Source organism: Papio anubis, chromosome 5, assembly GCF_008728515.1.
Source record: "Papio anubis isolate 15944 chromosome 5, Panubis1.0, whole genome shotgun sequence".
Lineage (NCBI taxonomy): Eukaryota > Metazoa > Chordata > Mammalia > Primates > Cercopithecidae > Papio > Papio anubis.
Window position 1 is genome coordinate 98,777,701 of NC_044980.1, and position 144,179 is coordinate 98,921,879.

Below are 144,179 nucleotides of genomic sequence, written 5' to 3' on the forward strand. Positions count from 1 at the left end.
GCCTCTGCTATTCCGGAAACAGCACCACCACCTCCTCCTCCTCTTTCTCTTCCTCAGCCTACTCAACATGAAGATGAGGAAGAAGACCATTATGATGATATACTTCTATTTAATAAGTAGTAAATGTATTTTCTCTTCCTTATGATTTTGTTAATAACATTTCCATAAGTTTCTTGTAAGAATACAGTATTTAATATACATAGCATACAAACTCTGAGTTAATGGTTTATGTTATAAGTAAAGCTTCTGGTCAAGAGTAGGCTATTAGTAATTAAGATTTGGGACATCAAAAGTTATACATGTAATTTCAACTGTACAGGGGTCAGTGTCCAAAACTCCCATGTTGTTCAAGAATCAACACACCAATTATTTGTTAGAAATAATAACAAATGTTGTCAAAATAATAGTTTTAGTTTACATTTCTACCAGCCTTATTTGAAATTATTATTGTTCCCAATGTTTGTCATCACTTAATATTGTCTGTTTAATATTCAACTTTCTGCTGGCTATGTAGGGAGTATCTCGTGTGTTAAATTTGTGTTTCCTCAAGGACTAACCATACTGAGCAAATTTTACATGCATATTGGCTCTTTAAATATCCTATCTCATGACACCTCTTCAAGTTTCTCATCTATTTTTCTATTTAGTTTTCTGTCTTGTACTTATAGATAATAAATGTACTTTATTTCTTCTGGATAAAAGTTCTTTATAGCTATAGGTGTTAAAGATATATTATCTAATATGACTTGCTTTGTTTTTCCATTAATCTGTCGATTTTAGTCTACAATTTCTCAAATTTAATAAATACGAATTTATCAATCATTATTTTATATTTATTAACGTGTCACATTTAAGTAATTAATGCTTATTAAAATATCATGAAGTTATTCTCCATTGTTATCTTCTAAAATTATTTCCAACTTTCACATTTAGATCAATCATTCACCTATAATTTATCTTTGTATATTGTGTGAGGTAGGTTCAAGTTTTATGTTTTTGCTTTTTTCTGGATGTTTATTTGACCCTAGCCAATTTTTTAAAATGTCTGTTGTTTCTATTATTCTGAAGTACCACCTTTGTTATAAAAAAAGGAACATGTATTAATATGTCTATGTTTTGCATTTTTTCTTTCCCATTGTCTTATTGTATACCCTTAGCATTACCACATTTTCTTAATTACTAGAACTTCATATATTAAAAGCTTGTTAATATGTATTTTCCAAAAATTAGCCAGGCATGATGGCTCATGCCTGTAGTCCCACCTACTCAGGAGACTGAGGCAGGAGAATTGCTTGAACCTGAAGGCAGAGCTTGCAGTGAGCTGAGATCCCCCCACTGCACTCCAGCCTGGGCGACAGAGTGAGACTCCATCTCAAAAAAAAAAAAAAAAAAAAAAAAGAAAAAAAGGGATTTTTCTACATTTGTTATAAGCATTATCTTGGTGACATTCATATTTCCATGTACTTTTTAGAATCATGTAAGTTATATATATAAACACATATACACACACACACAAACCCACACATTCCCATGCGCATGTACAGAACAACAATAAACTATGTTTTTCTTTAGTTTTCCATTGATTATTTTGTTAGGGTTTGATTAATTTGGCTCATCTTCTTATAGGCCCAAATTTTAACTGTTGATTTGTTTATTCTTTGCATGTATCTAATTCACTGATTTTCATTTTTAAAATGTTTATTTATATCCACTTTTCTACTTAACTTGTATAATTGGTTTATTTTGTTCTTTTTGTCTAATTTTTTACAGTAGAAGCTGAGATAATTGCTTTTATACTTTATGTCTTATAGTGTCATTTTAACTACAAATTTTACTTTAGCAACTGCTTTAGATAATAAACCTCATAGTTTTTATTATTCTACATTGTCATTTTTTCAATAAAAATTTTATAATTTCTTTGGGGATTAAAGAAATCTTATCCATGGATTACTTGGAAGTTTATTACTTCAATTCAAATACTTGAGTTTTTTCTTAATATTATATTTTGACCGATTTCTACCTTGAATGTTTTTAATTAAAACTTCCATATGTTCTTTTTCTGTTTGTTTTAATTGATTATTTTTTGGAGCAGTTTTAGGTTTACAGCAAATTTAGTGGAAGATGCAGAGATTTCCCTTTTCCTCTCTGCCTCAACACATTCATTGCCTTCATCATCAATACCTCCCATCTACAGTGGTATATTTCTTAGAGTTGATGAACCCATGTTAATACATTATTATGCAAAGTCCACAGTTTACCTGAGGATTCATTTTTAGCCTTGTACATTCTGAGTTTGGACAAATTTACAATGTCATGTATCCACCATTATAGTACCATATGGAATAGTTACATTTCCCTAAAAATCCTCTGTGCTCTTTCTGTTCATCCCTGTTTCTTCCAAATCCCTGGCAATGACTGATCTTTTAACTGTCTGCATGGTTTTGTCTTTCCCAGTGTAATTGGAGTCACATAGTATGCAGCCTTTTCAGATTGTTTTGTTTTTCACTTAGTAATATGTACTTAAGTTTTCTCCATGTCTTTTCATGGCTCAAAACTTCATTTCCTTTAGGCACTGAATAATATTCCACCAACTAGATAAAAGACAGGTTTCTTAAATCCATTCACCTACTGAAGAACATATTGGTTACTTAAAGTTTTGGCAATTATGAATAAAGCCGCTATAAACATTCATGTGCAGGCTTCTGCATAGACAGAAGGTTTCAACTCCTTTGGGTAAATATCAAGGTGCACAATTGCTGGATTGTATGGTAAGAGTATATTTACTTTTGAAAGGAGCTACCAAACTGTCTTTCAAAGTAATTGTACCATTCTGCACTTCAACCAGCAGTGAATGAGAGTTCTTGTTGCCTCACATTCTTGATAACATTTGGTATTGTTGTCAATGTCTTGAATTTTGGTCATTCTAATAAGTGTGTAGTGGCACTATATTGTTGTTTTAATTTGTATTTCCCTAGAAACGTTCTTAAAATATATTTATTCCATAGTTATTTGATGTAGAATTCTATAAATTTTATTTAGGACATTTTGTTGTTAGCATTGCTCATATATTGTAAATGTTTACTGGTTATTTTGGTATAAATTTTCTATCAACCATTGAGAAAAGGTTGTTAACATTTCTAATTATGTTTCTGAGTGTATACATTTCTCTCTTTAATTGTATCATCTTTTTGTTCTTATATTTTGAACTTCTATTAGTAGGTGTGTGTACCTTTGAGGTTATCATATCCCCTTGATAAACTGAGTTTTGTACCACTGAGAATTTTCCCTTCTATATAATAATATATATATTATATGATATATAATTATAATATATAAATTATTCTATATATAATTGTTTTTCTCTAAACCTACCTTTATAATATTCACATAGCCATATCAGCTATCTTAATTTCAATGTTTACATTATATATCTATTTACATCCTTCAGTTTAAATTTTCACTAATGTCTTTATATTTAAAATGAGTTTACTGTACATACCATGTAGCTTGGTTCTATTATTTTCTTTAATCTTATACTTTCTTTTTTAGTAGTTTGTTTTACTATGTGTATTAATATAATCATTTATATTATTTACTTTATATTTATATAGAATAATTGACAAAGATGCTTTAAATCTATCTTATTCTTATTTATTTTCTCTCTCACATCTTTTGCTTTTGTTTTGTTGTTTGTTTTTCTCTTTTTTCCTGCCTTGTTCCAGTGGAATATAGTATTTTTAAGTATTCTATTTTATTCTAAAACATTTTAGAAATAACTTGTGATTTTTGTTACCTTTTCAGTGTTTGCCCCAGTAATTACAATATGCATCTTTAAACTATGGAAGTTTCCTGTCAAATACTTTTATATTTATGAATTATGTATGTACCTTTATAACCACATCATTCTATCTATCCCCTATTACTCCTTTTGGTATTCTTATATATTTTGCAAAACCTCCAATTTTTTATTAAATTTATTTTACCTTAAAGAATCATAGTTTATGAAATTTTATAATGTATATTTACTTCCATAGTATTCTTTCTAGTGATTTTTCATTTTCACCTATTGAATCCAACTTCCAGGTGCTTTTTTTCAGCTTGAAGAAGATTTTTATCACTTTTTTGAAATGCACATTTGCTAAAAGTTTCTTTCAATTTGCTTTCTGAAAATGTTCATTTAAATTCATTTTGAATATATTTTCTCTTGATATAGAATTATAACTTGATAGTCTTTTTTTCTTCAATTTAAAGATAATATTGTGCTGTCTTCTTTCCTCCATATTTCTGAGTAACTAAGTAACATGTTTTATGTGTGTGTGTGTGTGTGTGTGTGTAGACATATGTATAGTTTTTAAAATATATTATGTGCCTTTTTTTCTGATGAATTTGTCTTCCTACAGTGTGATTTGGTGTGCCTAAGGTGTGGCTTTATCTGTATTTATCCCGTGAATATTAGGTAACATTTGTTGGTTTGTTTGTTTGCTTGTCTCTGTGAGAGGCATTTTCACAGTTTAGGGAAATTCCCGTTCATATCTCTTCAAAGATATCTTCTCATTTTATTTTTCCTGCTGTTTAGGTACTCAGTTGTACATATGTTACATCACTTATTATTGACCATATATCCCAAATACAAGTTCTTACATTTTTCACATTTTTATTGGTATTGTGTTTTGATAATTTCTATAGCCCCTATGTTTATAGGCACAGAGTCTTCCTTCTAATGTGTGAATCTACTACTAACTCCATCAAAACAACTCTTCATTTCGTATTTTATAGTTTAAAATTAATAAAATTATATATTTTGTTTTCATTTTTTTTTCTTTTTCAGTGGGTATATTTTTTCTACATTCTTCCCTTTACTATGTCCTCTATGTGCTCATGAATATTGTCCTTATTTTGCACTATATGCACAAACATATTTAGCAATGTTATTTTAAAGCATCTTCCTGATAATTCCAACCTTCAGGCCATCTGTGAATCTTCTTACATTGACTCTTAATTCTCTTGGCCGTGTGACCTAATTAAGTTAATAATAGTTATTTCATAGAAGAGTCTGCCCCTTATTGTGGATAGCAGGTTGTTTTGGGGGCTGACTCTATTATTTAATTCAGCTGTGTCTGAATTTTATTGCACTTTTGGTTTGAGTTCACCAGTGGTTTCAAACACTCTGAGCATGGGATCAGATATTTCCTTCCAGCAGTGGTTGAAATCTGAGCAATGGCAGATCTCTTTGTGGATTTCAGTTTACCTGCCATATTTTGAGATTATTGGGAAGTTTGTTTTGCCTTCCAGTTCTGACTTGGTCTTTCTGCACATTGTGAGATCTCTTTTCATCTCTGTTTTTGTTTTTTAACATCCAGCCTTTAGCTAAAGCCTTGAACTTGGTGAAAATTACCAAGGACTGTGAAAGATCTAATAATTTTCTCTTTTTGCAAGCTAGCAAATTAGCCTGCCATAATATTATGGATGCTGGAAGACATCAGGATATTTCTACGTCAGAGACAAAAGACTTTATTACTCACAAGACAGCAAGTAACATAAGCTTTATGCTTACAGTATCTCCTCCCCATCAAGTCCCATGGCAATGAGGTAGAGGTGAACTTTGCTAGATGCTATAGAAACAGTGAGTATGCATTACAACTGAGGAACACTGAGTTTAGGAAACCCAAATCTTTATAATGGAACTCAACAAAACCTATATGACTTTGCTCCAAAAAAAAGAGAATTTATTACACTGAGTAGCATAGTATTAACCCTCTTGTTTAGAGGTAGACAGTTATCTCTACCTTCCATAGTTTTATGTTACGAAGCAGTCTTGAAAAAATAACAAAAAAAATCAATGTGTCTGCTGCAAAGACACACAGGAATGCAGGAAACCCAAAGATCGTTGTCTCTCAGCCTCCCAACAAAAACATGAATTGACTGTAAGAAATATTTCTTAGCTCTTTTGGCCTGTCCTCAGGCAGTGTTCCATGACTTTGTACAGAAGCAAGATCCTGTATACCTCAAAGGTCATGTTTTCCTGCTCTCCTGCCCTGTCTTCTGTTTTGGCAGACCAGCTGCCATCTCCATTCACTCAGCGATGGTCCATGGAAAACACTAGCAGGTAACTGCAGAATTGCTCTGTGACTAGGGTTACTTGGGATTTTTTCATCAAGCCAGCCCAAACATAAATTGTCTGGCTGATTTCTTCTTATTCATATCTACTCTTATTTTGCTAGTTTCCTAATATGTAATGTCTTATTTTTCTCTTGAACTTATTCCTGTAGTTGGATTCTCTTTAGGATGTGTTTGTTGAAGAGTTCATGATTATACCATAGATGATTTGACAACCTAAATGAGAGCTACTCAACAGTCTTAGGCAATACATATGTTCCAGAGACTCAACTATTACAGATGCCACTTCCTTCCATCATTCCTACAGGGCTGAAAAGAGTTATATGTCTGCTCTGTCTCAAGAAAGAATAATTACTCTCTGAATGCTCTTCAGAACTTTTTGTTTGTTTGTTTGTTTGATCTTCAGCTCTCTATTAGTTTCAAGTAGCTATGATTTTTTTTTTTTTGCATATCTGTCTTGGTCTTACTGTTAAGTTGAAAGCAAGTGTCTCATAGTTTTCTACATCCTAATCAGAAGTAGACAATGCAGTTATCTTCTTTTGTTCAGCAAATAGCTCAGTGTAATCATGATTATTTTCTGATCTTTCTCCTCTGTTGTACCATTAAAATAGAAAAAAAAAAAAAAAGCTCTAGCCATCTTTTTTTTTTTTTTTTTAATGAAACTGTGGTTTTCAGAAAACCTTTCATTGGGGCTTCCTCTTTTACCCATAAAACTGATGAGATGAATCAATGAGATTTTCGCAAATAAAAATTCTTTTCTTTCTCAGCTCTGCTTTAAGAACTGTCTGTTTACTTTTGAAGTTGTCTCTCCACTTTCATTAAATAACGTATCTAAATTTATATGATGGTAATTTTTTCTTTAGTTTGATAGTTGCTAATATTTTCCTTGGTCTATTTTTATTTTCTATGCTCACTATTTAATTTCATAAGATTTTGTATAGAGGTAGTTTTCATAAACTGGTTTCATTTCTATAGTAATGTAGAAATTACTAATCTGGTTTAGAAAATACTATTTATTATATACTCCATATAATTTTACATATATGTGTATATATGGTGTAAAAAGTTAACCAAATATATACACCAAAAATTAGTAATTTGGTGTCATTATATTTGAGTGGGACACATCGCTTTTGCTCACATTACTTGGCCATCGCTAGCCTCAGGCCATTGGCACAGGGAAATGTAAATCCCCAAAAGGCAAGTAACAATTATTTTGAACAATAATATAATAGACCTCGTAAGCAAGTAGCAAGGCCTGCTATATTACCTAAAAATTCATTATCTGAATTAATAAGGCAGGTGGCTCCTAATTAATTAAAAGTTTGTCAGATAAAATAGCTCAAATGTTTAGATTCTCTGTTCTGCAGCATTAACATTAATCAGAGATAAGACTCAATGGTGTTACTAAGGCACAAGTTAACATAAGATTAAAAATTTGTGTCAAAATATAGAAGTCACTATTTGTAGTGAACAAGATTCGGAAGGTGGAAAGGAAGTAGTTTCAGATTTATAATCAGAGCAAATGCTTTCACCCATGCTATGTCCAAACCCATCCCAGAGACTTGACCATTTGTGCACTATCATAGGTGGATTTTATAACTTCAGAAGAAAAAAAATCTAACCTAAAAAAAAAAAGCCTTTTCTATGTGCCAGTAATAGTTGTAAGCATGGATTAACTTGTTTGTTTATCACAATAGCCCTAATAAGTTGTTTTCCAAAAAAGAAGTTTTAAAAATATATTCCTCATTTTATGTGTGAAGAAAATGAAGCATGGAATATTAAAATGGAAACTTCAGCTAAGATAGTTAGCAAATACCAAGTGAGATGCAAGACAACCCACCATGGAAAAATTTCAAAATAAGATCAGACTCAGGTGATTTATTCTTGTTAAGAAGAGAACTGTAGTAAGAATTTGATTCAAAGATGTTGAGTTGTAGAGAATTCTATTATCAGAAGCTACCGAACAGCTGTGAGTTCCACCTTTCTTTTATTCCTCTGTCTCAACCAGGGAACCCCCATCTCACTTGAAGTCTAATGGAAAGGGCTTTAAGAGAATTATTCTGAGAACTCGATATGTATCTCCTGCAGTAGGTTAAAAAATTAGACTGCAGCCTAGCTTCTGGATGAAAAATCTGCAGGCTGAGAGTGGCCTATTCAGTTACTTTTATGGCACAGAAAAAGAGAACTGTTGTTGACTTGGGAACCAGCCTGGATTGTACAAGCAAGGTCAGGGACCACTTGAACAGTCAAGGCAATTATTTCACTCTGTGATTTTCTGGGCTCCACACTTTCCAGAATTCCCATATAGTCTCATCAAATGGAAAAATAACACCTGCAACATTTGTAAGATTCAATTTTTCAGCCAACTTCACAGGAGTGCAAAGTTGTATTTTATTGAAGAAAATAAAGAAATAAAATGTAGCTCTAGTTAGTTAATTGGAATATTAATTCTATAAAAACAGAAATCAGGATTGTAAAATCATGAAACTTATCATCTCAACAAGTTTGATTTCATATTTTCAACAATTTCTTTTTATAATATGCCATTTAAATCAACAAAGTAAATGTATAGTATCCAAAATGCCAATCAAATTATATTGAGCATTAAAAAGCTTCATAAAAAGAATAATAGAAGTAAAGGCAACTCTAAGTTATCTAGAAAGCCTCATTTAAAAAATCAAGATACAAATTATTCTATACAATGTATTTTTTAAAAAACTGAGCAGTTAGTATTTGTACTAGTGGTTGAAACACATGTGATAAAAATAACACTATAAGGGAAATGTTTCTAGAAACATACAAATAATCTGGAAGAATTGTCTAATATCCAAATTTGAAGCTTCAAAGAAGGAAATATGTTCAGCTAAACAAATAAATTAATTCTAAATAGTTAGGTATACATTTCTAAGATGTTAGTTGATATATATTACTCTTGCATAAAATTAATAAATGATTTTCCTGGATCAACTCATCAATTTGGTTTTGCAATGGCAATAATCACAATGATAACCAAAATGAGATGCCAGATTCGTAAGGCCATGTTTTGTTTGAAGAGCTGAAGATAAATATGGCAATAAAGCATCTTGTTTTCATCGTATTTATCCATCCAACCATTTGGTGTATTAAACATGCTATTGCTCTGTCTGCACAGCACAGCATGAAGTGGCTATTTGGCAACTCTTCGATTAACTTGGCCAAGGTGGTAAACCAAACTAGATAATTCAGGTTAAAAAATCACACTTTTGAATTATCAGATCTGGCTGTCTAGATCAGGGACTAATTGAAAGCAGAAAAGAACTGCTTGTCAAACACAGTCACTTAAAATTATTACAACTGATTAAACAGATCCTTCATTGCCTAAACTGCAAGACACGTTAAATTTTAATAGCCAAAAGGAGAACCTAAGGCAGGGTCTTCATAATAAAATGGATTGGCTGTTTAAGATCAAACACTAAATACTCAATCTTATTGTAATCAGCTGATTCAAGTGAGTAATTCTAATATTTAAATCACTAAAATAACCTTACAATTACTGTGAGAAAAAGATAAAATCAGATAAAATTATATTTTTATAAACTAAGTATTGCACTACTTTCACAGTGTATAAATGCTTTGTGATTTTACTAGAAAGAATAGTATATGGATATTGATTAATGTGCTTAACAGATTATTGGCTTCCAATGTGATTTTTAATACAGAATTTCCTAGAATCAGTTATTAAATGCATTCTAAATTTGTTAAAATTAAATAACTTTATGAAAGGTAAATACAGCCTTTTGCTATTATGACTGTTTTTTAGATTATGGTTTTAATAATCAGGATTCTATTTAATCAGCTATCATAATTGCATTTGGATTATGCACAATTCATTTGTGCTCTTATTTATTCTTTAAAACATCCAAATTTATAAAGTATAGAAATTTCACTGTTAGGTAATACTACAAAAAATATAATGAAAAATAATAATCTCAGATTTTCTGGAAAATCTCTCTTTTAAAAGTTATGAATTCTGTGATTTACTGTTTATTGAGAACCAATTATATGTGATTGCATAGTTGTTGCTTCATAGATTCAAAAGTCTGGGATATTTATTTACCTAATGGTAGTGTATTCTGATCAATGTTATGAACTATGTAACTGATAATTTCACTTACACGTATAGTACACTCTTTGTGATTGTAAAAATAGAGCAAGTTATCCCTTATTTATACCTGCAGACACTCATTGATTTTAATTAATAGTGGACTAAATTAGATGTAGATCTGCTAAAACCCAACTTTTTATGTTCCTTTTAAATTTATATCTATAGTTGGGTTCTCTTTTGATTGCTACTCCTTAAAAAAATGGTCCTGTCAGTTGACCAGTTAATGCAAGGTTATTGTTGATTTGTCAGCCTGAATGAAAGTAATTCAACAATGATATCTATTCTTTCCAATTTGTGTTGCAATTCAAGAAGAAAGTTATTAATAGCACAAGAAACTTTCATGAGTGAAAATAGGGTAAGTGCCTCATGTTATTCATTCAATTAAAAAAATGATTTATCACTTGCCTAAATATTTGAATATAAATTTTTCTTTTCTAACTTGAATTTTTCATCAAGGAATGTCATTAATAGATTCCTAGAATGGCCATGTTCTCTATCAATATATCAAAATAGATCTAGAGATTTCAGAGTGTTTCTGAATCTATTAGAATTGTTTGAAACAACAGTTGTTTATTTTTCTAACCAACATGTTAAAAATTAAATTTAAATGAGAAAAACAAGATTCTTCCTATCAAGCTAATGTTACTTAAATTCAAATTTTTCTTTTTAGATAATAAAATACTATGAATTTTTGAAAAACATTAGATAAATAATACACTTAATATCATCTGACACAAAAAAAGTTGAAATTTTGCACAAAACAAAACAAAACAAAAAAAGGTCCTGCTCTTAGAGGTGATAACAGTAATAGCCCTAAAGTAAAAAGTCAATATGAGCCAGTGAAAATAAATCACATAAAGTTACTATAATGAACACTTTCATAAGAAAGTACATTTTGAAAGTAATACAGTAGACCAAGTTATCTGCAAATATATGAGAAGAGAATATATGTACAATATTACTTATATCTTTCTTTTTTATAATTTCCTTATGTATATATTTAAATGAATTTTAGAAAGGCCCATAATATTCAACTCGAAACTGTATTACCATAGTTTTCAAAAATTGATTTTATACAACAAAGAATCAATTTTCTTATACTGTGCAGTTACATAATAATAAAGATAACATTTTTCAAAATTTTAATTTTAACACTTTAGTTTTTGGGAAAACAAATTAAAGCTTTGCTTCCTAAATTCTGATCTTTTAAAAGTCATTATGCTTAGAGATATACCTAAACAAAGAGGTGAAAGAACCCTACAAGCAAAACTACAAAACACTGTGAAAGGCATAAACAACACAAACAAATGGAAACACATCCCATACTCATGGCTGTGTAGAATCAGTATTATGAAAATGACCACACTGTCAAGGACAATTTACTAATTCAATGCAATTCGCATTAAAATACCATCATCACTCTTCACAGAATTAGAAAAAAACAATTCTAAAATTCATATGGAACCAAAAAAGAGCCCACATATACAAAGCAAGACAAAGCATAAACAACAAACCTGGAGGCCTCACAGTACCTGATCTCAAACTATACAGTAAGGCCACAGTCACCAAAAGAGCATGGTACTGTTATAAAAATAGGCACATAGACTAATGGAACAGAATAGAGAACCCAGAACTAAACCCAAATATGTACAGCCAACTGATCTTTGGCAAAGCAAACGAAAATATAAAGTGGGGAAGGGACACCCTTTTCAACAAATGATGCTGGGATAACTGGCTAGTCACACGTAGGAGAATGTAACTGGCTCCTCATCTCTCACCTTATACAAAATCAACCCCAGATGGATCAAGGACTTAAATCTAAGACCTGAAACTATTAAAAATTCTAGGCCGGGTGCGGTGGCTCACACCTGTAATCCCAGCACTTTGGGAGGCCGAGACGGGCGGATCACGACACCAGGAGATCGAGACCATCCTGGCTAACACAGTGAAACCCCGTCTCTACTAAAAACACAAAAAAATTAGCCAGGCGAGGTGGCGGGCGCCTGTAGTCCCAGCTACTCGGGAGGCTGAGGCAGGAGAATGGCGTGAACCCGGGAGGCAGAGCTTGCAGTGAGCCAAGATCGCGCCACTGCAGTCCAACCTGTGGGACAGAGCAAGACTCTGTCTCAAAAAAAAAAAAAAAACTAGAAGATAACATTGAAAAAACGCTTCTCGACAATTGGCTTAGGCAAGGATTTCATGACCAAGAACCCAAAAGCAAATGCAATAAAAATAAAGATAAATAGCTGGGACTTAATTAAACTAAAGAGTTTTTGCACAGCAAAAGGAACAGTCACCAGTGTTAACAGACAACTCACGGAGTGGGAGAAAATTTTCACACTCTATACACCTGACAAAAGGACTAATATCCAGAATCTACAATGAACTCAAATCAGTAAGAAAAAAAACAATCCTATCAAAAACTGGGCTAAGGACATGAGTAGACAGTTCTCAAAAGAAGACATACAAATGGTCAACAAACATATAAAAATGCTCAACATCACTAATCATCAGGGAAATGCAAATCAAAACCACAATGCAATACCACCTTACACCTGCAAGAATGGCCATAATCAAAAAATCAAAAAACAGTAGATTTGGGTGTATATGTAGTGATAAGGAACAGTTCTACACTGCTGGTGGGAATGTAAACTAGTACAACCACTATGGAAAATCGTGTGTGGAAATTCCTCAAAGAAATAAAAATAGTTCTGCCATTTGATCCAGCAATCCCAGTACTGGGTATCTACCGAGAGGAAAATAAGTCATTATATGAAAAAGATATTTGCACATGCATGTTTATAGCAGCACAATTCACAATTGCAAAATCACAGAGCAAACCCAAATGCCCATTAATCAATGAGTGGATAAAGAAACTGTGGTGTGTGTGTGTATATATATATAAAGTACATTATATATATAAAATATATGATATATAATATATAATGTATATATAATGGAATACTACTCAGCCATATATATAGTATTCCATTTTATGTACATATTTAATGTACTCTAGACATTTCAGAGTGTTTCTGATCTATTAAAATTGTTTGAAACAACAGTTATTTATTTTTCTAACCTACATGTTAAAAATTAAATTTAAATGAGAAAAACAAGATCCTTCCTATCAAGCTAACGTTACTCAAATTAAAATGTTTCTTTTTGGGATACTGCTCAGTCATGGAAAAGAATGAATTAACAGCATTTGCAGTGACCTGAATGAAATTGAAGCATTATTCTAAGTGAAATTACTCAGGAATGGAAAACCGAATATCGTTATGTTCTCACTGATATGTGGAAGCCGAGCTATGAGGATGCAAAGGCATACGCATGATGCAATGGACTTTGGGGACTTGTTGGAAAGGGTGGGAGTGGGTGAGGGATAAAAGACTACAAATAGGATGCAGTGTATACTGCTTTGGCAATGGGCACACCAAAATCTCACAAATCACCACGAAAGAACTTACTCATATAACCAAACACCACCAATACCCCAATAACCTATGGAAAAATAAAAGAAATACATATATAATAAAATACATATATCCTCAAAAAATAAAATTCAATATGAAATTCAAATAAATTATTAAACTATTTTAATTCTTTCAAATTTACCGGACATTATAGTTGTATTTCTCACACTACCTACCTATATAAAAAAGGTTAGCAGCAAATTCTGTGGCCTTTGCTGTGGTTTTAGGAACATCTATGGATGTAACCTATTGCAATTTTTCTTGTAATATTAACTCTCAGGATTGTAAGGGATTCTTCAGACCCAACATGAATGAAAATGCCCCCGAAGATTATGTAGAGGACGAAGTACCTACACTCAACTGTTGATATCATGTATTGTTTAATGAGAGACCTGTGTGAAAAAGGTGCAGATACATTAGAGAATAGGAGCTAGCATACCCACCTCAGAGGCTGCATGACCAACTAGGGGTGACACTGAAAGAACCCTAGGTTGGTGAAGCCTATGTACACCTGGTCAGCCTCTTCTGTTGTGACATGTGCCAAGGTCAGAATGACAGGGACACTAGCTGTGCCTGGAAGTCATAAGGTATTTAGTATGCTGTTGATCTATATTCTCTACTGTTTCCTCAGCTGCACACTAATTCAAAGTAAATTTGAGCTGGGTGAATGAAGCCTATTGTGTATGAGTTTGAATGTCAACTTGAAATCAAAACCACTGCTTCCAGTAGAGCAGAGAGGGCACTGCAAAAACTAACTTCTATAACATGAAAATAATATTGTTCTTATATGTCAAGTTTCTATCCAGCAACATAAAAAGTTCAGATAACAAAAGACAATAATACAGAAATATCCAATTGAAATAATAACTCATTCTAATGCACTGCAGTTTACATTTTCAGATTATATTTAGTTTATAGAACCAAACTGATTGCCATTTTTGGTGCTATTTCATTCTTAAATTTCCTGTTACAGAGTGTTAGAATTTGAAAGAAAAAAAATGCATTTCTTAAAAAATCATTTCTAAAAAGTGTTTGGGCTGGGTGCATTAGCTCTCATCTGTAATCTCACTACTCTGGGAGGCCGAGGTAGGAAAATCACTTAAGCCCAGCAGTTTGAGACCAACCTGGGCAACATGGCAAAACTGTGTCTCTACAAAAAATGTAATAAAATGATTGGCTGGATGTGGTGGTGCATGCCTGTAGCCCCAGCTACTTGGGAGGCTGAGGCAGGAGGATTGCTTGAGCCCTGGAGGTCGAGGCTGCAATGGGGCGATTGTGACACTGCATTACAGCCTGAGTGACAGAGTGAGACCCTGTATCAAAAGGAATAATAAATAAATAAAAAGTGTTTGAATAAATTCATATGTCAATTCAAATACCTCAAGAGACCTACCATATAGAGATTCTATGCCTGTTGTTGAGGGTATATAATTTGCAATTTCCAATAGCCTAGTGTCAACGCAATGGCAGTTTTTGAATGTGCGTGTGTGTGTGTGTGTGTGTGTGTGTGTGTGTGAGAGAGAGAGAGAGAGAGAGAGAGAGAGAGAGATAGAAAGAGAAATCTCTGCTACTATAGTTTTACAACGAGACAATCTAAGCATCAAATTTATGAGACCATGGGAAAATATAGGATGAGGTGGCTAAACAGTCATGGCTCAAATAAATCTTAATTGATTTGAAACAAAATGTTTCTATTAATTTAATCCAAATTGGTATAGAACAGATTCATTCAGTTCATTTTCCTTATGCATATTATGCAGGTACCTATGACTCCCACCACCACAACATATAAAGAACCAAACTTAAGTGAAAAAAAATTGTTTATGCTAGCAGAGATGTATATGTGTTAGGTTAAACATTAAATAGTTTGTGTTTATCTCAAGCTATTTTACGTGGTTCAACCTAATATATATTCTTTGACATTGGTGGAACTCAACAATTGAGGTGTACACATTTAACAAGTGCATCACGATACAGCTGCACCTTTTAGATATAATTCAAAGACTTGATAAAAATAAGAATTTTATTCTTATTAAATAGATGCTATTTTTGTAACTTTCCTAAGGTACTAAAACCTCATTAACTTGTTGACACCATTCTGTATGGAAATGGTCAAGTTTTGTTTTATGAAGATGAAGTTCCTGGCTCTTTCCTTGCAACACAAATCACAGTATACATAGTTTTAAAAACATGGTAGTCACAATGCAGTGAGTATAAGCAATAGTCCACATGAGTCAGTTACCTGGAAACCAGTATTATTTTGTAGTTTGAGCAGTAGTAAAATCTCTATTACTAGAGTGCACAAATTATTATGAAGTTACACATTTTACCTCTGTTTCTTTGGGGTATTCTCAGAACTTAGTAGTTACATGTTGGTATTTGAAATTTTATAGGAAGCAGAATAATGCAAGACACATGAAACTTACAATCTAACATTGCATTTTTTGGCTTTTTTATACATCATCTTTGGGATTTAATTTACTTATCAGATTGTACTAGTCTCAGAATCTGTATAATATTTATCCAGAATAAATGAGTTACATTGTGCAGCTATAATTTTGACAATCTGACAATAAAGAATTCTCTCTAAACAATTAATGGCATTTTTCTCCTTTCTTTATCTGAAAAGATTGCTCCAGTCATGTTCCCTAAAGATTTCACTGTCCCACCGAGACAAAATTGACAGGTGATGGCTAGATATCTTTAATTAGGAGAAACCCCAAAGTAAAGCACTTTCCAGAAGGAGTAGCAGTTAGCCCCAGTAAACAATATTTGACACCTGCTTTGTTAAATTAGAATGAACACCTGCCATTCACTGCTCAAAATGCTTAATGATCACTAATTTCAGGTAAACACTAAAAAGTTATACCAAACACTTTGTATGGGTTGAGAATTTTAAACTAAATAAACTATAATATTAACTTTTATCTGCTTTAATTAAATTTCATTACACAATTACAATGTGAGTCATTGTCTTGACAAAGAATTCAAATTTTATACTAAGACTCAGATCCCATTTGACCACCAAGTTCAATCTTACTTGAATATTAACTCAAAACACAAGAGCCCTATAATTTGTCATTTGGTTAAAATGATATTTTCTGTAGGAAAAAGTCATGAATAATTTACCCTGTGTGTCTCTCTAGGCTTTTGTTTCTGGAGAGTAATTCATTCATTCTCTCAAATATTTGTGGAGCAGACAGAAAACAAGCAAATCAATTAAGTAAAATACATAGTAAATTAGAAGGTGATAAGTACCATTAAATTTCTAAGGTAAAAAAAAAAAAAAAAAGAAGAATCCCAAATACTCTTATTAACAGAGATTACACTTTCAGTTAACTGGGTTAAAAAAAAACTTTAATGAAAAGGTGTTACTGGCGAAACAATGTGAGGGAAGTGAAAAAGCCTACCATAGGGACATCTGGCAAAGAGCATGACCGCCAGAGATGAGGGCAACAGTAAAGACCTTGAAATGCCAGAAACCTTGGCACGTTCAGGAAGAAACAAGGGAGCAAGTGCATCTGGATAAGAATGAGGTTGTTGGAAAGGAATAGGCAAGGCTGAATACATAATTTGTGGGGCCCAGTGAGAAATGAAAATGTGAGGGCCCTTGTTCAAAAGGAAGGGGAAAATGCTATTAAGGTAGTGCAGTATAAAGATTTCTCTTTTCTTTAATGGCCTATCTTTTCACTTGCCATGGTGTTTTAAATTTACTTTTTATTGTTCTAAATAAAGGAAAATTAAACCTCTAAATTATTGCCCTTAATTTTACTGTTTATCTATATGTTGTACACTGGTGTTTTTAAATGCAAATGTAAGAGCATTTAAGTCATATGCAGAAACACTGAAATTACACAGTTTGCATTTTGTAACTAATACATGCATATGCATTTTGTTATTATCAGTGGCAGCAGTGCAAAAACAAATTCCACTGCTTGTATTCTACTATCTCATACATGGACATTCTCCCAACCCTCACAGCTTACAGAATACTGAAAAGAAAAGGAATTAAGGGTTGCCCTAGCTTTCCCATTCCTCTTATACCATCATTTTCAGTATAAGTGGTTGGCTAATACCAGAGTGTTTATGAGTGTTAACAGGAGGAAGAACATTATGATAGGGTTCCTTGATTATCTATGTTTCTTAGAACCATTGCCTTCATTCTTTTTCAATGCAAGTTTTTGTACAAATATAAAGTAGCTTCTGAGAGTTGTCAACACACTGCTGATTACTCAATCATAGACACAATATACTTTCCTTGTTCTCCACTTGAATCCTGCTGAAGATCCATGCACTATGCAACCACAAGGATTCTGCGTTCTTGGGTCGTTGCAAATGCTCTATGACAATGAGATGGCAAGGAACAGTGTACAATTGTGTGACTATCCATTGGATTTAATTTACAAATCACACGTTCAAGGAAACAATTAACAAGAATTTTAAGAACGCAGCAGAGCATTATGCCAAACACATACTATGTGTGGCTGCACAGGTCACATGCCCATGAGGCTGGCCCTGAGAGTAGGAGATAAGAACAGAAAGTTGATGAGAGGCCCAGTTGAAAAACGGCCTTGTAGGCCATTGTAAGAATTTTGAATGTATCCCAGATAAAATTGAAAGCCACTGTAGGGTTTAGTGGGCAGAGAGGTCATATTGGAATTTTATGTTCATGTTTACTGACTTAGTGCTTTTCATTTGCTAAAACATTAGCTCTTTAGACCTCTGTAAAATACTCCAATTATTTTGGACTCCATAGGATATGCTTCCCATATTCTGTGCTTATAAATTTGTAGTGCTCCACAAGGCCATTTTGGTGCTTCTAATTTTTCTCTGGCATCACAGTTCTGAAATGCCATCTCAGGAAAATGAAGCTGTTCTGTGGTTTATTACTGAAGTTTCCAAATACAATATCAACTATGCCCAAATATACTTCAGAGTTTAGAAAAATCACTTTTGCATTTTTAGAATATGTATGTTTTATCTCTCCGTGAAACCAAAACCTACATCTGGGAGGCAGAAGAAAGGCTGGATTTGAAAACTACTATTTTTCTATACTCGAAATGCTGCCCCTTCACCTCATACAATGCATTTTTTTTCTAAAGAGGTTGTTGAGGTAAACTTGGAGGTGAATTTATATCATTTTCTAAAGAAATGAGCACATCTATTAACATTAGCTCAATTATTTCCATTTTTTTTTTTTTTCAGTCAGGCTTTAGTGAAGAAACTTGCCTAGTCTGCTCTTGAGTTCTATGTTTCTGATGTCGTGTAAAAAATAATATTGCTATGAGCCTTAAAATTATTGTAGTTGATTCAATTCCAAAAGCTTATTTCACTTCATCCTTGCAGATATGTTTTTTAATTGGGGTTTAGCAGATCCAATTAAGAAGACTACAAAAGGCTACCTAAAGTGGTGTCTTTTAGGCAATTTAGTCTCTAAAACGGTTTCTTCAAGTTTTGTATAATTGTTGCAACCTTTACACTATAGTACCAATAAGTTTCTGACAGAATTTTTCACACAGCCAACACTCTAGAAGTGTTTGTTAATATCCATGGCCTGAGCCTCAGACAAGAAAATATGAATGAATTTGAATGTTGGGTTCTAGGGACTGTGTGGTTTATATGTAATTGTTCCAATCAATGATAATTACTAAGGAGGATTTAGGAGACAGGAGGCCAGGGACAAATATTAACATTGGCCTAGTTTCTTTGACCCTTTTTATTATAACATGTTCTTTTTCAAACTCCTTCAGTTTTCACACCACCTTTTCCTTGTTTTTGACCTCTCTGAAAACAAAAGGCATTTTGCTACAACACCTTCAATGATTATTATCATCAGTAAATAAAAAGCAGCCTCTGATTATGGTTTTCCAGTGCTGCGTGGGCAAAGCCCCACTCTGCCTTTCAGCTTTATTTCCCATTATGATTTATCACAAATACACAGATGGTCAGCACTTTCCAAGGACACTTATATTTACATTGCTTCCTCCACATGGAATAGCTTTCCCCATTAAGTCTGTGGATTGAAATAATTTCACAAAGGCCCAATGAAGATTAAAATTATTAATAAAGCCTTTCTCAGAGTCACCATTTTTTCAACATATAATGGACATTCTTAGGATGTTTACCATGTGCACATCTCCAAACAACTGTATATTAACCTTATGTCATAGGTACTGTCACCACCCCTATTGTATAGAATTTTTAAATGAGGCAAAGAAAAATTAAGTTACCTGTTGGGTGTGGTGGCTGATGCCTGTAATTCCAACACTTTGGGACTCTGAGGCGGGTGGATCATGAGGTCAGGAGTTCAACGCCAGCCTAGCCAAGATGGTGAAACCCCATCTGTACTAAAACTACAAAAATTAGGGGGGCGCGGTGGCAGGTGCCTGTAATCTCAGCTACTCGGGAGGCTGAGGCAGGAGAATTGCTTGAACCTGGGAGGCAGAAGCTGCAGTGAGCCAAGATTGCACCATTGCACTCCAACCTGAGCAGCAAGAGCAAAACTCCGTTTAAAAAAAAAAAAAAAAAAAAAAAAGAAAAGAAAGAAAGAAAAAAGAAAAGTTACTAGCTAGAGGTCATGCAACGTTCTTGCTTCAGTTTCAAGTTCTTAATACCTAACTCTAGTTCTTCAAAATGAAATTTTCCCCAACGTCTACTTTATCATTTTGCTTCTTGAGAATATTTATTTAATTGTTTTTGAATTACAGGGAATGATAAAGTCACTTTCTTAATGTTATTTTAAGCACCATGAAGTCAGAAACTTATACTTCATAGTGTTTTCCAAAACATTTAATATGGAAATCTTTGTGGTATAATGATGTTTTGGGCTTGTTTTTGTTTTGGTTTATATTGTTCATTTTTTGTTTGTTTGTTTGTTTGTTAGGGAAAGGGTTATCCTACAGTATCAGGCATTGTACTAAGAATAATACAATAATGTAATAATAAATGGAAACATTTATTATGCCATAATAATATGATCATTGTTTTATGTATAAGGAGATAGATGTCAGAGAACTAAGTAATTTGCTTATGGTATATGCATATATGTAGACATTATATATTATACTATGTGACCTATATTATTAATTACGATACATGAATATTTTTAAAAGACACCAATATATTATATACAGTAATAATAGAAATAGGTATTGTTTTATATGAATAAAAGAAGTGCTGCAACCTACTGCAAGCAAATGTAAAAGAGAAAAAGATTTCCTCATTCATAAAACAATCGATGAGAATTTAAAATGACAAACTTATTATGATTATTAGTAATGGACAATTAACATACCACTTCACACTTGCATAGGTTTTCATGCTTTAGAAAACGCTTTTACCTCCAGTCTCTTGTTTGATGCATGGGATGATATTAACCTCAATTTTGAGACTTCTATAATGACAGCTAGAAAAAGACTATGAGTTAAACATGGTGCTAACACTATAAAAAATGAGGAATCTTGATTGCCAGTCCCCAATTGTTTCCAAGTAATTCTCCATCCACAAAAATAATTTACACAAATTTCTAGGGAAATAATTTATTTGTCCTTTATTCTGAAGAAAGCAACATTCATGCTGGGTGGCTGACAGCAGGTGTTAATTCTGCAAGTACTAATTTAACATAGCAGGTGTCAAATACACTGGGTATTAACTGCATGGTTGCTACAAAGTGATGACAATCACTAAATGAGCTCTGATCAGGTGGCTACTGGCACTTGCAGGCCTTCTGCTTGATTTTATTACTCACCTGAGCTTCATTCGTTGGGGCAACATCCCTTGGAAGTCTGCTGCTCAGAAGTTTATGGAGTAATGAGCATCTACTCCTGGGATGTGGACATTTTCTCTGTCTCCACCATCATTTCCTTTTGTCAGTCACATATGATATGACATATCGGGGTAATTATAATCATTATTTTTTTTAAATGATGAATAATACTGTAGGAAAATTGCCAGCAGCTGCTTCAAAATTAACTACCTTCCCAAAATAATGCCACGCACCTGCTCCCACCCCAGTCCTCTCCGCACCACTCGTAAGTAATCTGGAAAAATGTGCAGCACACATAAACTCGCTTCAAACTTGCCATAATTTATGAAAAATATAATTTCAGAAAAGAGAAATTTAAACTTATGCCTCTTTTAAGCTATACTTTGGATATTGGTAAAATATTGCTCCTAACTTGTCTTATTTTTAATATATAACTTCTAGATGTTTTCCACAGTTCATGATATTTTTAGACATGGGTCATGCTATAACAATGTTTTTCAACATTTTGTTAAATTTCTTAGCTGCTTTTTCATGAGTATTTAATTTTCATGTTTTCATATTTGAGCTTTGGTTATTTTTTCTCAATAATGTCTTTGCTGTTAATAGATTCACACTCTGTGTTATTTATTTAAACCACACCCGCAAGTCTCTCCTTCTTATATCTTGTTTTTGCCTAGTCACTTAACTTTTATTTTCATCTATTCTTTTCTTCAAAGATGGCTTGACTCTGAGGAGACAGGGACTACTGCAGTTTGTAAAAGGATGTGTTTAATACTACTGAGTTCTAGAAAAAGTCAATGAATGTCTGAAAAATGATATTTTCCACAGTACTTCTTTTGAATGCAAAGACATTTTATTGTTTAGCTTCGTTTATCTTTATCCTACATCTTCCATCTCTTCACCCTTTGAGTATTAAGCTGCAGGTGATGATAACAAATGGGAAATAAATTAATTGAGTTCTCATCAAAATCAGCAGGCTCAAATTCTTTGAAATGATCTTCTACTTGTAGGTAAAATCTATGCAAAGCCAGGAGCTGTGGGCTTTTCATTATTCTTGTTTAGCTGGTTAACACTGTTCAGAGACTGAGTGAAAGCCGAATTTGTTAGCCTTTTGTGAAACAAAAAACTCAAATTCACAAGCCTTACCATGAGAATAAAGCCACCTACGGGGGTGTTTTATAACAGATTGATCTAAAAGAAATGAGGTGGGGTGCTGAGAGAGGTACCACAGACAGGTAAGGGTAAAAGCTGGTGGTGAGAGTGCCAGCTTCCAGGGGAGTGAATCCTGATGTTGCCTTTTATTTTGCTCTAATCAACCAATACACAGTTTATGACCCAGCGTGTGACAGCCCATTTGTGATGCACTTTAGAGAGGTCTTACTTCATGAGAGTAAAGTAGGCATGGTATCTTTGAAATGGAGATCTAAAAATGTAATGAGGATGTACTCTTTAGATCATAAACGTATTTTATGTAAGATCCTCTTTCATCATGGAGAGCTTATTGTGTGAACAAAAAGACTGCCATGGAACCCCTACTTTAAAGGACTTCTAAACACAGCCACCCTGCCCCATCCCAAACTGTGAAATGAGATGAATTAACTAGCTAAGGCACCTTTAACAGTGGTGATCACATTTATGGAATTATGACATTCTAACAAGCTTTCTATATCATACAAAGGAAAGCTGAGCCTTGATCACAGTGTTGGCAAACGGAAAATGTGGGCTAAGAAAAGCCTCTAGCTACACTAGCCAACTTAGAAATAGCTAGCAACTCTGCTTCCTTTTTTTTCTGTCAAACATAATCATAGAAACAGTTTGGTCCATGAAGTTTGGATTAGCTTATCCTGAAATAGAGAGGATGCCACACCACTGAAGGTCAGGTAAGTTAGGCTTTGACTAGTAATTACAGTTTCATCAATACCTAGCTCTTGTAGGTAAGGGAAAACTTCTTTACCCTCAGGAGGTCTGCTGAAAAATCAACAGACAAAAGGCAGATTAATAAGAGAAAAGGTATACAAATTTACTCGTGTTCACAGGGCATCATCAGAGTGATTAGTCCCAACTCTCTAATGGGGTGCAGAAGCTTATATACCATCTCGAGATTACAGAAAGAATGGTGGCCAAAAACAGGTTATGGTGGTAAATCAGGTTATAGTGGTAAGACAGGTTACGGGAGAGAAGATGAAGCAGGCTTGGCTGGCAAAGGTGGTCTTGTTGTATAGCTGAAACTTTACAGGTAGCAGCTGCCAGAGAATAGATGGTGGATGTTTCTTTCAGACTTTTAAGGTATCAGAATCTCAGGTAATTTTTCCTAGATCCTGAGAAGGGAGGGCCTCAGAGAAAGCTTGGCTAGGTCAATGCAGATTCTCTACACATGCAAATCTCTCACACAAAACACATCTTTGCAGGACTATTCCTGTCTGCAGGCCCTCTGAACAGCCATCTCAAAATATATCAAAGAAGTTTATTTTAGGGTAAAATATTTTCATTTCCTTCACTGTTATCTGTGATAGAGAGAGGGTTTCGTGTAAACAAAATGGTGCTCAGAAAACTATACTTTATGAAATTACATTGAAATTAAATGAAATATTTAACAAAGCATACTTTTGTAAAAAATGAATACTACCTCTCAATATGTTTTAAAACAATTAAATATTAGATGTGGAAATCATCAAAACTCCATTTTGTACATAGAGCATCTGAAGGCAGCTGCTTCATGAGAAGCCACATAATTATTTCTACCTCCTCTAAATGTTTAATTATGACCCAATCTCTTATTTCCAAAAACATGTTTTTATATTATCTTGTTGCTGATTTTACTTATTTCACATTTATCACGTTTATGCCAATAAATTTTGGATGAAGTTCTAGATTCCAGTCATGGTAAATATTACTACTGCACAGATATAGACATCAGACCCACAGAAACACACAAAGCCACAGAGAGACACACACACACACCCCATACACCACACCCTGACCAGACAATATGCATACAGAATTAGGTGTAGATAGTGCTTCTCTCACTCTAATGAGGAAAATCAATAGTATAAAAAGGAAAGCTATGACAGCTGTCCTCATAATTTATCCAGTTCATTTATGACTTCAAAAAGCTGAACAATTATATAACCCAGGACAGATTATTATTTTGCCCTTTCCAGGGAATCTCACAACCTTTTTTAATCTTTAAAAAATGTTATCATTCTTCGATAGCCAAAAAATTTCTTGTTTGCATCTAATTTAAAGACAATTCTAAAATTATGTAGGGGATTATCAGGATGTGTGATGTTGAGTATGATAAAGGTTTATAATTGTGATAAGTAATGCTATATTCCTTGCCTATCTCTAGAAAGGATATGATTTAATTTTGTCATGAAGAATAAAAATAATTGAGGAAAAACACATTTTTAAAAGATGACAGACACATGCTTTTAAGAGGTTTTTAAATGATGGTAGATACATGCTTTTAAGAGTTAATTGCTATAGTTTTCCACTATTGAAAGTCATCTCTTTCCTAAACCTCATTAAAGTCATTAGCACTTTGTTTCTTGTGCCACTGTTGTTTACACATAAGTTTAATATCCCTCCGGATGTTTCCTGATCAGTGTTCAATCAATTTTTGTACCCTTCACAGTATCTTTTTTACTACAGATTTTCAATAAATTTTTAATACAGATTTGAACTCCATGGATAGGGAAGGAGGAAAGGGGTTAGACTTAGATTGTTCTCAGTAGCAAAACAACAATAGCAACAAAGGTCTAAAAGTTCATTTGTAAAATGATTTTTTTCCACTGACAAAAATGTCCAACAGACCTTCATGTAGAAAGAATAACTTAATAAACAATATATTTAAATATAATTTTCTGAGGAAAAATACAATGTTCAGATAGATACTTCTTACAAATATTTTATAAAAGTCAAGGATGAAACTGAAAAGTTAACTCAGGGAGGAGACCACTTTGGTGAATTAACTCTTGACAGGGATAGAACCTTGAAATTACGGAGAGCCCAGTTTTCTTAAATGTCAGTCTCAACAAAATTGATATGTATTCAATGAAAGTCAATATAGGGTTCAATTCCCTGATGTGTTCACTTAACATTATCTTCTATTTTTTTTTTCTAAATGCAAATGTTCCAGACATTTTGTTCATTAACTTCTCTTCACATTCATTTTTTCAGTGGACACCTGTCAATCATTTAGGTTGAAAATATGAGTTCATGGTGAAAATAGGCAGAAAATTCTAAATGTTATGAGGCAATCTAGGAGTACACATGGTTATGGGATTTAAGATTTCAAAATTTTGAATCAATAATACAGTCAAATGTAACAGCTAATGTGAATAAGACAAACATCCCACCTAGGATGCTTAATATTTTATGTCAACTTGAGTAGATCATGAAGTACTCAGATTAGGGTGTGCCTGTGAGGGTGTCTACAGAAGACTAGCATTTGAATCAGTGGATACAGTAAAGTAGACTGCCCTCCCCAATATTGGTGGAAATTATCCAATTCACTGAAGGACTGAATAGAATAAAAGGCAGAGGAAGGAGGAGTTTACCTCTCCTTTTCTGCCTCACTGTTTGGGCCAAGACACCTCATCTCATTTTCTCCTACCCTTAGACTGGGATTTACACCACTGGTTCCCCTGGTTCTCAAGCATTCTAACTCAGACAAAATTACACTGCAAACTTGCCTGGGTCTCCAGGTGCTGGAGAGCTGATGATGGGAATTCTCAGGCTTCATAATCACACGAACCAATTCTTCATAATAAAAGTATCTCTCTGTGTATATATATATATATATACATCAATCACCTACCATTACTCTTTCTCCCAAGGCAGTGAAATTTAACCTTTGGATTTGAAGACTCTTTGGAGAACGTGACAAAATTATGAGCCATTAACTTAAAGAGAAACCAACAAACAAAATAAATTCTCTCTTTCTCTTTCTTACCCTTCTCTTGGCTTACTATACTCTAGCCACAGTAGCCTCTTCGCTGTTTCTTGAACAGCCAGACCACTTAGTGCCTTGCATTGGCTATTTCATCTGCAATGAACAATCCTCCTGGAATTTTTGGTCTGGCTTATTTCCTCACCTCCTACAAATCACTGCTAAAATGTCACTTTCTCATAAGGATGACACCAACCAGAGAGACATTTCAAATTTTAATCTCTTCACTACCTTTCACTCTCCAGATCAGACCTTATTTTTTTTCTATATTTTTAGCACTTTGTAAATTCTATACCTTTTAGTTTTCTGTTATTTTACTCTTTATTGTATAGTCTACCCCTTGAAAACCAGATCCACAAGGGCAAGAATTTTTATATACTTTTTGTCAATTTCTGGGTCCCAAATGTCAAATTCCCTGGTACACAGTAAATAACCCTAATAATTGCTGAATGAATGAGTGAAGTTTCAAGGAGGCAGTGGAATACTCTGCGAAAGAACATGCTTTTTAGAATCAAAGGGATCTGGACGTCTTGATTCAGTCCTTTAGTGAGCCTGTGGGCAAGTTGCTTTTTATCTTGGAGCTTTTGTTCCTGGTAAATTATAGAAGGGTAATAAGAAAGCTGATGATTATTTGGGATTCAGAAACAGAATACTGTCTCTTCCCACTTACCCTTGCCTCTATCAGACAAATTCTAGATTTTTGTGCAGTATAATATGACAGACACAAAAAAAGACAGAATCATTAGGGCTTGATGAGCAAAACAATTAGATGAAAAGACTAAACCAATCTAAACCATTAAATTCTGAGGAGAAAAAAACACATGAAAGGAAGTACAGACAATAGATAGAGGACAGTTTTAGGGGAGAGAAATTAGGATGAGAATGGGTGAATATGTTTCAGATAACTTTGAACTGTGAAAATTAAGGTACTGAGAAATGTTGCTGGAGGTTATGAATCTCATGCTTTTTCATGTTTTGAGGAAAAGAATATAAGGACAGGAATGACAGCCTTTTTCCTTGCAGCTATTTGAATTGAGTGATTTGAATCCCACCCAGGGTAATAATGGACAGATATTGATTCCAGAATTCATGGGAATTGCACATATAAAATCAATAGCTAAGTGCATTGCATAGTCCATTTTCAAAAAGTCCTGGTTATTAACACAGTACTAAAATACTCATCTGCTTTCATGACAACTAGGGCATTGATTTATTCATTTGACACTTATTTATTAAATACCTACTAGCTTCCAGACATTCTGCTTCTTATCATGGACATAATAAAGAAAAAGGCAGTTGTAGTTTCTGGATTCATGGAGTTGAAGTTCAGCAATAATTATTAAATTAAGAGATAATATATTTAATTCAGGAATAATGTCACAATAGACACATAGGTAGGCCTTTACAAATTTTGTTTATGAGTATATCGTGAGTATATACATTTTATTTTTCTAGGGATTGGACTCTAATGCTGTGAATTGATTCTAAGGGCAATTTTTTACCTTAAAATCTAAAAATTTTCTTCCTTAATGCAAGAAGTTTTAGGGAAATAATTGGAGTCAGAAAGTAATTACAATTAACTGAGGAGTGAAATAAATGGAAGGTAAAGAAATGAGAGTCCAAGAAGCAAGGGAAAAATAATAGACATTAGTGGAATCAGAGAAGTATGTTTTGCTTGTTAGTTGGGTCATTTATTTTAAGTGGAAAGAAACTGACTATGTTTAAAAGTTGAAAGACTGAATGGTATTCCACTGTGTATATGTATATACACAACCCATGTTAAAAATTCATTTATCTATAATTGGGCAATTTGACCATTTTCCTATCTTGGGCATTATGAATAATGCTGCAATGAACATGGGAGTATAGAGATCTCTTTAGCATGCTGATTTCATTTCCTTTGGTTATATACCCATAACAGGGATTGTTACATCATATAGTATTTTTAGTTTCACTTTTTGAGGTACTTTCATACTATTTTCCAAAATGGCTGTATTAATTTACATTCCCACCAACAGTGTGCAATGGTTTCCTTTCTCCACATCCTCACCACACCTCACTTTTGTTTTTTTGATAAAAGCCATACTTACAGATGTGAGGTGATATCTCATTGTGATTTAAATTTGATGAAAGTTAATAATAATGTGTTATATACTTCAAAATAGCTAAAAGAGTGAATTTTAAGTGTTCTCACCAAAAACAAATGATACTTATTTGAGGTGATAAAGATATTAACTAGCCTGGTTTGGTCATTCCACAATGTACACACTTATGGAAACATCGCAATTTTTATTTGTCAATTAAAAGTAAGATAAAACAAAAAATATTCTAACAAACAAAAAAAAAGTGGGGAGTCAGGACTTGCTATAGAGAGGTACGATGGGAGTACAGAGAAATATAAATGGCTAATGAATAAAGGTCTCAGAGAAGGTAGGAAAAAATTACAACCATGAACTTAAAGTGCTCTTTAATTGGGTTTGATATTTTCTAATAAGAATTGAGAATACTTATTTGAAATATTTGCTCAAGTCTTTGAAGACTCATTCTGTGAGTCTTCAGATGCTATCATCATAGTGTGAAATACTCATTCCAGGTCACTAAAAGAGCCAAACAAATAACCAAGTAAATGCAAACTATTATTTTTATCCAGCAGAAACTGGTATTTAACGTCCTGAACATTGCTGACCCCTTCATATGAATGAATACCCTAAGTTTCTTCTTATATTCTCGTGACTCAGTAAGATAGATGAGTAGCTAAGTTAATTGATTAATATAAGAATTGTGTAAATAAATTTCTGCAGTGAAAAAAAAAAATAGATGAAAGTCCTCTTGATCAACATCCCCAGTCCTAATACTTCTCTTTTTTCTAAGAAGAAACTACTTTTCTGAATTTGGTTTGAATTTTTTCTTGCTTTTTTTGTTGTACGTGAAAACCTGTCACAGTACTCAAACCATAAATATTGTATTTTAATGTTAATATATTAATTTAACATAAATATTGTAGGAGGGTAGGAAGTTCCTATTATTTTTAATGTGTAAGTATCATTGTGGAATCATCTATATATTTATTAAAATATCTTAGAGAGTTTCCCATACATCTACTTCCTTATTTAAGTAGTTTAGTCTTAATTTAGATATACATTACTACAATGTATTTAGTTATCTCCTTTCTGATTTTTTCTGTTAGTTTGATTTTTATTTGTTTGTTTTAGAGCTGAAATAAACATTATTGCATATGGCTCTTGGGACCTGTTTGAGGTTATTCTCTTTGTCTTTTTATAAGCCACAGGAAATATTTTGTACCCTAATGATTGATGTATTTTGATTAACTGGAAACTGCCCATCTGGAGTTTTGTGGATCCAGTCCTGTGCAAAGCCAGTGGTGAGGATTCACAAGATCAGACATTAACAAGAGAGTGTCAAAGTGGTGCAGGGAAAGGGAGCACAAGCCCCATAGTGACTTCGGCTGACAGACTGATTTGTGGGCATTGTATGGACCATTCATGAAACTCTCTCATTAACTGAGGACCTGTTAACAATGACTAATTCGTGCCAGTGAAGTTAGCATGAGCTTGGTTGATCATAGAATCGGTATAAAAATAAACTGTAAAAATTAGAAGTAGAAGGTAACCAAATGCTGGGACATATGAAATTTACTTTATCCTTGAAATGCAGACTGAATATTGAGAAGATGTTCTAGGAATAAAGGTTTTAAGCAAAGAGAAATCAGAAATCCCAGTAAGTCACTGAAGCCCTTAAACTTTTTTTTTTAACATGTAAAAAAAAAGGATTCCATTAAAATTATAGTAACCTCTTACTTCTTCGTTTTTTAATTCTTTTTTTTTTCTTTTTTTGGATAGATTCTCCCTCTGTTACCTAGGCTGCAGTGCAGTCGTATGATCATAGCTCAACTGCAGCCTTGAACTCCTGAGCTCAGCTGATCACCCCAACTCAGCTTCTCATTACTTCTATGCTTTCTAAACGAATCCTATCAAATTCATATTTTCTCTTAAATAATAATAAAACCTTAAATTTGAATTTGTTATTTAATGACTGTATAACTCCTCGTGGAGACAAGCAATTAAGGAAATCAGATGGGGAAGTTCAGAGATTCATTAGGGATTATCTGCAGTGACTCCGTTGGGACCCAGAACTTGCCCTTCTCTCAAGGGAAAGGATCTGTCCAAATGCAACCTGCCCATGGGAGCTGAAAACCTCTAATGTCTGCTGTGTCAAGCAGATGACATTTACTTGCAGTCTCTTCAAAACTAGCAAGTAGGTTCAGCTTGATTCAGATGAGACCTGAAGTATTTATTTTCTGAAGATGAAACTGTTCTTACTCTTGCGCCATAACAAAGTGTGAGCAGTTCGTCCAGAGAGAGAGTCCGATTGCCAGGATACAGTCCCATATCTTGTGTCTGTTTCTGCATCAATGAATGTTCCTCCATTATTTGCCACCAGCTGATCCTTCTGCCTGGCAGTTCTAGCTTATACCAAATAACCTAGACCCATGTTTAAAGAAATACATTAAAGTTGCTCTCATAAATTATTATTGATGCTAGCGTTCCATTTACTTTCTACAGTCAGGAAATACTAATCACTGTTTACTTTCTTACAGATTTCTAAATTCAAATTTACTTTGAAATGTTAAGATATATGTATGATGTTCTTTTTATAAGTAGTTTTTATTTCATGGGCAATATTTATCCATCCATCCATAAATTACTCTGTTCAGTAAGCCACGAAAATACTTAGGACTTATTTTTATGGAAATACACTAAAGCACTTATCACATAGACAAGAAAGCAAGGAAATTGCTACATACTTTAGCGGTGTGTGTGTGCGTGTGTGTGTGTGTGTGTGTGTGTGTGTGTGGTGAGTGATATGGTGATCTATTTGGGAATGAGGAAGATGTGGTATGCATGGAAGTTTAGACTATTCATATAGTTAAAACTCGACTGTTTATTCCAGGTTTTGTTGACTGCTGCATTATGTGAAAGCGTTGTCTTCTTGAAAATGAACAGCCTTTGAGCCAGTTTATGAATTGCATATATTCAAGCCAACACCAATTACAAGGAAAACAGACTAGCCTGTCTTTCTCCCCTGTGCTGCTTTTACTTAAACAGTCATTCAGGTGGAAAGATGCCAGCCTTCCTGCCCTGGGGCTTGTTTCATGCACTCACAGATGTCTGGCTCAGATTACAAACATATACAATGGCACTGATGCCAGGCTCAGCCTGGGGATTTCACCGACATCAGAGTGAAACACAAAAGTTTCAATGATCAACTGAAACACGTCAATGATGGCCTTTGCAAATTTTAAAATAGATCTCCTTACCATCAACTTTCCTAAAAGGAACCTTCATTGAAAGGTCTGTAGATCACTGTAGGATATTTTGGTAGGACAAAAATACCAAGGAGTGGCAGAAGAATGATTGGTAATGACAATAGGCAGGACACTCTATTAACCTGACATTGATGGAGAATGATCTGTACACATATGTTAATTTTACAGATATGCGAAGCTTAACTTTTCAAGCACTAAAGCTAACCATTTTAATAGAAATATTTCTAAAACATATTACGTACATTTATGGCTTCTAAAGTGGAGTGAATTTAATGTAGTTTTTCCTATCCATTAAAAGTCGAAGTAACTATCTATATGAATGCTGATCTACTCTGTAATATGATGATACCAGATGGAATCCGTGGCCTGGAGAGCAATAGAAAGGGCTATACACAAATACTTCTCAGTTTTTTTGTATTCTCAACCAGTCAGTTGTAACTTTTACAATTGTCTTATATTCCTACCCAGAGATCTTCAAGCCCTATTCTAAACTTACTTTTTTCCATATTTGCTGAATCATGAGAAACTAGATAACTATCCTCATTAGAAAAGATAAAGTAAGAGTTAAGATAATTTAACAAAAGTCTGTATTTCTCTGAGGGTATACTGTGAATTAGCTATTCACTCCTGTATTCACATAATACATGTTTATTACATTCACAACCTCCAGGTGTTGAAAACACAAAGAATAAAATGACATGTGTCCTCAAGAAAGGGAAACCTGGACTAAAAAATTAAAATAAAATATGACATGTCAATTACTGAAATTCTATTATGGGTCATGAACCTTAGATGAAATCACAAAAACTTTTAAACAAAATAAAGCAACTGATATTTTTCTCATTTAATAGATAAAAGGAAACAAATTTTAATAATTTCCTCAATGTCATAAGTGGCATAATCAACATTTGAAATTTTGTCTCTCTGCATTTAAAAGCTACTAAGTTTCCCATATACTATGCTCTTTTCCCAAGTGCCATTTCCATCCTGTTTCTCCCCTCCTACCTTCTGAAACACACAAGCAGTGTGCGAAGTGGTGCCAAAGAGGTAAGATAACTTGCACAAAGCTGCGATACTTGTGAGAACCTATCCACACCTCTTTCTTTTACTATTGTGCTGACTTGTTGCCGCTTATAAATCTAAGCTTTAATTCAATAGCTTTTCCTTTGTACGTCTGGTGTTATCGATAGCTAAATTTTATAGAATTAAGACAGCCAAAAAACTGAGATCAAGATAAGAGAGATGGCACTGACTTTTGTGGGGTGATCTTCTTCTCGATTGGTTGATGATTATTAACTTTGGGAAGGCCAAAAAAGAACAAACATATAATGGCAACACAGTGGACAGAAGGAAAGCAGCAGGGTCAATAAATACCAGGTACAACGTGCATGCAGTCAAGCTTGTAAAGGATCTGGACTAAGCCATATGGAGGGTGAGGAGTTAACTCTAATCATGGTGTTCCGTGGAGGTTCCTGTGGTGAGCTGCTCTGCCCAGAAATATACTGCAAGGCAGCAGAGAAGGGGAAGAACCCCAGTGTCATGGACAACTACCTGAATATTTAAGGAAAATAAAATAAATCCTCATTTGCTGATTTAAGGACTACAAAAAATAATCAGGAACTAAGGCTAGATATTTTCAACTATGAAACATGCTTCTGTGTACACTGTTTCTGCTTTTTTCAGGTTTAGCTTGCTTACCCTTCATATAGTAAACATTGTTTGTTTTCCTAAAAAAATTAACTAAAGTAATGTCCAAATGATTGGTGTTAAGACATGAAATGCACCCAAATCTGGATTTTTTCCTAAATCAATTCAAAACATGTTCCAGAATAATTTATGCTCCTAAAGCTAAGAAAATTACCTAGCATGTAAACCATTATATTTTTTCCAGTGGCTTTGCCTTCAAGATTAGAGCAAGAATCTTATGCAATGCTAAGCTCAATATCTGACATATCAAATATTGAATCTTCTAAAATTTCCCTCATCTCTCCCTATGCTTAGCAGAATGAATGAAAGAGATGGTTCTTCTTGATCTGACATTCAGACCAAATCAATGGGATTACAATGTAATAGCCACCAAAGGGAGAACAGTGAAGTAACCAGGGAACACTCTAGAGGCTGCTAAGCTTTGTCTTAAGTCAGGTGATCTTTAGAGACTCTTCACCTCATAAGAGGTTAAGTAGAGACACCTTATCTCACTACCATCCATCCTAGCCACAGGCTGAACTAGGTGTAATGGCCATGGTTATTAGGAGACACTGTGCAATCACAGCAAACAGCATCAAGATTTGACAATTATTTATTGTTCTGTTCACATTTACTTGAAAGAAAACAAAGCTCTCTAGAGCAGAGCCAATGAACATTGCTCACAAGAACAATAAAAATAAGATATTAATCACATATATTCTAATGCCTCTAGTGAAAGAATGATATGAATAATAAAGTGATTAATAAGAGGCAAGAAACCTTTGAATCCCTGTCAGCATTTGTATGCAGCATGCTTGAATAATTTAATGAGTTAATATATCCTCCATGAAAGCCTGGAAGCCAGAATTATCTTCAGCAGGGTCACACCTTATTTTCAAGAGTTTCCATGTTCTGTGCTAATTCCCTGAATTGTTATGCAGGTTGGAGTTGTTGATGTAATGTTTGTTGCAGAACTGAAGTCTAAACATTAAAACATATCACAACCTAGCGGGCTTTTAGTAAAACACTAGACAGACAATGTCAGTTTTGATTGAGTTCTTCTTCTATCAGTGGTAATTTAGTACATGCCAACTTACTTAAACAACAACAACAAAATCCTTGTCACCCACGCTGTAATGAAATCTTGGAAGAAAAGCTCTACAAAGAAAACAGGAGATAATACAAAACAAGTTTATCAGGAAAACGTCAAAGAGGCAACCATGATTGTGAAAGGACATTCTTCTTCTTTTACATAATCTTTGAGTCAGGCAGCACTTACTGCCAAAAAAGATAACTTAATAATAATGAATCAGGTTGCTTCCTTTGCAAGAGATATGCCAGTATTAGAATAGACTCTGGCAGGCAAGTACTGAAAACATGGCAGCACATTAAAACATGCCACAGAGACAGTGAATGGTCTTGGAGAGACATTTAAGGAGACAAGCTTACAGCATCTAAATTGCCCTATGTTAAAATAAATATTTGAGTGGGCATCACAAGAGAGTCTAATTGTCTCCTGCGAAGGCAACAGGCTTTGAATGGGGCCTGTGGGAAGAAACTAGATATAGAGGAAGGCAGGGATTTGATAATCCAGGTTCTCTTTGCTTCTTCAGCAGTTCCTATTTCAAAACTTATTACTATCCTCTATTGTGCTGTTAAGTTTCTGTAATTCTGGTCATTCAGAAAAGTATGAAGGCTAGGTCTGAGTTCTCCTCTAATCCCTTTTTACTATACTCTCATCTTTCATTTCTCTCCAATCACAGATTTTGCAGGCCACGACTGCATAGTGAAACACAAGATGCTCTCTGGAGATGACTGCTAGGGGAGGAAAATGAGAAGAAAACAGAACACTTTTTCTCATAGTTTTCACCTCCTGAGTTTTTCTGAGACCTTTCCTTTATTCCAACAGCTGTAGAAGGTGAAGAGCAGGCTTGGCCATCCTCTATAATCTCTGTTAATTTTAAAAACATGTATTTTGGGGGAAATATTGAGCACTTTGAGGGCACCCCTGTTTTCATGTCCTTTATGCACTAACAGAAAACTGCCTCTTCTACCTCCATCCCTCTCAAAAAAGTATCTTTTCCAGCTCTCTGATAAAAAGTTTCTCCTTTTTCTCATGAAACCCCACCTCCCCAGGCTTTAGTTCCATGTTCTTACTGCCTATCCAGCTACATAACATTTCACTCTTTCCTAACAAACATTCAATGACATTCATTGAATTTCATATGATTTGATACACAATCTGAACCCCCAACTCAAGACTATGACTGTAACCTTTTGGTGATACACTCATATTTATTGAGAACATTAACACAAAACACATAGCTGGTTTATAATTTTTCTTCTGAAGGCAACTTGTGGCACCATGTTAGACGATGTCTGTGTTGTTCTTCAGGGAAGCCTGATTTCACAGCGATGGTCCACCCTCCAATCTACTTCAGCTATTGTCTTTCAGGACTTTGACCTGGACCTTTCACAGTCCAGAATTACTTTTGCCTCTGAAACCCTGACTACAACTTTTTAATTCCCCTTATAGGTTTACTCTTTCCACCTCTGTTCTTCATTTCTTCAATATCTCTAATCCCTGGATCCTCACTCTCTCTCTCTCTCTTTTTTTTTTTTTTTTGAGATAGAGTTTCACTCTTGTTGCCCAGGCTGGGCTGGGCAATGGCTGATCTTGGCTCACTGCAACTTCCCTTCACCTCCTGGGTTCAAGCAATTCTTCTGCCTCAGCCTCCTGAGTAGCTGGGATTACAGGCATGTGCCACCACGCCCGGGTAATTTTGTATGTTTTAGTAGAGACGGGGTTTCTCCATGTTGGTTAGGCTGGTCTCGAACTCCCGACCTCAGGTGATCCACCCACTTCGGCCTCCCAAAAGTGCTGCGATTATAGGCGTGAGCCACTGCGCCTGGCCCTCACTTTTTTAAACCCTATTCTGATCTGACTCTTTCATGTAGCAAGCACCTGATTAACTACAGGAACTTGTAAATTCTACATTATCACACTACCCCTCCCCTACAAGTCATTTCTTTTATCTTCTTTTCAAAAATTTTACTTTTCTACTTCGCATTAGAAAACTTGCACTTTCATGTGTCATAGGCCCCCCAAATTGTTCTCCCTATTAAACATAATTATGTTAATTCAAGCCCCATATTTTTAATTGCATATATTTTTTACCGTACTTGTTAATGCCCAAAAGAATGGGTGTTCTTCCTGTGCTGCTGATACTATACTACAACTTGTCCAGTAATTTTGCAGTTCAAGTGTTCAAAGTAAAAAATTATATATTCAGCTATACTTCTCTGCTAAAATCTCCACCTCAAGCCATAATCTAGTTCAAGTTTTTCTATCAATTTAAAAATGCTATTTCTGTCTTCCGCTATCCAAACTCATCAAAATAGTGTTTTCCACCTAACCTAATGCTTTTTCTTCCCCAACAGTCTTTGCAAATTTTCTTAAAAAGAAAATTCAATGACCTTCTTAAGTATATTAATCACTCCTTATTTCTTGTGATTGTTACCCTCAAGCTCTCTCCAGTTTTTCAGAGCATTTTTCTTCACCTCTTTTACTAGTTGATATCACTTGAACAGCGTGCTTGTATAAAGGAGAACTTAACTCACTCAGGTATAGTAATTTTTTTCTCTGTACTGTCTCTCTCGATACACTGTGTATACCTTCAAATAATGTTATATTTTTCTTCTTGTATCTTCTTGCAAATCATCCTACTTACCTTAAAACCTATAAAAAATAGATAGATGCCCAATTAACATTTCATTAACTTCCAATCAGTGTTAACCCCATTACTTACATATATTTCCAGACATTTTATTCAAACGCTAATAAAATCATATGAATGTGTTTATGCAATATGAGTTAGCCATGCACATTCTAGAGAAAAGTTCTTTTGCTCTCAGATCCTGCATAAGTAACCTCCATAATCAAACTCAAAAATTAATCTTATTCAACAGTAAATTAATTGCTGGTGCTCAGAAAACTGCATACACTTAAAATAATACAACAAATTCCAAACACTTAAAATTATATCCTCCACAATGGCTAGCATTTGGTAAAAAATACTAATCTCAAGAATAAGTACATTTTTCATAATTAGGAATGGGGAAATGCACACATTATTAAGCAACATCAAGATGACAAGGTGATAAAATTAGAAAGCAAGAACATTAAAGCAGCTATTTTTAAAATGTCTAATAACAGAAAATATGGTTATAATGAATAAATAAATGGATAATTTCAGAGGAGAATTTAAAATTATAAAAAGGAAACAACATAAATTTTAAAACAATAATGTGTAAAATAAAAAACTTGGCCTGGCAGGTAAGCTCATGCCTGTAATCCCAGCACTTTGGAAGGCTGACGTGGAAGGATCACATGAGCCTGGTAGTTCAAAACCAGCCTGGGAAACATACTGCAACCCTGTCTCTACAAAAAAATAAAATAAAAATAATAAAAATAAAAATTAGCCAGCTTTGTGGTGCACACTTACAGTCCTAGCTATGAAGGAAGCAGAGGTCGGAGGATCCCTTGGGCCTAAGAGTTTGAGGCTGCAATGAGCAATGATCAATCTACTGCACTCCAGCCTGGGTGACAGAATGAGACACCATCTGTAAAAAAAAAAAAAAAACATTGAAGATAGAGCAGAAGGAAGGGCTATGGAGCTTAAAGACAGATAAATGAAAATTATAGAAACTGAAAAACAGAAATTAATTTAAAAATTGAAAAATAAATGATCCAAGGGATAATATCAAGTTGTCTAACTTATCTGTAATTAATTATAAAGAAACAAAATAATGAAAATGTGTCATATATATGCAAATATATATACACACACAAATATATATACAGAGAAAATAAAAATAACACATTTTCCAAATTTAGTAAAAAAGCATGAACTTATATACCCAAGGAGATCAGAAATTCCAAGCAAAATAAGTAGAGCGAACCACATTTATGCACAGCATAGAGAACCTGCTAAAAACAAAAGACAAAGAGAAAATTTAGAAAATGTCATATTAATAATATGTACTTTACACAGAGGAAGACAAAGAACAAAAACTGATGACTGTCTTTGCATCAGAAACAAAAGAGCAATTAGACTTCTAATTTGCCAAGGACAATGACAGCTGCCTAATGTATGGCCCTGTTCACTCTCATGCACTGATTCTCAAGTCTTGCAAATGCAATATAGAACAAATAAATTTGCCCCAAGTCCCCACACTCAATATACATGAAAAAGCCTACCCAAACTTCAAATTACTTGGAATGTAAAAAGATACAAGCCATATCCCAACAGGAAGTAGTTATATTCCTAGTGCAAGACTTGTGGTAAGCAAGATAAATCCAAGAAAAACTGCAGGGAATGACGAAGAGAGGAGGTAGCAATAGATTCAAATTTGTGTATAACCACCACTGGAATAAGAAAGTTCACAAGAAGTATATGAAAGTATTCAAAAAGTGTCCTGGGAGATCATAGCACAGACTACAGGAAGAGATTTAAATGTTTACATAGTGTAAAAGGAGGCAGAATTAAAAAGCCACAGTTTCTGGGGAAGTAAAAGGTAAGAAAAAAAAAAAAAAAGTAGACATTTGGTCATTACATGGTGAAGCAAAACAGGGAGAGGCACTTAGGTTTCTCGAGATAACAAAAAAGCGGAAGACATAACCTTTCCCTCATCAAGGGAAAAAAGAACCTTCCACTAAATAAACTGTACTTTGCTATGATGATGAAAAGAGATGTCATTGAGATAAGAATTTGATGCACCACAAAATTTTAAAAAATAATAATTCTATAACAAATTATTAAGAGAAAATAGAACAAGAGGATGAATACTCCACAGGTACTGAAAGTATGTAATGAAAAAAACTAGCAAAACGGTAATATTCCAAACTAAATCTATATACATAAACAAGCATGTGAGAAAAAAAAAAAACATTGATTTCAAAAGTTAACATTAGAAATGTACAAAATAATGAAAGAAAACCAATATAAGATTGATCTCACCGAATAAATGGGTCTGGGAGAACTTATTTCAAAAATTAGAAACAAACTAAGAGGTGCCAAAAGGAAAGTGGAATCAATTTGAAATCTTTAAATTCTTAAAAAGATAGGAAAGCTTCTAAGAAAAAAAAAATGCCATCATGAAAGATGTACAAAATATTACAGGATAAATTAATACAATGGAAAAAAAGCAAAGAAAAAATTATAATAAATGTATAATTTGAGCCACTGAAAAAGAGTAACAAATAAATCCAATATGTGATATTTAGAAGTATCCTCTAAGAACCTTTTCCAGAATTTAAAGATAAAAACAGAAATCTAAATGCAGGAGAGTACCATGGCATGCCGGGTAAGTTAATCTCAATCCACCACAAGCCATATCCAATTAAAACTATTATGCTTCAAAGATTTTTTAAAAACCCACAAGGACTCCAGAGAAAAGACAAAATAACTGAAAAGAATTAGGTTTCACATCTTCAAAAAGTAACATATGAAATAATGCAACAATGGAGTCACAATTTCAAAATTAATAAAAATGTTATGTAGACATTTTTTATAAAGTCAAATTGTCCTTCTTGTATCAAGCCTATAGAAAGACAGTTTTGACCACACAAAGGCTCAGAGTATATTGAATCCACAGTCCCATCTTGCAGCATTTATTCCAGGACAACTTGATCCAACCATGAGATAACTAGAAAAATGTCAGCAAAATTATTTCTAGTGAGCATTTTTAAAGACAAAAAAAAGATAGATGATATTGTTTAGATAGATAGAATTCTAGGTCTCAACTAACACAAAACTAATCACAAAACTAATCACCAAATTCCATAGCAAAAATTTTACACAAAAATTATCAGATCATTGTGTGATAAAAATCAAAAGTATTAACAATGTAAACACACAAATTTTTTATGTGGTGGCAAAGTATATATAATGCAATTAAAAGTGGGAAGATTCAGGAAATACAAAGTAACGTAGTATAAATTCATTAGCTGCAATATGGGCAATAGGCATAATTGAAAGATGCCATTAAACTGACAAAAAATATGCTTGAAGGTTAAATAAGAAAATACTGAAGTAATAAAAAGTTATGATGAATAAAAATATACAAATTAAAAGAAAACAAATATATATAAGAAAAATAACTATAATATAATACACATAATAATCATAAAACGTTGTGGGCATATTGAGACCAAATATAAAATGTATATAAAATATATGAATGTGCTTAATTCACTTATATACAGCAAAATATTTTCAATTTGGCATTTTGTATGCATTAACATACTACATTCAAGAGAAATACCTAAGACAAATTAAATAGGAATACTAAATATAAAAGAATGGACAAAATTGTATCTGGCACATGATAAAGGGAAACAAATTAAAACAAATTAAATAGAAATACTAAATATAAAAGAATGGGCAAAATTGTATCTGGCAGATGATAAAAGGAAAAGTAAAATTCAAGCAAAAAGCAGTAAATATGACCAAAAGGGTACTTTTTAATCCTAAAGGAATTATTTGTAATAAGCACTTAGCATTTAAGGTTTTCTATGCACTAAATAACACAGCAACCAGCTTTATAAGGAAATAACTGCAAAAGATCCAGGGAGGCATAGATAGACCCACACAATACTAATAATAGAGGTCAGTGCACACCATTCTCACTACAAAAAGATAAGTAATAAGTACAAATATAAGAAACTTAAAGAATGTTAAAAATTAGGTAGATCACAAGGATATATATTAAACTTTTCATTCTACTAATAGAAAATAAATCTTCTTTTTGAATACACAAAAAATATGTCCAATTGATCCTTTGTTATGTGACAGAAAAATCACTAAATTCCATAGCAGAAATTTTACACAAAAATTATCAGATCATTGTGTGATAAAAATCAAAAGTATTAACAAAATTTAAAAAACCTTTCTACTTGGGTATTGGGCATATGTGGTTTTTGGTACTATTTCCTTTTTCAACTTCAATATTTTCTTTAAAACATTTTATTTTATTATATGTATTTAAGGTATATAAATGATGTTTATATATATACACATAATGTAATGATTACTGTAGTTAAGCAAATTAACATATCTATCATCTCACATAGTATCTTGTTTTTGTGTGTGGTAACAGCATCTAAAATCTTCTCTTAGCAAATTTTCAGTACAGTTGATCTTCGAACCACATGGATTTGAATTGTGTGGGTACACTTTCACTTCTGCCACCCCTGAGATAGCAAAACCAACCCCTCCTCTTCTTCTTCCTTTTCAGCCTATTCAAAATGAAGACAGTGAGGATGAAGACCTTTATGATGATACACTTCCACTTAGTAACTAGTAAATGTATTTTCTCATTCTTATGATTTTCTTAATAACATTTTCTTTCTCTAGCTTACTTTATTATAAGAAAACAGCATTTATATATATATAAAATACAAAATATGCATTAATGGCCTGATTATGTTAGTAATGCTTCCAGTCAACAGTAAGCTCTTAGCAGTAAAGTTTTGGGGGACTCAAAAAGTAATGCATGGATTTTTTACTGTGAGGAGTTAGGTGTCCCTAACTCCTGCATTGTTCAAGAGTCAACTGCATACTATACAATATGATTAACTATAGTCCTCATGCTGTATATTATATCTTTTGACTTACTTATCTTAGATTATCCCAAGTGTGCAATCTTTGACCTACTTCTCCCATTTCCTCTGCCTGTCCACCCCTGGTAATCACCATTCTATTCTGTGTTGCCGTGTTTTTGACATGTTTTAGAGTCCATATATAAATGAAATTATGCAGTATTTTAATTTCTCTGCCTTATCTCATTTAGCGTAATGTCCTCCAGTTTAATCCATGTTGTTGAAAACAGCAATGTTTCCTTTTATAAGACTGAATGATACTTCACTGTGTGTGTGCATGTGTGTTTGTGTGTACATATGACACAATGAACATTCAGGTTGTTCCCATATCTTAGCAATTGTGAATAATGCTGCAATGAACGCAGGAACACAAATCCTTTGAAGAAGGGCTGAATTAATTTTCTTTGTATATACCCATTAGAGGGATTGTTGGATCATTCGGTTGCTTAATTTTTAAATTTTTGAGGAACTTTCTTAATGTTTTCTATAATGGCTGTACCAATTTATGTTCCTACTGAAAGTGTACATGGGTTCCCTTTACTCCACACACTTACCAACATTTATCTCTTGTCTTTTTAATAATAGCCATCTTAACAGGTGTGAAGTGACATCTCATTGTAATTTTGATTTGCATTTCCCTAACGATTGGTGATGTTGAGCATCTTTTCATATACCTGATGGTCATTTTTATGTCTCCTTTGGAAAAAATATCTGTTAAGTTCCTTTACCCATTTTTAAATTGGTTTTAGTTTTTTATTTTTTGTTTTTTTATTTTTGTTTGTTTGCTTGCTGTTGAGCTGTGTGAGTTCCTTATTTATTTTAGATATTAACCCCTTATAAGATGTGTACTTTGCAAATATTTTCTTTCAATATCTAGGCTGCTTTTTCATGTTGATTCCTTTACTGTACAGAAGTTTTTTTAGTTTGATGTAGTCCACTAGTTTATTTTTGTTTTAGTTGCCTGAGGTATTGTTGTGATATCCAAAAATTTATTACCAAGGCTAATATCAGGAGACCTCCTGTTTTCTTCTAGACATTTTACAGTTTCAAGTCTTAATATTTGGTCTTTAATTCATTTTGAATTGATTTTTGTGCATGGTATAAGATAAAGGTCATTTTCATTCTTTTGTAGGTGAATGTCCAGTTTTCCCTCCCTAAATCATTTATTAAAGTGATTGTCCTTTCTCCATTTCTCTTTTTGGTGGCCTTGTCAAAAATTCATTGACCATATATGCTTGGGTTTACTTTTGGGCTGTCCACTCCGTTCCAATGGTTTATGTGTCTGTTTTTATGTCATTACCATACTATTTTGATTCAATATCTTTTAACATAATTTGAGACCAAGAAATGTAATGCCTCCAACTTTGTTTCTCTTTCTCAAGATTGCTTTGGCTATTCAGGGTTTTTTTTTTTTTTTTTTTTTTTTTTTTTGGTTTAATATAAATTTTAGATTTTTTAAAAATATTTTTGTGAAAAATGCCGTGATAGTTTTGATAGGAATGGCACTGACTCTGCATATAACTTTGGGTAGCATGGATATTTTAACAATGTCAATTCTTCCAATTCACTAACGTGGGATATCTTTTCATTTATTTATGTCTTCTTTAGTTTCCTTCATCAATGTTTAGTAGTGTTTAGTATACAAATTTTCACTTCCTTGGTTAAATTTATTCTTAAATATTTTACTCTTTCTGAAATTATTATGAGTGCAATTATTTTCTTGATTTCTTTTTTCACATAGATCATTGTTGGTATGAAGATATGCAACTGATTTTTGTATGTTGAATTTGCATCCTGCACTTCACTTAATTCATTTATTAGTACTAACAATCTGTGGAGTCTCTTAGGGTTTCCTTCATATAGGATCATGTCATCAACAAAAAGAGATAATTTTACTTCTTCTTTTCCAATTAGGGTGCCTTTTGTTTCTTTTTCTTGTTAGATTGCTCTTGCTAGTACTTCTAGTAGTATGTAAAATTGAAGTTACCTTGCCAGACCTCATAGCAAAAACTTTCAGATTTTCCCCATGAATTATGATGTTAGCTTCTGGCTTTAAAAATAGTCCTTATTATGTTGAGAAATTTCTGCCAATATCTATTTTGTTGAGAGGTTTTTTAAATCATGAAACAAAGCTGAACTTTATCACATTTTTGTTTCCTCTATTGAGATAATAATATAGTTTTTATATTTTATTCTGTTAATATGGCATATCACACTGAGGGAATATGTTAAAACAAACTTGCATCCCAGGGAGAAATTTTAGTTGGTCATGGTGTATACTCTCGATGTGTTGTTGAATTTGGTTTGCTAGTATTTTGTTGAAGATTTTAAAATCTATGTTTATCAGAGATATTGGCCTAGATTTATTTTCTTGTGGTATCTTTGTCTGGCTTTGGTATCACAGTGATACTGGCCTCATAAAGTTCATTTGGAAGTATTCCCTCTGTGTCTAGTATTTTGGAAAACCTTAAAGTTTCATGTTAATTCTTCGAATGGCTACTAGAATTCAGTCATGAAGCCATCTGGTCCTAGGCCTTTCTTTCTGGGGCTGTTTTATATTACTACTCAGTCTCTGTTTTTAGTTTGCTCAGACTTCCTATTTCCTCTTGAGTCTTTCTAGGTTGTATGTTTCTAGTAATTTCTCCATTTCCTCTAGTCTATTTTGTCAGTGTATAATTGTTCATAGCACTCCATTATGATCCTTTTTTTTTCCCCCTGAGGCCGCAGTTGTGATGTTTCTCTTTTGTCGCTGTTATTGTTGTTGTTAAATTTATGAAATCTTTGCCTAATCCATGGTTGCAATTTTTTCCTATGTGTTTTATTAAATTTAGTTTTTATTTCAATAGGTTTTTTTTTAAGGGGACAGGTGATGTTTCATTACATGAATAAGTTCTTCAGTGGCAATTTCGGAAATTTTGGTGCCCCCATCACCCAAGCAGTGTACACTGTACCCAATGTGTAGTCTTTTATCCCTAATCCGCCTCCCTCCTTTTCCCCCCGAGTCTCCCAATTCCATTGTATCATTCTTAAGCTTTTGCGTATCATTCTTAAGCTCATAGCTTAGCTCCCGCTGATACGCGAGAACATACAATGTTTGGTTTTCCATTCCTGAGATACTTCACTTAGAATATGAGTTTCCAATTTCATCCAGGTTACTGCAAATGCCATTATTTCATTCCATTTTATGGCTGAGTAGTATTCCATGGTACATATATCACATTTTCTTTATCCACTCATTGATTGATGGGCATTTGGGCTGCTTCCATATTATTGCAATTGCAAATTGTGCTGCTATAAATATGTGTGTGCAGGTATCTTTTTTGTATAATGATGTCTTTTCCTCTGGATAGATACCCAGCAGTGGGATTTCTGGATTGAATGGCAGAACTAACTTTAGTTCTTTAAGAAATCTCCACGCTGTTTTCCATAGTGGTTTTGTACTAGTTTACGTTCCCACCAACAGTGTAAAAGTGTTCCCTTTTCACCACATTCACGGCGACATCTATTTTTTTTTTCTATGTTTTGATTATGGCCATTCTTACTGGAGTAAGGTGATATCACATTGTAGTTTTGATTAGCATTTTCCTGAAATGTGATGTTGAGCATTTTTCTATATGCTTGTTGGCCATTGTGTATCTTATTTTGAGAATTGTCTATACATGTCTTTAGCCTACTTTTTGATGAAATTGTTTTCTTCTTGCTGATTTGTTTGAGTTCTTTGTAGATTCTGGATATCACTCCTTTGTTGGATGTATAGCTTGCAAAGGTTTTCTCCTATTCTGTGGGTTGTCTCTTTACTCTGTGGATTGTTTCTTTTGCTGTGTGAAGCTTTTTTAGTTTAATTAAGTCACATCTATCTTTGTTTTTGTTGCATTTGCTTTTGGGGTCTTGGTCCTGAAGTCTTTGTCTAAGCCGATGTCTAGAAGGATTTTTTTTTTTTTTTTCCGATGTTATCTTCTAGAATTTTTATGATTTCAGGTCTTAAAGTCCTTGTTCCATCTTGAGTTGACTTTTGTATGAGGTGAGAGATGAAGATCCAGTTTCATTCATCTACATGTTGCTAGCCAATTATCCCAGCACCATTTGTTGAATAGGGTGTCCTTTCCCCACTGTATGTTTTGTTTGCTTTGTCGAAGATCAGTTGGCTGTAAGTATTTGGCTTTACTTCTGGGTCTCCATTGTGTTCCATTGGTCTATATGCCTACTTTTATACCAGTACCAGGCTGTTTTGGTGACTACGGTCTTATAGCATAATATATAGTATAGACCGTATAAAAATATACGGTCTTATAGTATAGGTTAATTTGATGCCTTTAGATTTATTCTTTTTGCTTAGTCTTGCTTTGGCTCTGTGGGCTATTTATTGATCCCATATGAATTTTAGGAATGTTTTTTCTAGTTCTGTGAGGAATGATGGGATATTTTGATGGGAATAGCATTAAATCTGTAGATTTCTTTTGGCAATATAGTCATTTTTACAATATTGATTCTACCCATCCATGAGCATAGGATGTGTTTCTATTTGTGTCATGTATGATTTCTTTCAGCAGTGTTTTGTAGTTTTTCTTGTAGAAGTTTTTCACCTCCTTGGTTAAGGTCAGAAGGATTCACAGCTGAATTATACCAGACATTCAAAGAAGAATTGGTACCAATCCTATTGACACTATTCTACAGGATGAATAAAAGGAATCTTCCCTAAATCATTCTATGAAGCCAGTATCCCCCTAAAAGCAAAACCAGGGAAGGATATCACAAAAAAGAAAACTACAGACCAATATCTCTGATGAACATAGATGCAAAAATCCTCAACAAAATACTAGGTAACGGAATTCAACTGCATATCAAAAATGTAATTCACCATGATCAAGTAGGTTCCATACCGGGGATGCAGGGATAGTTTAATATCCACAAGTCAATAAATGTGATACACCACATAAACAGAATTAAGAACAAAAATCACATGATCATCTCAATAGATGCAGAAAAGGAATTTGACAAAACCCAGCATCCCTTTATGATTAAAATTCTCAGCAATATCGGCACAGAAGAGACATACCTTAAGGTAATAAAGCCATCTATGACAAACCCACAGCCAACATTATACTCAATGGTGAAAAGTTGAAAGCATTCTTTCTGAGAACTGGAACAAGACAAGGATGCCCACTTTCACCACTTCTATTCATCACAGTACTGGAAGTCCTAGCCAGACCAGTTGGACAATAGAAAAAAATCAAGGTCATTCAAATCAGTAAAGAAGAAGTCAAAATGTCAGTGTTTGTCAATCTACAGATGATATACTAGAAAACCCTACAGAATCATCCAAAAAAAAAAAAAATCCTACAGCTAGTTAACAAATTCAGCAAAGTTTCAGGATACAAAATTAATGTACACAAATCACTAGCTCTGCTATACACCAACAGTGACCAAGCTGACAATCAAATCAAGAACTCAATCCTTTTAAAATAGCTCCAAAAAACAAAATAAAACAGGAACATACCTAATCAAAGCGGTGATGTGTCCTCTTGTAACATGTTATATGTTCAAAATGTTAGTGAAATTAAATAGTTAAAAATAATATGTCATCTATTTATATTCCTGATATTGACCATCTAATGGAGAAATTATAAAATCTTATTAAACAGCTGACCAATAATGCAAACAGCTGTAAGAATAAATACTAGAAAGAGCAATGGAGCTGGCAAATGCTCTGGAATAAAATATGTCTGCTTAAACAGAAGACAACAGAGAATGTTCCAAATCCTGAAATCTCTGACCGAAAGAGTTGCATGCTTAAGACATAGTGTTTTTATAAGAAAATTTTCATCTGGCAATAGTTAATAAATTAGAAAAGATAAAGGGAGATGAAGGGTGATACTTCAGGAAATGACAGTCAAGATACAACGTTAATAATTCAGCTCAAAATTCGTAATCCAGGACCCACACTTAAGGGTCTACATGAGTTATAGATCTTTGACAGTAGAAAGATGAGGATAAAAAGGGTCTGGAAGAAAGTTTGGCAGTATTTGCTGACTGGCTATAAAGGATACAAGAAAGAAAAAAAAAAACCACTCAAGTCTCTGTTATTATGTTGAAATTTCTACAACTTGAAATGTTGTATTTATATTAATACAATTAATTGTATTAATCATTTTAATTAGAATACAATTTATAATGTTAACATGTTGTTAGAAATTTTTTTAAAAGGCTTTAAGTTTTTGTTTCGCTTTACTTTTTATCATTTAAAAATTGCCCAGAACTATGTAAACATTGAATATGCTATAAAAGTATTTACAATGTAAACTATTATTTTTCGTGGGTCGATTTTGGTAATTCACAGATATTTTCTGTTTGGTATTCCCTCTAATGTGGATTTTAGAATACTTTCCACTGTTATTTAACATACCAAGAATATTTGTTAATCTCAAATAAAATATCTCAGAAAAACAAGATTTTGTTTGGAAAAGTTTTCAGAACTTTGGAAGAAATTTAGCACTATATTGAGAAAAAAATAACACTTTAACTGAAAGTCTTTTTATATAAGTGAATCTCGATACACTGAAGTAAACATGAAATTATCCCAGTTTTTGAAAATTTAAAAATGTACTGAATCAATGGTCCAGTAAGAAACTACTAAGCTTTCTTCAGTATTGTCTGGCTAACTTTTTTGAAACTTCTGTTAAGCCGATTTATGAGATTTTAAAAATTTTCTCTTGCTGTTGTGCCAACCATAAAAAAACTGAAAATTATATATTTTCATAGACTACTTACTTATATGTATACCAACATACTTATACTGAAGAAATATTGCATTTAATGAAAAATATTTATGCCGTAGGCAGAGGTCATTTCTATGATGTTTTCTTTTCTTTTTCTTTTTTTAGCCATGCTATATAAGGAAAAGCAGAGACCTTGCTCCATTGTCATTCTCTGCAGACAAACTTTTAAACAGTATATATTTGTAATAATTCTGCAGAAATGTAAAACAATGATTGAATTTCTCAAAACAATAGCAATTCATTTCTAAAATAAGACCTATGAGCAATACTTATATATTATCTGTTAGTTTTTAAAGTAACTATATATTTTAAAGTTTTAATTTTACAATGCCTAATCTCTGAGATCAAGACTAGAACAAATTATGTGGACATCATTTCTATATTTTCCAGTAGAAATTATGTAGACATCATTTCTATATTTTCCAGCAGAATTAAAAATTATCAGCTACCACTGAAGTAACAAGAAAAAAAATTACAAAATGATCTTCATCTTTGATGACATTAGAAAGTTCACTCTCTTAATATTAATTATTTCATTCATTGTGAACTGTTTCCTTTAGTTTTTTTTTTTTTAAAGTTTATACTCTACATTTACTATTAACTTTTGCATGTTAAATTAGAAAGAAATACGAAGTGAATACTGTCAAAGTCCAAGGATGTGTGTTATGATAGTTAATATTAAAGTCTAATTATAATTTTGACAATTTAGTGAAACATAGAACTTACTTTATATGTCTACATCACTGAAATACAATAGAAGAACTTGAGACACTTTATTCAAGAACCATAATTAAACTTCCTTGATATTAATAGATTATAAGTATACGAGTAAAATGATTAGAAAATAAGTAATTCCTAGAAATCTTAAAAAGTGACAAAAGTGTGTATTTTTAAATTTCTCCTTTTATATCCTGTTAATTCTCATGTCTCTAGATTTCATAGACCTTAATTGAATATACTTTTCACTAAATACAATGTGAGTAAAAGCCACTTCAAAGAAAGGCACTATTTGTACTAAAGGCATTATGATTAGGACTCATTAGGAAATAGACTGAATTATAATTGGAGAACATATGTTTTAACAAGTAACATTTTGAGTTGTGCAAGAAAGCTAATGAGATATTTGTTATAAACAGTGAATCAATAGATGTCTTTAATACAACTAAGTGTGTCTTTACTTTTTGGTTCACCAAAGTTCTTTTGTTGTTGTTGTTGTTGTTGAAATTTGTATTGACATAATTTTAGATTCACATGAAATTATAAGAAACAAAGATTCCACGTACACTTTATGTAGTTTCCCCAATTGTGCAAAACTATAGTGAAGTATCAAAAACCAGGATATTAACATTGATACAACTCACCAAAGTTATTCAGATTTTCCCACTTTTACTTATACTCATTTATGTATGCGTATTTAATTCCATGCTAAAGTTATATAGGCAAGACACTGACCAATTCCAACACTATAAGGATCTCTCCTATTGTCCTTTTGTAATCATGCTCATATCCCTCCTCCATCTCTCTGTATCCACTGGCAACCACTTAGCTGTCCTTCACTTTTTAAAGTTGTATTTAAAAATGTTATATTAGTGGAATCATACAGTCTCGATTCCTCTTGAGATTGGTATTTTTTTCATGCAATATAATTCCCTGGAATTATATATTACAAGTTGTTGCATATATCTAGTTCATTGCTTTTTAATGCTGAGTTATATTGCGTGGTATATGTACCACAGTCTGTTGAACCATTCACCTATTGAAGAACATCTGGGAAGATTCTAGTTTTTGGCTATTACAAATAAAGTTTCTATAAATGTTTGTGTATCAATTATTCTGTGAACACAAATGTTATTTCTCTGGGATAAAAACCCAAGAGTACCATTGCTATTTAGTATGGTACTTGTATGTTTCATGTTATAAGAAAATATCAAAATGTTTTACAGATTGGATGTACCATTTACATATCTACTAGCAAGGCATGAGTGACCCCCCCCCTTTTTTTTTTTTTTTGCATTCTCAACCGTTTGTTGTTGCCATGATTTTTAAAAGTTATTCTGTTATGTATAAGTACGTACTGACATCTTATTGTGGATTTAATTTTCCTTTCACTTATGGCTGAAGATGTTGAATATTTTATTCCATGAAATGTCCATTCATGACTTTTGTCCATTTTCAAATTTAATTTTCATTCATTTAATTTTCAATACTGAATTTTGGGAGTTCTTTGTGTATTCGAGATATTAATTTTATGGTAGATACATAGTTCACAAATATTTTCTCAAAGAATGTAGCTTGTTTTATCTTCTTCACATGAGCTTTTGCAGAACAAATATATTTAATTTTGATGAGGTTCAATTTATATATTTATCTTTTATGGAAAAATAAAGAACTCTGCATAGCCCTAGGCCCCAGATATTTTCTCATTTGTTTGTCTAAGAAGTTGTATAGCCTTATGTCGTATATTTATGTCCATGATCCATTTTGAGTTAATTTTTAATAAGATGTGAAATTTTGGTTCACTTTTTTTGTCTATGAATAACCAATTGCTCCAGCACTATATATTGAATAGCCTATCCTTTATCTATTGAATTGCTTTTGTACCTTATCAGAAATCAGTGGTGTATTTGGTTGCATTGACCTATGTGTCTATCACTTCACTAATACCAATTCTCTTGATTAAAGTCACTCTATAGTAAGTTTTGATATTTAGTAGAGTGATTATTCCCATTTCATCCATTTTTTGAGATTATTTTGGGTATTCTAGCTTCTTTACTTTCCATATAAATTTTAGAATAACTTTGTCTGTGTTTACAAAATATTTGTGAGGATTTTTATACTTACACCATTAAATCTATAGGTCTGTTTGGGGAAAAAATAGTACACTTGCTGTTTTGAGTTTTCCACTCCATGAACATGTATGTCTCTCTATTCAGATCTTATAATTTTTAGCATATACTTCTTGTTCATAGTTTGTTTAGTATATACATATGTTTTACATTTTCTTTGACATGGTTGTAAATGTTTTTGTTGTCTTTAATTTTGGTGTTTGCATGTTCATTGTTAGTATATACAAATGCAATTGTTTTTGGTTGTGTATTAACAATATGCTGGTCATTTTTATGGTCATCCACAAAGGCAGACGGACTCTTCCCAAAGTTTGGTTCAGATTTGGAGGCTGATGATGCCATACACACACACCAAGAGGGTATTAAAAAATTTATTCATAATAAGTGAAGTCTCTGGGGGACCAGGGCAAACCAGTTAAGTAGGTCTAAAATTAACTAGAAAAAAAAAAAATTAGCCTGGGTTTTTATTGTGCTTGAGGTGTGAACCTGGAGTAAGTGTCCCTGCACACTGAAAGGCGCTTCTACATTTGAATTCTCTACTGGTGTCGAATGATGGACCGCCCAGGTTATCTCATCAGCACATCAGATGTGGGGCATAACGAGAAGGAGAAGTGGGGATTAAAAGCTGTTGCAGTCAAATCTCTACAACTGAACTCATACTCCTCATTACAGTCTTGTATCATGCAACCTTGCTGTGCTCACTTATTAGGTTTGTAAGTGGCTTTAGATTCTTCGAGATTTTGTACATATACAATCATACCATCTTCAAATAATGACAGCTTGGTTTCTTTTTTTTTTCAAGTCTGTATACCTTTATTTATTTTTCTTGATTTATTATAATGACTAAAACTTTCAGTATTTTATTGAATAAGGCATATGAGTCACTTATAACATAGGAAAGCACTCACTTTTTCACCACTAAATATAATGTTAGCTGAAGATTTTAATGGTTTAGATTGGATTTTCTGTCAAACACTTTTTTGACATCAATTGATATGATCATATAATTTTTATTCTTTAGCTTGACAATACTAAATGCCTTTATATATGTCAAAAAATCAAATATTTAAGATTTCAACTTATTAAAAACAATTTGCTTCCCAACCACATTTCCAAAAATAACTTTTTTTATTACAACTGACAGGGTGAAATTGTTTATTATTATTATTGATTATTTTGTATGATTTTTATCCAAGAGTGTTTCTTTTTTTACTAAGATACAATTATGAACTTGTATTATTCATGTCTTCAATATCCCTGTAAAATTTAGTTCAACTTGCTGTTGATTACAAAAGATAGTATCTCTTTGAATTGTCCTATTTTAGCACAGTGCAGTCAAAGTCTTTTGTATTTATTCACCTAATAAAATTGTGTTTGTAAGTAATAATATTAGTGATGAATGAGTACAACTGTTACCCAATCCTAAAATGGGCCATGCAAAGCTATTCACAGATTTGTAAGTAAACCTGGTGATACGCTTTCCGGATTCTCCTTATTGGTATTTCAACCCTGTAAAATAAGTGTTTTTTTTGTTTGTTTGTTTGTTTGTTTGTAATAGTGGTATATATGGGAGTTAAGTGCATAATGGCTTTCATAGTACTCTCACTAGTTATCAGCTCTGTTTCCTCTTCATATGCAATCACCTATTCATGAATATAAAGCAAACTTCCCTTGGCACCCTCTCTTCAGATCATTACTCCCAGTTAGGTGTAAGTTGCTCAAAGTGTTTTCTTTTATGATGAGTCTTTCTTTGATTAAAAAAATAAGAAAAGCAAGCTTACACTTATTCCAAGTATTCTTCTTGGAGGTGGGCAGGACAGAAATTACTGCTAGTTAGAGATTGCAGCTAGCATTTCCTGCACTTGCTCCATTTATGATGGGGCTATTATTTGATGAACATAATATTTGATGAACATTAGGTGACAGTATTGGCACTTAGCAACAGTGGGCCCCTGTGTGGTGGAAACAGAGAAAGTAAAGTTTCATTAATTCTAAAAAGGAAAAGGTCAACTAAAGTCTTATTATGTGTCTTCACCCCCTCTGTTGTTTCATACACGTTTGCAGATGGTTAAATACTATAAATTTCTTCACAGAAGTGTCATGTACAATACCATTAGGTGAAAAATGGTCTCCCTAGTATAAACTAAAATTCTTGGAGCAATTCCATGCTAAACAAAACTTTGTGTCAATGTCAGCTGTTCAAATGTACATAAATCTTTCCAGAAAGCAAAAGATGATAATTTAAAAGCATGTAAGTGTTTAGTGATCTCCCATAGTTATAAATCATAACTGAAAAATAAAGCAAACCCTGGAATAGTTACAAAATAGAGGAAAGTGTGTCTTTGGTATTTCCCCCATCTTCTCGATGGCAGATGACAATGTGTATCCTTTTTGTTACTGGGTTACTGTGTAAAGTCTAAGGATCTCACTGTTTTTTTTTAATAGGTGAGGATGACCCAACTCTAAGACCCCATGAATACAGTGCTACTCTCCCGTAAGGTCCTTCTCGTATTCTATAGAACAATGGTAATTTTCCTATCTTTAGTTATATTTTTTCAAAGATCATGAAGCTAAAATAAAACACACACACACACACACACACACACACACACACACACATATCACTAAGTAACTAAGCATTTCAAAGCTAGACATACTGAAGCATTTCTAATAACTGATGATGGATAGCTTGTAATACACTTAAAATATAAACTGAGCATCTATTAGGTATCAAGAACCATGATAGTGGTTACCAGTTAAACAGATAATTGTTGGCTCTATTCTTTAGGAGCTGCTGTTAGGATAATAAAACTGTGTGCCTCCTTACATATCTATTAAAGAGTGTTCTCTTTTTCTATCTAAAATATCTAGGGAAGTTCTAATCTACATTCTAAATGTATATTCACTACTTAGATGTACACAAAGGTAACTATTTTTCAATAACGTAATTCTACTTAGCTAAGAGACAACTAATTCTACTGATATTTGAAAACAATCCTAGCCCACCAATCTAGAAGTCAGTTCAATGAGAAGACAAACATTGTTTTATTTCTACATACTATGGTAGATGTCTAATACATTTCTGTATAACAAAACATTAAATCTTGCCATTATGTAATAATCTTTACTAGTCAGAATGAATTTATTTCTGTTTTAAAATCTAGATCCTTTTGAATATGTATTTATTCAAATATAAGATTTAGGCTGTGGCTTCCCAATTTTGATGTAAGATGGTCTCAGTTATGGTTTGGATTTATGTCCCCACCCAAATGTCATGTCAAACTGTAATCCCTAACATTGGAGGTGAGGCCTAATAGGAGGTGACTGGATCATTGGGGTAGATTCCCCCTTTTGGTTCTGTTCTTGTGACAGAGTTCTCACAAGACTTAGTTGTTTAAAAGTGTGTGGCATCTCCTTGCTCTGTCTCTTCCTCCTGCTACGGTCATGGAAGATGTGCCTGCTTCCTCTTCAATTTCTGCCATCATTGTAAGTCTCCCGAGGCCTCTGACACCATGTTTCTTTTACAGTCTGTAAAATCATGAGCCAATTAAACCTTCTTTCTTTATAAATTACCTAGTCTTGGGTATTTCTTTATAAAAGTGTGACAATGAATACATGCAGAAAATTAGTACTGAGGAGTAGGGCTTTGCTCTAAAGATACATGAAAATGTGGAAGCAGCTTTGGAATTGGGTAGCAGGCAGAGGTTGGAAGAGTGTGGAAGGCTAGGAAGAAGACAGGAAGATAAGGGAAGATTTAGAACTTCCTAGAGACTGAGGAAATTACTGGAAACTAGAGCAAATGTCAGTTTTGTTATGCATTAGCAAACAACTTTGTGGCACTGTGCCCCAACTCTAGGGATCTGTGGAACTTTGAACTTGAGAATGCTGATTTAGGGTACCTAGTGGAAGAAATTTCTAAACAACAAAGCATTCAAGCCTTGGCCTGGCTGTTTCAAACAGCATAAGCTCATATGTGTGAGCAAATAAATGAAACTGGAACTTATATTTAAAAGGGAAGCAAAGGTAAAGTTTAGAAAATTTGCAGCCTGGCCATATAGTAGAAAAGAAAAGGCCATTTTCAGGGGAGGAATTCAAGCCAGTTGCAGGCATTTGCATAAGTAAAGAGGAGCCAAATGCTGATAGCTGAGACAGTAGGAAAATGGCCTTCAAGTCATTTGAGAGAACTTCACAACAGCCCCTCCCATCATAGGCCCAGAAGCCTAGGAGGAAAGAATGGTTTTGTGGGCTGGGCCCAGGGTGCAGCTACGCCATGCAGCCTTGGGACTCTGGTCCCTGAATTCCAGCCAATCCAGCTGTAGCCAGTTACTGTTTGGGCTGCTGCTTCAGAGAGTACAAGCCATAAGCTGTGCAGTTTCCATGTGATGTTAAGTCTATTGGTGCACAGACTGCAAGAGTTGATACTTAGGAGCCTCTACTGAGATTTCAGAGGATGTATGGAAAATTCTGGAGGTCCAGGCAGCAGCATTCTACAGGAGCAAATCCCTCATGAAGAATCTCTACTAAGGCAGCACAGAGAGGAAATGTGGGGTTGAAGCCACCTTACAGAGTCCTCATTGGGGCACTGCCTCCTGGAGCTGTGAGAAGAGTGATACCTTCCTCCAGGCCCCAGAATGTTAGATCCACAAGAAGCTTCACATAGAAAAGCTTCAGGCACTCAATGTCACTTGAGGGAAGCTGTAGGGGCTAAGCCTTGCAGAGCCACAAGGGCAGAGCTGTCCAATAGGAGTCTATCCTTTGCACCAGCGTTCCCTGGGTGTGAGATATGGAGTCAAAGGGGATTATTTTGGAGCTTTAAGGCTTAGTGACTCACCTGCTAGGTTTTTGACTTGCAAGGAGACTGCAGCCCCTTTCTTTTTACTGATTTCTTTATTTTGTAATGGGAGCATTCACCCAATGCCTGTAATCCATTGTATCTTTGAAGTAACTAACTTGTTTTTGACTTTACAGGCTCTTGGCAGAAGGGACTAGCCTTGTACCAGATGAGACTTTGTACTGTGCACTTTTGTGTTACTGCTGGAAGGATTTAAGACTTTGGGGGACTGTCAAGAAGGCATGATTGGATTTTGCAAAGTGAGAAAGACATGAAATTTGAGAGGGGCCAGGGCAGAATGAAATCATTTAAGTCTATGTCCCCACCCAAATCTAATATTGCAATGTAATCCTCAATGTTGAAGGTAGGTCCTAGGGGAGGTGATTGGATTATGGGGGTGGTTTCTAATGGTTTACCACCATCCCTCTAGTGCTGTTTTTGTGATAGAGTTTTCATGATATCTGGTTGTTAAAAGTATGTAGCACCACCCCATACCCCAAACCCCTCTCTCTTCCTCTTACTCTGGCCATGTGAAGATATACCTGCTTCTCCTTTGCCTTCCACCATGATTGTGAGTTTCCTGAGGCCTCCCTAGCCAAGCTTCCTCTACAGCCTGCAGAAATATGAGCAAATTAAACTTTTTTTTTTCTTTTTAAATTACTCAGTCTCAGGTATTGCTTTATAGCAGTGCAATAATGGACTAATACAGTCTCCTCTCAGCCTTTCAAATGGGAAGCAAAAAGCAAGCCCTTGGCTATTGAATTTCTCCTCAACATATCTAGGATTAGTATTTCCTTGGCCTTCCTGCCTGGGGTGATCCTGTATCATTCCTGACTCCACCATTTATTCTCATCAAATCTATTAGCTGGTAATGTAGACTTCAGCAATACAAAGCCTGGCTGAATATTCCAAACAGAGTCCTTAAAAATTCAACAAATCTCTGTCTATATTTTCAGCTCTTTCAAGTCAAAAGTATTTGACTTCAAATCAAAGTATCTACTATGAGACTGGGTGCGGTGGCTTACACCTGCAATCCTATCACTTTGGGAAGCCAAAACAGGAAGATCATTTGAGGTTCAAGAGTTTGAGACCAGCCTCGCCTACATGGTTAAATCCCATCTGTACTAAAAATACAAAAATTAGCCAGGTGTGTTGGCAGGTGCCTGTAATCCCAGCTACTCAGGAGGCTGAGGCAAGAGAATCACTTGATTCCTAGAGACAGAGGTTTCAGTGAGCTGAGAATACACCACTGCACTTCAGCCCGGGTGACAGAGTGAGATTCTGTCACGAAACAAAAAAACAAACAAACAACAACAAAAACCTACCATGAGCTAAAATATTTTTTTCAAAATTTAAGTTGCTTCTTTTTTTTTTTTTTTTTTTAACTCAAGGTTCTATTCACTCCTTCCCCAAGGAAGAGAAATATCATTTGTTAGGTGGCAAGAAACATTTGGAAAATAAAAATATCTTAATTAAAAATATCTTTGAATCTTTGAATATTACCCTATGGCAAATTTTACTGTAATCTTGCAGTAGTAACCAAAAATACTGCAAGATGTAAATGAAACTTTTTGCTAACAAAGAGAGATAAAACTGTTGAGAAAAGGGAAAAATTAATGGGAATTTTAGAAAAGTAAAACACTATGGGACTCTCTTCAAATACAAGCATCTGATGTAAATAATCAACATGATGCAATACATTTGAAAAAACACAATTTAACAAATGAAGATAAAAACTACTAGCGCTTGGATATTGTTCTTTTACATCTGACTTCTATTTTATCTGAAGCAAATATACCTTTCACATTCAAAAAAAAAAAAAAAAAAAAAAACGCACTCTCTTCTATAACCATTTTAAAGCCACCAACAAAGGCTTTTGGGTGAATCTGATTTAACTTTCTGAAATATTTATTTCCTTATGGACAGATGCAGGGCCCCCTTACCCTCTTTAAATAAAAAACTTCAGAGAAAATAAATTTAAGAGAGTTTTTTTGAGTAAACAATGAGTCACAAATCAAACAGCACTCAGAACCAGAAAGGGTTCAGAAAGCTCCTCCCTGCAATATGGGCAGTGAGCATTTATACCAGAATATGGAAGTAAGTACAGAAATAGCTGAAATAGTTATATGGAGGCATTAGTCTTACTTAGACATGACCCGATCCGTTAGCTGCTAAGCTTTGGTGATTGGCTAAGATCCAGCTCTTTATTACAAAAATATATTCTCCCATATTAGGTTTCGGTTCGTTTGCATACTAAGAGGTTGCAGTTCAATACATAGGAATGAAAGGTATGAAAATAGCCTCATGACAAATATAATTTCAAAATTTCCACCTTTTGGTCAGCTTCTCAATCTTGAGAGATGGACTGAAACTTTGGGTATTGAATCTACTCTGTCACCATTATAATGAACTTGTTTTGTCTCAGCATGGAATTCACAAGTCAGAACCTCAGGTCAGTTGAATGACTGTTTATATTCTTGCTGTTCTAGATAAAGTGAGACCACTTAATGCATGATGTATATCTGCATATAAACATTTAAGACTCTTAGTAAGAGAGAAATTAGTAATTTCTGTTGTTGATTGTCTTATTACAGAAATTTTCAAAGGGAAGCTACTCAAAAGGTGTGAATGAGCCAGTCCAAATATCTGAGTCAGTAGGAGGGCAGAAGAGAGTAAGCAAATTCTCTGCAGACCCTATGTAGGCCCTCAGGGGCTGAAAAGGAAGGCCACCTTGTGTTATTTGAATATGACTCAGCTAAATTTGTTCACCCATAGGTCAGCATAGCTCCGAAGAAGATTCAGTAGAAAATTAACTTTTTTTTTTTTTTTTGGTCATCTTTTGGTAACATGCTGTAAGGGTGTGCAGCCACGGTTAGTGGAAAAGGATTTAATCCAACAGCATTAGACAAGCAATTACATATACCAGATAGAGAGTCCCCAGGTCTTGAGCACATGATGCCTGGAAGCACAGCATACCATTTGCAGTTATCTCTCAGATAGGTTTTCTATATTTGGTGGTGGTTATCTTATTAATAGCAAAGCAAGTGGCAGTGATGTCTAGAACATCAAAGACAGATTTCCACTGTTCTTTTGGGGCTTCAAGGTGACTGTCATTAGGAACACGGACAGCCTTGGTAATAATGGAATTGTTTCCTGTTTTGGGTTTTGTTTTTATTTTTGTTTTTTTGGCATTATCCCACAAACTCAATAGTTGCTCTGGTGTTTTGCTACAGCATGAGCCTATGCTAAAGCCATCGACTTACTATGGTCCCATTGGTTTTTCTGTGGGGAAAGGGAAAAAATTAGGACAACAGCATATAAGGACAAATAAAAAAATGGCTGGGTGCAGTGGCTCATGCCTGTAATCTCAACACTTTGGGAGGCAGAGATGGGCAGATCAGTTGAGGTGAAGAGTTCAAGACCAGCCTGGCCAACGTGGTGAAACCCCATCTCTACTAAAAAAAAAAGAAAAAATAATAATAGTTAGCTAGGGATGATGGTGCATACCTGTAATTCTGGCTACTTGGGAGGCTGAGGCAGGAAAATTGCTTGAACCTGGGAGGTGGAGGTTTCAATGAGTCAAGATCCCACTACTGCACTCCAGCCTGGGAGGCACAGTAAGACTCCATCTCAAAAAAAAAAAAGAAGCTAAATCTTGATCTGTGATTTAGGGAAAGTTGTCCACATCTAGGATGTCCTTTGATTTTGGGGAGAAACTTTCCTGGTCAGTTTTACTTTAAGGTCTTCAACAAGTTTATAGCTCCAAAAGTCTGAAAGGGAATACTTGAGTTGTAAGATAGAGCTAAGATTCAAGGCCTTAATATTTTACTGCACTATGGTTGGTAAGAACCTGGCATGATCCCTTCCAGCAAGGTTCAAAGGCAGTCTTTTCCTGATGTCATTTCCAGAAGACCTAATTGCTGGGCTCTAAATTAGGAAGTTTGGTTGTCCTCAGTTGGTGGATTACAAAAGCTTCTTTTATCTGGAGAAAACACACTCTGGCGTAAAGCATTAAAGCCTTGCAATACTTTGGTAAGTGACTGTCAAAGCTTTTCTATAATACACAGGAAAGCTTCTATCCAACCAGAGAATATACAAACTATTATAAAAACATATTGATATCCCACTGATAGTGGCAATTAAATGAAATCCATCTATCCAAATGGTCCACCAGGTGTCAGAAATGTCCCACCTAAAGTTGTAATTTTTTTACCAGGTTTATGGGCTTGAAAAACTAAACATTGGTTACAAACCATTTTTGCAATTTTAAAACAGTTTTCCCTCCAATTTTTTGAATAATAATATATGATTTGATCTACTTTATGATGAAATATGGAGTACAGAGTTTTCATAATGGAAGCATTAAGAACTCAGGAAGAACCAAGCAACTGTCTTAGTTCTCCATGAGTTCACATTTATCATTGAATTTATATTCTTTTAGATACCAATTTTGTTTTTCAAAATCAGATTCCCAGGACTGTTTATTAAATAGATTATCATAGGTGATTTTACTTGGATCAATCTTCTGGAGTTTATTTCAGTGGCATATTCTAATAGTTTCAGTACTAAATAGCATAAAAACATACCAAAGCATTTTCTTGGTATTAAATTAATGGTTGTTCTGATTGATATTGGGTTAACAGTTTTGTGATCCAAACAGTCTCCTAATTAGAGTTCTAGAAATTATTACCCAGTCCAATGGTATAATCTTAAAGTTATGAGAAACTTGTACTTTAGAGTCATTTACATGAATCTTCTTAAAGACAAACACTTTCATATTATAGTTGCCAACAAAAGCTTCCAGTTAACTACCAGAGTAAAATAATTAACTGTCTTTGGATTACAAGACTTAAATAGTTATGGTTGAATATCTTACTAAGACTTACATTAATAATAATAATAATGTAATTGACAGGGAAAATTGGCTATTTCTGTGGCATATAACATTTTATGATAATAACTAGAATTATGACTGCTGTTTTAGTAGGACTATCAGACTATCAGACTTCCCAAAATTTAATATAATTTCTGGAATACACATTAATAATATATTCATACCAACATAACAAAGAAGGCAAACATTAATTCTTTTTTTTTTAAACCCCTTACTGGTCTCCTTTTCTAGAATTTAGAAGGTGTTTGTGCACATTAATATGTGACTTTCACATGTAGCTTTTCTAATCCTGGTTTACAGAGAGTTGACAGTACATCCAGATGTGGCCCCTAAACAATTTTTGCCACCCAACAGCAGTGACACCACAGGGCCAACACCCCACCTCTAATCTATGACTGGATGTGAAGCCCATATCAGGACCATGTCTCAGATGTGAAGCCCGTATCAGGACCATGTCTCCTCACAAGTTCATGTCACTGACTCACTATGGGATAGAATCTAAGTGAAGACGAGAGGGACTGAGGGAAGGCATGGTGAGTACAAGCAAACATGTCAGGCAGAGTGAGGAGAACAATAGCAGCTAAAATACCTGCCACTTCAGAAAAGAAGGAACACACCAATTGAGAATATCACTTTACCTAGTAAGAGCCAATCCTGACATTTTTCTCCCTCTTTTGGACTTCTTCTTTGGGTCACGTGAGTCTTCAGAAGTCAATCCTTAATGTCAAAAGTATGTTATTTAATGCTTAGAATAAACACAGTCCCTTCCTGTACCACAAGCACAGTCATGAGGAAGACCTCACCATGTGGAAAGATAGTCTTCTTCTGTCCACTGTACCAGGGGAGATGAAGGGACAATAAACTCGTAAAAGAAACCAACAAATACGTGTCTGACCTCTTTTTTCAGAACTCCTTATGTCCTGGTTAAATCGAGTTCTATGCCACAGCAGTGGGGAACTGGGCTGGACTGAGCTCCCCTTCAAGGCACAGACTAGGACCTGACCAAACTTGAGGCAGAGAATAACTCCCCTCCTGCCTCCAGGTTCACAGGCTGATCTCAGAAATGGAGGTCACTGAGCCATGATGTTCAATGCTGGATACAGATTAAAATCAACTTTAAATATTAAAGATGAGTCCCAACCTATTTGAATAGTGCAGTGTTACAGCACAGGAGAATATATGTGCAGAATGCCTCAGAGCTCTAATGTGAAGCCAGGGTTGAGCATCACTCATAGGGGCAAGCTCAGCACACCTCCCATCTTCTGGCTCTGCTCTCCCCTTGGGGTCTCCTTGTCACCAATATTCAGACAGTGGATGGCCAAGGAGAGGAAAGAAACATGCCAAGCAGTCAATATGGACCAGGCGTGGGGGTGAGGATGTGGCTGAAATGGTGACTGTGGAAGCTTCCTATGCATCTTCCCTGCTGTGGTTCTCCCTTTGCTCTCCTCATCACCAGTTGCTCTTGCTTTCTCTCCAACATCACCTTGTTCTGTCTGCCATGGCTCCAAAGCTTTCCATCTCTCCCTTCACTCTCTTTCTGAGGTGCCTCCTCCTTTACTGCCCCTCTCCCTATTTTTCTCTTTTAACTCTTTGGAGATACAGCTTTTCTCTAAATTGCTCTTTTTCTTTTCTGCTCCTGCCACTTTCTTTTCTCTCTTCCTGTCTTCTTGCAATCCTCTAATTTGTCATCTGCTTATGATTCTTCCTTATTTTCTTTTTTCCTTCTCAGGTTGTCTATGATTCTTAGTTACTTTCTTTCTCTCTCCTTACATTAGTTCATTTATTGTATTACTGTAAAGGAATACCTGAGACTGGATGACTTATAATGAGAAGAGGCTTAGTTGGCTCACTATTCTGCAGGCTGTACAATCATAGCACCAACATTTGCCCAGCTTCTGGTGAGGTCTAAGAAAGCTTATAATCATAGCAGAAGGTGAAGTGGGAGCAGACATATCACACGCAAGAGAGGGAGCAAGGAGGGAAAGCGTCACATTCTTTTAAACAGTCAGATCTCTCATGAGCCAGAACTCACTCATCACCAAGGATATGGTGCTAAGCCATTCATGAGGGATCTGCTCCCATGATCCAAACCCATCCCACCAGGCCCTGCCTCCAACAATGGGGGTTACATTTCAACATGAGATTTGGAGGGGTATACACTGAAACCATATCCTGATCCCCTTTACACACATCCAAAAGGAGAAAGATGAAATAAAATGCCTGCATCCCAGAAAAGCACATTTCCAGATGGATAGAATTTGGGGCAAAAGAACATCAGATGGCACAAAACAGGCCCAGGTCACCTTTCTCAGCATGGAGGGGTGATTGTAAAGGGAAGGCCTGGGGGACAGAAGGACCTGGCCTGAGAAGGAGAAGGATATGAAGTGAGAGCCAGAGAAGTGGTGTCCAAGGATGGACTCTGCAGAATCTCACGACCAAGAAGAGACTCCTGGATTGGGGCTGCAGCACTGCCCTCCAGTGGCCAGGAATGGGAAGTGTGCATGGCGCAAAGGATGTTACTCCACCTCTCTGATGAAGATTTTTGTTTGTTTTGTTTTTAATAATTTCAACTATTATTTTAGATTCAGGCAAGACATGTGCAAGTTTGCTCCGTGGGTATACTGTATGTATACTATGTGACACTGAGGTTTGGGTTACACATGATCCCATTACCAAGGTAGTGAGTATAGCAACCAATTGGAAATTTCCCAGTCCTTGCCCGCTCTCTCTCTTCCTGCTTTAGTAGCCTCCAGTGATTTTGCTCACATCATTATGTCCATGTGTACCCAGTGTTTAGCTCCCACTTATAAGTGAGAACATGCACTATGTGGTTTTCTGTTCCTGCATTAATTTGCTTGGGATAATGGCCTCCAGCTGCATTCATGCTGCAGCAAAGGACAGGATTTCATTCTCTTTCATGGTTGTGTAATATTCCATGGTGTATATGTACCGCATTTTCTTTATCTGATCCATCACTGATGGGGGCACCTAGGTTAATTCCATGTCTTTGACTTTATGAATAGTTCTATAATGAACACATGACTGCACGTGTCCCTTTGGTAGAACAATTTATATTCCTTTGGATATATACTCAGTAATGAAATTGCTGGGTTGAATGGTAGTTCTTATTTAAGGTCTTTGAGAAAATGAACTGCTTTACACAGTGACTGAACTAATTTACATTCCCACCAACCGTTTTCTCTGCATCTTCATCTTGGTGAAAACTTTAAACAGAAGGGTCACGGGGAGAGTTTAGTAAAGGATCTTAAGCAGAAAAATGATGCAAAAGGAAGTGTCCATATGGCCTGAACACAGACACTTAGAGGAAGAGATCAGCCTCAGAGCAATTTTCTTGAAGCAAAACAACCTCTCGACTCTCATGGTGACTTCTGAGGTTAGTTGTGGTGGAAAGGCAGTGCGTGCAGGGCCTTTAGGGTCAGTAATGATCCTGAGATCCTGGGGGTGGAGAGCAGAGAATTGTGAAAAGCTGATTACAACGACATAGAGGAAAATCAGGCTCTGGAGTGTGATCTTTGCTCCATGTTATCTGCTTCCCTAAATATCATTTCTTATTTGACAAAGCTCCTCATGCAAATTTAACAATATCGAATTAGTCTAATTAGTTTAACATCTCTCTTTTCATTGGGAGGAGAGAGAATAAATTTTTAAAAGCTACTTCAGGGGCCCTCTGGAAGATTGTAAAGTTAGTCCAAGTCACAAAGACATCATTTAGAATTGGATTTTGGGAAGTTTGTCAAAAAATGAGATGTAAAACACTCGATTAAATAGGATGACAAGTCTCTCTGATAGTAGTCATTTATTTAACCAGAGTGATAATTAAAAAGACATCAAAGGCAAATACACAAAGTTACATAATTATAGAAAAATCTTAGCTCTTTTAATAGAGAGGATACAGTTTTCTTAAGTAACCAAAGACCTAATAAAGCGAGAACAAGGCCGGGCGCGGTGGCTCAAGCCTGTAATCCCAGCACTTTGGGAGGCGGTGAGACGAATCCGCGGGTCCAGGAGATCGAGACCATCTGGCTAACATGGTGAAACCCGATCTCTACTAAAATACAAAAACTAGCCAGTGGTGGTATAGTCCCAGCTACTTTCGGAGGCCAAGGCAGGAGAATGGCCTGAACCTGGGGAGGGAGCTTGCAGTGAGCGAGATGCGCCACTGCACTCCAGCCTGGGTGACACAGCGAGACTCCGTCTCAAAAAAAGCGAGAACAGACCAATACTCTAAAAAAACTTCATAGCCATGTACTTTCAATAGTAATGTTTGTCATTTTCTTTTTCAGTAACTGCCTTAGTTTATTTTGCAGCACAGTAAGAGAATACCTAACATGGGTAACTGGTAAAGAATAGAAGTTTATTGCCTTACAGTTCTGGCAGCTGGGAAGTCCAATATCAAGGGCCCAGCAGGTTTGGCAATTCTAATTCCAAGATATCACCTTGAAGCTGCATCCATTAGGGAAGAAGAATGCTCTGTCTTCACATAATGAAGACACAAGGGCAAAGAGGCAAAAGACAGCTGAACTAGCCCTTTTATAAAGGCATTAATCTGACACATGAGGGATCTGTCCTCACCCCTATGGCTTAATTACTGTCCAATGGTCCCTCCTCTTAATAATGTTTTAATGATAACTAAATTTCAACATGAGTTTTGGATGAGACAAACATTCAAACAAGAGCATCAACATATATACACATACTTGTATGTGTGTGTGTGTATATATATATATCTCCTCAGACCTTAGCCAGCTTTACTACACATAGAATCCATTTTCCAAAATTTCTCTTCCATATATCTTCTAGAAATTTTTTATATTCATTCTGTTTGTCCTATACTGTCTCTATTTTCCATTGTGGAACAATCAATCATTCTGTTTTGGGGAATTTTTTTTTTTTTTCTTAGCAAAGATATATCCTTCATACTTTATAACTTCATATATCAAAAATATGTCTCACTTTTCTCAAATACAGAGTTGTTTTTCTTAATATTTCTAGTTTTAATTGTCTGTCAAACTAGCATTTTATAGACTGGCAAATCTATGAATCATAATTCCTAAAAGCATGTACTTCTTCATATTATATTTTTCAATGTGACACAGGACCTGTTTGCTAACAGACCCAAATATCTTTCATTCCTCTGTAATAGGAACATTCACTAATTAATGTTTCAGTATTTAAACTTATTTAGAAACTAACTAGATATTCAATTATTATCTATCATTTAATTTAGCAAAACTCTAAGGTTGTAAGTAGTCAAGGAGATTTGGGGAGCTTTTTTTTTTTTTTTTTTTTTTTTTTGAGACAAAGTCTCACTCTTGTTGCCCAGGCTGGAGTCCAATGGCGCGATCTCAGCTCACTGCAGCCTCTGCCTACTGGGTTCAAGCAATTCTCCTGCCTCAGCCTCCTGAGTAGCTGGGATTACAGGCGCCCACCACCACACCTGGCTAATTTTGTTTTGTATTTTTAGTAGAGACGGGGTTTCACCAAGTTGGCCAGCCTGGTCTCGAACTCCTGACCTCAGGTAATCTGCCCACGTCGGCCTCCCAAAGTGCTGGAATTACAGGTGTGAGCCGCCGTGCCCATCTGGGAAGCTATTTTTAAGTAGGCATATTATAACACAAAACAAAGCTAGTCATTATCAAATTATTTCCCTCTTAGCCATTTTTACATAATGTGAATGTTGGGCAGCCATCACAAAAGCAAGATTCTTAAAATGTTATATACTTGGGTTCGTTGTTTCACTGCTGTCCTCAATGTATATAAAGTAAGGGACACTGCACTTTCACTTGCACATTTCTTACGTTAAAACTCATAATTCTATAGACTTACATGTGTAGAAAACATTTCAAGTTAGTTCCTAACTTTCTGCAAGTTTAAGGAATACTTAGCTTTTATAAGTGCTATAAAATAGAGCCAATTAAATAGAGCTGTTTTATAAATTAATTTTGGCAACATCATCTGGAGGTAGAAACTATTCCATATCCTTAAAACACATACAGAGACATAAATAAGCAAAGAGACAGAAACAAATCTTACAACTTTCATTTAAAACCAGGTACTATAATGCAAAACACTAATTTATAGAATAATAGCTGAATATAAATTATGTTTCTAGAAGATGGGATAAATTATGTTTACCTATAGGGATGACCAAAGCTTTCTAATAATAATTGTTGAAAAAAGAAGAGTTTTCATGTGCCAGTTTTCAAGTAGTTTCCCTTTGTCTTTCTTTTTTCTTATTGTACTTTTGGCGAATCATCTCTCTCAAATTTGCATTTCCAAAGGGATGGCTCTTAGGAAAACATACGTCTCAAAGGCACAGAGCTTAGACTCCAGACTTAAATACTATCATTTGTTGAAACAAAGAAAGGAGGGTATATGTAAAGGCCTAGTTTAGACAAGATGGCTGCAGAGAAAAACTACCTTAAAGTTAAGGCTTGTTATGTAGATTTAAGCTCATGCTTTTTCTTTGTGAGAATTTCTAGTAATTTTAGTCATCCTTCTTTTCCTGATGCAGAGAGGGAGACATACTTACAAATGGAGATGTTTTTGATAGAAGAAAATCTCTCTTACAAAAGAATATTAAAATAACCAGGTGAGGGTCGGGCTCAGTGGCTCATGCCTGTAATCCTAGCACTTTGGGAGGCCACGGCAGGCAGATCACCTGAGGTCGGGAGTTTGAAACCAGCCTGACCAACATGGAGAAACCTCGTCTCTACCAAAAATATAAAATTAGCCAGGCGTGGTGGCGCATACCTGTAATCTCAGCTGCTTGGGAGCCTGAGGCAGCAGAATCACCTGAACCCGGAAGACTAAGGTTGTGGTGAGCCAAGATGGCACCATTGCACTACAGCCTGGGCAACAAGGTAAAACTCCATCTCAAAAACGAAACAAAACAAAAACAAAAACAAATCAGTTGAATGCAGGAAAGGTGAATCTTGAAGGCTAATTCAGCTATATATGTACCTTCCTAACCCAGCTTCTGTCTTAACTAGATTACAGGTTGCAGGGCAGAGCTCAGTAATGAATAGGGTAGACAAAGCATTTCCTATGCCCAGACTCAGCATGGATAGGCCAAAACATTTTACTAACAGTGCTTCTAGTCTTTCCTTATACTCAGGACTAGTTCATTCTTTTTCTGTTTACAAATTTGAATGACAGACCAATCAGGATTATTTTTCTTTTGAGGAAATACTTGGGGATACATTCTAATAAATTATACTTTTCTAGCCCCCATTCCTCCTTTTCTGGGGGGTCCGTGCCTGAAAGATTGAATACTTAGGTCTTTTATATCTTTCTTAGGTACCTCTCATTTGAATTTAGCTATCCATTTACAGGCTTCACCATGTTAATAAAAGGCTGTGGAATGTTAAAAGGAGAACTTTATTTTCTGAAAGCTCTCTGTAGACTGGGAAGATGAAAGCTCTGTGCGAAACAAAAGTGTGTTCTGAGTAGGAAGCGGGGCGTAGAAGATTATAAAGGCAAAACGTGGGCTGGGTGTGGTGGCTCACAGCTGTAATCCCAGCACTTTGGGAAGCTGAGGTCGGCAGATTGCTTCAGTCCAGGAGTTCGAGACCAGCCTGAACAACAAGGAGAAACCCCGTCTCTACTAAAAATACAAACAAAGAAACAAACAAAGCCAGATGTGGTGGTACACACATGTAGTCCCAGCTACTCGGGAGGCTGAGACAGAAGAATCACTTGAACCTGGGAGGCAGAGGCTGCAGTGAGCTGAGATACTGCCACTGCAGTCCAGACTGGGTGACAGAGGAAAACTCTGTCTCAAAAAAAAATAAATAAATAAATAAATAATTTAAAAAACCCTGCAAGGTGTTGCGGGGGTTGGGGGGGGGGGGGGAGCAGATCAGTGTCCGAACTGGATGGCCTTTAAGCAAGACATCACAATGAATCTCTTCTCCTTGGTTGGCCTATGGAGACTTGGTTGGTGGTCATCTGGGAATTTTCAGCTGCAGTTTATCTCAACACCAATGACAAAAACTGGTTTTGTTTGATTGAAGAAGAGTCAGTCTTGTAATATCTTTACAACAGCTTTCTGAGAACAGAGACCCATTATCCCAGCATTCAAGGTATGTGGCCACTCTCTCAACCTGCTATGGCTGCCTGATTCTGCTTTTTAACTTTAGCAGTTCAAAATGAAGAAGGAGTTCATTTGTCTGCTGGCCAGATCATACTTTAACAGCCAGGTCCCTGTATCATGGGAATAAATTGGCAGAGATAAAAAAAATCCTAGATTATAAACTCCAGTGAGAATTTAAAATTCATTCTGTGAAGCCAGCAACACTCTGATACCAAAGCCTGACAAGGACAAAACAACAACAACGAAAATAAAATTGCAGACCAGTATCCCTGATGAACACAAATGCAAAAATCCTCAACAAAATATTAGAAAACCAAATCTAGCAGCACATCAAAGAGTCAATTCACCACCATCAAGTAGCTTCATTTCTGGGATGCAGGATCGGTTCGACTACACAAATCAACAAATATCATTAACCATATAAACACAATTAAAAACAAAAATCATATGGTCATCTGAATAGACTCAGAGAAATCCTTCAATAAAATCCAGCATCCCTCCATCATAAAAACCCTCAATAAACTAGACCTCAAAAGAACTTACCTCAAAATAATAAGAGTTGCTCACGTCTACAATCCCAGCACTTTGGCAGTCCGGAGGCAGGTGAATTGCTTGAGTTCAAGAGTTTGAGACCGGCCTGGGCAACATGGTCTCTACATAAAACACAAAAATTAACTGGGAATGGTGGTGCATGCCTGTGCTCCCAGCTACCCGGAAACTAGGTGGAAGGATTGCTTGAACCCGAGGAAGTCAAGGCTGCACTGAACTGTGATCTTGACAATTACACTCCAGCTTATGTAACAGAGCAAGACCCTATCTCAAAGTAACAAAAATAGCCATCTGTGACAAACCCACAGCCAATACCACACAAAACAGGCAAAAGCCGGAAGCATTTCCTGGAGAGCTGGAACAAGGAAAGTGACACTCTCACCACTCCCATTCAACATAGTACTGGAAGTCCTAGCCAGAGTGATCAGGCAAGAGAAAGACATAAAAGGCATTAAATAGAAAAAGAAGTCAAACTATTTCTCTTTGCTGATGATATGATTCTATGCCTAGAAAACCCTAAATACCCTGCCAAAAGATTCCTCTAACTCATAAATGACTTCAGTAAAGTTTCAGGACACAAAATCAATGTACAAAAATCAGTAGCATTTCTATACACCAACAACATCCAAGCTGAGAGCCAAATCCAGTACTATTTCCATTTACTATAATCATATACACACAAAAATACCTAGGAATTTATCTAACCTAGGATGTGAAATATTTCTATAAGGAAAATTATAAAACACTGCTGAAAGAAATTAGAGATGATACGAACAAATGGAAAAACATTCCATGCTCATAAATTGGAAGAATCAGTATGGTTAAAATGACTATATTGGCCAAAGCAATCTATGGATTCAACACTATTCTAAACAAACCATAAACATAATTTTCACTGAATTTCATTTGTTTTAATAAATATACATATACACATATAATTGCATATTAGTATTATATATTTAAAATAAAATCAAATGTCTTACTATTTATTCATAACTATCATGAACAAAACACGTAGCTTGTTTACTGGGTCTCTTGTATGTTAATTGAAAGAGTGACTGACATCTTGGACTTCATCAAACGTAGCTAGAGAAAATATTCTTGGATGAGGAGCACTTTAACAAATTCAGTAACAAGATATTGTTGAACCCCTATTGGTCTCCTGAAATAATCTCTAATTATTGTTCTTATCTCTTAGAGAAAATAATATTTATATTATGATGTGTTCTTTGTTTTTGCCAAATAAATATTTCCTAAGTCACCATTAACAAAGACCTGTGAACAGAGATATATAGATAATATACCACATTGGTATTTCGTTCCAATTCCTCCCTCGCCATATGTTCTCTTCCGACAGGGAAATAAAATTTAAAAACAATTCTTTCAACAAAGCACACTTCAACTTGCAAATGACCAACTCATAGTCCATGGCAGTGATGAAAGCAAGTTACATGGAAGGGTTCAGCAGCAGTATAAATAATAACAAATTATGAAAAAATGCATTTGCTTTATTGATATCTGCATAATATTCTACTGCCAAACATAGTCCTGCTAAAAAATGCCAAAACCTAAAATACCACTACTATTGAAACCATCAAAGCCTTCATGAGGCAAATGATGCACGGAAACAAATTTCTTAAAACACATTCTGTCCTAGCAGTAGGCAATAGACAAGCACGACGAGCATATGTGGTTAAGTTCTCTTTGAGCTTCTTTATATTTTTTCTGATTACTAGCTGTGACCAGAAACTTTGGGAATATTTAGTCACAGACAATGAGGAAGGAAAACAACCAAATAAAGCAGTATAAAAACCAACACAATACATGAAAATGTGCCACTTTCCTCTCTGTGACTAATCTACTAATTGTGAAAGCTCTTTAAGATTTTCAGGACCAAAAGAAGTCAATTTTCTGATTTTTCAGGACTTATTTAATAACACTGATTTGCTATCTCTTATAGGGTGTACCTCATTATCTCGCAAATTTGCATAATCACAGAATGCTTGATTAAGGAATGGAAGCTTCGAGTGTAATGGATATGCATGCATGATTAGCTGTAGGAGGAGATCTGTAATTATGTGGTGTATAAATATACATCTATATACTTTAAACCTTCACAATAAACACAATAAAAGTCTTGACATTTATTTTAAAATTCTTCCCGTCATAATTTCAAAAAGGAAAACAGCAGTACCTTTCAAAAGAGTCACAAAATCCCTTAATCACACTCTTCCAGAGGGTAAATTTACAATATAATTTAAAATTTATACTCACTGTAAAAGATATTGATAATTTTTAAAAAGGAAGAGGAAGTCTTTGGTTCCCAGGTATTTTTGTGCTATGAGCCCTGAATATCCTATTTATTCAAAATGCAGAGTGAATCCTGATGGGATATACGTCTTAAATCTCTGTAGTTCACACCAGTTTCACCGTTTTTAAAACTAGTACTTTCTTTCTTTACCTTTCTCCTCCATTACTCCATACTCTCTTATACAAATCCCTGTAAACACAAATTATCCTATGACTGCCTCCAAATATCAATGTAAACTTCAAACTCTCCAACTGTATAAAACAAGAATGATAAACTTTGTATTAAATCTTTCCATAATAGATATGAAAAGCTGATTAACTAAATCCAAAGTTCAATCTAACTCTAAATACTCTAATAATTGCATTATAACAGAATTAGAAATCTAGTTTATGTGAGTAAACTTTTTTCATGTCCTAGATGACAAGTACTTGTCTAATTATTTAAATTTAATCTGTAAAGATATCTTACTATTATAAATATTTTTCGACAAAACATGTGATGTCATGTTTATCTTTGTATGCTTTCTATTACATATACTGAGAAAGAAAACTGACAACTACTGATAACAAAAATTCTTTATGCTAAAGGATTCTGAGAGATTTTAACTGTGATAACTTAAATAACACTTAAGCAAATTTATTCTAAAAACAATGTAAAAATATATTTTAAAAATTATTTCTCATGTTTTTAACACAGACTTTTTTTTGAAGAAGTTAACACATTTAATTCAATCACTTCCTTCCCTTTTTATTATTATGAACCACATAGTACTTAGTTCTTTACAGTCCCAATTTTACTGAAGCAAACCTAAGAAAAATTTAAATGTCATCTTAATTTCCCACCTCACAGAAGGTTTTCTGTAATTGGGAAAAGTGATAGTGAATTTCTTGCCAGGTCATTCAGGTGATTCTCTGGAGTGAGTTGATGCTTATGGTTTATGAAAAGCCTTATGTGCAAGATCAACAACCTATATAAAGAAGGGCAAGAATAAAACACCTCGAGTTACCATATGCAATGCTAATTAGATCTATGATCTATACAATTACTATCATGCTTATCTAGTGGAAGAGGAAATATTGTAAAATACTAAGCAATGAATCAATAGTTTTATTCTGTCTGTAGTAATCACATTTTCTAACGTTAATATTAATCTTAACATAAAGAAAGAAGGAGGAAAAGGAGGAAAAGACAGAAGAAAAAGGAAGATGGAGAAGGAGAAGGTAAAAGTGAATGAGAAGGTTATCCCCAATAATGACACAAACAAACAAATACAAAACACAAAAGTTTCTGTTTTCTTAGTATACATTATTTTATTTTTGGGGGGTGATTTTTTTTCTATTTATTTATTTATTTATTTATAGTTTTTGAGTTAGGGTTTTGCTTTGTTGCCCAGGCTGGAGCGCAGTGGCATAATCATAGATCACTGCATCCTTGACCTCCCGGGCTCACGTGTTTTCTCCCACCTCAGCCTTCTGGATAGCTGGGACTACAGTTGAATATCACCATGCTTGGCTAATTTTTGTATTTTTTTGTAGAGATAGGGTTTCGCCATATTGCCCAGGCTGCTCTCGAACTCCTGGGCTCAAGTGATCTTCCCAACTCAGCCTCCCAAAGTGCTGGGATTACAGGTGTGAGCTGCCACATCTAGCTGGGTAATTTTTCTTTGGGCACTGTACAAACTCTTGTTGTGTGTTAAGTCATTTAATTCTCATGTCATCTATATATGCAGGCATTATTATACCTGCATTACAGATAAGACACTATGGCTTTGGTGAGAAACTTTATAGTTATCTGTGTCATTTTATTGCAGAACTTGAATTAATATTTATCTCTGTCAGACTCTAAAATTTGTGCTATTGAACTCTACATTTCTGTACATTCTTGGATGATGTCAGCCCACTATAACTTATTTTAGTAAAATAAAATGTAAAATGTTTGAGGCTATACATTTTTGTTCATTTCACCTTCAGATAAAACTTGAGAACAACATTTATAAACTCAGCTAAGTTTTTCTTCCTCAAATGACAAGCACACATAAAAATAAAATACAAGAAAGTTAAAAGTGAAAAACTTGAATTATTACAGGGAACGGTTTCTATTACTATATTTAATGGAAATGTTTGGTCAAATATTATTTTGCATAATATTGCTTTATTTTAATGTATATGTCAACATTAGAAGGCTGTCTTCTGTCTAAATAAATGGGCATTTAAAATGTCTTACAATGTTTTTGAAAATAAACTTTCAGACGGCTTAAAAGAATAACTATAGGAAAATGGCATAATTAAAAGGATTTTCTACTGCTTGAGAGTTAAAGTAAAATAATCTTCAAAATTAAAATTGTTACCTATTAAGACCATATGCTGCACAAGATATTCTTGTTGATGTCAACGGGAGTTCCAATGAGGATGTGGGCAACATATGGGCCTGGCATTTTGTTAATTAAAAACAATGTTTTGCTACGTTGATGTGTGTTCCAAAGAGAGATTCCTAGAGCATAACACCAAGTTGCTGAGGTTAGTGTTTTAGGAGGTTGGCAGTTACACAGTTCAGTGTTAGACTTGAAACACAGAGATGTAACTTTCATGTTGCACGCAAACATTCTATTTTTAATAATAACAATAATAATAAACTTTAGCTGACAATTTTTGTTGTGATAGCTGGAATTAATTCCAAACAATTTCCAAATCTACTGAAAGTTGAATACTAAATTATAAAGGTTAGAACTGAGGACTGAACACTTATAGGACACATTTTTATATCTTTTAAGTATATGCAGGGTTCTTTTTGGTAGATTTATTGCAAAAACAATTCTGATTCTTCATGTTTCTCATTATCCACATTGCATTGTGACTTTGCAGCCACTATCCATGAAAGGAGTCTATTCCTCTACATAATAAATTTGAGACAGACTTGTGACATGGCTTTGTCTGAGTATGATTTAAAAGTTTAAAAAATAGCCAGGTACAGTGACATGCAACTGTGGTCCCAGATATCAGGAGGCTGAGAGGAGAGGATCACTTGAGCCTAGGAGACTGAGTCTGCAGTGAACCACAATTGTGCCACTGCACTCCAGCCTGGGAGACAGAGAAGGACTGTCTCCAAACAATAACAAATAAAATTTTAAAAAATAAGAAGATGATTTAAGTAATGATGTCCCAATATCAAAGTTGGGTCTAAAAGTCTTCATTGCCTTCTTACTTCTTTTTCTTCTATTGGACACCTGCTTAGGCTGAACTGCTGGAGTTTATGTGGAGCAGATCCAAGTCAGTTGAGTTGTTCCCTAAAACCTCAGAAACAGGAAAGAGCCAGGCAGAGATCAGTTAAGCTTCATTGCTAACCTTCAGATGCATTGGTGCGAACCAACTTGAAGCACAGTTCAGGAAGTCAGTAAGCTTGTGAGCAATAATAAATGCTTATTGTTTAAACCACTGAGTTTTGGAGTCGTTTTGTTATGTAGCATTATTATGATGATATACTCCTACAACATTACTTCTTCTCTCTGACATACATGGCACAACATCACTTATTGAATTAGCATCAGTTTTGAAAAACCAGAGAACAACAATGAATAAAGAAAACTAGTCATATAGAACCCAAAGCTAGGAAATGTGACCTGTAGTGCTTACATGTACGTACTATAATGAGAACACAGTACAGTCCTTTATAGCACAACTTTTGGACTCTGATGTATCTGACTTTCAATCTTAGCACAACTATTTACAGAATGCCTCTGTCAGTCTAGAACATATGGCCCTCTGCTCCCTCCTGAGATCGACTCTGGTTGTTGCTATTGCTGCTGCTTCAGACTAAATAGAAGTAAGTTGTTTAATACAGATTTTCAAAAAGAAACTAACACTTAAATAATTCATATTTGGTCTTGACTTTTCCCAATACAGAATATTGATCTTAAAGCCAAAAGACATCTTGTCCACCTCTTGTTAACTGTTGGATATCATTGCAAGGAGAAAGGATATGAGTGAAAGAGGCAAGACTTATGTTATATTTGATGAAAGCAATTGTAGAAAATCCATGCTTTTAGAAAACCTTCTACTATTTATGAATGTGGAATGTCACTAAACAGTTAGCCTATTGAGGAAAAATGTGTATGTCATCAGGGAAAAGAAAAAAAGACACAACACAGATACCAAAAATAATTGCTTTTGCTGTTAACAATAACCCAAAGCAATCATCAGTGTTAATACTTTTTATTCTGCACAGATTTATGTGTCATTCATTTGTCTTGAAGCAGCAAAAGGCCTTAGAAGACCACATGAGTTAAGTACACTACACTTTCAGATACTGTGAATGAAAAATGCATGTGGATTACTCTACATTCCAAAAAATAATTTCAATGTAATGTATAGCTTTTGCTAAAGTTCACTGACACCTAGATAGTTGAAAAATGTCTCTGTCCAAGAGTGTGAACATGTCAATTCAACTGCTTAGCACAATGTGAAGAAGAAATGTTGGTATTTTTGTCCCTTCTAACTTGTAGGTATTCAAGGCAAGATTCTCAATAGTACAAAAACTTAGAAACAATAAGAGTTGGAGACAAAGTGTATGTGGCTGCATACACATAAGAAGTCATCAGTAATAGAAAACGAAAGTGAGACGGACCAAAGGTACCATAATAGATAACAATTAGAAAGTTAACTTACAAAAAGATTTGTTGGACCTCTGCTAGAAACCAAAGTTAGTAATATATGTCAAGGCACAAAATTTCAGTTATTCTGGACTGCTTAAATGACCTACATGATACATGTTTCTTTCCTTCCTCCCTCCTTCTTTCCCCTCCTCCCTTCCTCCCTCCTTGTTCCTTCCTTCCTCTCTCCCTTCCTCCCTCCCTCTCGCCCTCCCTCCTTCCCTCCCTTTCCCTTCTTTCCTTCATTCCTGCCTGCCTTGGCTCCTTCCTTCCTTCCTTCCTTCCTTTCTCCCTCCCTCCCTCTCTCCCTCCCTCCTCCCCTCCCTCTCTCCCTCCCTCCCTCTCTCCCTCCCTCCTCCCCTCCCTCTCTCACTTCTTTCTTTCATTCCTGCCTGCCTTCCCTTCTTCCTTCCTTCCTTTCGTCCTTCCTTCCTTCCTTCCTTCTTTCCTTCCTTCCTTCCTCCCTCTTTTTTCTCTGTCTTGTCTTTCCTTTCCACAAAACATTAATAAGATGGCTCATGTGCCTGTTATCTGGTGTTTAAATAGAAGGGAACTATATTCATCCATATCATGTGGCTTTGTTCCCCCAAATGTTGTTAGCATCAGAGACAAAAAAAAAAAAAAAAAATTTCCAAAATATTTGCCAAGACGTAGTGTCTCTAATTGACCGTCAATCTTCAGTGGAATACAATAGTTTTTATGCATAATGAGTTCCTGGATTCATGCCCTTTTAATAATTCAACATACAGGAAGGTACATATATCTGGCAAGCATCCAACACATACAAAAATCAAGCCTTCTGGGGGTATCCAAAGATAGTCTCAGAAGAAAGCTATTACTTTGTCTTTGGAAATTCCCTATTTAAAATAGCCTTTTTTTGTATACCTTGTTAGTTGTGACTTTTAAAGAAACTAAATGTCATCATATTCTGGTTATTATAGTTACATTGTTTTGGATATAGTGTATTTATTAAAGAGATTATGTAGAGTTTATTACTTTCTATGTGCTAATACATAAAATGCACATACTTCATATCTTATAGTTGCATATCAAATCAATTTTTAGTGTTTACCTTATAAAAATTCTGATTTTCTCTCAAATAAGTGAATTAAAACTGAAACGTGCAATATATAAATACCAAAGCCTATCTTTTCTAGGTGAATATTATATATATCAAACACTTAAACTCTCAGATAGGAGAGTATAATGCCTACTGAAAGGTAAAGGTGATTAGTTAGGATGCTAATTTTATGCTCTATACCTATATCTATACCTCATCTTTTTAAGACAAACATAAGTGTATATTGTTAAACATCAAAAAGATCTACCAGAACAATTTTCCATGTAATCAAAAGTTCTGTAACTTACTTTCATGGAATTAGTAAGGCAGAATCACCTATTCCTTCACTTGTCTCTGCTTGACTGCAACAAATGCAAAAAGTTTGACTTGGCCAAAACACAATGGTTTCAGACTATAAAAGTCAGACCTACACTATCAAGCAAATATTTTTATCAAACCATTTATTCAGTGATGTAAAATTTAGTTCCATGTATTCAGCACATTACTGTTTACTTGAAACAGGTGACAGATGTATTAGAAAGAGCACAAGGCTTGTGATTGAAATTCCAGCTTCAATTCTCAAAGGTCTAAGATGTTCAGCAAGTTTTTCAATTACTTTGAGCCTCAGTTACTTAGGGGAAGATCTTAATCTTAAGATGTAAATTTATGAGTATGTGTTGTGGGGGACACATAATTTAATAATCCAAACAAGTTGACTGGCACTCTATAAGTAATCGATAAATGTCAGTCTCCCTCTTCCTCTTCTAGGTAGATGTTATAAGAATTCTGTCTAAAACAATACCATTATCCAGAAACATATGGAAAGAATATACATTCTGGAATTAATTTGATGACAAAAGAATTAGAGAAACAAGATGCAGATAAATTTGCACTCTTAGGTTAATAAACCAAATGGCTGTAATTTGGAAGAAGAACTATAAAAATAGTGCTTCTTTAGAAGAGAAGTGTGAAATCAGGAAAGTATCTCAGAATTAGCACCTAACAAAACTTTCAGTCTTTTTTATTGTAATTTATTTTGTTATATACATATTCATATATGTAATCCCAGATACAAAACTATTCTAAGAGGAAAACAATAATATGAGACTATCCTCAACATGGCACTCCCATATCTACAATATAGAACTCATAACAAATTCATTTTACTCTGGAAATTAGAGTAAAATTCAAAATGTCTCTTTGCCTGTTTTTCACTTTTAACATTATTAGTATTTTAACTTTGAATGTTTGGTTCTTACATTATTGTGGATAAGAATAGATAAAGGCATCTAGTCATGTATATATGTATGAGAGCAGAACATTATATCATGCATCTCTTGTATGCTTATTCTTAACTATAATATATGGCAAATATCTAAGACCATAATGAGCAGTATAAACTAAATTTTTTTTTTCAAAAGAACATTATTTTAAATCACAATGAATTAAAAATATCATGAGCACCATAATATTTAAAATATCAATAAAGAACATAAAGTTCTTTACTAAGGACTATAGTTTTTCAACATTACTTTTTTTAAGCTTTTTTTTTAGGCTGAAGGGTATATATGCAGATTTGTTTATATAGATAAACTTGTGGCATGGGAGTTTGTTGTAGAGATTATTTCATCACCCAGATACTAAGCCTAGTACCCAATAGTTATTGTATCTGATCCTTCTTTTTCTCTCATCCTCTACCCTCAGGTAGTCTCTAGAATCTGCTGTACCCCTCTATGTGTGCATTCTCATCATTCAGCTCTTACTTGTAAATAAGAACATGCAGTATTTTGTTTTCTGTTTCTGCATTAGTTTGCTAAAAATTATGGTCTTTAGTTCCATCAATGTTCCTGCATAGGACATAATCTCATTCTTTTTAAGGCTGCATAGTATTCTATGGTGTATATATACCACATTTTCTTTATCCACTCTACCACTGATGGGCATTTAGGTTGATTCCATGTCTTTGCTATTGTGAATAGGGCTCTGATTAACATACAAGTATATGTGTCTTTACGATAGAATTATTTATATTCCTTTGAGTATATATCCAATAAAGGGATTGCTGGGTTGAATGGTAGTTCTGCTATTAGCTATTTGAGGAACTGTCATACTGCTTTCCACAACGGTTGAACTAATTTATATGCCCACCAATAGTGTATAAGTGTTCCCTTTTCTCTGCAGCCTCAACAGCATCTGTTTTTTGGCTTTTTAATAATGGCTGTTCTGAAAGGTGTGAGATGATTTGCCATTGTAGTTTTGATTTGCATTTCTTGAATGATGAGTAATACTGAGTTTTTTCTCCTATGTTTATTGGCTGCATGTGTGTCTTCTTTTGAGAAATGTCCGTTCATGTCCTTTGCCCACTTTTTAATGGGGTTGTTTGTTTTCCTGTAAATTTGTTTAAGTTATTAATAGATGTTGGATATTAGACCTTTGTCAGATGCATAGTTTGCAAATATTTTTCCTCATTCTGTAGGCTGTCTGTAAAACACTCATTTTTATTAATGTTTAGAACTCAAACCACATTTAACAGCAGAAGTGTGTGACATGTTCTTTAGATTTCTTGCCCTGGTTCATAAAAATCAATTTAACTGTCCATTTTCAATACGAAACTAGAAGATAATATTAAATTAATTTAGAGATTTGGGTTGAAAGAAATAGAATCCCACTTAGTTAGCTTATTACAAAAAATAAATCTATTTGTGCTACATCTCAGACCCTAATATAGGGGTAAATCCTAACAACAAGAATAAATTAGAACCAGGACTAAAAGATGATCAGGATCCTCTCTTTCCATCTCTGTCTTCTGTAACTCTCTGAGCATAGTTTTTTCTCTTCTGTTACCAAAGACAAAGTCTCATGATTTTTACTTTACACATTAAGACATGACTGACCCCGGCTCCCAAGTTTACGTCTCCATTCCATATGTATTTGTTATTCTAATTCCCAGGACAGGGAATTGGATTGGCCCTGTATGATGAATCTATCCTGAACTAGTTAGTCGTATTCATGAAAGCAGTATGCTATTTTCTGGATCTAGATTCTCCTACATTAACCATGTGCTTGGAGAATGCAGAACTGCTGGTGTTGTGGGATAGAATTGGGATGTCTCTCTGAATGCCTAGCCAAGAAAACTAGAAACAGCTCAACCGGGCAGCAATGATGATAATAGCAAGCATTTTGTAGCATGGCCCAGGCAAGAAAAGGAGAATTCGGGAGAACAGAACCATTGGCAAGAGGAAAATAAAATAAGAAAGAAAAAGAAAACCAAAGGAAGAAGGATGATAAAATGGCAGCCTTTCATTTGTCTATTTCAGCTGAAGCATGTTCAGTATAGTACACAAAGCCAGTGTTACAAGTACCGCATCTTGGTATACACCAGTCTAGAATATCTCATTCTCATTATCAACAACAACAAAATGATTTTCTTTCACATATTTTCTTAATAGCATGGATGTTCCTCCATAATAAGCCTGTTAAAAATGATGGAAGAAAATTAATTTCTTAATTTTCTTTAATTTATCTCCCAAATTATGACTCTAAGAGACTGGATAAAAATTGGATACATAAAATTTATTTTATATGTTTTAGATGCAGATCTCAAATTGTAGCAGAATAGAATTATCAGCATACCATTAGCATAACTTTCATTCCCCTGTGGGCCTCGCAGCTGAAAATGAACTCCAGTCAGTTCCCTTATCTCTGTTTCCAATAGAAGAGAAAAGATAGCTAATCTTTCAGTACAATTAGGTACAGAAAAAATAAAGCCTTTTGCTAAAAGATGCAGATACCTCCTACCAGAAAATGTATCTTTAACAGTTATCAGGAGTTGTCTTAAAGCCTATGTCAAAATATAAGAATTAAGGATTCTCTAGGCAGCCTTTGAGGAAACGTAAATAGAGTGGTCTTAGCACAATTATCCTGAACTAGGAAAAGATAAATACAATGTGTAAATTGTATTAAGGAGCATGTGCTTCATTTTCTCACTAAAGATCAAACTTAATGTCAGAAGTATCCTAAGTTGTTAGTCAAGCTATCCTACAACAGTGGCCCTTAGTCCAGTTATCCTAAAGCAATGGCTCCCATACATTTGCATCCACTCTAAACACCTTGAGGGCTTATTAAACAGCTCACTCCATACCATCTCAGATTTTCTGATTCAAAGAAGTTTTCAGGTGATCAGGATGCTGCTGGCTCCTTGTCCACACTTTGAAGACAACTAACTTAAAGCCGAGATGCTACTGAGTGGTTCCAAATCTTAAGATAATTTGCAAGATTTATAGTATATGCTGCTTCCCTCATGTGGACACAACCAAATGAAAAGTATGACTATAGAAATAATGATAAAAAGGGAGTAAGAATATTTCATAAGGCTAGAGATCAAGATTACATTATGTTGCTTTTGCACTAAGGGTGCTAATGCCCTTTCTTGTAGTAGGTGCAATTTTTGTTTTTTTTAGAAAAACTACGTGTGCTAAAGGCATATGATATATAGAACTACTAGTTTGCATAATGCATTATTCTTTAGAGATTATATTACAAATAATTCAGACCATCTGGGGCATTTGTTAAAAATCAGTTTCCTGGGATGAACCCTTAGATGTTAATTATATGATTCACTTCTGGCCCCAGATTTTGTGAACTGTTTTCTATCTGCTCTGTTTAGACAGGCTTTTTTTTTTTTTCTTCATTTTAGTTGTATGAACTAGATCTGGTAAAATGCCAGAGGGGAGTACTGAATTTACTTAATAAATCCATATCACTTGCATCAAACTATTTTTTTTTAAAAAAAGCTTGTAAAATTTCTAGAGTTTTCATCAGTCCTGTATTTATAGCTTGAGATATATTACATCATATAAAACTCTTTGGAAAATATGAACTTTTTTCTATTGTGGCATATTAAGTTTCAGGTGGAATTAATTCCAAATTTTAATCCACTTGATCTCTTGATTCTTAGGAAAGAAGTTGCTCTAAATTTAATCTCACCCAGAAATAAACTGTTTATTATATATATAATATCTAATATATATAATATTTATAATATGCGGTTAACTGACTCCTGTGAAGGCAGCTCAGCAGATTATATTCTGGGATATATTGTCCTTTACTAACACTGTGAGTTAGATAGAAATTATTCTTCCATTTTACTAATAAGGACATTTATTTAAACAGATAATGCTTTGTCAAATGTACTAACTTTGGTATGTGTTAGTTTCAGAACTCAAACTGAAAAAAGTATTTGACTTTTACTTTGATGCTTTCATTCAGCATATCACATTATCTGAAAAATATGAGTGAAAGGAGCATAGATAATGCTCAAAGATTCAAATCCAATCAATAGAGATTCAACGTTATTTGTTTGTTGGCACTTTTGTCCATACCATTAACTATTCTGAAATCTGAGACACAAATGGTCTTCCCAATTGGTTTATAATAAAAGAAGGAAAGAGCATTTTAGGTTCATATGGAATGTAACTGATTGTCCCTACATGCTGAATTCCTCACATATACTCCTCACAGGGAAAGACTTGGTTAAACAAAGTCTTAAGAATAAAGGAAGAACTTACTAAAACGGCATGAAATGTGAACTATTTTCTATCTGCTCTGCTCAGACGTTTTTTTTTCATTTTAGTTACATGAACTAGATCTGGTAAAATGCCAGTGGGGGTACTGAATTTACTTAATAAATCCATATCACTTGCATCAAACATTTTTTTTTATAAAAAGAGCTTGTAAAATTTCTAGAGTTTTCATCAGTTCTGTATTTATAGCTTGAGATATATTTCATCATATAAAACTATTTGGAAAATACGAACATTTTTTTCTAATATGGCATATTAAGTTTCAGGTGGAATTAATTTCAAATTTTACTCCACTTGATTTCTTGATTCTTAGGAAAGAAGTTGATTTAAATTTAACCTCACCCAGAAATAAACTTTCTGTTTTCAGCAGCTCAGAGTTCAATTTCATACATCTTATGATACATTAGGACCTTTGCTCGCAGATGAAACTGTGAGTGCAACAGGAACACTTTCCAACCCTCACCAAGGATATGGGGTGGATCAAAAAGAGCTGTTAAATGATTATTAAACTCTTATATCTCTGTAAGTTCCCTCTGACTGGCTAATGGAAAAAAGCTGGCGAAAAACATTTTCCTCTGTTGTCAGGCCAGCATTATATATTGTGAACACTGCTTCAATTGAACTTCTTAGCAGTTTCATAAAAGAAGACCATTAGGAACTATCCCATATGCTTTAGTTTATATGCTGCTTAATTTTAATGGAAAATTAAGAGTTTCCTTCTGGTTTGCTCAGTGATCACTCTCTTCTTGAACTTCTATTTCCCATATGTGTTTAATATGTCAAAAAGTCATAGGTAGAATCCAAAACCCATATTTATCACATGCAAAAAATTAGTAATTATGTGGAATCTCCAATCAACATCCAGGGCTTGCACACTATGTGAGGATTTTGTGCTTCACAGCTCCAAGTAGCCAAACTGGATATGCTTTAATCAGTTTTGTTTTCATAGGCTTTAGACTCTCTTTTTAAAATTAGCATAATGAACAAGTAATTTCTTCCATCTCTCACTTGTCTCCTAGAAGAGTTCATTAAACTGATTGCATTTGTCTTGTTAGAGAGGAAATTTCATTCCAAAGAGCAAGTTTCATTCCACCCTAACCCTGATTTAGTTTCATAAAGTTTAGCACTTAAAGCAGTAAAGATACTTTTAAAAATGCCCAGTCTTTGAACTTTTCAGTCTAAATCCTTTTGTGAACTAAAAGAATTTTCCTTACTAAGCAATGCAATGCATCTATATAAAACCTCTATGGAATAAACTGTTAGTTTATAAATCCTCTGCCTTTCTAGTTTATGTGAACCTCTTAGTCTTTCTGTTTCTATACACCAATAAAATTGTTACTTCTTGAGATAGGTTGAATGGAATAAACTATTAGAAAATATTTCCTAGAATAAGGCCATGATTTGTTGTTGTGATTGTCGTTAATCACAGGATGATTACAGTTGTTCTCTCCTACTCTTTATTAGTGTTACTTGAAATACTTTCTTGCTTTTACTATTAACATTGAACATCTATGAAACCCAGTAAGTCACATTATTGTTTATATTATATGCTGTAATTAAATGATTCTTAGACTTTAGCACAGATATTACTGCTTACTGACATTTCTTACTTAGCAAACAGCCTACAAATCACTCTTATGGCAATTTGTATTCTAATTTTAATTATGCAAAATTGTCTAGAAATTTCTAGATACTCTGGAAAGATGGCCTCATGCAACTTCTTAATTTGATATAATGCACAAACATGTTGTATATGGCATGACAATTATCATAACATAGTGGCTATTTTCTCTACCGGTAGGAATAAAGGGTTAATAATTAACCTAATATCCATGATGAAAAAAAAATCTCAGAATGTTAAACGCTATCTCTAATTACCCTTTTCTAAAATGTGGTTTGTACAAGATATTTTTGAAAATGTGACCATGTATACAATTTATTCACATACAAAGTTGATGAACTAAAGTACAAGTTAAGGGATAATTGTTCAGTGTTCACATAAATTTGTTTAAGAATTCACTGAAGTTTCACCATGTTGGCCAGGCTGGTCTCTAACTACTGACCTCAGGTGATCCACCCTCCTTGGTCTATGAAAGTGCCGGGATTACAGATGTGAGCCACTGTGCTCAGCCGACATGTATATCTTTTGAACAACTGATATACTTCCTTAAACTGAATAGTGGCAATTTTGAAAATCAATGAATTTTATTTTCTTTTTTGGGATGTCATAGGAGGGATGAATTATGAGAATAAAAATTCTTTTTAAATAACTTTTAAATTATTTTAGCCTGATGTATGGTTTAAAAGTATGACCCACAGATGGTCCCTGAGACTCTTTCAGGAGGTCTATGAGGTCAAAACAAGGTTCATAATAGTTCTAAAATGACATTTGCCTGTTTTACTGTTTTGATATTTGCAATGATGCTACAAAAGCAAAGGTATTTTGGGATTAGGGTGGGGATTGAGGTGAGTAAATTGAGGCATTTGTTGAGTGCATAATTAAAGGGGGCACTAAAAAATTCAGTTAGTAAGACAAATACTATTTTTATTTGTCCATTTTCACAGTGCTATAAAGAAATACCTGAGACTGGGTAATTTATGAAGAAAAGAGATTTAAAAGACAGTTCTGCAGGCTTAATGTAAAACATGGCTCAGAGGCCTCAGGAAACACAGAATCATGGCAGAAAGAGAAAGGGAAGCAAGCATGTCTTACCATAGAGGAGCAGTAGAGAGAGAGCAAGGGGGGACGTGCCACAACTTTAAACCATCAAATCTCAGGAGAACACACCATCATGAGAACAGCATGGTGGAAATCCACCCCCACGATCCAGTTACTTCCCACCAGGTCTCTGCCCCGACATATGGGGATTACAATTCAAGATGACACTTGGGTGGGGCCACAGGGCCAAACCAGATGGATATTTTAGTGCAATATTTAAAAAATCAAAATTAACTTAAAAAAAAAAAAAAACAGGATGAACAAAACAACAAAATTTTAAATAAAGACTGGTGCCATGCTGAAGCACACTGGGTTCTAAGGAAAATAATGTTTTAGGCCGGGCACGGTAGCTCACTCCTGTAATCTCAGCACTTTGGGAGGCTGAGGCAGGCAAATCATGAAGTCAGGAGATCGAGACCATCCTAGCCAACACGGTGAAACCCAGTCTCTACTAAAAATACAAAAAAAAAAAAAGAAAATAAAAAAATTAGCTAGGCTTGGTAGTGCACGCCTGTAGTCCCAGATACTCTGGAAGCTGAGTCAGAAGAATCGCCTGAATCTGGGAGGCAGAGGTTGCAGTGGGCAGAGATCATACCACTGTACTCCAGCCTGGGTGACAGAGCGAGACTCCATCTCAGAAAAAAAAAAAAAAAAAAAAAAAGAATGTTTTAAAGTTTCTATATTTTTAAACCATAATAATATTCTGGAAAAAATTTAACCATTAAAACATAAATAAAACATACATTGAAAAAAAGTATGGTACACACAAACACACACATTTTCCTTTTGACCCAGACTCCAATATGGCTTGTCAAGTTGTCAAGTTACTGGTAATTAAAACCACTGGATGCAGTGGCACAAAATTCTATTAGAAGTCATTGTATCCTTCACCACCAGGTACTTGTAGAATAAAAAAATTTAAAAAGGGGGTTTTATTTAAAAATGAGTATCTTCAGTGAGGCAGTGAGTGAGTAACAGTGAGACTATGTTCAGATTAAAACCTGATCCTTGTGTATATACGCTTTTTACGTTGTGTGACAAAATGGGAAGAATTCATAAAGCAATGAATACTAGTACGATTGTTGTTTCTAAAAAATATACACATGTTTGATTGTTTGAATTGTAGGCTCAACTAGCCATTTTTGGATGGAATACTGTTTTCACTTGAAAGGAGGAGTGACAGAAAAACTAGTATTTTTCAGAGATGGAAAATGGCAGATTTCTTGAACACGAATGAATTGAGAAAGACATGTCATAGGAAAAAAAAAATACTTGATTTATCCTCAGTGATAAAATTCAAGCCTCCAAGTAAACAGGTTTTTTTTTTTTGAAAATTTTTACTTGCCACCATTTTGTAACGAATTTTTTCAACACTTGAAAAGACTGTGTAACAAAATGAGCCAATATTTTCTGAAGGACAAATGCATAATTATGGATAAAATATCTATTCAAAGTGTATGATAACTCAATAGATTTTCAGTGTATGAAAATTTCTTTGGTATGGGTACAGATACAATTAGGTCTTAAGAAACCACCACTTGGACAGTTTTGACAGAATATCTAAAATAATTTCCATGACCATCTGAAAAGACTATTAAACACTCTTCCCTTTTCCACTTACATATCTCTGTGAGATCATATTTTCATCATACACCTTAATCAATAAAAAGTATCTCAATAGGTTGACTATAGAAGTAAATAGAAGAATCCAGTTGTCTTCTCCCAGGTCATAGAAGAGATTTATAAAACCCATACTTCCTTTCTTATTAAATTATTTTTTAAAACATAGTTACTTTTCACAAACTATGTAACAGTTATATTAGCAGGTAGTGGTTTATTGTTATACTTAAAGGAATCAATTAAAATATTTTTAAAGTTCTGTGTTTAAATTTAAATTTAATATTATATATACACAGAAGTTGGCAAGAGAGAATTATATAACTAAAGTGTTGGAGTTGCATTGATGCAAAATGTAGATTGAAGAGTTAGTAAGATAAGGTTTATGAATAGACTGCCAAGATACTAGAAATTTTATTTTTTGAACAAAGAAGAGGCATACTCAGAAGTTTCAGGAATTTAACCCTCTTGGCCATGTGGAACATTAAAAGGGAGACAACAAATTTGGGGAAAACAGTAAATGACTGCAAAAATCTAAGTGAATGAGGTCTAGACTAAGTCAGTATCAGTAGAAAAGAAGGAAGGATTATATCCAAGGGATATGTATGAGTAAAATCATCAGGAACAATTTAACACCAAACTGTGTAGAGTTAATTAAGAAAATATGTTTTAGTAAAGAGCTTGGTCTACTGAGTAAATGAAGATACTATTATCTGAAAGGTCAAATGTATGACAGGGTCATGTTTGGGTGACTAAAACAAGGAAAACTTTTGTATATGCTGAGTTTGAAAAGGCTATGAGGTACTCAGAACAGTAGCGGAGGCAAATATAAATTTATATCTGATATTCTAAGGAAAGATCTGGAATGAAGGCAAGCAGTTTTGCCATTAGGACAAAATAACAGTTGCAAGCCTGAAAGTGATTAATATTACCAATGCTGTAGCTTAAGAAAAGCACTGAGGTAAAAACTCCACACATTACCAACATATTGGCTTTTCCCAAAGATAAGCAATAATTCTGCTCACTTCAGAATGTCGGAGGTGATTTTCATATAATCCAAAGGGCATGTACTCAAAAAGTTTGTAATATGAGGTAAATTTTTACAAGTCAATCTCATTTAATTAACATTAAAGAAAAAAAAACTTTTAAAGGGGGTCCATATAAATTTTGCTATGCAAAATTTTACATGATTCTTTTGGGGAAAAAAAAACACACACACAAAATAGTTTTCCTCGTTTAACTTTCTTGCTTTTTTAAACCTGTTTCCTTTTTTTGCTTCAACACTAAGGACACATAAATAGACTTTGCCTACAGTTGCTATGAAAAGCTTCTCTCATGAGCATGTTATATATTCTTAGGCAAAATTTACTGAGTTCTTTGGTAAAACACAGATTCCTCAGCCCTGCCTCAAAGCAACTGAATTTGTTACATGTTCTCAACATTGTAATTTTGTAAAAGTTTCACAACCACCACACTAAATAGTCACTGCTGTGTTTTTTTCCCACAGATATCCTATTTGCATTTTAATACTCTGTGAGTAGCCCAGGTATAGATTTGAACCACTAGTTTATATATTTCTCCTTGGTGACTGCTACCATATTATTAAACTTATTTCAGTTTATGTTTCTTCACATATGTGTCTTCAGGCTTCTATATATGGCTATATATGGTATATTCATATATAGCTTCATATATATATCTATATATCTCCAATATAAACTGTATATATATATATAAATCTCCAATGTAACTGTGTGTGTATACATATACACATACACACACACACATATATATATCTCCAATGTAAACTGTTTTATTTATTCTCTTAAATCAGTTTCTCCCAGAAAACAACTTCTAAGATGTATTTATATACTTAGATGGTTTATTAGGGAGTGTCCTCAAGAAACACACTTGTATGGAAAGGAGAAAACAGGATTGGTTAGAAAGAGAAGCTGTAATGCAATAAAGTTGCAACAAAGACCTCAGTCCATCTTGTGATATGCAAAGGAGCTAGGAGGGACTTGCAGAGTTGTTGCAAAATGAAGCAGTAAAACTGATCATTTGTACCCATTCATCACTAATTTTTGGATTTGAAAAATTCCTACAAATAAGATGAAATCTCAAGTGAGGCAGCCATGATCAGCAAAGGCCAATTCCTAGGGAGGAAGTAAGCAGTGAAATATCAATACCTAAAAACCCTGATAGTAGACAAAAATAAGTGCCTGGTTCCTAAAGGTGTAGTCTGAATGGAGACCTACGGAATTCGCTATGGTTATTAATAATAAAAAAGTTAATTTGTTATCTGCTAATGAACATAGTAGCACTCACTCATTTCTTATGAAGGCATTGCTCAGAAAAATTCCTTCCTGGCTTTCTGGTTAAGACAGAAAAAAATTGGTGAGAGGGAAGAATTTAAAGGAGAGAGAAGACTTTAGAGGAAAAAAAAAAAAAAACACTGCAGGGAGAAAGGACTCACTGATGTGAAACTTTTTATGTAGACTCTTTCTTTGTCCATCCTCAAGGCAGAGTATGTATTTTTGGTCAGTAAAAGTGCTTAATGTTCCTAAGACTTTGTAATAATTTCAGATACAATATTCTTGAATATAAAATGCTGCAAATGATACTTTTTGGGAACAAGAACTATTTCAAAATTGATTTTTTTCAATTTGAATATTGTGAAATTAATGTAAGCAACTGAAAAAGTTGTTAACTACTCGTATATACAGAAGATGCTCTTCCATAAGACTTGTGTTTTGTATTTCTTGGTTTTCTATATTTGACATGTCTGCTTCATCTAAGCCTTAGTTACACAATTTAAGTAAGGTTTGAGATATATATGTAACTTTGATTAATATTTTTATTCATGTAACAAATCAATACATATAAATCCTGTGAGTAAAGCCTGGTGTTGGGTTATGGTGATATAATAGTACATTGCTCTTCCTTGATGGCAGTGATTCCCTTACTGACTGACATTTTTGTATGACACCATAAAAACAGACTGCCAGAGAAGTGAAATAGACATACATAGCCAATTCTTTACATGATCCATCAAACATAAGATGATTCTGTCAAATTGCTAAAACAGTTGCTAAACACTTTTAATTTAGTTTTTAAATCTTATATTATTAACCATTTACAAACTAGTAATGGGGCTATGGATTTCATTTACAGTAAGACTGTTCTATGAAACATGGCTTAATTGAGCAGAGGTGAGAATCCTGACCAATAAACTGAGAAATAAAATGCAACATTATCAATCCACAGAATAGACGCTGATCCTGCAGAAGTCTGCCTGGAGGTAATGGAAGCTAATCTGAAGGCTAAATGTTAAATGGAAATGACTTGTCTGGGAGATAGAGGGAGTTGGAGTTTCCCAAGAACAGGAAACATTTTGTATTTTCAGAAGAGAAGACTGAAGAAATAAGCAGGATCAAATTCATAACGGCTCTCAGTAGCCCTGCTTTGGAGTTTGGACTTGTTATTAAGCCAAAAAAAGAAGTTTAAGAATGGGGTGACATAACATATGGGTAATTAACTGGAAATATTGGGAGTAGTATGTGTCATTTCTAGGAAAGACCTATATTTCTGTCTTGATCTACCAGATGGATGATAGCACCAGTGATTGGAATAGAAAAGTCTAAAGCAAACAGTTCATAGAAGAAAAATGCTGAATTTAGTTTTGGACAGTTTGAGTCAGAATCATCTCTGGAATATACAAGTTGAACTTTATAAATTTCAGTTTATAATGCATGTCTACATCTTAAGAAATATTTGACTTAGAGTTACAGCTATAAATGTTATCAACTAAGGGAGTAAATTAGATTACTAAGGAAGAAAAGAGAAAAGTTCTGAAAAGGCAAAAAGTTGAACAAAAACCATTCAAAATATTAGTACATTCTACTTGAAAGAAACATACTCAAAAACTAGACACAAGATTTCCAGTATACAGATAAGACACATTAAACACTTCATAAAAAATGCATTTGTGTGTCTTGGGATAGAGTTCATAAATTGGAAGAGTTCTGAGTTTCTGAAATAAACAGCAAAATAAATATATCTTTAGTCTTGTTTAAATTACGGAAATGAATTTAGGAAATTTTATTTCTATTGCTTTTTCTGACACGATTCCAAAGTAAAGCATTTGTTTTAAATCAATAATTTTCAAGGAGAGAAGAGAAGCTTATTAGTTCAATGGTGATTTGTCAGAATTACTTGGGGACTTTCAAATATTACACACCTGCTGCAACTAAATCCACCCCCATGCTCCATAATCACTTGCCCAAACCATTAACATTCTAATTCTAAATGCATGTTATAGTATACTAGTACTGAACCCATTTTCTTTCTGTAGTATTCTCTCTGAAACAGCAATTTAATTCAAGGTGAAAATTCATTTTTTAAAAATTCATCATTATCCTTGGCACTAAGGGTATGAAGAAGAGTGGCTCACGCCTGTAATCCCAGCACTTTGAGAGGCTGGGGCGGGCGGATCACGAGGTCCGGAGATCGACACTATCCTGGCTAACAAGGTGAAATCCCGTCTCTACTAAAAATACAAAAAATTAACCGGACGTCGTGTCGGGTGCCTGTAGTCCCAGCTACTCGGGAGGTTGAGGCAGGAGAATGGCATGAACCCGGGAAGTGGAGCTTCCAGTGAGGCGAGATGAGGCCACTGCACTCCAGTCTGGGCGACAGAGCGAGACTCTGTCTTAAATAAATAAATAAATAAATAAATAAATAAATAAATAATAAAAACACTCCTTGTCTTCAAGGAACTTCTATTTTTCTTTGCAAATTATTTGTGCTATAAACACTGTAAAAAGATGCATGCATTGAAGATAATACAAATGTTAATTTTGTGAGAAATGTAATGATAAAAAGTTGTTATTTGGTGATAGAATGAGATTATTAACTGTTTTGAGTTATTCCGCTCCTAAGTAATTTCATGAATTTAAACAAACCTCTTAATGTCTTGGGGGTTCTAAGTTTCTTATTTCTTAAAAAAAGCTGTTAGATTGCTTATCATTTTATTAGAAGGACTTGGCAGGATCAAAATATACATATTTTTATTCTATAATTTTTTTAAGGGATTAAAAAATATGTATGTATGTAGCCAATCTTCCAGCAGTTCCTTTGACCATGTTTTGAGAACATCTGGAATAAGTGACCACTAACATCATGTCTACTTACTAGTTATTTCCTTTATCTACAAGACAGGGAGCAAACGAAACTTCCTGGATTGTGAAAGAGGTTATATAATTATATAAAGTCTACCCTATATTATAAAATTGTATTTTTAATTTTCATATAGAAAATATATAGACAATATGTTTTCAAAAAATTGTGTGATTTTTGAAGAAAATTTCAAAAAAAATTTTGTAATGAATAAACCGAATAGCCAATAAGCATTAGATAAAAATAAAATATGTAACTAAATAAATTACTTTCCACTCTAATAATGAGGAATATTTTAAACAAATAACCCTTAATTACAAACTTTAATAATATATAGTCTCTGTATCAAAAAAAATTTGCTTATATTTTCTCACAGAAAAGTAATCTGCTCTTACAGATATTCTTTTTCTTACACCTTCTCTTCCAGCCAACCAAATCATTAAATCCGTCATTGATTTATTGAAAATCTATTATACAATGCATTATGCTAATGGCTTTATTGTCACAGATTATTGCCACCTTAGAAAAAGAACCACTCTGAATACAAAGCTTTCCTCAAACTGAATCTAACAATGAATTTGAAAAGTTGCTACATAGGGGCCCACAAGGAATTATGTGCCACTAAATACATTGCCCAGACAGGGCACTTTTCCAAGCAGAAAACTCTAAGCATTTAATTTGCAACAAAAACATCGATTTTTCCATTCTATGATAAATTATCTCCTCTGAGAGAAATTATCATCATAGGATTGAATTACCCAAATTTCATTTCTTGAGCTTGATATAGAATATTAAGGATATGTCTAAGTGAATGAGAGAAACTGATATTGTGAATTTCTATCAGGCTGGCATGTGTGTGCTCTAACCCTTGTTCTTAGTTCATGTAAAACCACTAGAAATGCTCTTAGAATATTTAACAATTATATAAATGATTAGCATCTCTTTCACATTAAGAAACATGATAATATCTTCTTTATGAACTCTTATTCAAAACTAAAGCAGAGTCAAAACAATTTATAAAACATATTGATTCTCTAATGTGGCAAGATGTTTAAACAAAGAGCTCTTAGAGTGAGCAAGAAGAAGCATTCAATATTTTAATGTGGAACATTTATGCAGTTTTTCTATGACTGTTTTTTCATGCAGGGGTAGAAAATAATTACGGAGCAGTATACAACAATAATAGAAAAATGTTTGAATCCTTACTATGTGTCATATTGAGAGATGACAACACGCTAGCAGCCCTTGCTCTCGGCGCTTTCTCCGCCTCAGCGTCCACTCTGGCAGTGCTTGAGAAGCCAGCCCTCCAGCCCGCCACGGCACTGTGGGAGACCCTCTCTGGGCTGGTAGAGGCTGGAGCCGGCTCCCTCTGCTTGCAGGGAGGTGTGGAGGGAGAGGCCCGGGTGGGAACCGGGGCTGCACGCTGTGCTCGCGGTCCAGCGCGAGTTCCGGGTGGGCGTGCTCGGCGGGCCCTGCACTCCGAGCGGCCGGCCAGCGCTGCTGGCACCAGGCAGTGAGGGGCTTAGCACCCGGGCCAGCAGCTGCAGAGGGTGTGCCGGGTCCCCCAGCAGTGCTGGCCTGCCAGCGCTGCACTCGAATTCTCGCAGGCCCTCAGGTGCCTCCCAGCCGGGCAGGGCTCGGGACCTGCTTCCCGCCATGCCAGAGCCTCGCCCCGCCCCACCCCATGCCGTGGGCTACTGCGCGGCTCAAGCCTCCCACACGAGCGCCGCCCCCTGCGCCGCGGCGCCCGCGCCGGGTCCCATCGACAGCCTACGAGGAGTGCCGGCGCAGGGCGGGGGACTGGCGGGCATCTCCGCCTGCAGTCCCTGTCCGGGATCCACTAGGTGAAGCCAGCTGGGCTCCTACCTCTAGTGGGGACTTGGAGAACCTTTACGTGTAGCTAACGGCTTGTAAATACACCAATCAGTGCCCTGTGTCTAGCACAAGGTTTCCAAATACACCAATCTGTACTCTGTAACTAGCTCATCTAGTGGGGACTTTTCTGTCTAGCACTCTGTCTAGCTAAAGGATTGTAAATGCACCAATCAGCACTCTGTCAAAACAGACCAGTCAGCTCTCTGTAAAATGAACCAATCAGCTCTCTGGACCAAACAGCAGGTTGTGGGTGGGGTCATATAAGGGAATGAAAGTAGGATACTCCAGCCAGGAGTGGCAACCTGCTGGGGTCCCGTTCCAGAGCGAGGAAGCTTTGTTCTTTCGCTCTTTGCAGTAAATCTTGCTGCTGGTCACTGTTTGGGTCTACGCAGCCTTTATGAGCTGTAACACTCACCACGAAAGTCTCCAGCTTCACTTCTGAGGCCAGTGAGACCATGAACCCATAGGGAAGAATGAACAATTCCGAACAGGAAGAATTAACAACTCCAGACCAGACGCGTCGCGTTAGGAGCTGTAACACTCACTGCGAAGGTCTGCAGCTTCACTCCTGAAGCCAGCGAGACCACGAACCCACCAGAAGGAAGAAACTCCGAACACACCCTCTATAAGAACTGTAACACACACCGCGAGGGTCCGCGGCTTCATTCTTGAAGAAAGCGAGACCAAGAACCCACCAATTCCGGACACAATATACCATGTAAAATAGTACGTATGTGTTATCCCATTTAATTCTCATGGTCATTTTAGGAAATAGATATGATTATTATCCTCTGAAAATGAGGAAATTGAGGCATAGATAAGGTTACAGTCAATAATCTGAGGAAATGATATTTGAACCTAAGCAATCTAGATTATTTAACTATTTTGCTAACTCCAACATACAGAATGTATATTTATTGCAAATGATCAGCTAGAATTCTCTAATGTCTATACTTTGCCAATAAAAATTACAAGTCAATGCCATCTTATAAACACAGGCATCTATGGTAATTTTTTCTTTCTAGGAAGATAAATGATCAATCAGTAACCTCAATGTATAGGGGTGAAAATGGAAGTGCCAGGATAAATTAACATCGTGGGATTCAGAGTATATTTTCTTTTGTTTTGCCAGTTTGTTTGTTTTATCCTTCAGTAGTAACTTTTATAATAAGATTCTTAGCATGAAGTAACTAGTGTTCTGCCAGTGGGAGTTTTCAAGCTTAACATTGAAGATCTTTTTTCATTAATTGTTGAAAACATGACAGAAAACCACATATAATTTTGTTTTATATACGAACAGCTAGTAAACTATTAAATAAATGATGAAGACTTACCAAAATTCAGAAAGGATATAATATGGGCACATTTGTCTGGTTTACTTTGGGTTCAACTAAAACGTCTGTCTGGATCCTGCATTTCATAAAAATTTTGTCTTGAGTTGGCTATGGTTTTCAGTTTCTGCTATTCTTGATTATAATTATAGATTAGTGTTATTTTGCCTTCACAATCAGCACTTTAATTTGTTGTAGGTTTGGTTAATTATAAAGTGATGCCTATTTCCGTTAACAACCTTTTTAGAAGCATAATTTTTTAAATGGGCTTTTAAGAAGTGCATGCATTGTGGTTCAAATATGAATAATTTGCACCTCTATTGCTAAAAGAAATGTAATTGTAATTCCAAAACAGTATATTTATATGATGATACTCCATTGGAAAGAAGCACCGGATATGGCACAAGATTCTTTTAAAAATCTTCATTACAAAGTACTTGAGAATAACCCTAAAACTAAAACAATTTTGACCACTTAGTTGTTCTACAAATAATTAATAATATAATGTTCCAAATTTACCCTAATTTATGCATCTAAATGTACATCACAGTTCTTTCCAAGGGACATGTAAGATAGCAGTAAATACCTCATAATAAGGTTGATATAGCAAACTTTAATATAAAATTAGAGTCAAGAAACAAATTTAATCATACTTAATATAATTATTGTAATTAACATCAAATTTGGCTTGAGAATGCACCTTAATTTTGAACAGAATATTAAGAATCATTTATGATACAGAAATAGAGGTCTTTCAATGAGTTCACTTGCAAATTTGTTTGATCTTATAGACAGTAACATCTTCAATAATGATTTATATGGTTATAGCATTAACTAGCATAACTACTCCTGGACAATTAGAAAAATGTAAAACCTCTTTACAAGCTATAAATGTATTTTAGTGTGATTGCCACAAAATATTACAGATCTGTGGGTTTAGTATCCCATTGTCATTTGAAAAGGAAATGTTTGAATCATTTCAAATTGAGGATTTCATTATGCTACATTTTCTAAGTTAAAAAAAGATGCACTATTGTAATTCTTAAAATGTATTTCTTGTTTATTTGTACTTTTAAGTAAACTGTATATGTTTCCAGTTTTCTTTTACCTTTTAAGTTGTTCAGTTAGTTTCACATTTAAGATACGAATTTTATATATTGATACTTTTTCTATTATATTTGTTTTTCATACATATTTTCCACTTCATCATTTAATTTTGTGTGTAAAACTTGTTTGAAAGACTGTCAAAGCTGTTGATGTTTCTCTTTGAAATTCCTTTCATTGCTTTTGTGCTTAGCCTCGTTTTATCCAATGATCAGTTAAAATTTTCCTTCATATTTATTTAACTGTTTATTTCTCCTGAAGTGATTCAATCTGTGCTGACAGCAACTGTGACTTTCAAATCACAAAACCACCAGTATTCCTGGGCATGGATCAATCAGAGTAGACATGACCAGAGGCTAGAACAGGGTCCCAAGTACCCTGTGCCTGCCAGGGTTCATTTATTCTTTAGTTACTAGTTAGGAAAAGGGCTGGCAGGGCAGAATCCTGCCTGGAGGCTCAGGACAGAGCCCGTTTTACAACGTGTATGATGGGATTTAAACATTTTAGCTGTATGGCTGTAACAGTGTGTACTCACAGATTATCAGCATTGGGTTAGGGGGGAAGCTCTTGATTTCTGCTTTCCATATAGTGAAAAATTCTCACATTATAAATTAGTTATTGTCCTTTAATGTTAATCAGTGAAGGAAAAAGACTCAGCTTATCACTACTAACAGCTCCTAAGGTTTTTTGTTTGTTTTTTGTACATATGTATTTGTTTTATGTTTTTGTTTGTTTGTTCTCCTATGGCCAGACATAATAGTATATTCTTTTGAATAGAACACTGCTAAAAAAAGTTCCATTATAGCAATATGATGGACAAAGTTTCCTAGAGTTGTAGGCCCTGTAGTTGTTTTCATTCATTTCAAGAAATAACAAATAAGAAAATGGTAGATACATGAAAACTGTGAACAAGTTGTATGTGTCCCAAGAGCTAACCCAATCCCTTCTATTGTACTGATGGAGGTTTGGGCTATGAAGGTAACAAAGTAGGATTTTATTAATTCACATCTACCACTTAAATGACACATGGTGTTGAGCAAGTTACTTAATTTCCTAAGCTTTAATTTTTGCATCTGGAAAATTTAGATAATAATAACTTTGAAGTATTGTAAATGTGTGGGTATGTAAGTACCATTCATTTAGTGCCAATTTTAATCTTTATCCATGAGAGTATGCCTTGTATATATTTTGTACATGTGTATAAATATTATATTGTTTGTATTACATATGTGTATGTGTAGTAAATACAATGTATAAATACTATATATGTTACATATATAGATTATAACTGGCACTAAATTATAAAAGGTAGCTATTATTTTCATTAAAAACTTTGCCTTTCATTAATTAGAAATAGAGTTTAGAAAAGTCCCTTAAATTTCAGTATGGGCCAAAAGATGACATGATGAAGGTAGGATCCCACTTTTTCATTGGAATTTTATTAGTGGAACCAGGAGAAGCACCTTAATTTCCACAAAGTTCTACTCACAATGTCTGAAATTAAATGATAAAAAAAGGAAAGGTAAAAATATGCTACTGTCTTATCATTGAATCCTCATTTAATCTCTTTCATGGATCTGCCTTACATTCCTCAAAATACAACTTCAGCGGAAAGGCTAATAGCTTCCCTGAAGAAACTTAATGGAGAGGGGCTTTTAAAAGCTTTACAGAAATCAGTGAACTTTGGGATATTGGTTGTTTCAAAATTCTGGAGCAATTTCCATTATTCATTTTGGAAAGAAAGTTTAGTCACAGCATGATTCACTTTGCTAAAAAACAGCATATATTCATGGATCTCTCTTTTGAGAATATCTTTTAGATATAATACGCTCTTAAATTAAAAGCACCTAGTGCGTTAGTTCATGATACCAGTGGCAGCATATGGAAACGCCTGTTTGAAAGGAAAATCCAGATTTCTAATCATCTAGTAATGTATGTGTATATAAAATTGTACTAAAATTATTAAATGTATTATTACCTATGTCCCCTACATATTTAAATATTTCTCTTAATTGGGATTTACTTTTATTTTCTTCAAAGTCTGTACTAGAACATCACCTTTTTACTGTGATACTGAGGTTTGACTAACTACTCATATGCCACTGGAGGAGATTGCAATAAGCCAGGGCTCACTGGGCTTCACCTTCTCGTCTTATCCAAGCGTCACTGGCTCTGACGTAATATGCCGCAGTTGCCCAGGCTGAGCTGTGTCAAAGCAAAAGCAAGAGGACTAAATGAACACTTATGTATATGTTCAGAGAAGATTGGGAATAATAAGTTTTCAATACTTTCCTAGAGATTTTCCAAAATCACTTTATTAAACTGTGATGTTTGCTGTAATATTCAAACTATATTTTCTAGATTTATTATTTTTTTCTATTCTACCAATTGTCTTTCTCTAATTATGTAAACAACGACTTCTCTTTTAAACTTTTTCATTCTTGGTGTTCTTTTGGGTATAGTGTTTGAAAGCTGTTTTGCTTTAAGTTCCCTATGCCATAAGAGTTATATTTTTTTCCTGTATTTCTTCTGGATGATTTGCTGAGAATTTCCTCAAATTTATGAATGTGAATACTAGGGTCTTATCAAATATCAATTTCTTACTACTTTTATATCAAAGAAATTTATGTGGTATGAACACAATAAATTCCCAAATTAAATCTGAATTATTTTCCTACTTGTTTTTTAGATATCTGTGGTCCACAAATTCCATCTACATTTCTTCTGCAATCCTATTGTACAAGACATGATCATCACACGTATCCTTTTCAGGTAATGTCCAAGAGTTTTGATAATATTTATTTCTTACTCATTACCCATAGTCAATTCTAGGATTATAGATGAAGCTGTGTTATTAAGGGATCACCAATTTTCACAGAAAAATCATTTTGAAACATGAAGTATTAACCTAATTGTCATTAAAAATTTCTGATTGAGGATTATAGAGGTAATTATATAATAATTTGTATATGCTTTAATATTATACTTCATAGGGGAGCAAGTGAGGGTAATATATGCTGGCAATTATTGAGGTTAATGATGAATGATGACTACAGTGATATTCTTTTCTTTACTGTTATATATGTTTGAAAACTTTCATCATGACAAAAAGAGCAAAGGAAAAAAAATCAACTGAAATAGGTTTATAACAAAATGCTTACCATAAGTTAAATAAAATGAATATGAAAAATACCAGGAAAAATGAAAATATTTGTAAATGTTGAGTGCATTATAGAATCCTGCATGCTAAATCTATGGATGTGCTGTATCTGAAGTAAGCCTGTCACAGATGGTTTCAAACATCATGGAGACTGTTATAAAAAAAATGCTGCAAAATTTAACACATTTAAATTACACAATCCATTTATTACATCATTCATTTGGCAAATATATATGCCATAAAATACAGTAAGTCTATACATTTGTTCGTGTTGTAGGAAGGGCTCCTTGGAGAAGGAAGAAGATGTGGAATTAAAATAAGAACAATGGTGGCACAGTTTAGAAAAGAAAAGCAGAATTAAAAGTTCTGATTCACTCATTTTGAAGATAAAAAATATGTGTGATATATTGGGCATAAGGATAATCTTAGCTCAGGATCTCAGAATAATTGTTTATTTGTTAAAACTTATAAATCTGAGCTTCTTAAATATGCTCACAACCTATAAGCTTTTATAAAAAGCTTTTATAATATTCTCACAACCTATAAGGTTTTATAAATCGTGATTTTTAAAAAACATTTTATGTGGTTTCAGTAAACAGTTTTCTCTGATGAGGTACCCGAAATAAAAAAGGGCTTTATTGAAGTAAAGAATTGATACGGAAGTGCTGGGAAGAGAAAAGCTGAGAAAAGAAGAGCGTGGTCCCTTTAAATGATATGGAAGGGAAGCGTTGGGTAGAGGAAGGCGTGGTCCCTGGCTAGGGTTCCACCCTTAGGGACCTAGGTGAGGATAGGCATTTCCTGCCCAAATATTGCATTTCCCAAGGCCACCCTGGCCTGCCATGCCCCCATCCTGTGCCTATAATAACCCAAGACCCTAGCAAGGCAGACACAGAAGTGGCTGGAGAGGAGGAACACACAGGCGGCTGGACGTGGAGAGGAACGCATTGGCATGCCGGCAGGCCACTGAGCAGCAGAATGAGGCGAATTTCGCTGGGGCTATCGGAGGAGATCCCGGGCCACCAACTGGCCCTACTCCAGGGAAAAACCATCTCTCTTCTGGCTTCCGCATCTGCGAAGAGCTACTTCCACTCAATAAAACCTTGCAGTCATTCTCCAAGCCCGAGTGCGATCCGATTCTTCTGATACACCAAGGGAAGAAACCCCAGGGTACAGAAAGCCCTATGTCCTTGCAACAAGGTGGAGGTTCTAATTGAGATAACATAAGCACCTATAGACGGCAAATTAAGAGAGTACCTTGTAACACACGCCCACTGGGGCTTCAAGAGCTGTAAATATTCACCCCTAGACAGTGTCACGGGGTCGGAGCCCTGTAGCCTGTCCGTCTATGTGCTCCCCTAGAGGATTGAGCAGCCGGGCACTGAAGAAGTGAGCCACACCCCCATCGCACACCCTGCAAGGGGGACAAGGGAACTTTATCCGTTTCAGGATGAGTAGTCTTACTTTATTTCAATGGCCTCCCCGACCTAAAGACCAATACAATTGTACCCATTATATTTTTTTCTACCAAGCATTAGATTGGGTTCTCTTTTACAAAATGAATAAACTGTTTTAGTAGTAACATTATTTGAGCACTTTTTATGTAAGTACGGCAATGATACGGTGTTTGGCTTTTAGAAATTATGTGCTGCTCCTTTCGTTGAATATTTTAAAGTAATCTTTAGACCTGTTATCAAAAATATCCTTAAAGGAGGCTGACTTGTTTCAGAAGCTTATTTGTTCAGGTCTCCTAAAGGAGCCTCAAGACTTCAGAAAACCATGTGGATTTCAACCATTTTAAATGGCCACAAGAAAAAAATATTCAAAGGTTATGAAGAAGGCTTGGGTTGCTCTTCTCTGGGAGTCTTAATAAACATTATCAATTTTTCCCTGCTCCAGTGATGTACTTCAGCTTCAAGGCAGAGAACTGGACCAGATGACTTTCCAAGGTTTATTTCAGCTCTGTGGTTATAAAAATACATAAAATAGCCTTGATCAGACACTTCCTCCACCACCAATGAAACATACTAGGTTCATGTTTGAAATGTAATGTTCTTTGCTTCCACATATTTACACTATCTGTGGTATAAATTGTGGAGCTTAGTTTTTGTTTTTTTTTGTTTTTTTTTTTTTTTAAAGCATAAGCATCTGGGTGTCTTAATTCAAACAATTATTATTATTATTATTATTATTATTATTTTGAGACGGAGTTTGGCTCTGTCGCCCAGGCTGGAGTGCGGTGGCCGGATCTCAGCTCACTGCAAGCTCCGCCTCCCGGGTTTACGCCATTCTCCTGCCTCAGCCTCCCGAGTAGCTGGGACTACAGGCGCTGCCACCTCGCCCGGCTAGTTTTTTGTATTTTTTAGTAGAGACGGGGTTTCACCGGGTTAGCCAGGATGGCCTCAATCTCCTGACCTCGTGATCCGCCCGCCTCGGCCTCCCAAAGTGCTGGGATTACAGGCTTGAGCCACCGCGCCCGGCAATTCAAACAATTATTGAAAGATTTCCTGAACAAAATGCATATATGTGATGCTATAACACTGTTCCAAACTACGTTCAGTTTCAAAACACTATGTTCTAAAAGTTTATGAATTACAGAGCAACGCTATGTCTTTTGATTCCACTCTTGCTTTTAATCGAGAAAAAAATTGTAATTCTTATGAATTCAGCATTCATCTCAAAGTTCATTCAACCAACACTTTATTCTTTCAAGCTAGTCAACAATTGTTTTACCTCGTTTTCTTTCTTTTTTACTTTATTGGGAAAGAAAATTAGTTTGCCCATTGAATTATCTTCACAAATGGGCATTATTAAGTCTCTTATTTGTAAATTCACTTTGAGCTTCTCTTTCAACTCATGCAAAATTTCACTTCCAAATTCTTACAAGTCAGCTGGTATGCATCTTTCATTTGTGATGATAAGAAGGGTACTTTTTCTACACATATTTTCTGAAAAGTTAAAATACAATGTGGCTTAAATTTAAACAGGCAATAACAAGAAGAGTTGTAAGTGCTTTCTGCTAAGAGAAATAATGATGAAGTGGGTAGGTGACCTGCTCAATTAGGAAATGAAAATCAAGACAAAATGTAAGCTTTTTTCAAAGAACCTACAGCTTTTTTTTTTTTTTTAATCTCATGGCTATTTCATTTGGATACATAGATTGTCTAAAACATTTGTAATTTAAGGCAGAGGCCTTAACCAGGTGGCTCGTTGCCTATATACAGGATTGGACAACAATACATTTCAATGCCGAGCTCAAATCACCAAATTTAAATAATGCTTCTGCTGCTTACTGTCTGATGCCTTTGACCAACTTGTTTATTATATTTAGAACTCATTCATAAACCCTATTATGTGCCACATCCTAGGCTAACTTCCAATATACTCAGTTCATGCCCTTCACAATCTCACAACATAAGGCAGTTAGGAATACACATTTTCTAGAGCAGTATGGTCTAGATAATAGCATCCATTGGATTCAAAGGTGGATCAGAGAGCACTTCAAATTATGTTCAATTTCTTTTATTGAAAATATAAATAATCACAGCTTCCATGTAAAAAGAAATCCCAAAGTAATTATGAGAATAAAAATGAAAATGAGATTACATGTAAAAGTCCACTGTTAACTACAGAACACTGTTTATGCATTAAGATTTAATAGCGACTCTTTTAGAATGTGGACTATTATTTCTTAAGATAAAAGGATCAGTTTCATTCATCTGGCATAAGTCTTTGCATGTGCTTTAAGATCTTAAAAGGCTCAAGGGAAGGGGTGTCAAAGTAGCACGTTTTAATGCTTCCGACTAAAATTTGGTATTAACAAGCAAAGACAGATGTGAAAAAGAACGTAGAAAAAATGTATTACATCAAGAGATTACTGTTTCAAAGGGAAGAGATGCATAAAAGAATGAGAGAAATAACTGATGAATTTCTTTTTTCTACATCTGAGTATCCTCAAGTAAACTTAGAAAATGCCACTTCTGCTGCCCTTAGATAAGACTAGAAATTGTGTTTTCCTCAGTGATGATGGATTGAGTTGCGGGATTGAATGTGCCAGGCTCCAGAATCACATTTGTTTTGTGTGCCTGAATGGCAGGAAATGTCTCAGATTGAGGGAGTAAATCAAAGTTGATATGGTTTTGCTCTGTGTCCCCACCCAAATCTTCTATGGAATTGTAATCTCCATTGTTGGGGGAGGGATCTGGTGGGAGGTGATTGGCTCATGGGGGTGGATTTCCCCCTTGCTCTTCTCATGATAGTGAGTTCTCATGATATCTGGTTGTTTGAAAGTGTGTACCACTTCCCCCTTGCTCTTTTTGTCTCCTACTCTGCCATGTGAAGATTGTGCCTGCTTCCCCTTTGCCTCTCGCCATGATTGTAAGTTTCCTGAGACCTCCCCAGCTATGCCTCCTGTACAGTCTGTCAAACAGTGTGTCTGTTAAAGCTCTTTTCTTTATAAATTACCCAGTCTCAGGTAGTTCTTTATAGCAATGTGAAAACAAACTAATACAAAAGTCAAATTCGTGTTCCTTGTTTTAAGTCTACTGCGGACTCAGGCTAAGCTGTTAGGCAGGCAGGGCAAGACACATAACACATCTAACAAAAGGGCCAGTAAATGTGAACTTTTTTCCACTGACACAGAAAAGAATGAAATTTTAAAGCAGAGTAAAATGAAATGTAACAAGAAGAAAAATGATGTACACAGTGTCTAATGACCTTCTATAAACTATTAAAATAATAAAATGTAGCTAACTGTTCACAATGTTCAAATATTTTCGAAGCAGACTTTATTTCACTCGGAGGAAATCCTTTTAAAACAAATTGCATTATATAGCTTGTAAATCTCCAGAGGATATGACCGACACTCAGGTGGGAGTGGGGTTAGTGACCATCAAGTGCTACGCATGTTGCCATTCTCACATTCTCAGGCATTTAGGCACTTGTGTAAGTACATTAACCTCTCAGGCCACCTGGTGGTCACCAGAAAACAAGGCCAAAGAGCGTTATGGGTGTTTAGGTCCAAAAACGGAACCAATCTGCTCCTGTTACATTTAGAAAAAGGCAATTCCCCCAAAATCCAGCTGGGATAACTGGGAGGATGGGTCCAGTTCCTCCTCGGTCTGGTTGGGAAGTTGAGCAGGAGCCAGCCAAACATCTGAACTTGGAGTTACTAAGTAGGGATGCAAATTGTTCTTCTTAAGTAACTAATGTATTTTTCTCTTGTGCATTATGATAGGTGAGAATTTTACCTCATGTAAAAACTTAGAACTTTGTAGATCATTAAAAACAATTTATAAATGGAGATGCAATAGGATGCCTATGACCTTCTGTATACCCTACCTGAATTATTATACTCTTTTCGAAAAATTTAAATAATAAGCAATTGAAAGCATACTTAGAATAACTACACCAGAGAACAGTGTCAAAAATCATTTGCTAGAAGTTAGGCAATATTCTTGAAGGAGTTTCCTGAGCTCTGCATTTGTTTCACAACAATAGACATTTCACATTATGAAAGAAAAAAAAAAAAAAGACAAGGAGAAAACCTCAAAAACAGGACGCATATTTAAACAGATGATTTCACCTAGAAAACGTCTTTAAGTAATTTCAAGGCTGACATTCTCAATTGGTAATTTTTAATTTACTTTACATGTAAAAGGCTCTCACCATTTGTTGACTTGCAGTGAAAAAGTCAGCCCTTAAATTCAATATAGGATGGACGCTTATGGAAAGAGTCATTTGTTTAGAAGTTTTCTGGAAATCCTGTGTCTGGATTGAACATTTTGCCTTGAATCATTAAGATGTTTGGCAGACTTGAACACATGGGACGATAGCCAAACTGAAGACGAAAGAGAAAATAACAGGATGGAGCAAGGAAAAAAAAATAACTTTTATATCTTAAGAGTTTTTTATTGTTTCATTTCATACTTCATTGGAAATAGGAAATGACTTAGGGAATAGAAATACATTTTTGAATTTTGTTTATTGAAATAAAATATATGCATAATAAAGTGCACTAATTATGCATCCTGATGAATTTTCGCAAGTCAAATTTACCATTGTAATCAGACATAGATTAAAAATCTACGTCAGATTTCCTCTCTGCCCATGACCACTAGCCTGACCTCTGATGCCATAAATTAAGTGTGTTCGCTTTTGTGGCAATGTAATCATACTTTTTTTTTTTGAGGCAATGTAATAATACTTACTTTTTTCTGGCTTTTCTTGTGAAAAATTAGATTGATGAAATTCATTCATATACTTTTTGCTTTAGATCATTTATTCTCATTCCTGGAGACTATTCCATTCTACTCTAGATTAGTTATTTTAGGGGTTTCCAGTTTCTTGCTGTTGTAATTAATGCAGCTATTAAGATTCTAGTCAACGTCTTTTGGTAAATATTTGGGTACACTTCTGTTAGGAATACACCTAGAAGTTCAGTTGCTGTGAAATATGGTAGATGTATATTTACATTTATAAAAACTTCCAAAAAGTTTTTCTATTTTACTAAGTTACACTTCTATGGTGTAACTTGTTCAACATCTTCACCAAATACTTGAGACAGTCTACCTTTTTTAATTTTAGCTGTTCTGGTGAGTGTGCAGTGGTACTGCATTGTGTTTCTAATTTCCCCTTCCAGAATAAGTAATGAAGTTGAGCACCCTTTCTGAGGTTTATTAGCAATTCTGATTTTGTGTGTGTGTGTGTGTGTGTGTGTGTGTGTGTGTGTGTTGTGTGTGGTATCTGGTGAAGGTGTTTGTCCGTTTACTATTCAGTTGTCTTTTTCTTAATGAATTGTATGATGCCTTTTTATTATCAGGATCTACATCTTTTGTCAGTTATATGTATTGTGAAGTGCTGTCACCCCTGCATTGCCTTTTCATTCATATGCTGAAGTATTTTGAAGAACAGAAGTTCTTATGCTTAATATAGTCCAATTTATGTACTTTTTCTTCTCTGGCTAGAGTTCTGTGACCTGTTTATGAAATACCTGCTCACTTGAAGGCCACAAAGTTGATTTGTTCTAAATGTTGTATTACTTTAATTTTCAAACTTAGATCTAAGTTACCATTGAAATTCACCTTTATAAAAAAGGAAAATTCCCCTTCTAGTATTTAGTAACTCAAGTTTATGCACACACATATTCATTCTCGTAACAAAAGTTTTTACAGCAAATCGACATTTAATTTGTTGTTTAATAACATTTACCTCTTTCTTTGGCATTAGTGTGCTTTTAGTACTTGTGCAATTTGTGAGTATAGTATAGGAAAGAAAAAATAAGTATACCCCACCTCAGCTCTATTTTAAGAAGCATCAATGAAAATACAACTCATTAAGATTTCCTGTTAAATATCACCTAATATGAAAAACAACACAGCATTGCCATGATCTCTTAAAGTTTTTGTTTTAATTAAGTTACCATATTTTGACGTGTTAAAATGCCCATAAAATGCTTAACAGAAGGTAGTATTTTCTTTTTGTTTGTTTGTTTGTTTTTGTTTGAGACAGAGTCTCCTCCTGTCGCCCAGGCTGGAGTGCCCTGGCACGATCTTGGCTCATTGCAATATCTGCCTTCGGGGTTCAAATGATTCTGGTGCCTCAGCCTCTGGAGTAGCTGAGGTGACAGGCACATGCAACCACACCCAAGTAATTTTTGTATTTTTCAGTAGAGATAGAGTTTTGTCATGTTGGCCAGGCTGGTCTCGAACTCCTCACCTCAAGTGATCCACCCACCTTGACCTCCCAAAGTGCTGGAATTACAGGCATGAGCCACCGTGCCTGGCCTTCATTTCTTAAGTCAGAAGATATTTTTCTATTACAAAGCAAAAGCATGTTAATCTTATCCTTAATACTTAACAAGATTTGTAAAATTTAAAAAATCAGTTATTATTTTACATCAATTCAGACATTGAGATATTTTTAAAGATTGAAAATAAGGAAGGAGGTAAGTTTGGCTAAATACAGCAATAGCTCTTCCCTTAAGAGAGACTTTCTACATTGCTTGTATACCTGTGTGTATATGTGTATATGTATGTGATGTACATACAAACAGACACACAAAAATGTATATGTGTGTGTGTGTATATGTGTGTATGTGTTTGTGTGTTTGTGTGTGTGTGTGTGTGTGTGTATGCCCAGATATATACACATAGCAATAAACTTTCCCATTAATTTTTTTAAAATCATCAAATAACACTTTTGCTATTTCTACTCCTGGGAAGGGAAACATCAGATACTGCAATCATATTGGAACTAACTTAAGATTTCTTATTAGTGCACTTCTGATAAAAGAGAAATTAAGAAGTAATTTGGGAAACATCATTCTCCTTTACTGTCATTAGCTTTCATTTATTTCCTTTCTTTTTTATGTCAAGCAAATGTCAAGTGGTCCTAATTACACAATAAAATAGAAATTCTAAACAATGACCACTCAAAATCCTGCTATTGTGCATAATTCTTATAAGCGGTCTTGTGACTACGTTTCCCTGAAGAACAGCAGGAAAATATGAAAGAAAAGAGATTGAGAGCACAAGAGTGAGAAAGATGGCTTTCTCCACCTATAAAATACCTTAATAATTTTGAATTTTATATTCTTAATAGTTCAGATTATTTTATGAATATTATATAGTATAATTTATCCGATATGCTGTAAGAATAAAATGGTTTGTTATGTTTTAGAAAACTTTCTCTAGGCCGGGCGCGGTGGCTCAAGCCTGTAATCCCAGCACTTTGGGAGGCCAAGACGGGCGGATCACGAGGTCAGGAGATCGAGACCATCCTGGCTAACACGGTGAAACCCCGTCTCTACTAAAAATTACAAAAAACTAGCCGGGTGAGGTGGCGGGCGCCTGTAGTCCCAGCTACTCGGGAGGCTGAGGCAGGAGAATGGCGTGAACCTGGGAGGCGGAGCTTGCAGTGAGCTGAGATCTGGCCACTGCACTCCAGCCTGGGTGACAGAGCGAGACTCTGCCTCAAAAAAAAAAAAAAAAAAAAGAAAACTTTCTCTAAAGAATTATTAATATTACATTATCTTTTTAAATACAATTGCTTTATTTTTTATTTTTTATTTTTTTGAGACAAAGTCCGTTGCCCAGGCTGGAGTGCAGTAGTGCGATCTTGGCTCACTGCAACCTCTGCCTCTGGGGTTCAAACAATTCTCCTGCCTCAGCCTCCTGAGTAGCTAGGATTGCAGATGCATGCCACCATGCCTGGGTAATTTTTGTTTTTTTAGTAGAGATGGGGTTTCGCCTTGTTGGCCAGGCTGGTCTCAAACTCCTGACCTCAAGAGATCTGCACTCCTCAGCCTGTCAAATTGCTGTATACACTTGTATTTTAAGGAGTCTAAAAATAACAAAGAAATATTTAGTAACATGATAGAAGGGAGAATGGTAATTTCTTTTAATTTGATTTTTTTCATTTTCATGATGAAGAAGGTCAATCTCAAAGCAATTAAGTAGTTTGCTCAATATAGGGCTTCCAAATGTCACAATCACTTACTTGTCAAATAAACTTATGACTCAATATCCTCTGCAGGACTTGACACAATAGACATTCAATCATGAGTTATGACTGCATTGTTCTCAATCATGACTAGCACAGTGGCTGGCATTAAAAAGGCATTTAGCATTTAGTTATATTAACGACTTCCTTAGTAATGTTGATGAATATCAGTAGATATCACAAAGTACCTGTACAAGTTGACCCAGGATTGGAGACAGCTTGTGTTAGTTAAGAAACCATTTGTGAAGCCATCTTTAAGGAAAAGTATACAAAATTAGTTAATTTGAAACAAATTTCAATATTTATTTTGAAAGGGAAAATTAACTCACAAGTCTTTATACAAAAATTTTAAAGAAATATATTAGTATTCCATTGCTGCTGTAACAAATTACTTCAAACTTAGTGGCATAAAACAATTAAAATTTACAGTTCCAGAGGCCAAAAGTCCAAAATAAGTTTCTCATTTAAGGTATGCACAGGGCCATGATGTAAGAGAAAAATCCGTTTCCTTACATTTTCCAGATTCTAGAAGGGCATTCTTTGCATTTTTTGACCTGTATTTCCTTCCTTCATCCTCAAAGCCAGCAGCATAACAGGGTAATTGAGTCGTTACTTACCCCTTTTTCTGTGTCAAATTTCACTCTGCTCTCTCCTACAGACATTTGTGATGCATTTAGAGCTTGCCTGGATAATCCAGGATATTTTTGCATTTCAAATATTCTTAATTTAATCACATTTGCATAGTTTCTATTGCCATATGACGTAAGCTTCACAGGCTCCAGAGATCCAGACCCAGATCTCTTTTGGGATCATATTCAGGCTATCACAGAGACAAATTTAAATTATCATGAAAGTTTTGGAAAATACTGTAATATTTGCTTGAATTCCTTTTCACACCACTTTAACATTTCCTGCATTTTTTGTCTGCTTGCTGTTTGAGTCTTCGTATGACAGCAATTCTTTATTTTTGTCCATTTAGAGAATATACAGATGACTCAATCTTTCATTCATTATAGTTAATCAAAATATGTTTCTTTTTTTAATTATTATAACCACTTGTTGGGATGCCTAAAATGTGTGACACAACACACAGAAGTACGCATTATTTTTAGTACAGATTCAGGGTTGTGCTTTAAATACACAGTAATTCAAATAGATTATATTTTGAACAATTTCTTTCAATACCATATGCAGCAATTATAATTGTATACTCTGAATGAAGGAACTTCTGTTTTGACCAGGTGTTGATAAGAACCAAATTTTCTACATTTGATGTTGGGAAGCATTTTGCACAAAGCCTCTGGCTTCATTCAGTTATCTTCTACTACTGCATACTTACTGTGCCAAGCACTACAGGACACACTCATACTACAATACAACGTAGCCCTTCGTGACATGATGCAATGCTACACAGTCAACACTATCAGCAGTAGAAGTATTTCCAGACCCCATTCCTGTACTAGGCAACTAACAATAACATAGCCATATATAAAAGAAATGTGAGCCACATATCTATATCCTCTTAAACTCAAGGCAAATATATTCCCAAATCAACTTTCTCTTAGTTGAATCTAAGAAATTTTATTGGTGCTATTATTGACAGAGCACGGGCATCACCATCTTGGACAAACACCGCCATTTTAAGTTCCCCTTGATTAAAAACCACCTAAATCCAGCCTCCAAACAGCCTAATGACTAATGTCAGCATAACCATAAACCACAAGCGACACCTCTGACCAGACATATGCCAACTCCGAGATAACCTCCCCTCCAACCAGAGACATTCCAACCCTGCAGTAAAACTCTCCTTCACACAGAAGCATTCTGAGCCTGTGATAACCTCTCCCTCCCTAATCCCTTAAATACCCTTAGTCGGTAAGAGGGAATGCTTCTGACTGAAATCAGCCAGAAGTCCTTCTCAGGTTTATTCTCCAAAGTAAACCTGTCTTTGACTGTTGAGCTGCTTTTCATGTTTCTTTCTTCTTTCTCCAACTCTTACGATTATCACCACCAGGACACAGGGAAAGAGAATGAGGAGGAAGTATTAGTGGTAAAAAAAAAAAAAAAAAAAAAAAAAACCCGTGATTTTAAGTTGTTATTGTCAAAATATCTTACTTTAATGAAATATACAAACGCTTGTCACCATATGAATCCATTGGCAGAATTTATCCCAGGACCTTGAAAGGAACCATGAAATGGGGAGCCCAGAAGCTCAGGATTTTTGCCTTCCTCATCTTATGGGAACTTCTTTCTACATACTACTAACAAATCAGGTTGATAATACATACAACCTCAGTACCCTAAAAAACACACTTAAATATTGTTTTATTTTAATGGCCTCATCATTTCCCACCAAACTCTGTGAATGTAGCACTTGTGAACCTCACTAATCTCAACTTCCATCTACTTCTTGATTATTTTATGACCCTTTCAAGTTCTTTTAGCTAGCCTCATTAATTTGAAATAACTGGAAAGAAAGGTCTCCTTGAATTAGTGAGTTATATGAGCTATAGAGTTTTCCTAAGGAAGCATAAATTTAGCACTTTAAGTAGCTGCAGTAACAGAAAATAGCTTAACAAAATACTATTACACAGAGCACCTATTGGGACATATTTTACCAAAGAGATGGAAAACTTTTAAAAGGAGCATATTATTGTTTTGTATAAGTTTTAGGTATTTACAAGTAGATAAAATAACCAATCATCCTTTTATGTTGATTAGACATTTTCCCTGCAATATTTCACATTACTACAAGGCTTTGATTAACCTGGCCAAAATATTCATGAACTTGACTTAACCAAAATGTAGTCAGGCTTTTGTCTCTGACTACACAAGATCTCTGACTTTCTCCCACCATGTGCTAATGCATTGGAACATGTCTAATAACTCAATAACATCACACTGATACCCAATTTCACCCACAACATGTTTTCAGCTTTGTTTATTCTTTCCTGTAAGAGAAATTCCATTTTGTTGGCCTTGTAGGTTTCTAACAGTTTTTGTAGTCTAGTCAGAGCATTCTCCCTATTGCAATAATCTTTTTAAATAGTCTCTTTGCTTTGCCTGTATTCACATTTTTATTTGATACTTTGTTAAGTTGTCCATTAACTTTTCTCATGAAGTTTAAAATCCTGCTTATCTCCAGTCCACATGAGCACAAATTCAATATTGTTCATTTTTAAATCAATGATATTTAATTATTTTATATTCTGAAACATATACTTACATGATTTATTGAGGTACATTTCACATAAAATTTGCCATTTAAAATAAATGTATAATTCAGTGCCTTTTAGTACATTCACAATGTGGTACAACCACCAAGTCTTTCTAATTCCAGAATATTTTTATCATCCTAAATAGACTCCTTACCCATTCACTAGTCCCTCTGCATTTCCTTCACCTTCCAACCTCTGGCACCATTAATCTGTTTTCTGTCTCCATGTATTGTCTATTTTGGACATTTTATATAAGTGGAATAATACAATATGTGACCTTTTGTGTCTAGCTTCTTTTACTTAATGTTTCGTAGCCCATCCCTGCTGTAGCATGTATCAGTGCTTCATCCTTTTTTTTTTAATGGTTGAACAACATTCCATTGTATGGATATATCACATATTGTTTATCCATCATAAGCAGATGGGTATTTGTATTATTTTCTATCTTTTGGCTATTTTAAACACTATTGGTATGAACATACATGCATAAGTTGTTGTTCAAACCACATTTTCAATTATCTTGGATTTAAACCTAAGAGTGTAATTGCTGGGTCATAAGGTAACTCTATATTTAACTATATGAACAACAGCCAAACTGTTTTCCACATCAAAGAATGACTGATCTATTCTTTATTTCCAGCAGCAATGTGTGAAGATTAGTAATTCCCCACACCCTTGTCAACATTTGTTATTATTATTATTTTTTTTTTTAAGAGAGTTTCACTCTTGTTGCCCAGGCTGGAATGCAATGGCGCAATCTCAGCTCACCTCAACCTCAGCCTCCTGGGTTCAAGCAATTCTCCTGCCTCTGCCTCCTGAGTAGCTGGAATTACAGGCATGTGCTAGCAGGCCTGGCTAATTTTGTATTTTCAGTAGAGATGATGTTTCTCCGTGTTGGTCAGGCTGGTCTCCAACTCCCGACCTCAGATGATCTACTCGCCTCAGCCTCTCAAAGTGCTGGGATTACAGATGTAAGCCACAGCACCCGGCCAACATTTGTTATTTTCCGGTTTTTGTTTAATTGTAGCCATCTTATTAGTTGTAAATTAGTATTTCATTGTGATTTTAATTTACATTTCTTAATGAAATTATGTTGAGCATAATTTCTTGAGCTTATTAGACATTTTTATATTTTATCTGGATAAATGCCTATTTAAGGACTCTGACGAGCTTTACATTTGGCTTTCTTTTTTTTTTTTTCTTCTTCTTATTCTGTTTAAAGTGTCCTTTGTGTATTCTGGATGTTAGACTCAACAGATACACAAATGTCAAATCACTGCTGATTCTGGATTCTATGAGTTGATCATGCCTCAGCTTTCTTGAGTAGCTGATACTTGAAGCATGTACCACCACTCCTGGCTAATTTTTTTTTTTAGTTTGAGGATGTACATTTTATTGTATTTTTGCTTTTTGTTGGCTTGTGCTTTTGATGTCATTTCTGAAATTCACTAAAAACACCGAGGTCATGAAAATTTACAGCTGCATACCAGGTATGTATCTTTTGCACGTGTAATCACATCTTGCTTTTCTTCCCCAAGATCCTTTGAGATGATCTTGAGAACCTCTTGTCATACCAAATCAAATACTCAAGATCCATGTCTGCCGTTCATTTCTGGAAACTCAAATTTATTCTATTGGTTCATATATCTATTATTTGCCAAGTGTCATATTAATTTAGATACAGTAGATTTGTAGTAGTTAAAATTGGGAGAGGTGAGTCCCCTAACTTTACGTCACATCTTTCATTAATTGGTGTAATCTTTAATTTCTTTCAACATTTTGTACTTTTCAGCATATAAGCCCTATGCTTCCTTGGATGGATTGATTTCTAAGCAGTTAACTATTTTTCATACTAATTTAAATAGAACTGTTTTATTTTAATAATTTTAAATTTTTAAATTTTTATTGCTGATATGTAGAGATACAACTGATTCTGGTAATATGCTCTTATATCACAACTGTACTCAATTTACTTAGTTGTTGTAACATAATTTTGTGTTTTTTGTGCTTATTTGTGGGTTTTTTTGCCTTTTATGTTTGTTTTTCTTTGGTGTATTGAATTCATAGGTATTCATACATGTAAAATTACATCATCTATGAATAGAAGTAATTTTATTCTTCCTTTCCATCTTGGGTAACTTCCATTTCTTTTTCTTGCCTAAATGTTCTGGCTAAAACTTCTAGATTGATGTGAAATAGAAGTGACAAGAACATGTATTTTCGTTTTGTTCTTGATCTTAGGGGGAAAACTTTCAGTAGTTCACTGTTAAGTATAATGTTATCTCTGGGGTTTTCAGAGACGTCTTTTATCAGCTTCATAATATTTCCTTGTATTCATGGTGTTTGGAGTGTTTTATCATGAAAATATTGTGGATATTTTTCAAACACTTTTTTGATCAATTGTGGTGTTTTCTTTTTCCTCATTGTGTTAGTATGGTTTGATGAACTGATTGATTTTTGCATGTTACGCAAATGTTATATCCCTGAGATAAAGAAAGCCTCCTTTGTCATTGAGCATAATCCTTTTAATAGGTTACTAATATTTGTTTGCTAGTATTTTGTTGAGGATTTGTACATCTGTATTCACAAGTTATTTGTCTTCAGCTTTCTTTTCTTGTAATGTTTTGTAGGTTTTCAAATTTTTATTATTTTAAAAATTATTATTATTATTATTATTATTTATTATTATTATTATTTTAGATGGAGTCTTGGTCAGCTGCCCAGGCACAGGCAGCAGTGGCACGGTCTTGGCTCACTGCAACCTCTGCCTCCCAGGTTCAAGCGATTTTCCTGCCTCGGCCTCCTGAGTAGCCGGGATTACAGGCACCCGACACCATGCCTGGCTAATTTTTGTATATTTAGTTGAGACGGGGTTTCACCATGTTGGCAAAGCTAGTCTCAAATTCCTGACCTCAGGTGAACTGCCCACCTCAGCCTCCCAAATTGCTGGGATTACAGGTGTGAGCCGCTGCACCCAGCCTAAAATTGATTATCTTTTTAAAGACATATTCTCCCTATGTTGCTCAGGCTGAAGCGTAGTGGATAGTAAGAGGCACAATCATAGCAGACTGCGGGCTTGAACTCCTAGGCTCAAATGACCCTTCCACTTCAGCCTCCTAATAGCTGTAACTAGAAGCATACACCACTACACCCACATTGTATGATTTTGACATCAGGGTAATACTGACCTCACATAATGAGTTAGAATGTGTTCGCTCCTGTATTAGTCCATTTTCATGCTGCTGCTATGAAAAAATACCCAAGACTGGATAATTATAAAGAAAAGAAGTTTAATTGACTCACAGTTCAACATGGCTAGGGAGGCCTCAGGAAACTTACAATCATGGCAAAAGGCACCTTCTCACAGGGAGACAAGAGAGAGAATGAATGCCCAGGGAAAGGTCAGATGCTTATGAAACCATCAGATTTCATGAGAATGAACTCAGTGTCACAAGAACAGCATGGGAGGAAACTGCCACCATGATTCAATTACCTCCCACTGGTTCCCTCCCATAACATGTGGGGATTATGGGAACTACAATTACAGATGAGATTTGGGTGGGGACACCCATATCACCTTCTTTTGTTTTTTGAAAGAATTTGAGAGGAATTGAAATTAATTATTTCTTAAATGTTTAATAGATTAACCAGTAAAATCATATGGTCTTGGGCTTTTTTAATTGGAAATTTTGATTTTTCATCATCTCTTTATGGGTCAATTCAGATTATCTGTTTATTCTTGAGTCAGTTTTTATAGTTTGTGTATTTATAGAAAGTTCTTCATTTCACCTAGGTTCTTCTATTTTTTCTCATAAAATTATTCACAATATTCTCTAATAAATCTTTTTTTTTTTATTTCGTAAGGTCAGTAGTAATGTCCCAACTACCTTTCTTATTTTTAGTAATTTGGATTTTCTCTCCCCTACTTCCTGCCTTGATGAGTCTGTCTAAAGGCTTATCAAATTTGTTGAAATATTCAAATAATTAACTTTTGGTTTTGTTGATTATCTCAATTACTTTTCTAGTCTATATTCCATTTATCACTACTGTAATATTTCTTATTTACTTCCATCTGCTTGCTGTAAGTTTGTTTTTCTTTCTCTACTTCCTTAAGGGGGAAAATTAGGTTATTGATTTGAGATATTTCTTTATTTTTAATGTAGATGTTCGTAGCTGAAAGTTCCTCTCTGAGCACTCTGTTAGCGTCCTATAAAATGTAAGTTGTGTATTCATTTTCATTCATTTCAAAGTATTTTCTAATTTCCAATGTGATTTTTTCTTTGGCCTGCTGATTGTTGTAAGGTGTTAATTTCCATATATAAGATTTCCAGATTTCCTTCCGTTATTAATTTCTGTTTTCATTTATTATAGTCCGAAAAGATATTTTGTATGATTTTAATATTATAAAATGTATTGAGAATTGTTTCTGGCCAAACATATGGCCTATCCTGGACAGTGCTACATATACAGTTGATGCGAATGTATATTCTGCAGTTGTTAAATGAAGGGTTCTATATATGTCTGCTAAGTCTAGGTGTAGATGTTTCATAGCATGTTCAAGTCTTCTATTTCTTTGTTTATCTTTTGACTTTCATTCTATCCACTATTGAAAGTGAATGCTAAAGCCTCTACTATTGTTGAACTGCCTATTTCTCACCTCAATTTTGTCCCTTTTTGCTTCATATATTCTGGAGCTGTGTTATTAAGTGCATATGTGTTTTATAATTATTACGTTTTCTTGATAAATTGACCCTTGTTATCATTATATAATGCCCTTCTTTGTATCTTGTAACAATTTTTGTCTTAAAGCCTATTTTATATAATATTAATATAGCTACTTCATTTCTCCTTTGGTTACTGTTTGCATAGAATATCTTTGTTCCCCCTGTTCTTTAACTTTCAACCTATGTATGTCTTTGGTTCTAAAGTAATTCTCTTGTAAACAACATAGAGCTTGATCATGTTTTTGCCCCGCTGATTATGACAATCTCTGTCTTTTAATCCAGAATTTAATACAATTATACTGAATGTAATTACTTGTAAGAAAGGAGTTGTTTATGCCATTTTGCCATTTGTGTTCAATATGTTGTATCTCTGTGTCCTGCAATTGTTTCACTGCAGGCTCCTTTTAATGTTAAATAGATAGTCTCTATGTACCATTTTAATTCCCTTCTTGTTTCTCTTTTTACACATATTTTTAGTTATTTTCTTAGGATTTACCTTGCAAATTGCAAGTAGAAAAGTAGAATCTTAATTTATAAATGTCAAGTTTGGCCAGGTGCGGTGGCTCACGCCTGTAATCCCAGCGCTTTGGGAGTCCGAGGCGGGCGGATCACGAGGTCAGGAGATCGAGACCATCCTGGCTAACACAGTGAAACCCCATCTCTACTAAAAATACCAAAAAATTAGCTGGGCGTGGTGGTGGGTGCCTGTAGTCTCAGCTACTTGGGAGGCTGAGGCAGGAGAATGGCGTGAACCCAGGAGGTGGAGCTTGCAGTGAGCCAAGATTGCACCACTGCACTCCAGCCTGGGTGACAGAGCGAGACTCCATCTCAAAAAAAAAAAAAAAAAAAAAGTCAGACTTGAATTACCAACTTAGTTGTGATATTATTTATCTCCTATTATCTATACTCCCTTCATGTTGTTATTGCCAAAATTGCATCTTTTAAAATGATACGTTCATCAATATAGTTTTACAATTTTTTGAGTAGTTGTCTTTCAAGTAATATAGAAAAAGAGGAGGTACAACCTAAAATAGCATAGAACTTGATGTTTACATTCATCTATGTGATTAACCTTTATAAGTGCTCTGTACTTTTCACACGAATTTGAATTATTCCCTAGAGTTACTTAATTTACACCAGAGAGACTTTCCTGTTGTGCAGGTCTGCTAGCAACAAACTCCTAGTTATTCCTAATTTTAGTAATTTGGATTTTCTCTCCCCTGCTTCCTGCCTTGAGTCTATCTAAAGGTTTATCAATTTTGTTTTCTTAGCATATGTTGATATGCTTGATGATGATACACAGATCCCTTAAGTTTCATTCATTTATTTATTTTTTCTTTCTTTATTCTCAGCCTGGGTAATCTCAATAAACCTCTCTTTAAGAAAATTGACTATTTCTACTGCTTGCTCAAATCAGTGTCTACACTTCTGTAGTTTATTTCCTTTTTTTTCATTTTTCATCCTTTTCAACTTAAGAGTTTCTATCTAATTCTAAATACATAGCCCTCATGTGTTCTTTTAGTTCTTTGTACAAGATTTTCTTTAGTTTTTTTAGCATATTTTAAATCATTGACTTAATGTTTTTGTCTGAGTCCAATGTCTGGACTTCTTCAGAAATAGTTTTTATTGATTTCTTTTTTTTTTTTTCTGTTATTGGGTCATACTTTTTTATTTCTTTGGATAACTTACTAGATTTTTTTTGTTAAAAACTGAACATTTTGAATTATATAATATGATAATTATAGAAATCAGAATCTCCCCTCTCATGAAGATTTGCTGTATTTTTCTGTTATAGTTGTTTTTGTTTAAAAAATTAGCTCAGCAAATTAAACAGAGTCTATATTTGTTGTTATGTGTGGAGTCTGAAGTCTCTGTTCCATTAACTGAGTGGTCAGATAGTGACTCAACAGAAGTTTCCTTAAACACCTGGAACCAAGAAACAATTCACAGTCTTTGAAGATGGATGGCATATGTATTGGACTACACCTTCAATACTTAGGAGTTTATAACTCTGTTTTGGTTTTTGGTCTGCATTTCCTGCTGGCCCAGAGCCTGAAGGTCAATAAGAGGTTTTTTGTTTGTTTGTTTTTTCAGATTCTTTCTGAGTATGCACAAAGCTCCAAGATGTACATGGCTTATAGATTGCCAAGATTATTTTAGAGTATTTAAAAATCCGTATTCACCAAAGCATCTCACTCCCCAGACCTTCTCCAAGATTCCAGTTTGTCTATTATTTGTCCTAACTTTAATCCCTGTTCCAGGCAGAAGCAGGTTAATGAATTTGGCTTTAGATGTTTTCAACATATGACCCCTGGGGTAGCCTCCTTGGCCGTCGAAGGGTTGTTGCATGTCAGGCAAAATAGAGGGAAGCCACTTTTGTTTTTTGTTTTTTGTTTTTTTTTTGAGACGGTGTCTTGCTCTGTCACCCAGGCTGGAGTGCAGTGGCCGGATCTCAGCTCACTGCAAGCTCCGCCTCCCGGGTTTACGCCATTCTCCTGCCTCAGCCTCCCGAGTAGCTGGGACTACAGGCGCCCGCCACCTCGCCCGGCTAGGTTTTTTTTGTATTTTTTAGTAGAGATGGGGTTTCACCGTGTTAGCCAGGATGGTCTCGATCTTCTGACCTTGTGATCCACCCGTCTCGGCCTCCCAAAGTGCTGGGATTACAGGCGTGAGCCACCGCGCCCGGCTAGCCACTTGAGTGGGTCCTTCGGAAATCCATCAGAGAGGTTAAAATAAAAATTATTTGAGAACAAGATTCATTCTGCTTGTAAAAGTGCTAGGAAACTATACTAGGAATCTACGTTATTGTTTTAAAGGCCTACAGCAAGCTGAGGCATGAATGGGATGTGGGTAAAATGCCACGAGGCTCTCTTACCTAAATTATTCCGTTTTATTTTTCTTAAAATTTCATCTGATTGCTATGAAATTTTAGTGAATTTTCAGAGTTCCTATAAAGGTGATACTGACAGTTTTGCCAGTATATTCTTGGCCTTTTTGGAGTGGTAGGCTGTTATCCCTGTGATCACTTTGTTTATATTTCACACTGCAGTTATTTAAGTCCCTGATAGGTTTTCCTTCATACAGTCCTCAAGGAGTAAGATAGAGAGAGATCAACTAGCTTGCTCTAGGTCACACATAAAGTAAGTGGTTGTGTGTGCCTGGATTCAAACTGATGTAGTGTGACTACAATTTACTAGAGAATTTTAAAAAACGACTACATCTTCAGACACTTAGAATGAGCATGACAATGCACTAAGGAATAAGAAGCATTTTGACAGATTAGAATGTTTTATTGGTGGTAGTGAATCTTAAGCTGAATTTCAGGTAAGTAAAGGGTATGATAGGCAAGAAACTAATGGAAAGCTTTAAAACCATACAATAAAAATATAGTTTCAATATATGACGGGAATACTCGGCCAGATAAAAGTAAACTATTAAATCCAAAATCTAACATTTGAATTAGGATTAAATGTCTAATACCTTTTGGAAAATTTACCTTCCCTACCTCTAGTTTTATAAAGTTGCATGAAAAGGTTACACAATTTAAAAAGTATTATCAGGGAAAATCAACATGGATGAATCCATTGGAAAACAATTTTTTGGTGCAGATGAATAGCATATGAATTGTGAAGATTTTTTGAAAGAACCAGAACTTCACTTTTATCTTTCTTTTTTCTCTTTTTGAGTTTGCAGTGTGGTGAATAAAAGCGATAGCAGGGTGTTTGTCTACCCCTAGCTTTTAATTTTTTTTTTAAATAATTCAAGTCCCATTTATTTAATTCTAACAATACAAAGAGAGCTTACCATTAATTTGCATCTCAGTCTTTAAAATATCTGTGAAGTGAAAAACAGCTCTATGATAATAACATTTTATAGGCTGAGCTAAGTACATTTTAGAGTTAGTATATAAAAAATTTCTGAGTTCACTTCATTTCCTGATAAAGTACGCTGAGTAATATATTAACATAATGGATTTGTAAAGTGTTTAACATTGTTTATTTAATATATATCTCATTACACACAAAATTTGACTGATTTTTATGACAGTAAAATTAGAAGTTGACAGTTATATATTTGGAAACATGATATTTTAAATATGTATAATGTGTATTAAATACACATGTAACCTATTTGATATATTTTTCACAATTTCTTGTCAGAAGTTGTTGACTCTTTAATGTTTTATTTCAGATAGAAGCAAGAAATCTTGCTTGACTAGTATTGTTAATGAATGTCCTTTGAGAACAACTATTGAGGCTTAAAACGCCACTGTTATTTTTAGATATGATTACAGAATAAAAATGAAAGAAGAGATTAAAATATTTTATTCAAGTTTTCTTCAAAATAAATATTGTATTCTCTGAATAGCTTGTAGGTATTATTTTGCATTGATATGAAGGTATTTAAGTTGTAAAAATGCTTTTCTCAAGATATTTAAAAAACTGGCTTCAAAATCGTGTGTGTGTGTGTGTGTGTGTGTGTGTGTGGATGTGTGTGTGTTGCATAAGAGCATTTACTATGCTGAGAATACAGATAATTTATGGAAAGCTTAGGTCTGTTAATACAGACTAGATTAAGAAAAATAGAGCTGTGATCAGTTTGGACTTCAAATTCCAAAATCTGAAATTTTCTGTAATATGTGGATGCTTATAAAAAGCAAAGGTTTATGCTGTAGTAAATGTTCAATTTCATCATAAATATTTAAAAGCATCTTGCTCTGTCTCATTTTTTGTGGGGTTCGCTTTATTCAAAACAAGTACAAGATATTATCTCTGACAAAATTAATTTAGTTATGATCATATGACTGTGAATTATTTTCCCATTCCAAATCATATTCAGTTATTTAACTTCATAACCTATGAGTACAATTAGTTTTATTTTCCAAAACGCTTTGTATCATAAAGGAGATGTGGATTATAGGTCTGTTAATAGATTTATAATATGCTATCCTAGTCATATGTTTTACAAGGCAACCTTGATAAAGATGACCTTTCTCACAAAAAGAGAAATATTGTGAATCATTAAAAATTTATGAACAGACCTTGCTTACTTTTGTTATTTTCCTTAAATTACCAGAATATTAAATTAGCTTTAGTTTCCCTAGTTTACTTTCTAAATATAGATTAATTTCTGTTCTTGAATATTTGCAAAAGCATCAAACCTATATGATCACAACTTAAGTCTAGTTACAGTAAATATTCTGCAATCATTTAACATGGCTTTCCATCAAAACCATGGCATGCTAAAGGGAATACTTATAAAGCTATAAATTTCACGTGTTAAGAGAAAGCACTTAAACACAGAAAAAGTTCAAAAATACCAGGAACATACAAAAAAAAGTTATGATAGCCATATATATATTCATATGCACATGTAAATTTCAAAAATTTTGAAATGTCATGAAGTCTAGAATCTTTTTATTGAATTAATTAACATTGTTTACAGTTTAAGGTAAAAAAGTAACACTCAAGCATAAGAATTTTGGAAAAACTAATGAAAACTTAACATGCTTCTGAGATGTTTGCTTTTTTTGTTTTAAATATTTTAATCACGTTCGTTGCTAATGTGGCTTGTCCCTGGATTTAAAGCTCTTATATAAAGGAAAAATAATGAAATGTACTTCACATATTTTGCTTTTGTTACTATTATTCCAAATATTACATTGCTTTCTTGTAATCAATGTTTCATGTTATTTTACAAACCATTTTTGAAAAGAATATATTCTTTCCTTTTATCTATAGTGATTACACATATATCTTGAAACTACTCATTTCATTAGACAAAAATCAACTATCGCCACCATATTATTGTATTAATACAGTCTAATATTGTTCTCAATTTTTATTGGACCCATCAATCTTTTGTTAAAATGTAGTCAATTCTTTGCATGAGGGATCTACTAGATTGCTCCTCAAGCAATCCACAGGATTAATCTGCAGGAGTGATCTTCAGTATTGATCAAGCTCACCTAAGAGAAAGAAAACATTCTGAATGACTAGCCCAAAGTATCCTCAAATGCTAAGCGTATCTCAAGACTTTGATCACATCTGATCTAATGAAATAAGTCCTTTATGTAATTTAGAAACTGCAGTCACACATTTTTTTTTTTTTTTTTTGACTAGGGGAAGTTACAGATTAGATAATATTACCTTAGTTTTGCAAATATTGATAGAATATTTACTATGTAAAATGTATTATGAATTGACCAAAAAGAGCCTACCAAAATATGAGAGATAATTTATTGTATAGTTTTTTTTTTCCCTTTTCTATACATAAGATCGTTTACAAATGACTGTCACCAGCCATTAATATCAAACACCTGGTGGGGTTCAGTGGCTCACGCCTATAATCCCAGCAATTTAGTAGGCTGAGACAGATGGATTCCTTGAGCCCAGGAGTTTAAGACCAGCCTGGTTAACATGGCAAAACCTCATCTCTATAAAAAACACAAAATTTTGCCAGGCATGGTGGCCTGCACCTGTGATGTGAGCTACAGAAGGGGAGGTGGGAGGATCACTTGAGTCCAGGAGGTAAAGATTGCAGTGAGTCAAAATCTCACCACTGCACCACATCCTGGGAGACAGAATGAGACTGTGTCTCAAACAACAAACAAATCAAACGCTGTATTCTTTCTGTTGTTATTCCAGTTGCTGTTTTTAGGGGTCCATTTCCAGAGGCCATTTTTAGCATAAGCTGACCCAAATTGCATTCAAAAAAATTTACCTCAGCAGGCTAAGATAATTACTAAATTTCTCATCTGAAACGAAAAGCAAAACTATGTCTCAAATGAAACCAGAGCTTTAGGAAAGACTGCAAATATTTTGAAATGTTAAATTGAAACTTCTCGTGCCATCACAACTTAACTGAAAAGTATTCTCATCAAATTTATGTATCACATATTTTTAACAGTTTTGAGTTTTGCTTCAAATAGGTCACCCGAAGAGATAGAAGAATTGTAAACTTGGTATTTTAAATTTAACAGTGTATTCTCTTATGCATGAAACTACAGTAAATAAAATAGACGAATTTGTGATATGCATCAATGGTGAGAAGTATAATGATAGTTTTAAATGTCAAATGTAAATTATTGAAAAGAAACATCTTGCAGAGACATTTACTGAGTGTTTGTCATTCGTTGAAGCAATGTAAAATATACAAATCTGATGGTAAATAGCAAAAGACTATGCAATATTGCTGAAGATTTTGAGATGATTATATAATCTTGTTATTAAATGTTCTTTTTCTCTTACCATTTTATAGCTGTCAGTTTTCTAAGCAAACTTTTTAACAATGAAATATTTGGGTTTCAAGCTTCAATGGCAGTTAATATTCTTGTTGAAAATGAATATGGCAACTTTGCTAAATTCTAAGAAGAAAAGTCTTCTCTTTTACAGTCTATAAGATATTTTCAAGAAATAAAATAAAGCTAAATTACTTCCACTCTGAAAATGTTTTTCATATTTGTAGCATACCTGGATATTTATATTGAGAGGATTGAGAATACATAATCACCCAGCATGTCTTATGAGAAACAGAGTCTCATTTCTATTAGATAAAGCCACCTATTTTTTTCTTTTCTAGGGGAAAATATTTGCTTTTTAGGGTCATGATGAGAAGAGGAAGATGAGCCTTCCATTCTTTTTTTTTTTTTTTTTTTTTTTTGACAGAGTTTTGCTCTGTTGCCAGACTGGAGTGCAGTGGCCTGATCTCAGCTCATTGCAACCTCCGCCTCCCAGGTTCAAGCAATTCTCCTGCCTCAGCCTCCCGAATAGCTGGAATAGCTGGTACTACGGGTGCATGCCACCATGCCCAGCTAACTTTTTTTGGTTTTTTGTTGTTTACTTTTTTTTTAGATGGACTCTCGCACTGTCACCCAGCCTGGAGTGCAATGACCCAATCTCAGCTCACTGCAACCTGCGCCTCCTGGGTTCATGTGATTCTTCTGCCGCAGCCTCCCAAGTAGCTAGGATTACAGGTGAACACCACCACACAAGGCTAATTTTTTTGTATTTTAATAGAGATGGGGTTTCACTATGCTGGCCAGACTGGTCTCGAACCCCTGACCTCGTGATCTGCCCGCCTCAGCCTCCCAAAGTGCTGGGATTACAGGTGTGAGCCACTGCTCCTGGCCACCTTTTTGTATTTTTAGTAGAGACGGCATTTCACCATGTTGGCCAGGATAATCTCGATCTCCTGACCTCGTGATCCACCCATCTCGGCTTCCCAAAGTGCTGGAATTACAGGCATGAGCCACCGCGCCCAGTCATTTTTTGGTATTTTTAGTAGAGATGGGGTTTCACCGTATTGGCCAGGATGGTCTGAATCTCCTGACCCTGTAATCCACCCGCTTTGGCCTCCCAAAGTGATGGAATTACAGGCATGAGCCACCACATCCGGCCGAGCCTTCTATTCTTTCTGCATCCAACACAAGAACAACATTAATTTCAAATAAGTTTCTAATGTAATTTTTCTTGGCTTGCCTCTTGTATCACAGCCTACAGAAGCAGGAAATTACTTTGGTCTTATTGTTAATAAACACTGTTATTACTGTTATGTTACCACCTCAAGCAAATTAATGCAAGCTCACCATAGACAGATATGTGATGGGTTCTATAATTCACTGTGAATGAATACCTTCACAATATTTATGATTTACATAACCATTTGTTAGGGAGATTAGCTACATAATTATTATGTGTCAACTGAAAATTTATTATTTATATGGAAATTTATTAGGAGGATTGGCTATATACTAACCCTTTTGAGACCCGCCTGGGTGACATAACAAGATCCTGTCTTTACATTTTTTTTTTTTAATTAGCCAGCATGGTGGTGCACACCTATAGTCCTAACTATTGAGGAGGCTGAAGTGGGAGGATCCCTTGAGCCCAGGAGTTCAAGGTTACATTGAGCTATGATCATGCCACTCTACTCCAATCAGAGCAACAAAGTGAGACCTTTTCTCTAATCATAATTTTAAAAAATCCTTTATTAACTATTGATTGAGTGATAATAGTTTTGATACTATTCTTATTGAATTACACAGTGGCTTACAAACATGGATTGTGTTCTCATACCAGTTGTATGATCCCTGGACTGCAATTTAATAATTTTTATTATCAATTTCCTCATCTATAATATAGAAACAAGTATATTACCTGCTCATGAGACTTAAATAGATCAATAAATGTAAATTAATTTGGTTTTTTTGCATTTGAATGAGAAAAAATATTTCATTAATTAATTAATGAGAAAAATTATGCCTAATGATTTCTCTAGAAATCATCTGAGATGATAAAGAGATACGGTAAAATCTTATTGCAATACAAATATGCGCCTCTGTTTATATGTTTGTGTGTTTTTATGTTTTAACATAAACTATGCCTGGAAAATCAGGATATTCATTTTATTCTCAAAATCTAAAACTTTTCTTAGGAGTAATAAAATACAAATTATTTTAAATATCTTATTGCTTGGGAAAATATAATTTTCTCATTGTTAAATGAAGAAATTTAAGGCTAGGCACGGTGGCTCACGCCTGTAATCCCAGCACTTTGGGAGGCCAAGGCGGGCAGATCATGAGGTCAAGAGATTGAGGCCATCCTGGCCCACATGGTGAAACCCTGTCTCTACCAAAAACACAAAAATTAGTTGGGCATGGTGGTACACGCCTGTAGTCCCAGCTACTTGGGAGGCTGAAACAGGAGAATCACTTGCACCCGGGAGGTGGAGGTTGCAGTGAGCTGAGATTGCGCCACTGCACTCCAGCCTGGTGACAGAGCGAGACTCTGTCTCAAAAAAATAAATAAATAAATAAAAATAAATAAATTAATTAAATTAAATTAAATAAATTTAAGGCAATATTTATATTCAACCATGATGTTAAGTAGAAATAATGTTCAGGACATTCAAAACAATGTGTAATAATGTCAAACTGATTTTGCTGCTGAGCATCTCCTGCCTAAAATCTTCGTCTGCTGGTTACTTGTATTCTTAATTCTTCAGGTTGTTTTAGGGTTGTCTTCCTAGGATAAGTGGCTTTTGGAGTTAGTGACAGATTGCTGCAGATGGAGAGGCAAATTACTGCCACAGTATTGTTATCTCTTAATTGGCCAGTAATAGGGGCTATATCATCATGTTCCTAGACACATGGCTTCTTCTGTGACCAGAATAAAGTTAGCAGTTGCAGTAGTGTCCTTACATAGAAAATATTCAATTAACATTTTCCATTCAATATCAGTCTTAAATTTTCTTTTCTGTCTGAACACTTTTGTTTCAGCCTGTCTTGGCAATATTGTGGAGGGGGGTTGGTGCAGAAAGAATGAACAAATAAGCCTCCATTCCTGGTGAGATTGAGACAGGCACTTCAAGGCACCCATGCTGCATGGTAAGATTTCCCTTTCCACCCTGCACAATGGCTCAGGTTTCTTTCTGGATTCACTAAGCAAATAAAATTACTATTGGTTTCCTGATGCAGTTGTGAGGCTAAACTTGTGGAAATGATAATCTTACTAAGGCTTAGTCTTTTCTTCTGCCTTTAGGCAGAGTCTTTTATCAATTTCTGAGACTTTATTCCTCAGGCCCATAAAAAGGAGATTTTTTATTAAATTAGTTAAAAGGTTCTTCACTGAGAGCTCTAGGAATACGGTTTTAAATTGCACATTCATGAAATTTTAATCTATTTTTCCAAAGCAGGACTCCAGTGATGAAATACTCATAAAATCTGCCATGTCCCCACACAGGAGTACCTGTTCTGAATTTGATTTGTCAAACATTCACTAACCAATTAATACAACTAATAACATTTAAATTGACAATTACAACCTAGCAATGATTTTTTTATATCTACAATATACTTTATCGGAGAGGGGCAACAATTGATCCACACATAGATGAAGCTCGAAGCTGGTTCTTCTCTGGAAGATTCAACTAGAATATCCAAAATGAAAATCCAAGTTGCCTTAAGTCTCTAGCAACAACTTGTAAGATAATATTGAAAGGCAAATTCGGCTCATTCTGGAAGATGGAAAGCTATTTTTCATGTATGTTAGGGATTTCTTTAGAAATGATGACACAATTTTAGTGAAATAAAGAGCAAAATTGATTTGTTTTATACCTATGATGACTAAGCACCCATAAGAATTAATTATTTATATTTTATTCTCTATTTCTATTGATTTGTTAGAATAATCTAAGTGATATTATGTGTTACTTTGAAAGAAATAGTATTGTATATCATTCTGAAAAAAAAATTCATTCCAAAAATATACTTATGGCCATTTCTTCTATATTTTATCATCATACAACATCCAAATTAAATTTAATGAACTTTTGATTGCTAGTAAATATAGTAAAATGTTAATTATTGAGAAAGAGAAAAGTAATCTCTGACAACCAGGAACTATTCTAGTAATATCAGCTAGGCTGTGGTGTTAATATGAATTGGCCTGCCACCACACACAGCTAGGCCTAAATGTTCCCCTCTTAAACATAAAATGTCAAAGAACACCAACATCAGACAAGGTCACTCTGACCCTGATGGATGAAAACAAGAACAGACCACTACACCGTCATATCTGAACAGACAAAAAAGGAGCATTCTCAAGTTAGAAAATAACAAATATACCCCTCTCTGTCTAATGTAAGTGAATGCTTTTTTATAAAAATAAGTTATACCTTTACCCTCAGTGTAGTCTTTCCTTACAATAGACAAGAATTATAAAATACGCAATCATAGATTTACTTCAATTCTTGATAATGTACAATTTGGAAGAGCAAAGCCCCATTTCTCCTTCACTTCAACAAATAATAAGCCAAATTTGTTAAACTTATAGGTGTGTTCTAGCTGGTCTTTGACTGGAAGTCATTAACCTGATATTACTGGAACGTTGTATTTTTAACAGGATGCCTATGTGACATAAAACTATGAAAAGTTAACTTCAGTAAGACAGTTTTCTGGAGAAGACAGTGGTATTTGACAATGAATGATATGATTAACTCAATCTGCTTTTTGACTTGTGGTTTAAATTAGATGTATGTTTCCTGGGCCAGGTTGGTTTTTGATCTCAAGCGAACTTTCCAACTGCCATAGTCTAAAGAGAACTTTCCCACATGTAGCTTTTACTCTACTAAGGAAAACAAATCTACACAGCATGATAGCTCTAGACACATCGTGGTCACTATGTGAAAATTTAGAAGAACAGAGATAGTAAGAGCAGAATGAATGTGTAAGTCCCTGATTCAAGATTGACTCTAATACAAATTTTGGCTCTCTTTACTGCCATTATTCTCTTAGTCAAAAAAACTATGAAAAACTTAAAAATTGTGAGATAAGATAAAGTTCAAATACCGTTTTTAAATTAAAAGATATACATTACAAAGTTCACAGAGACCAAATTAATACAATTGAGAATTGACTTCATAGAAGATTGAAAAATCAATCTGATGATTTATAACTAGTGAGGAAGTAACATGAGATAACCAAAGGATTGAAGAAAAATAGCCAGTTTTAGTTATTTCACTTAAATGATTAATTCCCATTTTGCAGTCTTGTACAGAAATAAAATATGGAAACATGAATAATTTTTGTGATTTTTTTGAAATTTATGGAAGTAAATGTTTTACTGCTTAAACTTTTTAAAATTTTATTTCCCAAATCACAATATTGGCATTTAGTAATGCATAAAATATCCCAAAAAAAAATGTTTGGGCAAGTAATAAGTAGCCCAAAGTAGTTCTTTTACAAGACAGTATAAAAATTCTCAACAAGTTAGGCAAGTTTTAAGAATTTACTTTTCTTCAAATAACATGGAATTGCTACTAGGGAAAATTAAACCCACTGAAAACTAGGTTGAATTTACGTGTATTTTAAAAATCTGTTTTTGTGGTTGGTTTACATTGCATTTCACATACAAACAAATGTAATGAATTAGCATTAGTAAAATTGAGTGGGTGGCAAATGATAAGGATTATTTTGTCTCTGGGACTAAAGGAAAGTCAACTTTTTTGTCATTTTTTCTCTCACTTTTCATATTTAATATGATGTTTACAGAAAATAAAAGTAACACCCCTAATACATGACAGTTCTGTCTGTCACAACTGAATCATTTCATGTGTATAAAATCAAAAAGAGCTGATAACCTTTAAAGGTGGATTCACTCACTGGACTGTATTTATTTATTTATTAAGTTTTGGAGTTTTTTTAAAAGTGGCAGGAACATTTATTGTGCTGCAGGTACTTTGTTAACATTCTTTTCTATAAATAATACTATCAGCAATTTTCAGTCTCTTAACAGGACAGTCTACCCAAGACTAAATGTTGTTTCAGAGGAAGTGGGAATTCTGCAACTCTTGTCAATGAGCAGCAGCCACTAAAAGAGAAAACTCTGAAAATGAAATATGAGAAGTTTCAAATAGATCTGCTGAATAAACTGTATTATTGATTTCTAAAGCTTTTTTATTTTCATTTTGGTCAGTTTATACGGTATTCTGAAACTCTGTTTTTGCTAATGCTATAAAAATTCACTTCAAGAGCATGATAGAAAGTCGGTAATACTTTAAGACTTTTATCACATTAGTAACTTTCTTATGATATTAGAAATTCAATAAAGGACAGAAAAGTCACTGATCCTATAGCTAAATTGCTAATATAATGCAGCACTTACCACGATGACATGAAATATGCATTTTACTCTGATGCTTTAAAGCTTTCAATTTTTCTTTTCTAGTCCTTTGAGGGACCTCTTTTTTGGTGTATTTTTTAAACAATAAATATACAATAATGTGTAAAAGTTCACAAATAGTAAAATAGCAGGACATTGATTCTTTTAAAGAAAAGAGCAAGGTCATCTAATAACTAATCGTGCTTCTGGGCTTATATAGCAGAGAACTCATGTAGCCCTAGAATACTTAAAAAGACCAAAAAAATAAACTAGCAAAACTTGGTAAACTAAAGTTTTAATAAGATCATAGTTAAAAGCCAGGAAGTATTTACCTACTGAAACTCAGATGGGCTGTTTTGAAAAATGACTTAAAGGATTAGTATCACATAATTAATGTTCTGAACACAACACAATCTCCAGTACACATGGGCTTTGCTTATTGGAAAAGTGGGTGTCTAATACAGAAATCCCATAGGGTGTGATAATTATTTCCACTTCTGTTAAATAAGCAACATTTTAAGGACATCATCCATGCCAAGGTACACACAAGTAATGTGACCTGTGGCAATAAGCTATACTTTAATTACATATTTTCTGTGATCAAAATCCTCAATAGGTAAGATGTTACATACATTCATTCATACTTTTGCTCATCAAATACCTGTGTAGCACTTACTGTGTACCTTTAATGAGGCACATTTTAAAGTCCTTGGGATGAACATTGCAGAAAAAAAAATGAGATATGTGAAATATCATAAATTATTTTAGATAAGATCTAGGAAATCAATGTAAAAGCACTGATTGATAGAAATTGATGAGTTTAGAGGCGTGGTCAGGGAAGCCATCTCTGAAAAGATGACATTTCAATGGAGACCTGAAAAATGAAGAGGAACCATTTATAAAGTAGAGGAAAACAAACAAACAAAAAACTTAAAACTGAAATTATGGTTTTGCTGGTGAGATATAATATATAATGATGTTCAAATATATCTCTACTTTTAAAACAGGTTGAACTTACATGTTTATCAAGAACTCTTGGCCGGGCGCGGTGGCTCAAGCCTGTAATCCTAGCACTTTGGGAGGCCGAGACGGGCGGATCACGAGGTCAGGAGATCGAGACCATCCTGGCTAACACGGTGAAACCCCTCCTCTACTAAAAAATACAAAAAACTAGCCGGGCGAGGTGGCTGGCGCCTGTAGTCCCAGCTACTCGGGAGGCTGAGGCAGGAGAATGGCGTCAACCCGGGAGGCGGAGCTTGCAGTGAGCTGAGATCCGGCCACTGCACTCCAGCCTGGGCGACAGAGCGAGACTCCGTCTCAAAAAAAAAAAAAAAAAACTCTTTTTCCTGGATCTTTTCTAATATGATAGTTAATTAAAAAGGTATATGAGTAGTGCCTACAACATAAATACATAGAGAGAAATGCCAGCAAGAAACAAGCTGATCAGTGCCACAACACCAGACACTGGAAACAAAAGGTGCTGCTGAGGTCAAAGCACAGAGCAGAGTGGAACTGAGAGAGAAGAAATGGGTGAAATTAATTTTTTGAAGCTTTTAGGCCCCAGGGTTCTGGTTTTCACCATGAAAGCCAGGTAAACTTCTTTTATTGCAGCAAAAGATTGGAGTTTGCTCTCTGGAAAGTATGAACTGAAAACAACATGGCTTTGGTAACACAAAGCGTGGCTGAGGGTGGACTGATGAATTGTACTATAAAGAATGGCACTAAAAAAAAGAAGATCACGAGGTCAGGAGATTGAGACCATCCTGGCTGACACAGTGAAACCCCGTCTCCACTAAAAATACAAAAAAGTAACCGGGCGTGGTGGCGGGTGCCTGTAGTCCCATCTACTCGGGAGGCTGAGGGAGGAGAATGGCGTGAATCCCGGGAGGCAGAGCTTGCAGTGAGCCCAGATCTCCTCATTGCACTCCATCCTGGGTGACAGAGTAAGACTCTGTAAAAAAAAAAAAAAACTACATAAAGAACAGTGAAAAGGCAATGTTAAAAAGTAACAAAGCTTTAAAAATACTTAAGAAAAAAATAATGTTTAGTCTGAGTGATATCCACAGAAAACTGCTTACCAAGAGCAAAACAAAACTTTTTCAGATAAGTGTATTTTTTTTAATTACTCCCATGAAATTTTCCTCAAAAACTAATGGGCAAAGCTTTAAAAATTATGTATTGTGACATTTATAAATATAAAAGTAAAATACACGTTAATCTTGCTGATCCATCAGAATAAGGGCAACCATAAATTTATTAATATCTTGTTATATATTATACTTTAATAAGTCAAGGACACATGTTATAACCTCTGGATTGTGTTAAACAAATAAGTAGAAAAAATTTTAAAGTCAATTCAACCCAAAATAATTAGCAAAAGCAGAAACTAAAAAATAGACATAACAAACAGAAAGCAAGCAGTTAATAAATTTAAAATTAAATCTAATCAGCAATGAGGTCAAATGAATTATATGCTTTAATTAAAAGAAAAAGATTGTGGCATTGGAAACAAAAAATGAAATTCACTTATGTATTTTATACATATATATTTAACTATATATATATATATATATATAGTTAAATGTGAAAGAAAAAAGATGTTACACCAACAATAAATGAAAGAAAGCCTGAATGCCATATTCATATTAGGCAAGTGGACTTTAAAGTAATAAACGCTATTAATGATTTAGACATTTCAAAATAATAACAACATACCAGAAAAAGGAAACAATTCTAAGGAGGTGTCTAATTTACTCAATAGTCTTAAAGTATATATTTGAAGATTTATTTATTTGTGAAAAATAAATACTTCAAAATATTCAAAATCCATCAGGAGATTTATTAATATGTATCTCATATAAATTTAAGTAAGCATATACATGATGTAAACGACACAACCATATTGACATACATGAAATATTATACCCAAATCTACAGTACACATATTCTTTTCAAAAACATAGGAAAAAAGTTACCAAAAGTTGATATTATGCTGGGCCATAAAATCCTTCTTTTCTCTATGAACATAGAGAAATGAAACATTTTAAAATATTAATGTTTTAAAAAATGGGTTTCCACTTCCATTTGGATGTTTGGAAATAATTACTCTCAATTCCTCACCTGGAAAAGAGCTGAAAATAGAAGCATCAACAACTCTTCAGAAATACATCAAAGGAGGGAGGTGACAAGGCAAACTGCTGACCCCAAAACTGGAGACACAGAAGAATACAGATATCTCAGCTTAACAGGAACAGAAGCTTCTATAGCCAATCTCTAGTAGGAATGCTTAAATAACAGTGAATAATTGCTGAAGGTTGAATATTGGCTAGCTTCAGAGTTAAAACATCAGGGAAAAATATGCAGATTTAGGTGGCCCCCATGCTTTTGTGAGTTTTACCTCTGGGAGATTAATCAGGTTCTCTCAACAAAGATCAGAGAAAAATGACATCTTGGTTCTAACAGGAAAAGATGGGAAAGTGAACACTTTGAAATATGTCCAGAACATTTTATCCTCAAAATGAAGATCCACCCGCAATAAAAATAATTTATCACGGACATAATTGACTTGTGTAAAGGGCAGTTAGTCAGCTCCAGCCATTTTCAGACTTTTTATCTCACAAAAGAGGAGGGGAAAAAGACTAAAAGCACTCTTGAAGGGCACAGCCCAGGTACTCTTGCCCATTAAGAAGGGGAAAAAAAAGTCGTAATCACAAGATTATAGAAGGCTCATCCCTCTCCAATACCTTAAAACCACATCTGCAATACTCCAGTATAATTAACAGTGGATTAAACATGAGAAAGCTATGAAACACAGACTCTGTGTGAAAAGGAGTTTCAAAAACAAACAACAACAAAACAAAGATAAAAAACACGCACAAAAAAGACAACATGGGAGGCAAAAACAAGGACATTAAGGGAAATTGAAGTCTCTGATACCAGCAGCTATAGTGTACATTAAACACAGTACAACTCTTAGCTAGATACACAAAAATTCTCACACTGTATTTTCCTTTTTTTTTTCCTTTTTACCCAATACATCACATCTTGCTTTCAGTGACAAACTACAAGACATAGTCAAAGGCAAGAAAACAACAATCTGAAGATACAAGGCAAGAATTCAGAATCAGATATGGCAGAAATTTTGGAATTATCAAACAGGGAAATTTAAAGTAACTGGGATTAATCTGCTAACTACTCTAATGGAGAAAGTCAACAACATGCAAAAATAAATTAGTAATGTGAATGAAAGATGAAAACTCTAACAAATAATCAAAAGGAAGTGCTAGAAATTAAAAAAAAATGTAGCAGAAATAAGGAGTGTTTTTGATGGGTTCATCAGTAGACTGTACTCAGCTGAGAAAAGAATTAGTGACTTGAAGATACGTTAGTAGAAACTTTTCAAACTGAAAGGCAAAGTGGAAAATGAACTGAAAAATGCAGCAGAATGTTCAAGAACCATGGGACTATTACAAAAGTTCTAAATATTTGTAATGGGAATACAAGAAGAATAAAAAGATAAATGAACATAAGAATTATCTTAAGTAATATTAGCTGATTAAAAATAATAATGATGACCAATACCAAATTACAGATTTAGGAAGCTCAAATCAAAGAAGATAAAGCAAGATAAATCCTAAAAAGTAGTTTATACCTAAGAATATCATATTTAAACTGCAGAAATGCAAAGAAAAACTTGAACTATGCCTAAGATAAGAGCACTTTGTCTATAGAAAAATGATAGAGAAAAAAAATCCTACCAACTTAGAGTTTTGTATACAGCTAAATTATTCTTCAAGTGAAAAAGAAATATTTTCCCAAATGAACAAATACTGAGGAAATTTGTCAGTAGTAGACCTGCCTTACAAAAAATAAATGTTCAAATAAGTTTTTTCAGAGGAAAGGAAAATTATATAGATCAGAAACTCATATTTATATAAATTACAGAAGAGCACTAGAGAAGGAATATCAATGTAAAATAAAATCTTTAATTTTTTTATTCCTAATTGAGTTGAGAGAAAATTGTTTTCAAAACAATAATGGCAACAACATATTGGGAGATTATTCCTTTTGGAAAAGTTAAATGAACAAAAGCAATGTTATAAGGGAAGGGAGATAAGAATTGGGAATAATCTGTTACAATGTACCTGCACTATTTATAAAATGGTATAGTGTTTTTGTAGAATGAACATGGATTTGTTGTAAATGTATATTACAAGCTTTAGGGCACTTGCTAAAAATAAAAAATTAAAGACATACAGTTGATATGCTATGAGAGGAGAGAAAAGGTAATCATATAAAATGCTTAATAAAAACATAGAAGGCAGAGAAAAGTATGTAAAATGACCCCCAAAATAAGTGCAACAAATAGAAAAGTTACAAATATGGTAGACATTCATTCCAGTATATCAATTATCAAGTGAAATGGAAATGGTCTAAATAACCCACTTGAGAGAGACGAAGAGAGTGGATTAAAAATAATGCCTAACTATATATTGTCTACAAAAAAACTTCTTTAAATATAAAAATACAGACAGATTGCAAGAGAAGGAGAATGATATAGCATGCTAACATTAGTTTTAATAAAAGTGTGGTAACTATTTTGATTTCATACAAAATAATCTTCAGAGCAGGAAAAATTATGAGAGCTAAAGAGGTGCATTGAAAAATGATAAAGTGTTCATTCCTCCAAGAAGATATAACAATCCTTAGTATGTACTGGCCTAATAACAAAGTTTCAGATATTGGAGGCAAAAACCAATAGAACTGCAAGAAGTAAATGAATCCACACACATGTAGTCTACTGGTACTATTATAGAATAATTGGACATCTACATGAAAAGAATGAATCTATGCACAGATCTTATACGTTTCACAAAAGTTAGCTCAAAATGGATCATAGCCCTAAATTTAAAGCATAACCCCCAAATTCCTGGAAGATAACATAGAAAACCTACCACCTACCACCTACTTAGTCTGAAAAAGCTACATTTTGTATGATCCCAAGTTTGTCTTTCACAAACACACACACACACACACACACACATACACACACACACAATAGAAAAGAAACAAAAACTACCACCCACCCAGTCTTCACCCACCCAGTCTGTAAAGGATACATCTTGTATGATTATATGATTACAACTCTATCATTCTCACAAATAAAAAACTATAGAGACAGTAAAAAGATCACCAATCACCAGCAGTTAGGGGTAGGTGAGCAATACACAGATGAAGCACAGGGGATTTTGAGGGTGGAGAAATAATTCTGTAGGACACCAAATTGTGGGTACATTCTAGTATGTATCTGTCAAAACTTTTAGTATTTTACAATGCAAAGAATGAACTAGTAGGTAAAGTGTGGAATTTAGCTAATGAAAAGTTAATTAAAAATGAACCAAAAACAAATACCGTATGTTCTCACTCATAGGTGGGAATTGAACAATGAGAACACTTGGACACAGGAAGGGGAACATCACACACCGGGTCCTATTGTGGGGAGGGGGGAGGGGTGAGGGATGGCATTAGGAGATATAACAAATGTAAATGACGAGTTAATGGGTGCAGCACACCAACATGGCACATGTATACATATGTAAAAAACCTGCACGTTGTGCACATGTACCCTAGAACTTAAAGTATAAAAAAAAAAAAAGAACCAAAGTTTAAGAAAATCTATGTATTTGGAAATTAAGAAAAAAAAGTTCTTAATAATCCATGGTCAAAGAAAAATATCACAATAAAAACTAAATAATGAATAATAAAAATATTACATATAAAACATATACAAGGAAACTACTCTTTTTATAAGCAAATTTATTTTAGTGTATATTTTATGGTTTATAAATTAGACAGTGAACAGCATATTAAACCAAATAATGTTAAAGAGTAAAGACCATATGAGAAAATAATGAAATAGAAAAAAATCATAATAACAGTGGATATCTACAAAGTCCAAAGTTAGTACTTTGACAAGAAAAGAAAAACAGTCTCTACATATATTAAAATTAGGTAATAAGATGATACAATAATGAAATATATGACTGTAAATTTGAAAATTTAATTTCAATGGACAGATTTCTAGACAAGCACAAGTTACCAAAATATTAAAGATGATAATTAGAAACATTGATTAATTTTATATCTGTTCAATGTAACTGCTTTGACAGCCCCCACTGAAAAATAAAAGCCCAGATATCTTCATCCTGAATTTTCCCAAAGGAAGAAACAGATCTAGGTGATACTTTGCTTTTGTACTTCTAGCCTCCTGAATTGTGAGGGAACAAATTCCTCTTTTAAGCCATCCAATTTGTGGTAATTTGTAACTACTACCCTAGCAAACGAATCCAAGATTCCACACGTTCTGAGGACATTCTCTGTCTTTATATAGATTGCAGTTACAAAATGTTTACTGTGTGTGTGTGTGTGTGTGTGTGTGTGTGTGTGTGTGTGTGTGTGTGAGAGAGAGAGAGAGATTACATTTCAATAAAAAGAGGGGGAAAAGTCTTAAAAATTGCCAACATAAAAAATATTACATGAAAACATGGGAGATTATTGTTTTCATAATTTCAGAATGAGACACAAAATTGAAAAACTTCAGTTTAAATGAATGATAACCTTGATTACACAGTATTTATAAAATTTACGTTTCTCAAATTACCAAGTCGAAAGTGAAAAATTCAACCAGAAAAACATGTTTGCAACATACACACTCCCACCACTCCCACACATACCATAAATATTTAGTAAAAAATACAAAGCCTTTATATGAATTAGTGTGATAGAATAATTATAAAAAATCGGTAATGTCACAATTAATAGACTTACAAAAAGAAAAAGAACTTAAAATATGTGAAAACATGCTCAATGACACTTATGACTATGTCATGCAAATTAAAATTCTAGGAAAGCATCATTAATACCTCTTCTGTTAATGTCTATGCTGACAAGAGGTGGGGGTGAAGTATCTCATACATTTTAAGTTGGAATGCTAAATAGTCTGAGCTTTATGCAAGATGGCTTGGTAATACCCTTCAAATTTAAAGTAACATACGCTCTTTGAGTCAGCAATTTTACTTCTGCAAATTGTGTCTAATAACTCTGAACTCTGAACTAAACAAGGGCTTTTCCTATCTTGTCACATTTTTATTTGTGCATACATTTCTTTTATTAAAACTCACCATATATGATTTTTAATTGAAAATATTCAAATAACCAAATAAAAGAACTAGATAATAATATACTTCACAGTAATTATTTTAATTATTTTCTGATACTTGCTATTAAATAGCATAAATTAGTAATGTACAAGGAGTCCCAGAACACAATGGTTACATGTTCCCATTAAGAAGTTGTTCACATTTTTCTTATAAAAATAGTATAAGTATTGCATAAGTTGACATAAAAAGTGTATTTATTTACTCATCAAAGAGCTATTGGTTTTAAAAGAATTTGTATGTTACCACCAATCAATCTCAAATTTACAAGTGTTAAGCAGGTACACTGGAGGCCACTGTAAAAATACTCCTCAATGCATGGGCATCTGCTCCTGTTCCGTCCTCTCAAAAGAGTAATTTTTCACTTTGGCTGCACATTAGATACATCTGTGGAGATTTGTTTCTTTTGAACCTGTATTCCAGAACAATTACATCAAAATCTCTGACGAGGGAACCAGGAAACAGAATTTTTATTTCACACTTCCTTGTTGGGTTCAGTGTGTAATATACAGTGTGAAGTGACAGATCTAAAAACCATTCATGTTTTATACAAACTCTTCTTCCTCTTCAGAAACCGCTGATATTCTGAAGGTTAGTATTTTTTTCAACACACAATTTTCATAGAAACAGACTCTGGCGCAATGGTGTAGAACACATTTGCAGAGACAGATCATTGATTATTTGATTTTGTATATGTGTGTGTGTGTGTGTATGTGTTTAAGTCAGTTTTACCCATAGGATAACAGTTACATTTACATTATTGTACTTGAATGGAACAAAATTATAACAGTAATTTCAGTCTTGGTAATAGTTAAGACTTAGTGGACTTTCACCCTAAGCATGAAAATTTACAAGATTCAACTCTTGAAAACATGGTTAGAGTTGAGAAGGAATGCCTGCTCTTCTGCTCTATCCAATGTTCTTCATGCTTCTATCCAATGTTCTAAATTAATGGGGTCTGATGTTCAGCCTTCTTTTTCTAATGTTCTGTAGGGACGGAATGGAATTTGTCTCATTCAACTCAACTTGCTCAAGTACTCTCTTGTTGTAGTCTTCTAGCCAAGTTCTCCATTCTCACTTTGACTTCAATTTATAAATAGTTATATGCCATTAGTCCTCCACTGGCATGCAAGATGCTCAGTTATCTTCCTTGATATCTTCTTTAACATGTTGCCTTTCCAGATTTTGTCTTTGATAAATAACTTAAATTTATATTTTATAGCCTATATCTCATTCCTCTATCTTATTAATTTCTGATTCTTCTCTGAAGAAAGAAAAATAACAGGAAGAAAGAGATTGGAAGGAAGAAAGGAGAGACTGGAGAGAGAGAAAGGGAGAGAAAAAGAGAAAGGCGGACAGAGAGAGACAGAAAGAAAGAGGAAAGAAGAAAGAGAGAGAGAGAAAGAGGGAAGGAAGGATTTGGAAGTCTCTACTGAATTTGGAAATATCTAATATCAAGAGGAAGTCATCACTTACAAAATGTGATTGTGAAAAGGCAAGTCCTAGATGTCAGTCATTATTAAACATTCTGAAAAATATCTTATTCTATCTATAAACTCTTTCCTACGATTTAGAGTTTCCCAATCTAGCCAAGCCCAATGTAACTATCAAACAAGCTTCATGTTTGTATTTCCCTGGAGATAAAGAGTTGTGGAACAGCTGCCTCACAATGATATCTTTATGATCATCTTTACCAAATTCAAACATAGGCACATGGAAAAGGGAACTCAAACTCCAGGTAATACACAGAATGAATCAATTATGATTCTTCCAGTTGCAAATGATAGATAAACTAAATTCAATATATTATATTTCAGATTATTGGCTCTCATAAGCATCAAGTGTTAAATACAAAGTTGGATATTAAAGTTGGATAATACACTAAAGTAGTAAGGCCAGACTGTGATCTGTAATATACTATTGCAATAAATAAAAGAGTCCAGTGTGAACTGAACTCAACCTTGATTTGCACAGAGGTGACTTCGGATGGTTTTAAAGGGAGAATAAGAAAATAGGGAGGTGGATGAACAGCAGCTGTGTAAAGTAAGGAAAGTAAAAATTTATAAAAAGTGGGAAGATGGGAGTGGCCCATGTGAAATTCATCTGGATTTGCTAACTGGTGCTTATTAAAGTTAAACTTTTACCCTTCCAGAAAGGCTGGGAGACAGGGGCCCTATCAGGTGCTGGCTGGAATAGACAGTTAACAGACAGCTAATTCTTTTGCATCCTTGAGTTCTCTCTGACAGGCACTTCACATTGTAGTAGAATCATCCTGGGGATGCAGCCTTGATCTGTTAAAAACTATGTTAGTGTTTTGTTTTCAAGTCGTTACAGACCAAGGTTGAGGCCTAGTTAAGAGAGGGCTCAGAGGAGGCTAGCAAGAGACAATCTTTGTCACAAGTCAGAGAGAGAACTATCACGCATGGCTAGACCCAGCAGCTCAAATGACAACAACAATATTTATTTTTCTGTATCTCACAATAATGTTTCCTTGTTTAGCTTCTCTCCTAAGCAAGTTGATTCCTCTTGTTGACTCCTTGAGCACGAAGCTTTTCTCATCACCAGCCTCAGTAACTCCTGTGCAAAAGAGTGTTTGCCTCTCTCTAGTCACCATGTGGGAGGCAAAATATTGTCTTTATGCTCATGTTTTCTATCCTCTGGGCCTGAGAATTAAATTTATACCAGAAAGATTGTCAGGAGAAAAGCCTACAAATTTGTTTAATATGAGTTTTACATGGCCCAGGAGTCATCATAAGAAAATAAAGACCCAAAGACACAGCTAGAATTGAACATTTATACTGAATTGGTCAAAGAGTAGTAAGTTATGAGAATGGAAAAAAGCAAAGGAGCTTAGGCTAGAGTAGTAAATTGGGTAGTGAGATGACTAAGAATATAAGAATATAAGGATTACTTCAATAAGGTTTCTTTGTACTGATTCCCCTTGGCCTTGATTTCCCAACCTTGCTAAGAATGGTACCTTCGTTCTGATATAGGAAGGTCATTTTTCACATGAGAAAAGTATATACTGCTTTTAATAAACAGAAGAAGGTCAGAATGATCATCTTGTACCTGTCTCACTTCTTGTACCTGCCTTTAAATCAACATAGTAAATATGCCAGAGTGGAATATTTTGGGGTGGTATGTTCTTAACTCCTTCATTATTCAAGCAAAATTTCCAAGAAATAGCACAGATTGACAGCCTGAAAAATATCAACCACTTCTGAATTAAAATACACTGAGTGATGAATGTGATGTTCTTGTCAGCAGGATCTATTTCTCATGACTAGCACTGGATCCAGAATTGCAGCCACCCTACTTAAATTATGTGAGCCAAGTGGGGGTAAATAGCTATCACAAAGAAAGTTACTCTATTGTCAATAAAAGGGAAAGGGATGCTTGCCAAGAAGCAGAATATGCCCAGTAAACTACAAAAGTACACCATTTTTTTCTGATTCTTACATATGCCATTCCATAAACAAAGATTGTTTATAATGTGCAAAAGACCATACATATGAGGCAGTGGTCAGAGGCAGAAGACATTGGTTCACATGTGAGAGGGGCAAAAATCTTTAATCTTGGTAGTAGGACCTAAATTCAGAGAATTATAACTAAGCTATGCATCTTTTAAAAAGTCATATTTTTCATGTTTTTAAAAAGCATAAATATAATAAAATATTTTTCCCTAGGCGGTGTTCTATAGTTCCATAATTCACATTGCTTTTCATTCTTAAACCTGGATTTTGGTGGCTATTAGTCTATAATCTTAACTCATTGCTTTTCTAGACTTGAAAAGAAATATTTATAAATGACTAAGAAATCAAAATCCACATGACATCTGTTGCTCACAGCGAGAACATTGCTCATTCACTTTTATTGTTCAAAATCATTTACATTTGACGTAGAGACAATTACCTACACACATAATGAAAAATAATCACATAATTAAATATTCTTCACAGCACCAGAATGCTTTAAAATATTACTGCAGGAAGTTGGCATCCCATTGTGAGGGCAGTTTTAACAAAGTAATACAAAAGGTGATTTTAACATTTTTTTAATCCCTTTTCAGGTGTGAGAATATGCTTAAGGTTAGGAGAAAAATAACCATGTTTTCTTA